Source organism: Camelus dromedarius, chromosome 7 (assembly GCF_036321535.1).
Source record: "Camelus dromedarius isolate mCamDro1 chromosome 7, mCamDro1.pat, whole genome shotgun sequence".
Taxonomy (NCBI): domain Eukaryota; kingdom Metazoa; phylum Chordata; class Mammalia; order Artiodactyla; family Camelidae; genus Camelus; species Camelus dromedarius.
This window is the reverse complement of record NC_087442.1, coordinates 5,902,256-6,016,781: the sequence shown is the minus strand read 5'-3', so window position 1 is coordinate 6,016,781 and position 114,526 is coordinate 5,902,256. Positions and strand designations below refer to the sequence as shown.

At 46.0% G+C, this 114,526-nt stretch overlaps 2 protein-coding genes and 7 non-coding genes across 11 annotated transcripts; 1 reads left to right on the top strand and 8 right to left on the bottom strand.

The window, feature by feature from the left end:
• The first annotated feature begins 6,152 nt into the window (after nucleotides 1-6,152).
• Nucleotides 6,153-6,224, top strand: TRNAR-GCG (transfer RNA arginine (anticodon GCG)). Its single transcript has one exon. It is a non-coding gene; the product is annotated as a tRNA-Arg (tRNA).
• Nucleotides 6,225-10,774: 4,550 nt separating this feature from the next.
• On the bottom strand, nucleotides 10,775-10,846 carry TRNAC-GCA (transfer RNA cysteine (anticodon GCA)). Its single transcript has one exon. It is a non-coding gene; the product is annotated as a tRNA-Cys (tRNA).
• Nucleotides 10,847-12,521: 1,675 nt separating this feature from the next.
• Nucleotides 12,522-12,593, bottom strand: TRNAC-GCA (transfer RNA cysteine (anticodon GCA)). Its single transcript has one exon. It is a non-coding gene; the product is annotated as a tRNA-Cys (tRNA).
• A 4,923-nt stretch (nucleotides 12,594-17,516) lies between these two features.
• Nucleotides 17,517-17,588, bottom strand: TRNAC-GCA (transfer RNA cysteine (anticodon GCA)). The gene has a single exon. It is a non-coding gene; the product is annotated as a tRNA-Cys (tRNA).
• Nucleotides 17,589-24,377: 6,789 nt separating this feature from the next.
• TRNAC-GCA (transfer RNA cysteine (anticodon GCA)) lies at nucleotides 24,378-24,450 on the bottom strand. Its single transcript has one exon. It is a non-coding gene; the product is annotated as a tRNA-Cys (tRNA).
• Nucleotides 24,451-29,255: 4,805 nt separating this feature from the next.
• TRNAC-GCA (transfer RNA cysteine (anticodon GCA)) lies at nucleotides 29,256-29,327 on the bottom strand. The gene has a single exon. It is a non-coding gene; the product is annotated as a tRNA-Cys (tRNA).
• A 14,957-nt stretch (nucleotides 29,328-44,284) lies between these two features.
• ZNF777 (zinc finger protein 777) lies at nucleotides 44,285-70,540 on the bottom strand. Of its 2 annotated transcripts, none has more exons than XM_031455591.2 (6): nucleotides 70,445-70,540; nucleotides 64,830-65,690; nucleotides 63,680-63,806; nucleotides 61,533-61,646; nucleotides 48,840-49,091; nucleotides 44,285-45,645 (listed from the first exon to the last, which is right to left on the bottom strand). In XM_031455591.2, the coding sequence occupies exons 2-6, from the start codon at nucleotides 65,673-65,675 to the stop codon at nucleotides 44,489-44,491; spliced, it is 2,496 nt and encodes an 831-aa protein (XP_031311451.1). In that variant the 5' UTR covers nucleotides 65,676-65,690; nucleotides 70,445-70,540; the 3' UTR covers nucleotides 44,285-44,488. The 2 variants fall into 2 exon arrangements, with proteins under 2 accessions (XP_031311451.1, XP_031311450.2); XM_031455590.2 differs by lacking the exon at nucleotides 70,445-70,540 and adding an exon at nucleotides 69,687-69,818.
• Nucleotides 70,541-83,213: 12,673 nt separating this feature from the next.
• On the bottom strand, nucleotides 83,214-105,054 carry ZNF746 (zinc finger protein 746). 2 transcript variants are annotated; one of them, XM_064487255.1, is made up of 7 exons: nucleotides 104,867-105,054; nucleotides 101,629-101,928; nucleotides 101,422-101,503; nucleotides 100,317-100,430; nucleotides 87,862-88,053; nucleotides 87,250-87,375; nucleotides 83,214-86,145 (listed from the first exon to the last, which is right to left on the bottom strand). In XM_064487255.1, exons 1-7 carry the CDS (start codon nucleotides 104,888-104,890, stop codon nucleotides 85,067-85,069), a joined length of 1,917 nt encoding a protein of 638 aa, XP_064343325.1. In that variant the 5' UTR covers nucleotides 104,891-105,054; the 3' UTR covers nucleotides 83,214-85,066. The 2 variants fall into 2 exon arrangements, with proteins under 2 accessions (XP_064343325.1, XP_064343324.1); XM_064487254.1 differs by having other exon boundaries at nucleotides 83,214-86,148; nucleotides 104,867-105,053.
• Nucleotides 105,055-112,003: 6,949 nt separating this feature from the next.
• On the bottom strand, nucleotides 112,004-112,106 carry LOC116154165 (U6 spliceosomal RNA). Its single transcript, XR_004138049.1, has one exon. It is a non-coding gene; the product is annotated as a U6 spliceosomal RNA (small nuclear RNA).
• Nucleotides 112,107-114,526: the final 2,420 nt, after the last annotated feature.

The window sequence follows — 114,526 nt, the reverse complement described above, 5'->3', positions numbered from 1 at the left end:
AGGGGCTCAATAAATGTCTGTTGAAGGCATGACCTAGCCCTGGGCCCCTCTCCACTCTCCACTCTCCTTGTCTGGTCTCCACGGTCCCTTACATATCCTCTCCTGTCTCCCTCCAGCCTCCATCCCCCACCTTCTCCAGGTGCAGCTGTGAGAAGGTGGCCCTTGTGGAAGCAGCTCAGTGAGAGGGTGGGCACATGGAGACAGTCTAGTGTGTCAGCATCAGGCTCTGATGAAAAAAAGCTTCTAGAAAAACACTTCACTTTAAAGGAGGTACCTGGAATTTTTTACTTACAGTCCAACCGCTTGGCCTGGGCTCTGTCCTTTGTTCTGTACTAAATTCAGATGAATTCCTATCCCGCTTTGAGGTGGTAGGTGCCCTTAGCACAGCTGTTCATATAGGATTTATTTCCTTTTCATTCATTCAACAAATATCTATTAAATACTATTAAATATTTACTATGAACTAGATTCAGGCTCAAGGCTGAGCATCCCTAAGAAAAGTGTGGCGAGATCCCAGTTCTCAAGGGCTCCTGAACCAGTGCGTGGTAAGCGGCCCAGGCTCATCACTGTGGTCTATAAAGTAAGCATCTGGCATGCATGCCTTGTGATAATCAGTGGTGCTTCCGCCTTGGAAGACTTGATTTCAAACTCAGTCTCTGAGCGTCACCGCTATCCCCTGACCTCGTCAGGTCCTCTTTCCAGAGCCCATACGGCGTTCCATGCCCCTGCTCCCCTTCGTGTCCTCTCCTCCCGCCCACACAGCTTGGATTCCATGGCCCAGGGCATCAACCGCTCTTAAAAATCTCTTCCCTGCTTGGCCCTCTCTCCCTGTATTGAACCTACCTCGTAAAATCACACCCCAAGTATTTGTTTAATCCAGGCCCACATCCAAGCAGCCGGACGTTGCTGGGGAAAATCACACAACTGTGCTGCCATGATTCACCTGTGACTAAAATCTCAAGTCAGCACTGAATGTAGCTGAACAGGCCCAACAGTCTTCTATCTACTTGCTTTCTCACTTTCTGAGATGGTGACTTCACCTCTTCTCAGCTCTTTTCAAATCCTCAACACTCCCTCCCCATCTCCTCTTGTAGTCGGATACCTTAAGTATTGAGAAAATGGATACAAACTGATGAGAACCATCCCCACCTATCTTCCATCAGTTCCAAGCAACCAGTCTCTGCCTGCATTCACATCCTCTGCCTTCCCCTCTGTTAGGAAGAAGTATTTTCATTCTCAGCTCTCAAGGCTGATCAATCACTTGTGAATTAAATTTGCTTCTTGCTTTCTCAAGGACTCCAGTGCAATTATATTTTCTCTCTCCTGCATCAACATTTTCTTCCTCTCTACAGGATTATTGTCACAGGCACACAACATGCCTTGATATCGCCCACCTTTTAAAAAGCCTCTCTTGAGCGCATGACCCCTCTAGTTCCTGCCTAGTTTCTCTGCTCACATTTCCCAGCATAACCACTCAGAAGAATTGTCTGTACTCACCGACTCCACATCCTCACCTCCCACTCCCAGGCTTTCATATTACTTGGTCCATAGAAACAGCCTTTGTCAAGGTCATCAGTGACCTATATTTGGTCAATATTTTGCTGATGCCAGAGGCCAGCTCTCTCTCTTCTCTTTACTTGGCCTCTCGCACTTTTGCAAGGATGACATCCTCCCTGAAACTCATGAAGACCAAGCTTTCTAGACACCGCACCTCGCTGTCTTCCTACCCACAGGATGTGTTTCTCAACCTTTTTATCCAGCTCCCTTTCTCCACCAGCCTTGAAATGTTAGAGCACCCAGGGCGGCATCCTGGCCTCACTTCTCATCTCTGACCCTTGGTCCCATGGCTTCCAATTCCTGTTACACGCTAATGACTCCTGGTCTGACATCCCTAGCCCGGACTGCCCCTTACCCTCCAGACTTAAGAGCTACCTCACCTTGGATACCTAATGGGAATCTCTATCTTAATTTATCCAACAGAACTACTCATTTCACACCCTCACCTAAATCTACTTTTCCTAATACTCTGGCTCAGCAAAGGGGCCACCATCCACCCAGCTGCTCAGGCCAAAAGCCCAGGGCAGCTCCGGACTCTCCTCACCTTTCATGTCCGGTCTGTCAGTAACTCCTACCTGCTCTACCTTCTAAATGCTTCACGTGCCCAACCATTTCTCATCAGCGCCATGGTTCACCAACCATCTCCAGCATCATCTCCTGGCTTGCACTCTTCTCCCCTCTCATCAGTTCTCCCTGCTGCGGCCAGAGTGATGTTCTAACAACGTGGATCCCATCATGTCCCTCTCCTGCTCCGAAGCTCCAGCAGCTTCTCCTCCCACAAACTGAAATAGGAATTTACCAGGAGGGGCTTGACTGCTAACCGGGCATCCTGCAGGGTGAGCAGCTGCCTGAGCAGGAGTGATTTTCATGTTTCTTAATTGTTGACACAGATGTCCTGGGACAAGGGAGAGGGACAGGTAGAGACTGGTCCATAGACAAAGAAGAACCATGACCTTTAGATCTATGAGGAGGGTCTGAAAGCTCTGATGATGACATTGTGGGGGGCAGAGGTTTCATTGCATTTCTGCTCCCCTAGTGTCTTCTCAGGTGTCCTCAAGGCCAAGGCTTTGTTTATGCATATTGGCTCTATTTTGAAATGGACCCAAGATTTTGTTTTTATTCAGACTTAGTGGGGCCAGCAGATCAGGAGATGACTGCCATTGGAAGACAGTTTGCCACTCAGTTTCCAGGAGAAGGGGGCAGGCCACACCATACAGGGCCACATGGGAAAGCACCAGGATCGGGCAGGAGGCAGAAGGAGTGAAGGGAATGCATGAGGCAGAGCCTTGATTGTAGTTTTCATGGGATAGAAAAGGCAAGGCAAGGTAAGCAGGCTTGGAATTGGATTGTTTGAATCATTGTGTCAAGCTCTGGGCTGTAGAGGTGGAGCTTAGTTTGGGTTGTTTGTTTTCTTATGATTGAGTTGTGAGGGCTCTTTATATATTATGGTGCAAGTCCTGTATCAGATATATGGCTTGCAAATACTCTCTCCCATACAGTGACTTGTCTTCATTCTCTTAACAGTGTCTTTCAAACAGCAAAAGTTCTTAATGACTAAGCCCAATTTATAGATTGAGTTCTTGGCGTTATATCTAAGAAATTTTTGCCCAACTAAAAGCCACATCACCTGCCCTCAGTCTCAGAAAGAAACCAGTTTTATTTAACTGTTGAAAATATGACATAGCAATAAAACAGTCTATGAAATTTGCTATGGAAAAGCCAAAAGATTTCTGCTTAATGGTATTGACAGTGTAAACATTGCCAGTTTTTCCTCAACACAACACAGCAGCAACAGCATCCTTGAACATTTTGTGCAACAAATGGGTAGAGGACCCTCCAGCCCCATTCTCTCCCACCTCTCCCATCACCCGAGCAGCTCCTGTGCTTATGGCTCAGTGAGAGCTCTCTCCGTCTGGCTGAAAAGCCATACACTGCTTAGAACCCACATTTCTTGCTTTACTGAGTAATTGAAAATTTTGGCTCTGCTTAGTTATGGCCTTTTCCTTGGTAACCACAGTTAACTAAAGCGTGTGGAGGAGCTGTCCCTTCCCCACCCCCAGTGTCTCGGTGGCTTGGCCTCTCCCACAGACTGTCCTCAGAGTGTTTCCTCTTGGGGTCCTTTCTGCCCTACCTCCCAAGGACCAAGCCCAAGTGGAGGCATATCTCCCCCAGGGCCTGTCCCTCTGAGCCCAGTGGACACACCCTTAGCTACTTTAGTTCCTCAGGCCTGTTTCCTAGTAGAGCTGCTCAGATGAGTCCCCTTCCCAGGGGTGTCTGGAGTGGCAGCTGGGGTCATGGAATGCAAGGGATAATGGCCAGGAGCCTGAGGGCTGGGGGTCCAATATGGAGCAGGGGCCGCCAGCAGCCTCACTGCCTGCTTTCTGCGAGGGTAGCTGCCCAGCGGGCTGGGCTGACCTGGCTTCGCCTGATGAGGGAGAGGTTCTATATAGGTAGGTGTTGGGCCCCAGGACGCCCAGTTAGGGACCAGTTCCAGCTCCAGCAGATGTGCTAGGGGGCTGATGGCCACCCTCTTCCCCTGCGGTGGATGAAACTGAAAATGTCACCCCCTTGGATCAATGGAGGAAGAAGGCATTGACCAACAAGAGAAGTGTGCGATCAATTTCAGTGCCAGGAAAACTTGTCACAAATCAGCCCATGGGGTCTAGGACCCTCCTCAGTATTTCTGGACACAATAGCTACTTCCCTAAAGCCCCATGAGCATCGCAGGCTTTACTGGAGTCTGTTCCTCTGGAGAGAGAGGATGGGGTCCTGGGGAGGATTGACAGGGACTTGAAGCCTTTTTTGGCTTCCCCATTAGTGGCTGGGGATGGCGCACTCCGGTGCTGTCCTGCACCAGCACCCAGCCTTCTGGATTAGAGGACAGCCTCCTCCCTGGCTGCCTCCCTGTTCTCGCTGCCCATGCAGAGCCGCCTGCCCTCTGCTGTGAAGCTTGCAAGCCATTGTCTTCCATGCCCAGGGGACTCACAAGCAAGTTACCATGGTGTTCCACCCCCTCCCCAAATCAGTTTTCTCCTTGAGAAGGAATCTGGAATGGATTCACTCTGTTTCTCTACAATATCTGCAGGTTGAGTGGGTGAAGGGAGTTGAGTGAATGCAGCCAATGGGAAAGGGAGAAGGGGTTCTCTGTGTCTCGGGGGGTGTTGCCCTTGCTAGGTTCTTGTCCCTGCTCCCCTGTCTGTGCAGAGCCCTCTCTGCTCCTCAGCGCCCTAGTGCAGGAGGGGAGGAAGGGACCAGGGCTTTGTTAGGCTGGGAAGGCCAATGATTACCCACTGCAGGGCAGATGGAAACGGAATGACAGAGGTAGGCGGAGCCAGAGAGGAAGAGGAAATGGAAGGAGATGGAAGGATGTCTGGCACATAGACGCTGGTTAGCAGGTGTTTATAGGTGGATGAGTGAGTGGTGAGGCAGTGAGAGCCGGGCTGGCACGGGGCAGGCTGCCTGCTCCCGAGAGCTGGGCTGTAAGAGTCCAGAAACAGCAGACAGGTGCCCAGACCAAGAAGTGCAATTAGCCATTAGAGTAGGCCTGGGGGTATAGCTTGGGGTGGAGCATTTGACTGCAGATCAACAGGTCCCTGGTTCAAATCTGGTTGCCTACTTGCTAAGGCTACTTTTAACTGTGAAAATAAATATAAGCAAGAAATCAAATAAGGAGGCAATTTTCACCTTCAGCCCTGGTGGCACTCCAGTGCTGGGGGACATGTGTTATAGTAAACACCATGTTCTGATGTTATCTGGGCAAACCTGGATCCTCCAAATGTCTCGAATTAGACAACTGTGGGGTTTTAATTAATTGAGATTATGTGGTGCGTGTGAGAGAGAGAGAGAGAGAGAGAGAGAGAGACAGTCCCATTTGTTGCATTAGCAGGAATCTAGTCTTCCAAATTGTCTCCTTTGGAAGGGTTGATAAGCACCCTTTCTGTGTGACATCAGTCTCAGGCCTCACTAAGTTCAGACACACCTGACCCCCTTATTTACCTGTGTTCTTATTCCTCCCTTGGCCGGAAAGCCTCCCCAGACTCCTCCTTGCCCATCGCCTCCAGAAGCCCCTCTTGGCTTCCCAGACACGGTAATTCCTTACTCCCTGCTCCCACAGCTCTCTGCCTGGGCTTCCGCCACTCTTTGGAAATACTTTATTCGTGGGCCAATGACTTTGAGGAAGAGGGACAATGATGATGGGGCCCGGCACCTAACATGTTGCATGAGTGTTTGTTGAGTGGATGAATGAGTGAAAAAATGAGTACCTCCCCTGAGGCCTTAGAATGTGGAGGAGGCTCTCCCTGCCCCGAGTGTGAGGTTCACTAACCACCCGGAACCAACTGCTCTTGTTGTGATAACTATACACTGGCTTAGGTAGAAACACTAGTACAGACTCAAATGACCTTTCCAGATGTAAAGGGTGGTGTCATGACCATGACCTGAGGAGGAGGAGGGCTGGGGAGGGGAGATGGGGGAGTGGACGCTAGTGGAGAAGACTTGCTACCACCCGGGACACGCAGAAAGAGCTGAATAGACACGGAGCGAGCCGGGCACAAGGCCCTGGGTGAAAAGGCGCTGATGAAAGGCTGGGCACAGGTTGGGGTGTAGCTCAGCGGTAGAGCATTTGACTGCGGATCAAGAGGTCCCCAGTTCAAATCTGGGTGCCCCCTCCTTCGCCCACATTTTCAATTAATGAAGCAGGGGCTGAAATTACAGCCCTTTACCTACTTCCTCTGAATACTAAATTAATGTGCTATGTCTTGTTATAAAAATTGAGGGTCCACACTAGAACCTTCTCCAAGGAGCCTCCCTTGACCATCCTACTGACAACAGGTACTGGGGTCACCTTTTTGTGAAGAGGCTGATGACATTATCCCACCCCCACCTACTCCTGGGGACTCGCCCTTCATGGCTTGTGTGGAGACTCCACTTTCTCTTTCTCATTCCCTCACCCTCCCTGTAATCCCCAGAAAGGAGGCTCTCTTTTTGCTCTTGATACTACGATAGTGGAGGGTGTACATACATCTTCCCGATTTCCAGAGGTGACTGTAACGATTTGAAAACCATGTCAGAAGCAAAACCTCTTTCCCCTCTCCGGGAATTCCTTGGGGGTGTTGCCTCTACAACAGGTTTAACCAGCTGCTGATCAAAAATATTTGGAAAAAAAAATTCCACATAGTTCCTCAAAGCAAAACTTGAGTTTGCCAAATGCTGACAACTATTTACATAGAATTTACATTGTATGAGGTATTATAAGTAATCTAGAGATGATTTAAAGTATATGGGAGGATGTTCATGGGTTATATGCAAATGCTATGTCATTTTATATAAGAGACTTGAACATCCATGGATTTTCGTACTGTGGTGAGGGATCCTGGAACCAATCTCCCATGGATACCGAGGGACCACTGTACTGAAACACTGGAACTGTTAACATAAAATTTGGTACTCAGGTAACATATCCTTCATGAGTGAAGGTAAAATAAAGACAATTTCAGACAAACAAAAACTGAAAGAATTCATCAACACTAGGCAGGCACTAAAAGGTATATTCTAATTAGCAGGGAAATGATCTGGATGGAAGGACAGAGATGTAGGAAGGAAGAAAGGGGCAAAGGAATAGTAAATATATGAATAAAGCTGAGTGAACATTGTATAAAACAATAACAATGAGGTTAAACAATACATGGAATAATGTAAGAAACAGAAACTGCATATAAGTTGGGAGGAAAGTAAGTGGAGTTAAAGTGTCCTAAGATGCTTGTAATTACCTAAGAGGGGGGTAACGTTATTGGTTAACCACAGACTTTGAGAAATAACTATGCATATTGACTTTCTAGCATAACCACTAAAATAGAAGATATAGCATTTATATTTTTCAGACTAATAGTGGAAATAATGGAATAATTGAGATTACAAAAATCTCAATCAATCAAACAAAAAAAGGAAGAAGGAGAGAAAAACATAAGTGATACACACCGAGGCACAAAATAAGGTGGTAAATGTGAACACAAATACATCAGCAATTACATTAAAAGTAACAAAATGAAGGTTAAAAGACAAAGATGATCGCATTGAGTTAAAACGACCAGCTGACTATATTCTGTTTACAAAAGGCACATCTAAAACTTGGCATACAGAAAAATTGGAAGTAAAAGAATGGAAAACTATATGACTTGCAGAACATTAACAAAAAGAAAGTGAGTGTATGTTATTATCAGGCAAAACAGACTTGAAGACAGGAGACATTACTGGAGATGAGGAGATCACTAATTAATGATAAAAGGCTGAATTTACCAGGAAGATATAAGAATTCCTGATTTTTATGTTTCTAATAACAGCTACAAAATATGTATGGCAAAAGCTTGACAGAATAGCAAAGAAAACAAATCTAGATTCAGAGCAGGAAATTTTTACATACTTTTCTCATTAACTTACAGAATAAGACAAAAACATCATGAATAATTTAGAGTTTTCCCCCCTCAGATATACTGAGGTGCAGTTGACAAATAAAACTATAATCTATTTAAAACACATTCATCACCTCACACAGTTACCTTTTCTTTTAGGAGGATGTGAGAATGCTTAAGATTTGCTCTCATGGCAACTTTCAAGTGTACAATATGATATCCTTAACCACAGTCACCACACTGTAACAGATTCTCAGAACTTATTTATCTTATAACTGAAAGTTTGTATCCTTTGATCAGTATCTCCCCATTTTCCCCTCCCCCAAACCCCTGGCAACCACCAATCTACTCTGTTTCTATGAGTTGGGCTTTTTTTTTTTTTTTCCTGTCTGGCTGATTTCACTTAGCACAATGTCCTCCAATTCCATTCACGCTGTCACCGATGGCAAGGTTTCCTTTTTTCTCATGGCTGAATAATATTCCATTGTGTGTGTATATATATATATATATATACCCCATATTTTCTTTATCCATTCATCCACTGATGGACACTAAGTCAGCACTTAGAGGAATACGTATAGCTTTGAGCAATATATTAGAAAAGAAGCATAAACACAAACAAAGAATCCATCTCAAGAAGTTAGAAAAAAACTGGATAAAAGAACACTAGGAGAAACAAAGGAAATAAAAGGAAGAGAAGAAATGAATGAAATGGAAAACAAATGAACAACCGAATGGTTAACAAGATGGAAAGTTGACCTTCGAAAAGCAAAATAAGTTTGATTAACTTTTGGTGAAACTGATAAGAAAAATAAGAGAGCAGACAAAAATAACAATATCAGGAATTTTTTAAAAACTGCAGATTCTTTAGACTTTAATAATCATAGAATATTATGAAAAATAATGTACAAAAAATTTAAATCTATTTAACAAACCTGTACAAGGAACTTACCATGTGGCAGGCACTATTCTATATACTTTTAAAATATTAATTTATTTTTCCTCACAACAACTCCACAAACGAGGCACTATTATTTTGCTCATTTCTATCATCATGCCCATTTTATATACAGCAAAACTAAGGCTGAGAGAATTATGCATCTTTGCCAGAGTCACTCAGATAAGATCCAGAATTTGAATCCATCATAATGTTTTAAGAGTCCAAGGACTTTACCACTATGTTAAGTGGAAGTTGAGCAAGAACTTTAAAAACACTACAACTTGCCAAAGCTGGCAGGAGAAGAAATAGAAGAGATGAATAGTCCTGAAAGTTTTAAATTGTTATTTTAAAACAGGTATTTGAAACTTTTTCACAAAAAATTCAGCTAAGATGGTTTCACTGGTGAGTTTTATCACACACTTAATGAAAAATAGCTCAATCTTTACATAAAAATCTTAGGATAGAAAAAATGTATACATTCTACAAATTCTTTTGTGAGGCTAGCACAACCTTGATACCAAAACCCAATGAAGACAGTATTAAAAAAAAAACGTGTAGGCCAATCTCACTCATAATAATAGGTACAAAAAATTAAACAAATTATTATCTAAATAAATTCACAAATATATGAAAGTGATAGAACTTCATGACCAAGCTGGGTTTCTATCTGGAGTGAAAAGTGTGTTTATTTTACAAAAAGCAGTAAGTGTAGCTTACCATGTTAATAGACTAAAGGAGAAAAATTATATGATTATCTCAACAGGTGCAAAAAAAGGGAGGTTTTGAGAAAATTCTATACTGATCGAGGATAAATTTTTCTTGCAAACTAGAAATAGAAGGAAAATTTCTTAATTTGATAAAGACCATTTACAAAAAGTATAGTCCTCAACATATACTTAATGGTGAAATTTGAAAGCAAAATGAGACAAATTATCTACCAGCAACACCTTTATTCAACATGATGCTGGAGGTCCCAGCCAAGAAAAAGAGCTCAAACAAGGATTGGAAAGAAGGAAATACAAATTTCAAATTTCTTAGATGACAAGGTCATCTACGTAGGTATCTAACAGAATCAACAAATAAATTGTTAGAATTAATGAGTGTTTACCAAGACCACTAGCATATGCCCTCCACTCCCTTACTCCCTTTTGCTTGGCAAAACTACAGCTTTTAGAATGGTACACTGAAAGCTCCTGCATGTAAATTTAAAAACTGAATTTAATCAACATCTTTATCCTCTTCCCAAACTGCATAAAGACATCTTAACTCTTATCAGCCCTTTTCTTAAAATGTTAACCTGTATTTTAATTCTATCTTTTAAAAAACTTGATAAATTTGCCATAGTATTGTGTTATATTAGATCTACTTGCATATCTATCAATTTCTTGGTTCAGTATTCCTTCTTGAATCTCAGACCTTCTACACAGGATCATTTCACTTTTCCCTAAAGTATCTATTTTAGAATTTTCTTTAGTGAGCATCTGTTGGCTGTAAACTCTCTGAGCTTGTGTCTGTTCTCAAAGAATGGTTTGGCTGGGAATAGAATTCTGAGCTGGCTGCTATTTCCTCTTACATATTGAATGTGTTACTGCACTATCTTCTAGCTTCCTTTGCTACTGCTGAGAATTATTATTCCTCTGTAGGTGATCTCAGATTTCTCTCTGGCTGCCTCCAAGGAAAAAGTCCTCATCCTCAGCCAGGAGATCAAAGTCCACATTGGACAGCGTGGTAGACCAGGGGAGGGGAGGGGGGAGGGGATCAGAGGAGTGGGACAAGCATGTCATTGGCTCAGAGCTGCCTTGTTTGGGTCAGAAGCATCTCCTCTGACCCTTCACCCGCTGCAGAAGCCACCATCAGTGACTAAAAGACTAGGGGGCACCCAGATTTGAACTGGGGACCTCTTGATCTGCAGTCAAATGCTCTACCCCTGAGCTATACCCCCTGGCATGCCAGTAAGATCCAATTAACACCTTTCACTGTGCTGCCATACCCAGCGCTTCTGCCCCAGCTGCCCCTGTGGGATGAGTTGGCTGAGTTGCCAGACCTGCTTTACTGCAAACTCATCTCCCTGCCTGAGTAGAAGGAACAGGGTCCCACCTCTCACAGCTCCACAAACTCTCTACTGTCAATCCTGGAGGAGGGCATAGCCCCGGGAGTAGTCCCCTGACAGCTGGAAGGATCTATAGTGACATCTCCATTGTGGTTTTTGTGCTTAGCACTCGAGACTCAAAATGCCCAACAGCCCGGCCAAACACACAATGCCTCAAAGATAGAACACACATTAACTGGATATGGTCAGAGCTCTCCACACAATGCCGCACCCCAGGATGCAGGCTGACCTCTCTGCCGTTGCCCCAAATCTCCCTAAGCTCCCAGTCCACCTTTCTGCGCCCCACTCTGTGCTGCGGGGTCTGGGACTCCATCAACCACACTCGTCCTTTGTCAGGTGGCTTCCTGGGTAGTCCTGTCAATAGGGCTCCAGAGGGGAACTGCTGGGAAGAGCAGGAGGAAGCACCTGTCCTTCCTGCCTGCTGGGTTCCTGTCCGTGTTGCCCGGCAGTGACAGTCCATCCTAGGTGGTTGCCGCCTGCAGTCTGGTGCTCACAGGGCCAGCTTTGTCATGTCTCCTCAGGGACACTAACACCACCTTAGGGGTCTGGGGCCCATACACACAGAGCCCCTCCTCCCCAAGCTTGTAGGCTGTAACAAGTTCATCCTCCTCCCTTTGCTCCCACAGCCCGGGCGTGGGAGCCGCGTCTCGCAGGTACTGCCTCCATGATACTTAGTCTTCCTGCTCATGCTTTCTGATTTCTGGTTGTTGTGGGTTAAATTGTGTTCCCCACAAAAGATATGTTGAATCTCAGCTGCCAGTAGCTCAGAATGCGACCTTATTTGGAGGGGGATGTCAAAGATGTAATTTGTTGAGATGAGACCACAATGGAGTTGGGCGGGCCCTTAATCCAACATGACTGGAGTCCTTATAAGAAGAGAGGGACACACACAGGGACGTGGCCATGTGAACACAGAGGCAGAACCTGGAATGAATCATCTACAAGGCAAGGGATGCTGAGTGTTGCCAACAAACGCCAGAAGCTGGGAAGAGGCCAGAAAGGACCGTCCCCTAGAGCCTTCAGAGGGAGCCTGGCCCTGCCCACACCCTGGATTTCAGACTTCTAGCCTGCAGAACTGTGAGACAATAAATGTCTGTTGTCTTAAGTCGTCTATTTTGTGGCACTTGGTTACAGCAGCCCTAGGAAACTGACTCACAGATTAACAATTATCTATATTAAATTCTCTCTGTTAAAATAACCAGCACAATTTTTGCCTTGGACTGGACCCTAGACAACACAGAAGTTGGACCATTGGGGTCTCCGGACACAGACCCTCAAAGAGGATACTAAGTATGGATTTGGTCCTGCTCTTATCTCCAGGACAGTGCTGAGTGCCTGACTGGACTCTGAGTCATGAGGGGTGGCCATCTGGGTGCTGTTTCATAGGTTTCAGCCAGCCTCCTTTTTTTTTATACTCCTCATCCCCAGCCTCCTGCTTTTGAGGGGAGTCTCTGTAATAAACTCAGTATTGTCAATTCAGCTCAGTGAGGGAAAAAAGGACTTGCAAAGGGGGCACCTGGACTTGAACCAGGGACCTCTTGATCTGCAGTCAAATGCTCTACCACTGAGCTATACCCCCACCTGCTACCAGTGGTGTGTAATTAATAAACATCTTTACACTTCCACACACACAGGCTGCCCATTCTGACTCAGTGGAGAGCTGTTAGTCCCATTCATTTGTAATGCTCCCCCTTTATGCCTTAACTATCCTCCTTTTCCAAAAAGGACCGTCATTCTTGATGCCAGCTTGGAAGGTCATTGAAGGTTCCATCGGAGATAACAATGTCTGTGCCGGGCTTGACATCCAGGAAGAAGATGAAGCTCAGAGGTTCACCCGCAGCTTTTCAGTTGAGATCACGTCAAAACAGCCTACAGCGTGGGGCCGAGACGACGTTCTCTCCCACCTCACCTCCAGATTCTCCACCTGCTTAAGGCACTTGAACTTTCAAGTTGTTACTTTAGTCTGCCTCACATATCATTTCCTGCACTGCTCACTTCTTCCTGTCTTTCCTCTAGCCATCCCCTGCCATCCGTGCTGACGTCTAAACTAAACTTTTCTAAACTTCTTGTTTCTTTGGATTTCTCTCCCAAAAGACAAAAAAAATCACTGTCTTTGGTATCATTTCCCAAAGTGGTCCAAAGGCTTGGCTGATTCTAGGGGAGGTGTCAGACTGATGACAGAAGGACTCTGCATTCGTTAGGTATTGTATAACATACTCCCGAACTTAGCAGCTTAAAACAACACATCTTCATTATATCATGCCGTTTCAGAGGTTCCAGGATTTGGAGGTAGCGTAGTTGGGTGGTTCTGGTTCAGGGTCTCTCATGAGGTCGTGAATAAGATGTCAGCTGGGGCGGAAGGAAACCCTCTAAGCTGGCTCACTCACACAGCTGTTGGAAAGGGGACTCAGTTCCTCACAGGCTGTTGGCAGGAGGCCTCAGTTCCCTGCTTGATGTACCCCCATGTCATGGCAGCTGGGTTCCCCCCAGTGCTAATCTCATCCAAAAACACCCTCACAGACCCACCCAGAGTAAGGTTTGACCAAACATCTGGGCACCCTGTGGCCCGGTCAAGTTGATGCACAAAATTAACCATCATATGTACTAAGCACATACTTAGTTTTGTAAGAACGTCTTAAACTGTTTCCCAGAGTGGTTGTACCATTTTACATTCCTACCTGCGATATATGAGTGGGCCAGGTTTCCTGTATCCTCACCAGCACTTGACGTTGTTTTAGTCATGCCGATAGATGTGTAGTGACATTCCACTGTTGTTTTAATGTGCCTTCCCTAATGGTTAGTGATGCTGACATCCCCTCAAGTGCTCATTTGCCATCTGTATATTCTTCACTGAAATGTCTGTTCATATATTTTTGCCCATTTTCTAACTGGGATTTTTTTTGAATTTTGACAACTTTATATAATCTAGATTCAAGTCCCATTTTTAATACTTTTACATTCTGTAAAATATTTATTCTGTAACAATATTTATTATTGTTCTGTGTATCTTTTTTAAAATCCAAGTTGCATAATGTGGAAAGTATAGTTCTGCATCTTAAATTCTTTTGCACATGACAATATTTTTTTTTCCATTTTTTAACTGAAGTATAGTCAGTTTAAAATGTGTCAATTTCTGGTGTACAGCATAATGTTTCAGTCATACATATACATGTATATATTCCTTTCCATGTTCTTTCTCATTATAGGTCACTACTAGGTATTGAATATAGTTCACTGTGCTATACAGTAGGAGCTTGTTTATCTAATTTATATATAGTAGTACTATCTGCCAAATCTCGAACTCCCAATTTATCCCTTCCCACCACTTTTCCCCCCTGGTAACCATAAGTTGTTTTCTATATCTGTGAGCCTGTTTCTGTTATGACATATATTTTTAAGAGCTATCTATATCGCTCTTATATTTGGTACATTGAATTTGTAGGACTCAAGAGGTAATAATAAAAGCAACTTCACTTTTGCCTTTCACTGTCCCTTTAAACTTTCTCAGTGAAATATTCTTCTTGCCCAAGTGACTTTAATGATCATTCTTAGGTAACAGAAAGTCCTGCGGTTGCAGTCTGAATTTGTAATTCAAATGTCCAGTTCCATGTAATACTCAATACTCTGAAACTGACTTCCACTTCTTTCCACCCCTAGAAGGCGGACGTGGTCCCTCCTCTTTCTCCTCCACCTAGCATTCATTCCTAGCACTTAGGGTGGGGAGGAGGAAGGGAGGGAGGAGAAGATGAGAATAAGAAACCTCCTACTTGGTCAGTACTGTAGTAAGATGGATTTGCCTTCTCTGAGCCTTGTAAGTGTTTGCAATTACATTTCAGGCATTTCCATGGGATTCCTCCGAAGCCTCCATTGGGAACATTCGACTGCTCCCATGACCTGGGAAAGCATTTTTCTCCTGGCTTTCTGGAATCTGTGTCACACAGACTCTCTCTGTTGGGGCCCATGACCCATCCTCTTGTGTGGAGTTTGATGTTACTCCACAGTGGTGCTCTCCGGTGTGGCCTGCAGGAAATACTCATGTGCCTTCCGTTCCCACCCGCTCTGGTAGGACAGGCTGATTCCAAAGAGCCGCGGCTCCTTCCCACCTGCGGGGCAGGTGCCTCAGCTCAGCTTCGTGCTGGACACACCTCACTGCAAACCTCAACTCCAGGGCCCCAGCCCTCTAGTGACTCTGTGAAGCCCCTCCGCTACACTTTAGGGGAGGATACCCCCAGCTCTTCTTCTCAAAAAGAACAATCCACCCCCTTCTCTCCAGAAAAGTCCTCCTCATCAATACTCTGATCTCCAACAAACTGACCCTCTTATACCTGACTTTCAAATATCTGCAGGGCACTGTTGCCCTCCTGCCTTTGGTACCTGATACCTATTTTATCTTGGACTCTCAGTTAAGACTTCCTTTGAACTATTTTATTACATTATAGGAATCCAGGAAGTTTTATTTATAGTCTACTATTAATGGACATACTAAAAATGTTTCCTGCTTTTTGCACATTAACAATACTGCTGCAGTGAACATCTTTGTATGTATCTCCTGATGCATTTATGCTAGAATTTCTCAAGGGAATATACCCAGAAATGAAATTTCTGGATTGTATGCACACTTATAATTCTACAATTATAGTTTTATATTATTTTAATATTTGTTTTGACTATTTTTATTGCCAAATTTTTCTCCATAGGTGAGTGTGTCCATCATACTCCCATCTTCAACAAATGAAAATACCATTTTCTCTCTCATCAACTTGTGATCTAGTTAAATCTCAACTTATCCTAACTTTTGAGACAGAGGTAAAAATGGTGCCTCTATATTGTTTTAATTGATCTTCATTTCTTTGATTTCTAGCAAAGTTGAGCATCTTTTCATATGTTTATTTAACATCTTCTGTGAATTGTTTATTCTGTCTTTGTCCATTTTTCTGTTGGGGTAACTTTTTTTCTGATTACTCTCTAGGAATTATCTTTTTAAATAATTAAAAAATTTTAAATTGTGGTTGAAAACATATAATATAAAATTTACCATCTTAGCCATTTTAAGTGGACTGTTCAATAGTGTTAAGTATATTTATGATGTTTTGCAACAGAGCTCCAGAAACTTTTCATCTTGCTTATATTCTGGTCTAAATATATTCTGCATCATATGCGTTGTGAAAATTCAGCATCTCTTGTTTAAGGAATTTTTTGTCATATAAAAATTTAAATCTTGGTGCAATCAAAGTTATCTTTTATAGTTTGTGATTTGGGAGCTGTGTTTAAGAAAGCTTTCCCTGAATTATACATATTTTATAAACAACGTTTGTGGTACGCCTCCTTCCCAAATTCATACGCCAAAACTTAATCCCTAATGTGATGATATATGGAGGTGGGGCCATTGGAAAGTGATTGGGTCGAGTGTGGAGCCCTCCTGAAACGAATTAGTGCCCTTACGAAAGAGACCCCAGAGAGCTCTCTTGTCCCTTCTACCACATGAGAACACAGCCAGAAGACAGAAGATATGTTTGTGTGTGTAGCACAGTTAATATATTTTTTTTTAGTAAAGGGGATAAAATTTTGCCAATATCTAGGGTCAGTATGTTGCATAACTCCAGGGATAATGTAACTGGTGGAGTTGTGTAATACACAACCCGTGTGACTATATTTGGCTGCCTTGGCACTAGCCATCATCTCTCTAATATTCTATCTATAAAGACTTATCATATGAATGCCTGCTGTTTTTCAGAGCTAATAAAATATTCTACTCAGTCGATGAATCGGTATGTTTTCACTGCCATTTGATTACCAGGAAGTGCAGAAATACATTTTGTGTTCAGCAGCAGTAGCTTCTCCTAACCTGGGCTCTTAAGAATAATTATTTACATCCTCTCCCAAACGTTTAAATTCTTGCGCTTTTTTCCCCTTCAGTTTTAAAAATTGTGGTAAAATACACATAGCATGAAATTTATTATTTTAACCACGTTTAAGTGTACAGTTCAATGGTACTAAGTACATTCATAATGTTATACAACTATCACCACCATCCATCTCCAGAGCTTTTTCATCTTGCCAAACTGAACCTCTGCCTGCCTTAATCGGTAACTCCCCATTCCACCCACCCTCCTCAGCCCCTGGTACCTACCATTCTCCTTTCTGTCTCTATGATTTTGACGGCCTCATATAAGTCAGCCCTTGCCTTTTTAAACTTGCTGGATTGGTGGACTTTTATTGTATCTTTTATTGCAAGCTGCTTCAGATCCTATTTTTTTGAAGCAAGCTTGGTATAAACAAATAAAATCAGGATGGTGATAATTAGGCACAAGGGAAACACAGAGGAAGCTTAGGGCAGACTTCCTCTACCCCTCCAGGAAATGAAGACGGCTGAGGAGATAAAAATGTAATGTGTGAGAAATGTCACAGGAGGAACACTTAGGTCTTTACCACTCGTTGGAAATTTAGATTCCATGCATAAGGAAAAGGTGTAACTTCCTCTGGAAAGAAAGCCTCATAATAGAGGGGGCACCTGGAGTTGAACCAGGGACCTCTTGATCTGCAGTCAAATGCTCTACCACTGAGCTATACCCCCACTTGTCTATATGCTCTTTATAAAATACTTTCATAATTGCAGGCTTTCCCAACCTGTGCTCTCACCATCTTGTATCTCCCTGGGGAGCTGCCTGAGCTGCTTCTCTGGGCATCCACCTCCACACCTGTCCCACTTGCTCTCCTTCCTGAGTCTGCACACCTGTGTCCACCCAAACACCCCTCTTCCCAGAGCACTTCTCACCCCTCCCTCATTAGTATTGTTATTGTTGTTGCTGCTATTATTACGGAGTACAGGAGGACCTCCACCCAGCCCCTTAGTATCTAAGATGCTTCATTTCTTTTTTCTTTTTCCCCATCTCCTGCTCTGTTTTGGTTTCCTTTCCCAGGGACCAGGGCATGGGACCTATCGGAGGCTGTCAGGGCCCTGGCTAACCCCAGGAGAGGCACCTGGCCAGGAAAGCTGCAGCCTCAGATTTCTCGGGGAAGAGGAGTGGGCAGGGCTAAACCTCGATGTCGCACAGCAACAGGACCTGGGACTGGGCTCTGGACCTACTTCTTCTGGAACCCAGAAAGCCTGTGCTGCAGAGTTGTACATTTTCTAGTACCGTGCCATCATTGTATTTCTGTTTGAGACTTTCTTGGTTATGTTGTGCTATACAATTGGATATAATTTCCTACTGTTTTATTTAAATTATTCTGAAGTGAGAGGGGCCTTCCCCAGTATAGGAGGATGGTTATTTGGTCAAGTGTCTGGGAGTAGCTGAGCCCAGGCTAGAACCTCCAAACAAGTACTCGAGGTCCAACTGTAGAAGAATGTAGGCTAGTCAAGCGGCCAAGACTCCAGACACAAATGAGGCGCTGCATTCGGCAATCTGCCTTTCTTTGAAAAAAAAAAAAAAAAAAAAAAAAAAAAAAGAGTTAAGAGTATTGGCAAGTGAATGATTTTTTCCCAGGATTATAAAACAACACTGGATGAACAGGAACACACATCTTGGCCCACTCCTCAGATGATTTCCCTAGGACCGACTCCTGAAAGAGAAGACGTCACTCTTGGAGGAACGGGCTCCTTACTGCGGCTCACAGCTGCCAGCAACATCACCGTCCCTGGGGTGCTCTGCGCCCCGCCCTTCACTTCCCAGCCCCCGCGGTGCTGCGGGCTTGTGGCGTGCACTCTGCGGGGCACTGAATCCTGAGCTGGCAGAACCTCGGTGTGGTCATCGATGTATGGACCTTGGCTTCCAGACTTGCAGACCAGACTGCTGACTTTGTGGATGCGACCCTTTCTGACCTAGCTCTAAAGACCTCCCTAGTCAAGCTCTGGAAGAAAGATGCGTAATAAGCCAGAATGGCCTCAAGGTTACCCGGGAAACCAAATTAGGTCTCAGAAGGTTGCTTCCTGAGGCTGCAATCAGAGCAAAGGGGAATTGAATGTTCTTGAGGGTATTTTCTCAGGCCACGGAAAATTATTACAAATTATTCCTGTTCCAAAGTACCGTCCTGTCTCTAGAGGCCAGAATCACAGCTACCATACTGGGAACCTCGGCGTGTCCCCATGCCCCCCTCCTGGGTCACTGCGCCGGGTCATTCGGCCTCCTGAAAACGCATGCCCCTGCTCCATCGAGTCTCTGGGCTCCGGGATCTGCTCAGTGTGGACAGATCTTAGTCCGCAGATTGAAGGGTGGAAGATACTTAACTTTTTTCTACAAAACAGCTTAATCTTTATTTTGTGTCCCATCCTACTGAGTGGCAGAAATTTAATGAGTTAACCTCGGGACTCCCCCAAACCCTCCCCCACCCGTATCACACCTAAGTTCTAAAAGCGCTTTCCGAGTACCACAGTGTTAGGGGTGGGGTGGGCATGTGGTCCTCCATGTGGTCTTGACCACATTGGTGAGCGGGGACCTTCTGAGCCCACGCGGGTCTTGAGGCATCTCCTCCCGGCCACGCCCGCGCCGCGCCCCCTGCTGGCACAGAGTGGGTGCTAATCGTTATTCCTCCAAATGAGTAATTCCCTTCCCTGTGTTGTTAAAGGCACAAGACCTACCCGCCGGAGGGTGGGGGGAAGAGCAGCCATGGGGGTGGGGGACAGGAAACCATGGTTACCAACTCCATTAAGACTCGCTGCACCTGAACTGTAGGAAGACCCAGCTTCCTAACTGGTCTCTGCGTCTCCCCTCCAGGACACCTTTGACTCCATTACTTACTCTCCGTCCTTCCAAGACATCTCTTACAGGCCTTCCTAGGACCTGGTACTAAGTGCTGTCCCTGAATTGTCACCTTTTCTCTTCACATCAACCCTCTGAGATAGGTACGATTATTATCCCTGATTTGGAGATAAAGGCACCAAAGCTTAGAGAAATCCAGTAACTCAGACAGTCTAACTCCAGAACTAAAACTGGTGACCATATTGCAAGAATTCTTTCTAAAACACGGACTGAATTGGGTCTCTGTCTGCCTGGCAGTGCTGGATAAAACAGCAGCCAATTCTTTACTGTCTGGTTTCTTTCTAAAATATTCAGTAGATAACAGCTCATCACCCATTGCGTTAGGCTGTGAGGTTGTGATACCCGTTGATTAGGTCAGAGCTCACTGTTAGTGATACACTGATCTGAAGAAGTCACTTTAAACCTCCTTGTAGACGCGCCTCTCAGGGGCAGCCCTGCTGATGGCCAGTCCCACCCATTGTCCGCTCACTCTGCTTTCCCTTTCACGGGGTGATGTTATGCTCAAGTTTCAGGGATCTCACCATCCTGAGTATAAAGGAAAGTGGGGCATTCTAGAGGCTGGAGGGAGGCACGTTCCTCCCCTAAACCCAGAGCGAAATGAGCCGTGAAGCCAACCCCTGGGACAGGGACCCACCTGGCCTGACAGCTGAGTAGCTAGATGCTCACCAAGGGCTCACACATCTGTCACCTCGCCTGCGTGGCTTGTGGTGCCAGTGAGGTTGCTGAAGAGTGAAACCACAGTGACAGGTTCTGGGACTGTGCTTTTTGGTTTCACCTTGCTTTTTCAGCAAAGTTCCTTTGGAAGTGTCAGCTGACCTCCATGGTGCTAAGAGGAGTGAGATAAGAAAGTTTTCCCCTTTGCACTCCCTATGTCGTTTATTACTGTGAGATATGCAACCAAATCCGAAGCAGAAAATGAAAACAGTGGGTTTTTTTTGGGGGGGGGAGTGTCTGTTGTATATTTAGATTTTTGTATGTTTAAATTTTATTAAAAATTTGTCTATGAAAAAGGAATTTTTTTTAACTTTTATGATGGTAAATCTCAAATGTAAGCAAAAGTAGTGCTATTTATCAATTATCATTCAGTATATTGGCTAGGTTCGCCAGAGAAACAAACAGAACTGAGAGACAGAGACAGAGACAGAGAGAGAGAACCATAACCCCCATAGAGACAGAGAAAGAGATTTATTTTAAGGAATTGGCTCAGGTATCTGTGGAGGCTGAGAAATCCCGTGATCTGCACCTGCAAGCTTCAGACCCAGGAAAGCTGGGGCTGTAGGTCCAGCCTGAGCCTGAAGGCCTGAGAGGCAGAGCTGATGGTGGAAGTTCTAGTCTGGCCAGGAGCCCAGTGCTCCAGCCCTGCAGTCAGGCAGAGGAATCCTCCCTTCTCCCACCCTTTAGTTCTGTTCAGCCCTCAGTGGTTTGGGTGGGGCCCACCAGCACTGGGGAGGACCATCTGCTTTACTTAGCTTTTTACCAATTCAAATGCTAATCTCATCTATAAATACTCTCACAAACACACCCCCAAAAGTATGTTTAACCAAATATCTGTGTGCCCTGTGACCCAGTAAACTTGACATGTGAAATTAACCATCACATTTCCTGTAACATTTTCAACATGCCCAATCTGGTTAGGTCTAGAGGCTTGGTCAGATCCATGTTCCATGTTTTTGCCAAGAAGACATCACTGGAAATTCTTCCTTTGTGTAAGGATGCTCATCCAGTCTGTTTGTCTCTCTTTTTGTGAAATTAAGATTAACTGGTGTGTTGAGGTGTTGTTAATGTCATTATAAAAGTCCCCATCAAATATTCATCTCATAGTTTTTTGGCAGGTAAGCAAGGTGATACTTGCTTAGGTCCATTATTTCATTAAGAGTTGCAAATGGTTTTATTCAAATTCTCTACATTTATTAGCTCAAATTCCTTTATAAGGAAGAATTTTCTTTCTTTTGAAGTACTCAGTTATTTTAGTCATAATATTTTGCTATGAGTCACATTGCCCTTAGTAAAAGTCCAATATAATTTTTCTTTTCTTTTTTTTAATTGACGTATAATCAGTTTATAATGTGTTAATTTCTGGTGCACAGTGTAGTGATTCAGTTTTATATACATATATATATAAAGTATATGATATATATAAAGTATATGAAAAGGAATATATATATATGTTCCTTTTCATATTCTTTTTCATTATAGGCTTTTACAAGGTATTGAATATAGTTCCCTGTGCTACACATTAGGACTTTGTTGGTTAGCTCTTTTATATATAGTAGGTAGTATCTGCAAATCCCAAACTCCTACTTTATCCCTCCACACTGCCCTTCCCCTTCTGGTAACCATAAGTTTGTTTTCTACATCTGTGAGTCTGTTTCTGTGTTGTAAATACATTTGTGCCATTTTTTTAGATTCCACATATAAGTGATATCATGTGGTATTTTTCTTTCTCTTTCTGACTTACTTCACTTAGTATTACAATCTCCAGGTCCATCCATGTTGCTGCAAATGTCATTATTTTATTCTTTTTCATGGCTGAGTGGTATTCCTTTGTGTATATGTACCACAACTTCTTTATCCAATCATCTGTTATTGGAAATTTACATTGCTTCCATGTCTTGGCCATTGTAAATAATGAGGAAGAATTTTCTTTATCAACTATTTTGTTCTGTTGGAATATAATTAATATAGAAGATGTAGAACAAATGCTTGATTCTTTCCTTTCACTCACGAGTTTTCAGAATAATGAACTGATTCCTTAGCAACCTCCAAATTCAACAGTGAGGGCTCCCTCCAGTAGTCTTTGTGAATTTCCTTGTTTTCTGTATGGGTGAGCGTGAACATGTGTGTGTATGGGCGCAGGCAAAATGAAATCACCAGGCTGGATGGGCTCCCAGGAGATGCCTTTAAATAGACATCAAGGCCATTCCTGGAGAGTGACTTGTAGTTGTGTGTAAGGTGGGAAGGATCAAAGGCTTGATTCGCAGTGCAGGGAGGTGGGCCTCGGGGGAGGACGGTTCACTGGAGCTGCTCAGGAAAGGAGGGACGGCAGCAGGAGGCTGACTCCCAGCAGCACACAGAGCTTTTGAGGATAACTCCTGCAGAACCAGGAAGGGCCTTGGCAAAGTCCTGGGCTCAGCCCTGAGGGAGTGGGGCCCCAGGGGAGCTGCTTGCCTCCAAATGGCCTGAGCAGACCTGGGCTCGGAGCGAGTCTCTGTGCCCAGCAGCAGACTGCCCAGACCCTGGATTCTGGCAAAACACAGCAGAAAAGGCAAAGACATTCAAATTACTCATGCTGGATTCCCCACCAATCTTGGTGGGTGAGACCTCATTTAATTTGATTATTTATTTAAATTGAAATATAATTGATTTACAACATTATATTAGTTGCTGGTGTATAGCATAGTGATTCAGGCCAGTCCTGTATGTGCGTGTATATATATATATATATATATATATATTCTTTTTCATTTTAGGTTATTACAAGCTACTGAACATAGTCCCCTTAATCTGACTATTTTTAAATTTTAAGTTGTACTTTAAAAAGGTAAATACTGAACTCACAGAATTCATGTGATATAGTGTTCAAAAGGTACAAAAAAGTATGCAGCTGGAAGCATCCAAGATGTCCTTCAGCAGGTGGATAGATAAATAAATTGTGGTCCATCAGACAAGGGAATATTATTTGACACTGAAAAGAAAGGCACTATTAAGCGAAGAAAAGACATGAAGGAAACTTCAATGCGTATTCCTAAGTAAAAGAAGCCAGTCTGAAAAGGCTGTATACTATTTGTCATTCTAGAAAAGGCAAAACTATGGTGAGAGTGAAAAGATCAGTGGTTTCAGGGGCTTGGGGGACAGAGAGATAGCTATACAGGCGGAGCACAGAGGATTTTTAGGGTAGTGAAAATACTCTATATGAGACTGTAATGAGGGAGACATGTTATTATGCATTTGTCCAAACCCACAGAATGTACAACACAAGAGTGAACCCTGATGTTAACTGTGGACTTTGGTGACTATGTGTCACTGCATGTTCATCCATTGTAACAACAGTACCACTCCAGCTGGGGATGTTGATACGGGGGAAGTTATGCAAATGCAGGGACAGGGGACACATGGGAAATCTCTGTAACTTCCTCTCAATTTTGCTGTGAACCTAAAACTCTAAAAAAAAACTTAATAAATACATAAATTTAAAGAATAAAATGAAGAAAAAAACGTATGCAGTGAAAATTCTCCCTCTCTCATCTAATGAGACTGCCAGTGTCCCTGGAGGAGCGCATGTCAAGTTTCTTACGTAGTCTTCCACAGATAGTCTGCACATGTGGCTAATGAATGCAGTTTCTCCCTGACTTTATTTATAAACACAAATGGTAGAACAAACATACATATGTGACTACTTTTTTCACCTAATTTAATTTTGTATAAATAGTGGCATTGCTTACCTGAGCCATTTCTTTTTATAGGACTCAAATGGCTTGAGTCCCTGGATGCCTTCCAGGCAGGAATGAGGGAAAGTTTCCAGCTGAAACATCACTCACACATATCTTCATCCTGGTGTATCACCAGGCAGCCCTCTGAGGTAAAGGGAAATTTGGGATAACTAAAGTGGGTACCTGGATTTGAACCAGGGACCTCCTGATGTGCAGTCATAATGCTCTACCCCTGAGCTATACCCACTACTGGAATAGTTACTGTGTCTCCTCAGGACTTCTTACTTCGTTAGTCACACAGAAGACACTGGAGGTAATTTAAAGACCTACTGCTTATTGAACACTTACACGTGCTAGATAAACTGTTCTGAGACCTTCATATACTGTATACAGTTTTGAAAATGATTTTTGGTAGGGCTATTTCCACCACCATCACCACCACACTCATCACGGGTGACAGTGACATTTGTCATTTAAGCAACATGCCTCAATCATGAAGCGTAAGTGACAGAATCAGGACTCTAAGGACCACTGCTCTATCCTGTCTCAACTCAGCTGCCCTTGGAGGGTGGCCTTCAGGGCCAACCCTGCGACACCCAGCAGCCCCTCTCCCCCTATCTCCCTGCAGACTCTCCCCCTTTTATGACGGGGTTGCCAGGGAAGCAGGGTGGTCACCTAACCCAGTGCTTTGAGAGGATCCACCAGAGGCTTCTGAAAGTCGGGTGCTTGAACTGAGGTTTCCTAAGTTTTTGAGTGAATTAGCCTTTGTATGAGGAACACTTTCACGTGGCACAGAATTGAAAACATATGAAACAGCATGCAGAGAAAAATTAAGACTTCATTCCATCCCTGTCACCCACCCACCATGTAACCTCTCACTGGTTTCTTGTTGTGTAGACACCTTTGAAAGGGACTGTTTTTCTTAGAGCCCCAGGGTAGCTTAATTTTAGTTTACTGTAGTGCTTACCTCTGTATACAAATATGTACACAAAACTATCCAAATGTTTTGTACTCACAGTTTTATACACTATTAAGGCAAAACAATTTTAGAAATCAATACAAACAAAATCACAAACCCAATAACATTCAAGTTAATAGCAACTCAAATGAAATAGTTTTGCTAGAAGAGGCTCTTGGCAATGGGCTTGCAAAGCTGACCATACCTGGAGACCCTGCTGGCCCCCAGCTCGTCTCTGAAACTGCCTCTGCTAATGATACAGGAACATGGGGCATCAGAGGATGGCCGTGTCCCAGGTCTTGGGCGAGTCCCTGGGATGCACCCCATCAAGCGAGGGTCCTTGGCTTTGCACAGGAAAGAATTCAAGAGTGAGCCATAGCTGAGTAAAGGTAGATTTATTCAGAGAGATACACACTCCATAGACAGAGTGCGGGCTGTCTCAGAAGGCAAGAGAAAGGCCACAAGGTACAGGCTTGTTAGTTTTTATGGGCTTGGTAACTTCATAAGCTAGTAAGTGGTAGGATTATTCCAACTACTTTGGGGAAGGGCTGGGCTTTCCAGGAATTGGGCCACCACCCACTTTTTGACCTTTTATGGTCTGCCTTGAAACTGCCATGGCACCTGTGGGAGCGCCATTTAGCAGCTATTGTGTTACCATGAGCGTATAATGAAGCCCAACGTCCACTGGGAGTTGACTCTCCCGCCATCTTGGTGCTAATGGCTATGTCATTCCCTGGAGGGTTGTGCCTGCCCCCTTCCCTCCTGTTTCACTAGCGCACCCAGTGATGGCCTCTCACAGCGCAAATTCATCTCTCATAGGCTGAAGTCGGCCCCTGTTCTCCTGTCGCCTGAAGTGTCAGCACAGTGTGGTGCCAACGTGGTCATAAACAGGGCACACTCCAGCCCTGGCATCAGATTACAAGATGGCCTTGAAAAGAAGCCATAGTGTGCCTTGATCTAAACGGTTGAGATTGTTATTAAAATATGAATAGAAACTTTTAAAGATTCTTAGGCAAACTCAAGAACCACTGAGAAACACTGATCTAGCTGTCCCCTTCGTGCCCGGGCACATTTGGGCTGCAGACAAGGGTCAGGACCAGGCCTCAGTGGTTTTGATTTCTACTCCAGAATCTAAACCCGGGTCTCTCTCCTTTCACTTTCTTCTGCCCCCTCCTTTCCCACCCCACCCCCTTCACATCCACCCTCTCCCCAGCCAGGGAGAGGAGCCTTTCCAAGTAAAAACCCCATCCCAGGGAATGTGAGGAGATCAACTGAAGAACTACAAAGTCTTTGTTTAGTAAGGCCCCCTAAGCCTGTCCCTGGGACAGTCCTGCTTTCAGATCTGCTGTCCTGGCATCTGGTTCATGGAGTCAAAGTGAAGCTTTGGACGTTCATTTTGTCAAAGGTGAAACATCTGACCTTACCAGGAATGCTGTTATAAACTCCATTAAAAAGTTCAGTAGAAAACAGAACTCTTCATTTCTGCAGTCATAAGACAAGAATGCAATTTTTGGAGCACAGCGTTGTGATATAAACAATGTTCTTAGCGAGGGAGTCTTCGGTAAGTTCTAAGCAAATTAAATAGCAATGTCGTTGGCCCCGTGGTGCACACGCAATTTCCAAGTGCATCCAGACAAGCTGTGAGAGTCTACCAATTCACATAAAAGCAGAATGTGTTTTTAAAAAAGTTTTCCAAAAAGTAAATTATTTTTGTAACAGAGCTGATTTAATACAAGAAAATATTTCATGATGGCAATATGTATAAGAAAGTACAAGTAGCTACTGAATAGGACTTTTCTGTAGGTCCACCAGTATAATCCATTACTTGGACACATCTTCCCTAATGCCAATAAGATTTTAGAAACGTTCAAGCCATTGAAGACCTACTTTGTGAACTAATCTAAGTGTCCTGCAATGGTATTGGTATTAAACATTTTTTTGTAAACATGTGTACCAAAAATTGTTGTTGCATTTCGCACAGATCTGTTGGAAATCTTTAACCAAAGCAAGACAGAAATTGAACAAATTAAACAATGAATGTTCAAAAATGGTGTACCAGATTGAATTCTGAAATTCTAAAATTTCGCCTGCAACTCAGAAGACTCTTTGGCTGGAGCTCCTCATTTAAATTGGATACATTTACATTCTGTACCCGAAGGGAATTAAATTGTCAAAGCTTATGATTCTGCAGCATCTAAATTTGGTGAGTTAGTCAAAAGAATCATACTCTTCAAGAGCTTTGCCTTATAAATGTTTTTGTGGAAGAAACATACCTTGAATGGAAACAAAAAGACAATATCTGTGAAAATTCTGTGTCTAAAATAATTACACGTTGCTATATATAAAATAGACAAACAGCAAGTTTCTGCTGTACAGCACAGGGAACTATAGCCAATGTCTTGTGGTGACCTGCAATGAAAAAGAATCTGAAAAGGGATATACATATGTTCATGTAAGACTGAAACATGCTGTACACCAGAAATTGACACATTGTAAACTGTACTTCAATAAATCAATAAATAAGTAAATAAATAATAAATCTGCCTTAGAAAAAAAAAAGCAAAGAAGGCAAAAAAAATTTATCCATTGCAATACAATTTTACAACCTAGAATTCTCTTCATTTAGCATCCTTTGTTCTGAGTTACTGCAGCACACATCAAAAGTATTTTCATTAAGCATACTTTGGTCTGCAGAGAAAAATCAGTTGAAAGTGGTTGTCCAGGGGTCTGGAAGTCTGTAGGTCTCCAGCGCCTTCTCAGAGTTATGTGTGACCCCGTCTCACTCTGTCCAGGGAGAACAGTCCTCCTTCTTCTGGCTAATGCCCCTTGTGCTGATGAGGAAGGTGGGGTGGTGGCAGTGCTGGGTCCCGAACCCTGACTTCTGACTCCTCCCTGGCGCTCTCCCTCCACTGCACTCCGCGGAGCAAGAGGAGCCTCTTCCCTGGACCCTGACCAGCCCAACCCCCAATCGCACCCCATTTCCTTGAAAACTGAGGGAAGCCAGTGAGGCTTCCCACGCGGTGGCGCTGTCCGCCGCCCACTGGCGGCTGGTCTGGATGGACAGGTGCCGTAAGAGGAAACTGCACTCCAGATTTCAGACTTGGTCCCCAAATCCCACAAAATGTGTGTATCTCATTTATAAATTTTTATATTGATCACACGTTAAAATGATAATGTTTTGGATGTACTAGGTTTAAAAATATGGAAATTAGTTTCACTGGTATCTTTTTACCTTATTTTTATTGAAGCATTTTTCCAGTTTTAATGAGATAGAATTGATGTATAGCATTGTATTAAAGGTGTACAACTTAATGATTTGTACATGCATATATTGAGAAATAATCACCACAATAAATCTAGTTAACATCCATCACCTCACATACTTACATTTTTCCCTCTTGTAATGAGAACTTTTAAGATCTAGGCTCTTAGCAACTTTCAAATACACAGTACAGTATCGTTAACTCACCACCATGCTGTACATGACACCTCAGGACTTACTTACTTTATAGTTGGAAGTTTGTACCTTTTGACCCCCTTCATCCATCTCTCCCTTTTTACTTTAAATATTCAACATGAATACTAGAAAATGTAAACTCAGATGTGTAGCTTGCATTCTATTTCTGGGGGGAGTGCTGGTGTAGACGACACTGGTGTAGACCTTGGCCTTGGCTAGACTGACCTCGCTGGTATTTCTGAAGGGTTGCCTGTGACCCCAGAGCCCTCTGCTCGGGCAGTATGGTCTGTGTCCCCAGGCTCTGCCTCCGTGTTTTCCTTTCTGGTCTTGATTCTTGGGATCCTGCTCTCTTGAAGGGGCAGCGGCGTTCATCAGACCCTTCACGGGGCTGTCGGGTACGTGAGCTGAGCGCCCTCTGCCTCTTTTGGTAAAGTCCGGACCGCCCTTGAAATCCCTTACCTTGCAAGACAGGACGATATCGCTCAACAGATAGTGGAGTCGGGTGGCAGCCACCCTGGAGCTGCAGGACAGGAGTGGGTACCGTTTTCAGTAGTGAAAACATTGCAACTACTGGGACCGTCTAAGACTACAGTGTCCAGGTTGCTTGAACCTGGAAACTCCAAAAGGGAGCTCCGGTAGGGGGCACCCGGATTTGAACCAGGGACCTCTTGATCTGCAGTCAAATGCTCTACCCCTGAGCTATACCCCCTGGCGAAAGGAGCCTGTCCTCACTCACACCTTTATACTCACATAGCCACACCCAGGCCCTGCAAACTGCCGCAGCCTCTGCCGTTGGCTTTGCGGCCCATTCTCAATCCAGGATGGCCTTTCTGCTCTGAACTTCATCCTGCTTTCCTCCCCAGATATGGTGGAGTAGTTGATTCGGTCACAGTCTTCTGCCCAAAGCAGGAGGCGGCAGAGGCTCAGGGCCCCTCTTGTTACCTGGAGAAAATCCAGGCGGCCTGGAGCTCTCACCACTCCAAGCTCAGGCCCACGAGCCCTGCCGCCTCGTTCATTTACTCCCTCAGCGCTCAGCTTTGTTCTCTGCCCTTTCCTGTCCCTGTGTCTTCCTGTCCTCCTGCTCCTCTTGGATTTCCCACCGGTCCTTCCTCTTGACCTCTTCCCCACTGGCTCTCTTTGTCTCACTGCCCAGACCTCCCCTAGTCCTCCACCTAAATCAGACAGTGTCCTTTTCAAATTCCCTACCTGAGATGTAAACGGAAGACCAGGCCTAGTAAGTAAAAGGTAGACCATTTATTTCCAAAATATAATAGGTGATAAAAACTAAGAAAAGTGTGAAAATAATAGGAGCAACCCTGGAGGGTTTTTCCATTGTAAATATTAGAAAATCTACTAAAACAGCGCCAGGACAGAACACGTCCAGACCTGGGACTGCACCGTAGTACATACACAAACGTAATAGAAGATGATCACAAATGCTTACTGAGCAGTGATGATGTTCACAACAACCCTGTGAGACAGGTGCTGTGATTGGTACCTTAGTTTCACAGCCGAGGAAACCGAGGTGCCGGGATGTTAAGTAAGTCGTCCAAGGAGAGCTGATTAGTTTGCGGGGGCTGCAAACGCAGGCAGCCTGGCACTGGAGCCCACGCACTTAACCACAGTGTTTTACTGCCGAGAGTTAGAGCAGTCACAAATTCACAGGGGAAAAGAAAGGTTATTTATGTAAATTATGCTGGGAGAGTTCAATTTATGTAAATTATGCTGGGAGAGTTCAGTTGGCCATCTGGGAAAAATAAAGTAGCAACCTAACTTCTTTTTGTGTATCAAAACACAGTCCAAGTGGATTAAAGCATTGTGTCTAAAAGGTCAAACATAAATAAAAGTATAAGAGAATATAAATGAGTATCTAATTTCTGAACAGCAGGGGAGGCATTTCGATGGGAGAAATCCCAACAGAAAATACTAATAGATTTGGCAGCATAATCATTAAGAATTTAGGAATATGAACACAATTAAAAGGTGAACAGCAAGTTGGGAAAACAGTCCTATCATTTACAACAGACAAAATGCTACAAATAATTATCCTTAATATGAAATATTTATTAGGCCTTCAAGGATGTGCTCATTCTCAGTAAATCTTAGTAAAACCAAAGAAATGCAAACTAAAACATTACAACATTTTTCACCTATCAAATTAGAAAAAATTTAAATAGTAATTATCATGCCAGTACTGTAAATGGGGACTGTAAATTAGTATACTCTTTCCTGAGGGGAAGGGCAATATAAAACCAGAGACTTGTTAAAATGATCAATTCCCTTTGACCTGGTAGTAATTCTATTTCTGAATCCATCCTTAGAAAAAGCATGAGATGTGAACAAATGTTGGCTCAAAGATATGTAAGTCCTCTTAAATGTTATTTAGAACATTTAAACGACTAGAAACGATGTCTAATATTAGAAAGGTAGTTAAGTGAAGTAAGGTATAGTCCCTCGATTAAAAACTATGTAGCTATTTAAATGTTTCATAAATTCACAAGAAAATGTGACTTGAATGTTAAGTTACGGCTCTCAATTCTGACTGCACATTAGAATCTTCTAGGGAGGTTTGCAAAGCGCTAACGCAGGGAGGAGGGGCAGGTCAGTTAAATGAGTGACAAGGTCACATATTTTCTAAAACCAGGGGATTCCGTGTGCAGTCATGGTTGGGAATCACTGTGTTAAATGACAGAGAGCATTTTGTCTCAAATGTAAAAATAAATAGAAACAAACAAAAAATGAAAAGGAAATATTTTGAAATCCTAACAGCTCTTATTTCCATGGTGACATTGTTGATTATTTCTTCCTTATATTTTTCTGTATTTTCAGTAATGTATTATTTTAATAAATTACTTAGAAATGTTAAAAAAAAAAAAAGTTAAGGACCTGAGAAAAGCACCTCTGAATTCAAGACTCTTAATCTGTAGTCAAATGTCCTCCTCAGGCCGCACTCCTGTGTCCCCTCCCGGCCACTCCCAGGACTCCCTCAAGCAGGTACTTTCCATGCCCTTTCAGGAAGCAGACCTACCTGTTGGGCTGCCCAGGTCTTTGGACCTGCTGGCATCACTGCTCCTCTTGCCAACACATTTGAATTTGCATTGTTTGCTCAATAGCATAAAGTGAGGACTAAAAAAATGAGGGATTATGGGTTATTTTATTTTATTTTATTTCATCTCATCTCATCTCATTTCATTTATTTTATTTTATTTCATTTTTTGTTTGGGTAGACTATTTTATTCACATTTAAATTTCACCAAACACTGAGCTCAAGTATGTGCTAGACTTCAGTACAGATTTTTGAGATGATGGACAGCTTTTAAGTGTTCAGTGTATTAAACACTGCACAATATAGTCAACAACTAGAAAAAAATCTAGGTGGTCTTACAACTGTATATACCGTTATACATTTAGTAAACATGTTTAGGGACAAGCCCTGCAATTTGAGGAAAAACCCGTTCAGGACAGAGAGGCCCTTGGTTGCTGCCAGAATCTTCCCTTGATGTCAGACTTGAGACAAACCAAGGAGGCTGTCAGTGTACAAAAACCACTGAATTCAGGACAAACAGTAGCAAGAGTATATTAAAGAATTGTCTCTTGTCAGTTGGGATTGTGGGGGCCCATCTGCAGTGAGCAGGGCTGGCTGGAGGCAGGAAATGGCGCAGCTCAAGCCCAGGATCTGCAGGTTAGAACAGAACGCTTAGTGCTCTCCTCAAAAATCCCTGGGTTTTCCAAACAAGTTCCTAGGATGCTTTCCCCAAACAGTGTATGGGTGACTTTAAAACTTTCTCCTTCAGTGGGGAGGGTGTAGCTCAGAGGCAGAACACATGCCCAGTATGCACGAGGTCCTGCGTTCCATCCCCAGTACCTCCACTAAAAATAAATAAATAATTACCCGCCCCCAAATAAATAAGCAAACAAACAAAACCAACCAACCAAACAAAAAAAGGACCATGAGTCACCTAATCCTCAGTGCTTGGGTCAAAAACTAGAGGTGGGAAAAAAAGATTAAACACAAACAAAAAAAACTTTCTTCCTCATATTGTCTATATTCTCCAAATTTTCTGCCATGAAAAATATTCTTCTCAAAATCAGAGAAAAACAATAAATATTACAAATTTAAGCATCTTTCCTGCTAGTAATTGCAAGCAGTATCATTTCCCATATTATAATTAATAAATAATTTCTTTAAGACAAAATGAATCGGTGGAATACTACTTTGGGAAATATGCATTATAATTTACATATAACCCATTTAAGCTTTGTTTGTTGTTTTGTTTGGGGGGAGGTAATTAGGTTTGCTTATTTAATTCCTTATTTTAATGGAGGTACTGGGGATGGAACCCAGGACCTCCTGCATGCTAAGCACACACTCTACCACTGAGCTCTACCCTACCCTCCATTTAAGCTTTTAAAGGAATAATTATTTCCTTTTTGCAAATCAGGACACAGCCTTGGAAAGTTTCCAAGAGACTCAATTTCAAAACCTCTTGGTCCAAGTCCAGGGCTGTTATAGTACAAGTCTTCCATCCTTTTGTGGTAAAGGTGATGAGGGTTGAATCACTGGGGATACGTAAGAATTATCACCTCATCTGCCATCTCGTCCCCCTCCACATTAGGATGTGTGGTAACAAAAATATTGATAATGGCTCAGATAAGCTGAGTGTTTACTACGTTGGAGGCATTGCATATACTTTTTCTCATTTAATTCTCCCTCTGAAGTAGATACAATTATTACTGCCTATAAAGTAGCTAAGGTTACCCCTATTTTATAGATGAAGAAAAAGAGATAAGAGGGGTTAACTTTCATTCAGTCATTCAGCAAACAGGTAGGATGCACCCACTGTATACCAGTGCTAGTCTGGCACCGAGGGCTCAGCAGTGAACAGGCAAACCAATAAGGCCCTTGCCCTCATGGAGCTTATATTCCGAGAGTTAGTGACAAACAGGAAAACAAACATATGAACAAGATCATCACAGGTATTGAAAACACTGTAGGAAGATAAAGTAGGGCAATGTGATGGAAGATGGCCGGGGTGAGATGGGCTGGTCAGGACAGTGACAACCAGAGCTGAAGTCTAAATGATAAGAAGCCGGTATGTAAAAATTTACTTGCAGAGCACTCCGGGCCACGGGTAGAGACCATCAGGGCCCTGGGGAGGCACTGGCTTGGCAGGATCTAGGATCGTGAATAGTGTCAACGATCAGCACAGGACAGAGATTCCAGCAGAGGTCAGCGAGGTGGGGTGGGGGCAGCTTAGAGAGGGCCTTGTAAGTCATGGTCAGAGGCTAGGGTGGAGCCTGCACTGAACCAGGTCTGTTGCCTCCCGTGTCCAGGGGCCGCCATCTTGGAGACTTCCTGATGGCTTTGCAGTGGACTCGACACAGGGCCTGTCTCTCTGGCCTGTCCTATCACGATAGGCGTCCCGAGTCCGTCTGTAAGCCCCTGTGGCCATGCATTTCATTTATTCTTGTTCACCCACTCAGCCTGGCCCCTGCCCTCGTGGGGGTGACTTTCCAGCAGAGGAGGCACAGGTAACAGTGACACACTGTGACTCAGGTGCTTCTTCAGATACAATTGTGATGAGTGTCATGAGACATGAAACAGGGCAGGGTTATCGTCATCTGTAGGGTTCAGGAGAGCTTCTTGGAAGCAGCACCATTTCCGTAGCACCTCACCAGAGGAAGGGAAATGAGGTGGAGATGGTGACGGTGGCCCAGGAGGACTGGACAGTGTGGGCGGAGGCTGAGCCAGAAGGACGAGAGAAGGCTGGGCACTGGGGTCGGGGGAGACAGCTTCCCGTGGGCTGAACAGTGTCCTCTCAAACCCATATCCTTCCAGAAACTTCAGACTGTGGCATTATTTGGAAGTAGGGTCATTGCAGATAGTTAAATTCAGATGAGGTCATATTTGAATTAGGGTAAGTCCTTAATCTAACTACTGTCCTTTTAAAAAGAGAAGAGACACACACAAAGATATAAGGAGAATGTGGAAACACATATACAAGGAAAATGCCAGGTGAGGAGGAAGCAGACGTCGGAGTGATGTGCCTATAAGCCAAGGGACACGCAGGATTGCCAGCAACCACCAGAAACGAGGAGAGGCGAGAGACCTGGAACAGATTCTCCCTATGAGCCTCCAGTAAGAACCAGCCCTAATGCCACCTTGACTTTGGAGTTTTTGAGCCAATAGATTTCTGTTGTGTGAAGCTACCCGGTGTGGGGTACTTTGTTATGCAGCCCTAGGAAACTGACACACAGCCCAAGATAGGGCTGGAGAGGCAGGCAGGGCCTGAGGGGCCTGATGGAACTTTGAATTTTACCCTCAGAGCAAGGGAGGACCATGCGCAGACCTGCGTCTTCAAAGGATCCCTCTGGCTGCCCGATGTTCCGGAAGCCTTGACATCCACTGAGTCAGGCCCCACAGTATGGCCCAGCGCACGGTGGCAAAGCCGCTGCCTGTCCCGGCATCACTCACGGGGAACCACGTGTTGCTCCGTAAATGCCAGGTGGTTCTCAATCTCCACCCCTCCCCACAAGAGACCACCTTTCCAGTTCCCAGCTCTGCCTGCTGGTACCCGACCTACATCCCACAGAGAATAAGGTAAAGCAGTGGCCCTTCTGGAGAACGGTTTGGCAACAGGCATCAAAAGCCTTAAAAAAAGAAAAAGAGAAAGAGAGATTGAAAGAGAAAGAAAAGAAAGGAAGGAAGGAGAAGGAAGGAAGGAAGAAAAGGAAGGAAGGAAGGAAGGAAGTGAAGGGAGGAAGGAAGGAAAGAAAGAAGGAAGGACGGGAAGAAAGCCCACACCCTTTGACAGGGCAACTCTATCTCTTGGAAATAACCAAATATTTGAAAATGTGTCAAGAAACAAACAAGTCCAGCCCATCGTCAGAGCGCTTCTCAAGGGCCGCCTCCGCGTGATGCAAACACATCTGCCACTAGCTTAACTGACTTGAGAAAAGTGGGTGAAATGAAGCGCCGAGCGGGAAAGGGTGTGCATCCCTACAGCTCGGGTAAATGCCAGGGGGCCAGCCCTGCCTTCTCGGTCCCCGCGGCTCGCCGGGATTTCCTTTTTGCTCCTCTCTTCTAAGCGCTATGAGCCTTCGGGGCGGGGCACGTCTCGGCTCTCCCGCCTCCGCAGAGCCCTGAGGCCTCCCCTTTTCACCCGCGGGTGCCCAGCACCGGGATCTGCACAAAGAACGTGCCCCGCGAAGCGTGGAGGACTGGGAGGGCCAGGCGTGCACGAAAGGAAGGAAGCCAGAGCGACTCCGGCCCCAGAGGGCGCGTCTCAGGGCGCGCAAGGACGGCTCCGGGGAGCCCGGGGGGCGAAGCCGCCCGCTCGGCAGAGGCCCGGCGTGCCCGCCAGCGCCTCCCGCGCCGCGGACCCCGGCCTTCGGGGACAGCCCCTTCCTCGGCGCGAGACGGCGGCCCCGCGCCACCACCGAGAGGCCCGGCGTTCCTAGAGCGGCCGCGGGCCGCCAGGTGCGGCGCGGGGGCCTCCGAGCCTCCGAGGTCCGGCCAGCAGGGGGCAGCACCGCCCGGCCGCGGCCCCACGTGGCGGGGACGCCCGAGCCAGGCCGAGGGCCGGGCGTCCAGCCAGCGGTCGCTCGGCGGGTTCCGCCGGTTGGTGAGCGGACACTCGGCCGAGGAATTTTTAAAATTAAATTAAAAAGTCATTAAAAATTAAATTCACAAAATGCATATACGTTTACTTAAAGCATAAATATATGCATCTATAGAAATCCAATGTTTAAATTAAAAAGTCTCAAGTGGTTTTTTTGTTTTTGTTTTTCTTTTTATTAAGGCCTGGCAGCATCGCTTACAGACCTCCTGGGAGACGGACGTTGTATGGCCCAGTTCACAGGTGCTGGCTTGAGGCCCAGATTTTTGAGGGAGTCGATGAGTCTCAAGAAGTGATGGAGCTGAGAGGACGGCGAGGGAGGCTGAGGACGGGCACGGCTGTTCCCCGGGAGCCTGGAGCGGGCTCTGACGGTCCCCAGGGAAGTCTCCAAGGGGCCGGGGGCCTGGGATGGGAGAGGACCCTGCCCAGGGGGGTCCCGACGCCTCTCTGTCGTGCTGTGTGCCCCTGCTCTAGAGGGCAGGAAGGCACAGCGGAACAAGGCAAATTACGATGAGAGGAAGCCACGGCGTCGCTGCTGTCCTCTGCAAACAGAAACAGTCTGACAGCTCAGCCGGTAGAGGAAGGGTGGGAGGGCAACCTGGATGCCAGGGAGATGCCAGCTGCTCCATTGCCCTGCAGTCTCGCTCTGCTGCCTGCCTGCCTTGGACTCCTTGTCGGGGAGCTGGGTGACCTTCCTTCAAAGGGCAGGGCAACCCGGAAGGATTTTTGTCATCACTGAGCCACCCTGAGACTGTGGTAAGGGGATCTGGTAGTGACCTGGAGACTCCATCTAAAATCTGGGCTGAAGTATTGGAGGGAATGATAAAATACATTTTCTATGCTGTCTTTTAAAGGTTTTGGATTAGCTTTAATGAAGAAAATCATCTGCATCCCAACTGGACAGAGATTGGGGGTTTTACTGGTGTCTCTTCCCTGTGCATTTTCACCTGTGGCTTATTTGCCGTTCATTTAATGGTTATTGAGTACCTCGCCTGGGCCAGACTCTGGTGCCAGATGCTGGAGTAGGCACGCACATGACCGGAAGCCTGCCCTTGAGAATATCAAGCACATGTGCCACCCGGGGCCCACGCCAGAAGAAATTCCTTTTATTTACCACTCAGTATGAGGGCTTTTGACCATCCTCCACACCCACAGGGCTCAGGAAAGCCCAGAGGAGGGTGACCCTGAAAACTCCCCACAGCCAGGTTGTGTGGCCAAGGGTCCCACGGGGCTATCACTTGTGCCTGACTGCCCCTTGCCTCCACAATGTAAGCGTTTGCTGTAAAAATAACTTCAGGGATCCTTGCAGCTTCTGACAGGGCTTTTCTGGACATCTGTGCTGCTATTTCCTTCTGCCTTCCAGGGATTCTTGGTGGATGTCAGCTTGATAGATTTCACTGGTGAGATTAGAGGGACTCGCCGTATAACCTGATATGAACATCTGCCTGGTAATGTAGAGGTTATAGAGAATAGAAATGCATGTGTACCCCAAAAGGAGGAAATAAACTTAAACCCTGTGGCCTATCAAAGAAGTAAGCATGGAATGTGTCACCGGATAAATTAAACATTTGGAGTTTGGATGGAGACTGGGAAAAATTGAACCAAGGGAGAAGGGCCAGCAGGGTTGGCCCAGGGCAGGGTGTGTTGGAGGCAGTTTCTACCTCAGAGACCCCTCAGGGCAGCCCCCAGGGCTGGGGGAGCCCAGCAGGTGAGTTTAGCAGCTCTCTCCCACTCCCCCTCTGCCTCCAATGATTTGACATATTTAGCTTCTGAAAATGGTTTTATTTAAACAAGGGATTCCAAAAACAAAAGCTTGAAAACACTGACAGATGAAGTGCAGAAAATCTGGCTGATGGTTATAAATTTGGTGAAGATTTTTTGTCCTAACTCTTGAAAGAGATGCTAAAATATACTGTTATAGATTTCGTTTCTACGGCAAGGGAGTGAACTCTTCCAAGCAATCCACTTAATTTTACAGGTGTGGAGATGGTCAAAAGTCCTCATACTGGGTGGTAAATAAAAGGAATTTCTTCTGGTACATTTACAGATGAGACTTACCTTCTCTTGGAGAAAAAAAGGGGTTCATTCAATTCTGAGAGAAGTTTTTATTCTTTGAAACTTTCTTTACAGTAAGAAAGAAAACAATGCTGTTTTCATTTGGGGGAAAAGGGTTTTAAATTCTGAAACTCAATTATGTGACAATAACATAGTAATGTGAGTTAATTTTTTCAGTAAAATGAACACCCAAGCCTGTTTGTATGCAGTTTAGTTTATGTTTGTTCCAAGACTCTGAAGAGCTGGCACAAATCTGGGCCAGAAAAATGGGTCTATTTCTTCTCAACATGTCTACCGTTTGAATGAAATATACTGGAGATTGGTGCTGTTTGGATATGCCTTGCTTTTTTAGTAATACTGAAACATTTGAGATTTATTTTTTTCCAAACTTATTTCAAAACGTATCACAAACAAGGGCTTGGTAAGGTATTGATTAGTTCAGGATAAGCTAAAGTGGGAAATGAATAATAATCATTTTAGCCGGGCATTTGTTATTATTACATTGTTTAGGGGGTAGCTATGCAAACCAACTTACTGCCTTTACTTCTGGGCAAACTTACTGTGGCGATTTTCAGTGATGACAATCAATCCATGAAAGGGTCCAAATCATACATAAAAGTTTTATCTTCAATTTTAGAATTTGTATAATTTACCTGCAGAAAATTTGGTCGTGGAACCATGTTCTTCTGGGATCATACCTCCAGTGGAAGAATGTCACACTTCATAACCTGTTTAATTTTCTTAATTGAATTTAGCTTAAATCCAATTTCAATCCTTTGAGGGCATAACTATAGTATTTGTGTATCCTGAAAATAAATAATGGATTGAATGTAGTTCTTAAAAAGCCTTTATACTTATTAGACTATACTGATTCTAAAAGGAAACAGTATTTGTTGTCCTGATATTCATTATTTAAATAAAATTACTAGGCGGGATGGAAATTTTCCTCGGTACATTTTGTCATTAAAATTCTGCTTTATGTTACCCTAGTTAATAGATAGCGGTGATGCCCCTATCGTAGCATCCTCATGTTAGTTTGAGAACTTGTTTATTATTTAATAAAGAAAAGCAGTGAGTTTCATTCTTTGGTAGTGGTGGAAGGAATGGTGAGGACCCAAGAGGCACAAGTCCGAAAGACTCGAGTCAGGCTGTGAGCGCTGTTTTCTTGGGGAGCAGGTGCATTTTCCTAGTGATAATCTCCTCCCCTCAACTCCTTCTCTGACTGTTAAACAAATGGCTTCTTAGGCCCCAACATAGAAACGAACACAGAAAAGGAGCCCTCTTCCCTTGACAGCTTCTTCCCAAGGTCCCCATGGAAGAGTGGGGCTCAGTCTAAAATGGACCCTGCCACCGAGGCACCCAATATCTGTTCTCCCCTGTTTCGGTGAGCTGGGCCAGGGATGCAGTGTTGCCCTGCTTCTGGCCAGGTCCAGACATGCAGTGTCCATGTGACTGATAGTCAGAACTGCAATTGGAGAAGAAGTACTGGTTTGCTTTCTTTATTAAGGATCCTCGTAGAAGAAATTGGGAGGCAGTCCACAATAGCAGTTACCGGCACACTTTGGGTCCCACATGTTACATTTAAATTCTGGTCATGTGACTTTGGGCTGATTGCTTAACCTCTCCAAACTTCATCTGTGAAAAGGGACATGAATACTGATTTCACAGGTTGTCAAAAGATAAAATGTGCCTGGAACTTGGTAAGACCCAGTGAATCCTAGTGATAATTATTATCATCCCTAATACAAGGCTAGGTCTGATTCCTGCCTGGAAGTTTCCATGTAAGGCCACTTACTATCAGTAGGACGCAGTTTAATTTTTCTTTTCTTTTTTCTCCTCCCTCCTTTCCTTCCTCCCTTCCTTTCTTTTCTTGCTTTGAAAAACTATTTTAGCCTGGAGTTATCTTTTGTAGAAAATAGAAATAGAAGGGTTAGCTTCTATTATGTTTTCACTAAAAATACCCATTTCAAGGAACCCAACTAGAAATGGTACATGCAGAGTTGATTTATTAAAAATTTAAATTTAGAAGTTTCCCACTCTGCCTGAGAAGCAGTAAGAGGCTTCAGCAGCCGAAAATGCTTTCCAGAAAGCTGGAGGAGAGGCCTTGGCCTGACTCACTGTTGCCCTGGCAACAGTAGGGCCTGGAGGCCTCCGTCCGGATCCCTTAATCTGAGGAGCCGCCACAACATTGCCTCAGGAAAGGTCCCCACAGACACCTGGCTGGTTAAAGCTACGCAGTCCGAAAGGAGGGTCAGGGAGAAGATGGCGGTGGGGCTCTTCTGCCCAAGACAGCTGCCGAAAGGTCTCCGTCTGCTTTCCAGACCCCAAAGCCTCAGTCCAGAGAATTAGGCTGCAGTCCCCACCAGATTCTAAGTGCTGTCAAGGCAGCGAGAGTTTCCTAATCCTTTTGTGTTTCTCCATGGAGCCCAGTACAATGCTTTGCACACAAGGGGTGCCGGATACATATCAATGTCTGTGTGGCGATGAGCATCCCCTAAGGTGCCAGACCCTTGCCCACTCCCTGCGCCGCCCCTCCTGCGTTAACGACCGCACACAGACGATCCACTCCTGTCTTAATTTCTGCAGCTGCAAACACAGGCTCCACAAAGCTAGGGCCTTTCTTGCCTCTAAAATTCTTTTTTTATTCTTTTACTATGGATTTTGCCAAATGTATGGCACAGAGCACGATCTGCTCAATATAGTGATTCTCCTAATTCTGTCTTAAATTTTAAAATCTGAGAGTAAATGGAATAATATGAAAGAGGCTCTGACGTCTCTTTTTTCAATAACCATTTGAGTTATTTGGTTATGTGGCCAAAAACACAGGCTTTGGAGTCAAAAAGACTTGAGTTCAAACCTTGGCTGTACCAGGTGGTTGCTGTGTGACTCTGGGCTGACTTACCCTCTCAGTGCCTCAAATTCTTCACCTATAAAATGAGCGTCATGGAGCAAATGGCTGAGCCAGGAGGTAATGGACGGACACAAAGCCTTCACAAGTCAGAAGCGTTCAACAGATAGTAATTCCTTTTGGCTCACGTCTCCACAGGGCCAATGCAACCAACAATTCAGGAATTTGAAAGTCTGACTTTCTAATTAAATTAAGGGCATCCTAGGATAGCAGTGTGAGCAAGGGATACCCAGGAAGTAGGGGTGCCACCCATGGCAAACTCTGGCATGTGGTTGAGAGGGGAGTTTAAAGCCCTGTCTGCTCCGACTTCAAGACCAAGGTATAGTTGCCTGTGTGGTTGGACTTGAACTTCCTTACCCCAAAGTCATTTTCTGCTCCTGGCTGTTTGGGAAATTTCCTTCTCAGAGATTCATTCTTTAGGATCCAACACTAGCCCACGACCAACCCAAGCCTCTGCTTTCAGTAAGTTAAGCTGTCTTTAGTCATAAGCTGATCATGAAATTAGCAAGTTTTTATTCAGACCTGAGGAGGTGGCAACATCATTGCTATGTATTTACGCCTTACATTATTCACCCTGAGAACAATGGGAACTTTACTGTCCCCGGCTAGCAGACGAGGACATGGATGCTCTGTTAATTAGCTTGTTCAAGGCCACACGACTATGGTATTTAAATCCACATCTGTTCGACTCCAGCGTCTGTTACACCCTAGTGACCACCCTCTGTTTGATGCTGGTCTGTGACTGCTGTGGGAGTTTATGGCAGATGGAGAGTGAGAATCACAATGGTGTTGAGGAGTCGGGACAAGAAGAGGGACTACCTGGAGCCCAGGGCACTGGACCCTGAGAAGGAAAGGGTGTGAAGAGGGAATTAGAGCCAAGGAAGGGGAGCTCGGTGCACAGAGGACCCCTGACAGCCCAGCTCCGCGTTAAGAAGTACTAGTCTTTGACTATATTGAATCCTTTATAAACCAGATTTCCTACAAAAAGGAAGGCTCACAGGCCTGATTCCTACCGACTCCACAGTGCTTTGAGGATGTCCTGGTAACAAAGGAAGTTACTCTCTGAGTTTCTACTTGGATTTCACCCGAAACCACCATGGTCTTCTGCTCAGGTCTGAATATCTCCGGCACCCTCCGATTTTCAACTTCCAGGACCAGGACAGATTTTGAACAGCAGTGGCCTTCCACTAAACATCTCCAAAATACCTCTGCTAACATCCTGGTGCTCAAAGGAGCCATCTCCTCTGTCAGGCCTTCAGCCTCCAGGCACCAGGTACATCATCCGTGAACCTGTGCCCTGCACACGCCAGCTCTCCCGGACGTCTGATTACAGGACGTTTCCGTCCCCATCTGGTGAAGCCTCCTGATACCTGCTCACATCGTATCTCTCTCCTGCTCATTAGCCTTCAATGGTGTCTCCTACAAAATCAAACTCAGACTCCATAGTCTCGAAGTCTTAGATCCAAGGCTCCCTCTGCACCCTAGTCTACTTGCAGCCAGCCTCGTTTGACCCTGTTTTCTCTCCACAAGCCCTTTCTCCAGTTCAGTAGGTTTAATCAGTCACTGATTCCGAACTCAGCTGGGCCTACTTTCCACACTTTGGCCTTAGAGAACACCCACAGCTGGAAGGTCTTCCTCATTTTTCTCCTCTGTGAAACCCTCCCCAGCCCACGGGACCAGCTGGATTCCACCCCTGCAGGGAAGCTGTCCTGTCTCTCGGCCGCCTCCTCCCGTGGTTGCCAGTGCATGGGTCACACGCTTGGCACTTCAGTGTTCCCTGCACACAAACATAACTACTTGCTCCTGGATCTGACTCGACTCCCTGGCCAGTTCTGTAGGTCAGGGCCCAGACCTGCCCCCTTCCAGCACTTCACAGCAGCCCTTCCTCTGCCCCTTCCTCTGGCTGCCGGGCCTGATGTCCTTCCACTCTTTTAGAAAATTTCAGTTCCAATGAACAAGTCATATCCTTTCAAATATGAGCTCTTGGGCCATGAAATCTCCCCTCTGGGCCTTACTTCATGCATCTTTATAAAGGAGGGGGTTGATGACCTCTATGGCCCCTTCCAAGTCAATGATGTAGCAACTTTGCCCTCCAGGTTCCCTTTTCTGAACACCCTTCAGGTATCTTGTCCTTCCCTCTCTGTCCCCAGACTCACGACTTCACCTGCCTGCATTCAGCATCTCTCCTCTGGCAGGCCAGCCACCCTGCCTCCCCTAGGAGTCTGGCTTCCACAGCTCACATGGCTGAGCTGGGCACTCCTCTGGCCTCCATGAATTGTCCCTTCAAATTGCCCGAATTCTCTCTGGGTCACTGCCGAGCCCAGGAGCAGAGCAAGAGTATATCATTCTGTGGGCAACGTAATCCACCTGCAGTTTCTCTTTCTGGGCCTCACCGAGGGTGACTGGAAATGAATGAATACCTAACAAAATGAGGGTGCGCTGGTGCATTTAACAAGTGGAAAGAGTAGTTTTGGTGCGACATACAAACAAAAAGTGTTCTGACTGGTGCCTTTTGTGGTTTCCCCATAGATTGGCACCAGGAGCCTCTGCACCAGCCCCGTTTCAAGCCAAGCAGGATGGCTGCCTGGTCTTCAGGGAAGCGCCCAGCTTCTGTTGTAGAACCATTTTTCCAGCCCCTTCCAAACCTGTCACTCTGCCTGCCTCTCTCCTGAACCCCACTGTCCCCTTGACACAGGGGCATAGAGACTGCCTGAAGCAGGAGCTCCACCCTCTCTTAGACTCACTTCAATCTGAAGCTTGTCAGTCCCGTCTCTCCTCTTCGACTTTACAATCTGGTGGCATCTGTGCCCCTTCACCGCCAACACGGAATGAGCACAGAAAGAGGACTCAACGGAACCTGTCAACTGACACTAGGCACATGTCCCTCGGCCATCTTCTCAATCCCTCCCCTTCAAAACCAAACAAAAACGGCAAACAGGAAACGCTCGTCTTTTAAAAATTACTCTATTATTATCAAATAGAACCACAGTATCCAAAATGTAATTATAAAGTTCTATCCCCAACTAAGTGGCCCTGCCCCGCTCCTCCGAGTGGCCGGCAGCCAAATCACTCCCCCCGTGCTGATTGGTTTCATCCATTTTATTGTCAACGAAATTAACAGCCCGAAGGGGTTCCCCAGGTCCGCGCTCTCCCCTCCCTGGGGCCCCGGGTGGACACGGCAGCCAGCGACCCGGTCTCACTACCCCACGTGTCCTGGGGAGGAGGGATGAAGGGAGGGGGGGCTCACAGCAGGGGGCTCGGGGCACCCCGGGGTGGGCTGGGCCGCGCTCACTCGCCCGTGTGGGTCCGCAGGTGGTACTTGAGCGACTGCTTGTAGCGGAAGCACTTAGCGCAGTGCGTGCAGGGGTAGGGCCGCTCGCCCGTGTGCGCGCGCTGGTGCTCCAGCAGGTGATGCTTCTGCGTGAAGCGCTTGCCGCACTCAGCGCAGTGGTAGGGCCGCTCGCCCGTGTGGATGCGCCGATGCTCCAGCAGGTGGTGCTTGCGGATGAAGCTCTTGCCGCACTCGGGGCAGGCGTGCGGCCGCTCACGCGAGTGCACGCGGCAGTGGTTGGTGAGCTTGGACTTCTCGCTGAAGCTCTTCTCGCACTCGGGGCACTTGAAGGGCCGCTCGCCCGTGTGAGTCCGCTGGTGGCGCAGCAGGTGCGACGGGCGGCTGAAGCTCTTGCCGCACAGGCTGCAGATGAAGGAGACCTCGTGCTTGCCGGCGTGCACGCGCTGGTGGATGACCAGGCTGATGTGCAGGCGGAAGCTCTTCTTGCACTCGGGGCACGTGTAGGGCCGCTCGCCCGTGTGCGTGATCTGGTGCTTGGTCAGGCTCGACTTGTGGCTGAAGCTGCTGTCGCACTCGGGGCACTTGTAGGGCTTGGGGCCGCCGCCACCACTGCCCGAGCTGGGCGACTTGGGGCGCGGCTTGAGCGCGTGCTTGGGGGCGAAGCCGGACCCGCGCTCGGGCGACGCGTAGCCGCCGCGGACGCGGTGGATGCGCTGGTGCAGCGTGAGCTGCTGCTTGTGCCGGAAGCTGATCTCGCACTCGGCGCACTCGTAGGGCCCCTCCTTGATGTGGTTGCGCTGGTGGATGATGAGGTTGATCTTCAGCCGGAAGCTCTTGCCGCACTCCATGCAGGTGAAGGGCCGCTCCCCGCGCCGGTTCCGCTGCTGCTGGCTGCCCCCGCCCCGGTTCTCGCCCAGGTGCCGCTCCCCGTGGGCCGGGGGAGCCAGCCTCTTCACTGCCGGGTTGCCCAGCTGCAGGGGCGGGGGGCTCTCCTCGCCCTCGGGGGACAGCTCCCCTGGCAGCGGGGTCTGGTACATACTGGCCTCGTACCTCCCGGACAGCTGCCCGAGGGACTGCAAGTGCTGCGGCAGCTCGTCCTCCTCCTCTTCTTCCTCCTCGTCCTCCTGCTCCTCTGTTTTGATCACGATCCCCTCTGCTCCAGGGACAGGGAGAGAGAGAGACAAAGACGACGTTAGCTGCTGCCTGGGGCCCTCACCTGCACCTAGGTTAAGCGCCGCTTCCCCCTGACCAGCACTGTGCATTTATTGTCGGCCCCAATTCCCTCTTTCGGGAAAATGCTTCTTTCCGCTCGCTGCGGCCCAGGGAACCCAGGCTGGCCCAGGGAACCCGGGCTGGCCCCGGGGGTAGGTTCAGGAATGGGCTCCGACCTAAAGTGGGCCAGTCGGAGACCTCTCTTGGAATTTTATGCGGAGGAGGCTGGGATGATGGCTTCGTTGGGGTTGGGAAGCTGGCACTGCGTGTGCCGGTCTCCCCGGGCTATGGGCGCAGGAATCAACAGAAAAGAAGGAAACCCGCACACACAACCCTCCTGGGAGGCACCCGGACCCAAGGGCCTGAGGCTGCCATACTCGCGGACATACCAATTATTCAAGCCAATAAACACCCCTTTTTTATTTAAGCTGCTTGAGAGTTGGGTTTCTACTGCCTGATCAAGTTCTCAACCTCTTCTCTGTGGTCTCCTCTCCCTCAACTCTGCTCAGCCTCCTCACTGGTCTCCTTTCCTGAACTCACCTGGCGATTTCTCCTCAGGTGCCTTTACTGACCCTTCTCTGGCAAATTTCCCCTCCTCTGTGTCTCCAAATCCTGCCCATCAATTAACACCCAGCTCCAGTCCCATGTTCTCCCTGAAACCTTCCTTGACCAACCGAAACTGCATTCCCCCAACCCCTCCTGAGCCCACAGCACCAGCTGATGTGCCTCCCCAGGACTTAGGAACCCCACCTTCTCACACAGCACCTCACCTGCACAGGTGGATGACTCACCTGTACAGACTCTACCAGCCCTGAAGCCAGGGTCGAGGGTTTCCCCTTTCCCACAAACTCTGGTGTGCAGTGCCCCACACATTAGTGTTCCATGAACACTCCAACTGAGGATGTCCTCCTCCTCCCAGGCCCTCCGCCCTCTAGCCTGGCCCTTTAGAACCTAGGATGTGAGCTGTTCTAGAGCCCCTTGAGAATCTAAGTCCTAGAGAAAAGAGAGGCCTCCAACACCTGTTTGGATTTTCTCAGATGCACTTTCTCAAATGCCTTGTACTTACTTGGCGCTCCTTAAACACTTAATTGGGGAGCTCTTTAGTCACTGACTTTGTGTGACATGAGAGTCACTCATTTTTGAGTCCGCCTGTGACACAGAAGAGCAATACTAGTCTGCATTTGCGGAATTCTTAAAAGCAGACAAATGAGGACTTTTTTTCTCTCATATTCACAATATCATTATAGGATGAGTCAAGATTATCCCCATTTCACAGACATGGGGCAGCCAAGCTTGGAGGCATCAAGTGTTGTTTCCAAATAAAGTAAATAAAGTCAGACTTTTTTGCAACTTTCAATTTAGGGACCAGCTAGTTTGTCCGCTCAACTGACAGGGAAACTGAAGCTGGCAGCGTTCGTAACCTGGCCACAGTCTTGTAAGTTTGTTAGTGACCGCAAGGCCATAGTGCTTTCAGCTACTCCTCTGAACCCAGTAAATGGCAGTGTTAAAATTAGAACACAGGTGTGCTGAGTCCCAGCTCAGGACTCTCATCATAAGACAATACTGCCTCAGTAGCGTCAGGATTCTCAGCAGGAAGTGACCCAGAACGTCCCTGGAACACGATGCTTAAAAGATCAGGAAGGAAGAAGCAGCTTCAGAGGCTGGTAACTCGTTGCCCTGGTGTTTATCCTGAAAATAGGGTTATTGATGAAAGGCAGAGGAGGAAATATAGGCCTTGGAAGATTTAAACTCTCCTTGAGTCTCAAAGGTGTCTTTCCTCAACGAAGTAAGAATGAAAATGTTGGCCCTAAAATTCAAGTCTCAGAATCCCACAAAGAACCTTAGAATATTACTAAATGGTACTACTGGAGTTAATGAGAACACTCAAAGGGCGATCTGGAATTGCTGTTAGGAAGCTCCAGTGCAGCAGATACTCACAATTTGCCTTGTCTCTCTCACTATTCTCTAATGAAAAACAACACGATATATTAGCAAGATTTCTCAAATGTCATGCAATTATTTAAAAATAAGGAGTTAGATCCCCACCTTTTGACCATGTCTGTGACGTGACCAGTGTCCATGCTATTTTTATTATTTGAAGTGCAAAAGGCAAATTGCAAAGGAATAAAATGAAAAAAATTTTAAAATCACCAAAATAATACTTTGAAAAACCAAAATAAAATGGATGTGGATACATTTCTAAATATAAGTAATATGTTAATTGATATGATGGCTAGTGACTCTTTTGCACATAAATAAAACATCCAGACAAAATCCAAAACCCAAGTGAGTTCTACCAAATTTTCAAGGAGCACACATAATTCCCCTCTTTTACATTATTTTCAGGATATAGAAAAAAGCAAAAGCTTCCCAGTCCATTTGATAAGTCTAGTAGAATCTTAGCGATGATTCAAGAAAAGTTCAGGTTCATTTCATTTATGAACAGAGTTGTAAAATCTTGAATAAAAGAGTAGCTAAGTCTAATAGTGTATTTAAAAAATACACCAGGATGACTAATTAGGGCTTTCCTCAGACCTGCAAGGACAGTTCAGCATCAGAAAACTGACCACAAAAGATGTCCTGGCCACTGTGAGCCCACTTCCTCACCGTCCTCCTGTTTGCAAGGAGCAAGAGTGTGCAGAATGGTGACCCTGAGGTTTTATGATTAAACAAACAAGGTGCCTAGATTCTACCAGAAAAAGACTGCACAGTCTCGGTCATTTGAAAAGACATGTGATCAAAGGTAGAAATCAAGTCAGTTGAGGCGTCTAGTGTGACCTGGGAGTGGTCAGGGATATGTCAGGAGACAGATGTAACAGCGTTGCCACTATTGAGTGACCTTGGCAATTTCTCTGACCTTCTCTGCCCGTAGAGGGAGGGGCTGGAGAGATGATCTCCGCCACCCTTTCAGGTCCTTGTCTGACTTGGTCTTTGGCTGTAATACCTTCTTTCCTTGCCCGGAGTCGGATTATTCTAAATCCCCAGGCAGGGAACCTGTCCCTAAGGCCATATGGGGTTCTGCCACACCTGTTGGCCCCTGTGTCAAACTACCTCTCTGGAGGAGACCACGGCGCTCCCACGGCCAGGGCTCCCTCCCCCACCGCGGGCCGAAGGGCACCAGCTGCCCCGACTCACCCGCGCAGCTCCTCTGCTGCACCAGCATCTGCTTGAGCTCGCTGAACTCGCTGGAGCCCTCCGTGGACTCCTCCAGCGTGTTCTCCTGCTCCTGCATGTCCAGGTCTGGCTGCTCTGCGCACGGGTCGCCCAGCTCCGAGTCCTGGAAGCCGTGCTCCTCCACCTGTCCCATCAGGGGCTCCGGCGTCTCCAGACTCTCTGAGCCCTCGTCGTTGGTCTGCACCTCGATCTTGATCACGATCCCGTCGTGTGCTGGGGGCAGGGGGGAAAATCCAGAACATGTTCATTCCACCTGCCCAGAGTTTTGCAGCCCTAGAATTCATATTTTGGAAATCCTTTTTTTTTTTTTTTAATGAAGGTACTAGGGATGGAAACCAGGACCTCGCTCATACTAAGTGCATGCTCCACCACTGAGCTATACTCATCCCAGAACCCCATTTCAAAAATTCTTATTTTAGAGAACCTGAAGAAATCTCCTGAGTTGGCAGTGGGTAGACATAGACTTTTCTGGACATTTTGTAGCCCTGCACATTAATATAAACTGGAATCAAGTTAAAATAGATTTGGTTTGTTTCCATGCCCCCTACAATTTTAAAATAATATCGTCAGGTTTTCTCTTAAAAAGAGATCCTAATTCCCTTTGCCAGGTCAGGCTAGACAAAGCCCACCGTTTCTCTCTCAACCATCTCCTCACCTCGCACATCCTTCCAACACCTCCCAACCCAGGTGTCTTACATCCACAGACCAGACCCCCCTCCGCCCCCAGCCACCTCCTTGTCCACATTTCCAAGCACCTATACTGCACAGTAGGGGCTGTGGGGGTTGTTTTTAGTTATACAGCATCCGATTACATGTTAATGTAAAAAAATGGTCTTGATACATTTTTTAAAAACTTGCCTATAGATCTGTGGGTTAGTTTCAAATGTCGTTAGTACACATAGGCATCATTTGACACAAATGGGGTTATGGCACACATTTTTCTTTTAATCTGCTTCCTCTTCTCCTTACCCCCCACTTGACAGATATGCCTTTCCCAGGTAAGTCAGGTAGCTGAACGTGCCCTCTCCTCTGCGCTTCTGCAGTGAGCTATCACAGCACGTTCACATTTACATTTTTATTTTCTGGTCATTATGGGTTTAAAAAAAATAAAACTGCCTTATACATAGTCCTCTATGTTCCTTTTCTCAAGAGAAATATCTTGTAGAAATGCCTTCCCACCAATTTCTATAGGCTAATGCGTTCTTTTTAAAAGCTACATGCATTCCACAGTGAGGATAATACAGCAACGTGTTCACCCAGTTCATCGACAAGAACATTCATTTTTTGCTCCCAGTCCTTTGCCATGATGAACAGCACTGCAATAAACATTGGTTTATTTGTATCTTTAGTCATAAAATCGTGCTTTTATTTTTTACGAGAGTCCCAGGAGTGGGACCGCAGGGTCAAAAATTTTAAGTATTTTTAGTTCTGATAGATGTCATCAGGCGGCTTTTCGACAAGGCTGTGACAGTTCACGTTTCTGCCAGCCCTGCGTGAGAACAGTCTTCCCCGCACATCCCTGCCGGCAACAGACATCACTGCTCTTTTAAATTTTCCTCAGTCAGATGGGTATACAGTGGTAACTTTCTGAAACTTTAATTCCACTTCCTTGACCAGCATAGTCTGAATATCATTTCTTTTATTTATTGGCCTTTTAGAGTTGACTGTGTGAACCGTATTCTGTTCTCAATTGGTAAAAGTCCCTTGATTCCTGTATTAAAGATAACCCACTTCCTCTTACTGGCATTTCAAATATTCCCCCCAAATCTATCATTTGTCTTTGACTTCATGTTACCTTTTGTCATATAACTTTCTTAAAGTTTTCATCTTGTCAATATGCCCCTCTTTCTTTTTTTTTTCTTTTTATGGCTTCTGGGTTTTCTGTCTTAGTTAAGAGGGTCTCCTCTCTGGTCTCCTAGGTTTTATTCCCAGTTTTTTATCATTTACATTTAGCTCTTTACTCCACCTGAAATTGATTTTTCACTCGTGTGTAGTGTGAGGTAAGGGTTCAACTTTATTTTCTTGCCTATGGGGAGAGCTGTGACAGCATTAACCCCCTGACAGGTTGAAAATCACTTTAAGGAAATCATAAATGTATAATGCGTAAACATCATCATTTATCCTTTGAATGTTTACTCAGTGGCTATTTATGGAGCATCAACTACATTGTCACGTGGTGTTCTACCGGCGTGGGACGCATCCGTTACAAGACAGAGCTCCCACCCTCCTACATCTTACATGAGGCAATAAACATAATTAATAAATTATATGACATGTTGGAAGGTGATAGGTGCGGTGGAAAAAAGGAACCAGGAACCCAGTGGACAGAGGGGCCGTGCCTGCCTTTGAAAGCCTCCTCACGGTTCTTTTGCCAGGTCCACTCCTCACACCCAAACTCAAGTGGACCACGTCGCCGGGAAAGCAGACAGACCAGTCATGCTAGCAAGTGATTCCATCTGGCCTAAAACTGCGTTCTTTCCGACGCATGGCAATCCTTTAATTCCTCTCTGATCAGTCAATTAATCGATTCCCAACCCTTGGAGAGGGGACAGCATTTAAGCAGCCCGAATGTCCCCAGGCTGCATGCCCCATGGCCTTCCATGTAGACCGCGCCTACTCTCCCTCAGAGCTGAGTCTCCAAAGATGTCCTCATCCTATTCTGTCTCACAAAAAAGACAGTGTCATCCACACTTACATCTAGGACTTCCTCCTGCTCTAGTCGACGTCATCATCCTGCCCCCCCTTCCTCCCCAGGGTCCCTCCTCTTGCCTCCTCCCTCCTGCGTCCTCTGTTTGCTTCCTTCGCCCCGCCCTGTCCTGCCTGTGTCTCTCCCTGGAATTTGGCTCCGTAGGTTGGGCCCCTTTCTTCTTGGCTCTGTACTAGATCCTCGACTATGACTCTGGCATCAGAAAAACATCTTCCCTGACTTCAGAAACTCCTGAAGGTATTTTGCTTGCCTCCTCCCTAAAATAATTTTTTTAAAACCATGTACACCTTGGCCCCCTTTTGAAGAAATACAGAAAAGGCTTCAACAACTGCAAAAGATGTAATTTCTGGAGTATTGCAAATATTGGTATTTTAAAATAAACTCTTCCATCGCCATTGAATGTTGCCAATGGAATCTAAGAACCCTAGTGATTTTAAACTCACCATTATTCACTTAAAAAATACACGAACAAGTTCTTCTTTGATTCTTGAAATTTTAGTATCATTCCTTTTCACCATGAACTTCTATTTCCATTCCCACTTTACCCACAGAATTTTACCCTAATAGAACTTATTTTTATGCTTAGATGCCTTTTACCAATCACCTCATCTACCACTCTGCCACAGAAATGTGTATGTAAATTGAAAGATTAATTTTGCTTTCACTCCTAATAACCACAGGGCCCTAAGTGTTACTTTTTTGGCTGGCTTAAGTTACCCTTAGTTATGATTATTGTGGAATGAAAAACAATTCATTCTAGATAGGAAACAAAAAACCTGGTGGAAATGCACCACTTACCAGGATGGATGGGGACTTTTTTCCCCAATTACCTCGCTTATCTGGGAATGAATATTCTTCTTGCTTGAACGAGACAGAGTTCAGAATAAAATCTATTCCTCTTTTTCACTTTTGTAACTGTAAGCATTGGGAAAGCTCATTTACATAGATGTGGAGATGTGCTGGTGGGAGCTTTGTTATGGAATCCTCTCTCCATTCTTTGAATTTCTGATTATAACGCTGCGAAAGCGTCTGGTTAACATATCATCAAAAATTGTTTTTAATGACCTATTAGCTGACAGCTTAATTAGGTTCTCTTTCAATTTTGTTGAAAGCTAACTATTGCAAACGATCTAACTTCCAGAAGACTTCACCATCCAGGCCGCAGAGCCTTCTGGTCCTGTCCCCCAACATTCTGGATCGGCTCTTTGTTTCGTGACCCAGAGGGCCTTTCATACACCAGAGAAGCAGCCCATAATGAGGCAGGATGTGCGGGAGGTGCCTGTTCTTTTTTCCAGCAGTGGGAGATGCGGGAGATGAGGACAGAGCTGCGGGGACCTCGTGCGCCATGTGCCTCCCGATGCGTTTTACGAAGGAGAACAGATGGACTAAGACTTGGAAACTGAACCCTGGAAGCCATCTGTGTTGTGCCCTCCTGGACAGGCTCCTGTACCCTCAGGGCACTGCCTCCCCATCCCTGCCCCTCCTCCCAGACCCCACTCCCCAAAACGTCCCAGGACGCTCTCCGCTCACGGGGAGGTGCTCTTCCCTAAACCCCAGGCACTCTGCTGCTCCTCTCTATGGCTTTTAGTTCTGTTTCCCTCAAAATGTGCAGCATTTACACATTTTCGTGCCTCTCTACCATTTGCTAGACAGCAGGGAAGCCAGTGTTTCCCAGCAAAAAGGTCTCTCCACCCCAAACAACGTTTGAGAGTCCTGACCATCAGACTGCATGCATAAGCAGTCACTTGTTCTCCCATTAAAAAAACTAATCAAAGACACATACATTGGGGGAATATCGTTTATGACCAAAGATAGCATTTCAAACCAGTGGCAATGGTTTAGGTAAATGAAGTGCAGACAACTGGTTTCCTGAGTAGAAGGAAAAAAACCCAAAACTACCCAAAAAATATCTCACTTCTAAATAAACAACTGGTGAATCTAAACTTTAGACATAAATAATGAAGTCACACTAGGATTAGAAAAAAGCACAGCTTTTCTTCCTTCCTTCCTTTCTTTTTCTTTCCTTCTCTCTCTCCTTCCCTCTCCCCTGACCCCTTCTTTTTTTAAGCAACTTTGACCTAAGGGACAGGCTACCCCTAGACCCTCTGGGACTCCAGAGAGTCCTTCTGGAGGCTGTCTGGTTAGTCACACCAAACATACTGAATATCAACTATATCAACACATATCAACTATAATCTTTTGGTGCAAATTTTTTTGGAAAGAATTTTTGTGGCTTTGCCTTGATACTGTTTGGTGATAAGAAACAATGTGTGATTGTTTTTTTAAACTCTCTAATCATAGTTCTTCATAAGAACTCTTCTGAGATGGGAAAAAAATCTACCCTACACATTGTTTTCTAATGTATTAAATGTTTGTGAACACTAAATTTAATAATTAATGAAGCTGATATAATGTTATATTGGTAGACATTTAAACATTTAATTATTTACATTTTATAATTCTTGTTTCCTGAAGCAAAAGGTATTTTATTTCAGCTTTTAAATATTTTTATAGGTTTTTGAGAAGCTCATAGGTCCAAGGCCTGTGATCATGTTTCCTGAAAAAAACAGGCCGAGTCAGTATTTCTACACTTGATATGAAACCCACCCACCATAAAGAAAACTTCTGGTAATTTTGAATTCATAAAAACTTCAAATTGATAAATTTGAACACATGAAAATTTAAAACAGCTGTATCACAAACACATACAAAGGTAAACCATGAATTCGGAAACATATCTGCATATATAATACAGATAAGAGCTAATAGCCTTAATATTTAAAAAGCTTTTATAAACCGATAATAAAAAAGATAAATAATCCAAAAGAACAATGGGCAAAAGATAATTTTCATAAGACATACTGGGGACCAATAAAAACAGGAAATATGGTCACCATCACTCTTAGGAAGGTTGCATGAAAACATCAAAATATTCTTTTTACCCATCACTTTGGCAAATTATAAAAAGATACATAATACCTACTATTGGCATGGGTGTGGGGTAACAGCCTCATGACAGATGAGGGTGTATAAATTGGCACAATTGTTTTGAAGGGCATTTGCTAATATTCATTAAATTTTTAAATGGGTGTATCTTCTGACTACTTCTAAATAAGTTTCCGACAAGTGCACAAAGATTTATTTATAAAAAATCTTAAAGCACTGAAACTTGTCAGCAGTCTAAATGTACATCAATGGGAGTTTATTTAAATAAATTATGAAATCAATACACAAAATACTATAGCCTGCTATCTAAAAAAAGAGATTTCTATGTTCTGGCATGTAAAGATGTCCAAGATATATTATTGGAAAAAGCAAATTGTTAAACAATGTACTTAATTGCTTGAAAAAATTTTGACAATGAGAAAGTAAGTATTATATAATTAAGGGTGTGTGTGTGTGTGTGTGTTACTATATGCACATAAACTGGATGGAATAAACTTTTGACTCTTGAGAGAATTATGTGGGACTTTCATTCTCTTTGCATTTTTTCTTTTTGAATTATGTTGATGAAACTTCAGAGTTTCGTTGGAAAGTGAAAATCAGCGTTGCCACATTAACTTTCTCTACCAGCTCAAAGCAAAAACATGATGGTTGACACTGGCTTTCCAACCTTCTTATGGCTACATTTTCTGTTACATTTTTTAAAGTTTGGTTTATTAATTTTAAAAATCTTCTTAAAAATTTATTTAGACACACAGGCAAGAGGGCTGAAGAGTTCTTCAAAACTTATTTTTAAAAAGCTCTCCTCCACCCCCAACCCCTTATTTTCTGCTCCCCAGAGGCAATCACTTGCAGTTCTTCTAGCTGATTCTTTTGCCATTTACCTTCATAACTCTGCGTAACATAATGACACTGCTACTCCTTGATTTTCCCATTTTAAGCATCATCTATTGACTTCCAAGGGCCGGAGGTGAGGACTGTCTCTTCTCCATCCACCCACATCTCTTCCAAATCCCTGATTCTTCCAGTCTGTAATCCTGACTGGATTAATATTGGGTGTTTACATGACTGGATTACGTAAATGTTTTTAAAATTGAACCATGTAGTAAACTCTTAAGTATTTCTCTATGTCTGTAAACCTTTCTGCTTTCCCTAGAGTTAAGTTCTTTTTTGCTTACTAATATTACCAAGTCAGCTCCAAACTCTCCTTGACCCTGGCTCTATAACCCTCCTCTCAAAACATCCAAACATAATGGCTATTTCTGTTTCATATACTTGGAGAAAATTTTTCTGGAACCTCTGACGTGCTCCAGTCTGGACTGGGTGCTTCCAGATGCACAGTTGTCTTTTGGGGAACCCCTGGGCCACAACCCAGGGATCCTCTCTCGTGTTGGAGCTCCTGACCCCTCTTTCTCGATGTACTTCCTCGCTTTGGCCAAGGACCTGCCCCAGCTTGAGAAAGAGCCCCTGGCAGACCTTGAACATCTCAATGTCTCGATTTCACTCTCATAATATTTAATTAGATTGGTCTGGCTAGACATCAAATTCTAGGATATTGGAAAATAGGGTACAATTTTAAAATTTAAAGAATTTTAAAGGCATAGCTCTATTGTGTGGTAGCTTCCACTACTGTTGAAAAGCCCAGACATTCTAATTCAAGTTCCTTAGTATGAACCTGTTCTTTCTCCCAGAAGTTTGTCGGATCTCCTGGGTCCTCAGTTGCTCTGAAATTTCTTGTTGATGTATCTAAGGTGGGGTCTGCTTTTATCTGTTGCTCTGGACGGTTGGTGGGCTCTTTAATCTGGAAAACTGTTTTCCTAGGTGCTGGGAATTTTTCTTGAATTCTTTCATTGCTAATTCCTTCCTCCCTGTTTTTACTATTCTTTTTTCCTGATAGTCCTATTATCTGGACATTGGACTTTCATCTTTTAATTTTCTTATTCTTTCCCAGATTTTCTTTTTTGTCTTTTTGCTCTGTTTTCTGGGATGGGCTCAACTTTATTTTCTAATACTGCTCCTGAGTTTTTAATTTATATTATTTTTAATTTCCAAGAGTTCCTTTCTATTTTTTTTAAAAAAAAAATTATACTTTTGTCATGGATGCACTCACTTCTTTTATGTCTCTGAGGAATATTAGGAAATGTATATTTTAAATGTATAAACATATATATGTATTTAAACATACATTTTCCCTTCTCTGCATGGTCTTTGTTTCCTTGAAATTTAATTTTTTCTGCTTCCCCCTCCCCCCCCTTGTCTCTGTGTATTAGAGGCTTTTCCCAAGTGTCTCATGGTTCCTGGCTGTCCATTTATATACTTAAAGGTGGAATACTCAAAAGAAAATTGAAAGTTTGGTGCATTCAGGTAGGGCTTGGGTTTCCCAGTAGGATGACGTGGCTAGGTCATTTCACTGGGAAGTCTCTTGGGCTGGTCCCAAAAGTCTCCAGATAAGACTTCCAATATCGTGCCCTGAGAGTTTAACCCTGGATCATTTTGGGAGCCAGATTAGGGAAGAAGGCTGGAGATCTCAACATCTATATGTCAAGCTTCACTTATTTCCTTGTTTTCAGCATGGTACCCCACCCTCAAGTGTGTCTGGTGTCCATGTTCAGAGAGCCTTTTGTTCACACTTTCCAGAGAATAAGCCTTCTTCATCTACCAGGGTTGGGGAGGCAATAGAGGAAAATGGTAGTGTTTAAAAGCCCCTTTAAAAGATGTTTGACTGATGCTGTTTTTAGCCTCACCTTTACCCCCTTTTACCCGGAAGCTCCAGTACTGCTAGTTCCTGAGCCTTGGGTAGGGGTGGCGGTGGAGTGCAAACTGGGTTTCTTCTCAGCTCTCACCAATACCAATTTTGGATTCAGCTTTCTAAATCAGTGGTTACCCAGCCATCTGCTCTCAGCCTTCCAACACTCAGCTGCCCTTGTCTCCTTGTCCATTCCTTTGAAAAGTCCCTTGGCTCTTATTTTAGAAGGATTTCGGGAGGTAGGAGTAAACACATGCTTCCTCTGCCATCTTTAACTTGGAGTCTTTCTTCATTGGTTTTTAAAAAAATTATTCTTACTGATTAAGAAGTAATATATGCTCACTTCAGAAAATTCTACAAAGCATAGAGAAACATGATTTTGGTATGTTTCCATCCAGTCGTTTCCCTATCTGTCTTTTGTTAACACCGTTGACTGCCCATCGTATTTACATTTTCCACGGCTGTATCATTCACTTCCCCTATCAACCTGATCATTCCTACCTACATTTCAAATAGGCTGCAGCAGTCCCCATCTTCAGCAACAAGACTGCCCACCCCGCCCTGCCGGTATTTCTCCTGCCCACTCACAGCCTTCTCCACTTCCCCACTTCCTCCCCTCCCATCCACTCCCCACCAGACTCTAACAGGCTTCCTCCCCGACCACACCACCACCATTTCTCTTGTTAAGGTCACTGATGTTGCCAATCTGCAAATCCAATGGACACTTTCCAGTCTTTGCCTTCCTAAACCACACGGCGGAATTCGGCACTGTTAACCGCACTCCCTCCTTCTGGAAACACTCTTCTCCTGAAATACCTAACAATGCACGATCCTCATTTCTCTTCCTACCTTTCTGGCCACTCCTCCTGTTTCCTTTGATTCCTCTGGTTCCTCCTTTTTCCAAATCCTACAACAGTGGTTTTCAACCCTGGCTGCACATAAGAATCATCTCAAAAGCTTAAAAACAACAACAACAACAACAACAAACCAGCGCCCAGGCCCCACTCAGACCAATGTCTTCTAAGTCCCCAGATGCACTCTAGAAGTCAGGGCTGCCAAGGGCAGCTTTCCTTTTGTCCCTCTAGATCCGGAAAACGAGTCCAGTCTGTGCTACCAAGGCCCAAACGCCTGTCTCTAGCTCCGATCTCTTGTGAGCTCCAGGCTCCTCTGCTTGGCTGCTTTTTCAACGCCCCCTCCTTGACATGTCATGGGGATCTCACACCTAACGCATTCCGGGCCCCCTGTCCTCCACCTACTCTCTCTCTGTCACGGCCCTGGGAGTCAGCCTCGGACCCCCCGTATTGAACATCCACCAGCTACCAGGTCCCTCCCAGCCTCCTGCCAAAAGAGACCTCACATACATCCACTTCTCTCCCTGGGCTACGCCAGGTCTCTTACCTGAGCTACGAAAGGAATCTCAGAGCTTCCAGTCTTTCCTCCCTCTAATGGGGGCTCCTCCGAGCAACCTGAACTTCCTTGTCCTTCCATGAAAAATCCCACTTTCTCTGTGAGGCCTCTGCTGATTGCCCAGTCTCAGTAAGGTCTTCCCCACTGTGTGTCTCAGAGGCCCGGATGCCTGTCCCCACAGCACTGTCACAGCTGGTGACTTGTGTTTTTACATATGTGGGGTGTTTGGTTTGTTCACATCAGTCTCTTGACACAGTATCTGGAGGCAGTGGTTGGTATAGCTCAGCAGTAGAGCAGGTGCTTAGCATACACGAGGTCCTGGGTTCACTCCCCAGTACCTCCATTAAAAAGAAAAAACAAAAACAACTCACAACACCATGGTACTTGGGACAAAAAAATATTGGATGAACTAAAAATAAAGCTACAAGTGAAAATACAATGTAAAAACTTCACTTCTGATTTTCATGGCTGTAGAACTGTCTGTCATAATGTAAAGTAACATTTGTACAACTTAATCCATATTTTGGATTCTGTTCTAGGCTATCGACTCAGAAAGAAAATTATTAGTTTACGTAAATGCACATTTAAAATATTTAAAACATATTTTAAGACCAGAAAACAGCAAATTGCTTTTTAAAAACATGGAAACATGTACAATGTATGAGAGCTTGGACTTCAGCTCCGCCTCCTGGTTTGTTTACTCTGCTGACGTTAGGAGGAAATAGCACCTGGTCTCCCCAGCCTCCCTTCAGCCTCACGGGGCCAGGAATGGGAGCCCGGGCCGGAGTGTTTTGAGAGCAGGGTCGATATCCGAATCATCTTCTGATCTCCTGGCTCTCAGGGATCCAAACCATAAACAGTAGTCTATTGAATGTATTTACTCAGCCAGTTCATAAAATTGTCATGTTCCATGTATTAGGAACTATACAAATTTTCAATTTTCTGGACGTTTCCCCCTTGGTGTCACACCTTTGGGTCTCGCCCAGGGCTGGCTTTGTGGCTACCCTTCTAAGGGAGAGGACATGGAGCTGACAAGTTACCACTGGCGTGTTTGGGGATCTGATGACTGCACGCTCGGGACAGCCCAGCTGCCCCGAGGCCAGGGCCTCTGCTTTCCCGCAGAGGTGCGAGCTTAATGCCAGCCCTATGGGGCTGAGGTCCCCACATCCTCTCCTGTCCTCCCTCCAGCCAGGCTCCAAGGGGCTGAGACAGTCAGTGGGACAAATGGCACATTCGAGCCACACAAGGCAGCCTCTGTGAGGCCACCACTGCCTACAGGAGCTGCGGCCGTGGACGTGCTCGGGCCAGACCAAACTCCACCCCGGGCCCAGCCGGCTGGGGTTGTTTGCTCGATTCCGGCCCCACTCCGTGGGAGGCCCACCTGTGATGAGGGTGTGAACAGCAGACAGAGGAAGGGGTCCGTGGTCCCGTCCCGGTGCTTCTAAGAAGATGCTAGAAGAGCAGCACCTGGACCACAAGCCCCGTGGGGACATCAGGTGGGTTTTAGAATTCTACCACAAACCACCTCTCCCCATTCTCATTCTTTGCCTCCCAAGCCCTCTTTCTGATTTCTTCTACCTCAAATCTCTCTGTTCCTGCTGACACTTGTTTTTCAATGCAGCCACTCAAACTTTCTCCCATACAGACTTATGTTCCTCCAAACAAGAGACCACTCTGCCATGTGCCACACCTCGTCCCTGACCTGCATTCTCAGCTTATTTACTTTTAAATCCATCCTTTTTTCTCTGCCAGAATGAATTCGGAATCAGCCTCTTCCATCCACTTAAATCTCTCAGCTAATTTCTAGACAGTAATGATGCTTTAGGATTTCTCTGAAACGCTCCAGGACTTATTTTTCCCTCAAGGTTCTGCCTCTTCCACAAGTCACCTCCGGGCTCATTCCACGAGGCCGACATGACTCCATATGATTCTGGACCCCATCCCGGGAGCTGGTTTACAGGACCCGGAGTCAGTAAGTTCTCCCACTAGATTATCTTCCTTTTCCAAAGACAGGGTCACCAATGATGTTTGGCTACAAAGGACAAGGATCTGCTTCCACAGAAGACCTTCAGGAAAAGTGATGGAAGCTCAAAGGCAATTCCAAAGCAGGGGCGCCAAAATGAACTGCACCCTGAAAGCACCCACATTACAAGTCGGGGGGACAGCGCCCCACGCAGACAGACAGCAGCTGGTGATTCCTGGGCCACTGCTTCCTGCCAGTCAGCAATCGGGGATCGAGCTGTCAGTTCCAGTCATTTTACAGGATGAGGAGAGCAGGCCTCCAAAAGGCCGAGTAACCAAAACCACACAGCGAGGATGCAGAGAAGCCGGGATTCAAATGCAGGCAGCCTGACGCTGGCACCTGAGTCCACGGCCAATGCTGCTTGTGCTTCTCTGCTGTCCCCATCTCACCGCCCTGTCTAGACACTGCCCTGCACGCTGTGGGACATTTCAGGTAACGCCTGTGTCTGTCCCTGTCCTCCCACAGCAGGACTAGGGGCGTGGCCCTTCTCTGGGGAGCTTGAGGCTGCATGAGCACCAGCATCCCTGACTAATGATTGCCTTTCTTTCAGTTCTAGTTTTGTTTCCTGCAAAGAGTGAAGTGACGCTGGGCCAGGTCAAAAACTCCCCGAGACAGTGAACCAACGGCATTCCTACGTATGGGCTGCTAGGGCCACTGGTGATCGAGAAGGCCCCAAGCAGGTCCCAGCACCTGCAGGCCGCCTTCCTGCACTCAGCCTTCTAATACACCCCTCCGGAGTCTACTGTGGGTTGCCGCCCCTCACGCTGGGCCTCCTGAGTGCTCGGCGGTCTAGAAGGCAGAGCTCTCGGCCACCCAGCAGCCACTCACCAGCACTGGGATCTGCAGGTGTCTCGCCCTCCTCAGAGTCCTCCTGCTCCTGCATGACCGGCCTCTCCCCGCGCTCCATCTGTGACATGAGGTCTGGTTTGGAAATTGCATAGTCTGGGCAGGAGAAAGAAAAGAAGATGTACTATGGGGTGAGGTCGCACCGGATGCTACAAAGGTGTCACCTGTGTGGGTGTGACCCTGGGAGCTGCTGACCTACCCAAGGCCTGCAATGCTGCAAAAGGAAGGGCCAAGTTTCCTGCCCTTATCAGGGCCCACAGTGTGTGTGCTAACCGTGACCTGTGTCCTCCTATGCGGGACCAGCGGGACCCTGCCCACTGATGGAAACTGGCCCTCTGTCACCTGTGGCTCCCATGGCTCACAGGTGGCCAATGCCTGCTCAGGTCTTCACGACAAAGGCAGAAGATATTTGAGACTTTATAAATTAAAAAACTAATCCTGAGCAAATTTAGAAGCCATGAAACAAAATACTGAGGTTCTCTTATATTAAAAAATAGTGTAATGTTCTTGGGAAATAAGGTTAAAAGAAGAAGAAACGTAGAGGACATAGTATGACACATACACACATTTGTAATATACAAGGCAAAGAGTTGATGTCCATAATTAAATATATAAAGAGCCTTTACAGTCAGTAAAAAAATACAAAATCAAAGATATGAATGGATGATTCATAGAACCTATGTAAATGGCCAAATAAAATATAAAAAGATGCACAAGTTCACTCATCATCAAAGAAATACACACGACAATAATGAGGTGTCATTTTTCACCCACTAGAAAAGACAAACCTTTACAGTCGGGTCAGGGGGTGGAGAAGGGCACTGACTCACCCTGTTCCATAAACACACGCTGCCCTCGGGAGGGCCCGGGGCCAAGGCCACAACACTGTACCTGTGGACCCTCTTTCCTCCGCAAGCCTGCCTCCGGGAACCCACCCTACTGAACCACTCCCGTAAGTGCACAGACACAGAGAGATGCTGATGGCAATCCTGCAGCAGCGAGAGGACGCGGTCAGGCTGCCTGAAGAGGCTGCTCATCAGGTGTTCGGTGTCGCAGCCTGACAGCGCCTCAGGAGCACGGCCCTGTCCCTCAGGCGGGCCTGCGTATGCCGACACAGAAAGCCGTCCCTCACTGCCACTAGGTGAAAGAAGTGAACGACCCCATCTGTGCAAACCACAAACCGCATGTGCACAAAAATGATAATATATGCCCACGGGTTTATGGTGGTTACTTTGCTGGGTAATACTGCCAGGGGGATAGTTATGCAAATCTAAACTGTTGAATTTTCACAATGTATGTATTTATGTGTATACTTTAAAAAGAAAACAATTAACTTAAAAAGTCATCCTGCGGAGAGGTATATATGTATAAAATGAACAATTGCAGCAAGAATCTAAGTTTCTCTGCAACAGCACATTTAATGTTTTTCTAACTTTTTTTGTGCCTACAGAGTTCCCCATATCAGAGAAAGGGATACATATGAAATTAAAGCACATTTTCCCAACTTTTCACCCTCAAATACACTTATTAATGAAGACAACAAGAATCCACAGGCTTTGGGGAAGAGAGATGTCAGTGAAATTATGACTTCCTGGTGTGGACCTAGGACAGGCATCGAATCCCCAGGTCACACCTCATCTCTGCACAGTGGGGACGAGAACCTGGGGGACATGAGCCCTCAGTCCGGGAGGTGTTCGGCCACCTGGACGGTGGACCAGGAGTGCCAACACCTGTCCTAGCTCCCCCTTGGGAAAGGTCTGAGGATTAAACGTGATTCCCATAAAGCACCTTACTTTCTGCTTAATAATAGTTTGCTGTACAAACTAACATATATATATGCGTATATTTTATATTTACATATATATACGGGCCACAAGGAAAATAATATAAAGGTGAGACCACTGATGTCTAAGTCTATCCCCTGGCCCCAGGGGCTTCTCTGCAGAGTGTCGACTCTGTTTACCAGCCGTGCTGATCTGCGCTGCCCTGGTGTGGGGGTTTACGAGGGTGTTTGTTCTAAATTGCTGTGTTCTCTAAAATTGTTTGGGGGAGTTCAGAGCTCCTGAAGGTTCTGAACAGACCCCAAGCTAGCGCCCAGGAAGCCGCCGCGAGCAAGGCCCTCTCCTTACCCATGGAGACCAGAGACTCGTAGTTGCCCCGCATCACGTTCTTGTACAGCTCCTTCTGCCACTCAGACAGGTTGCCCCACTCCTGCTCCGAGAAGTGCACAGCGACGTCATCGAATGTGACAGGGACCTGAAACCACACAACACGCTCAGCTCGGACCAACTAGAGGGCCATCACAGGCCCCCAGCTGCCAGATCCGATGGCCGTGGATGGCCCCGGCCCCCTGGGCCCGGCTCAAACACCTCTTCTTAGGACTGGAGCGGGAAAGGCCCAGAGCTCAGTTCTGGGTTTTCACTAAGGACCTCTCTAGAAATCAGGAGGCTTCAGCCACTAACCTGGCCCTACAGCTAAGAGTCCCGTCTTGTCTGGTCCTTTTTCTCTCGAACAGGACAATCCTTGCTGCTGTAAAGTGTGGTCTGCAGACCAGCAGCAGTGGCACCCCCAAGGAACTTGCTAGAAATGCACACTCTCAGGTTCCACCTGGACCCACTAATTCAGATTTGGCATTTAGTAAGAGCCCCAGGTGACTCGTGTACATACACAATAAAATCTGAAAAGTGCTAGCCTAGAGAGTATGTCCACGTGTTTACATCACATGAGGCTGTGGAAAAGGACAGGATCACAAAACAGAAAGAAAACCAGTCCATATTCAAGTTCTTTCCTCTGGGAAATAATATTAAAACCTAAGTGTTCTCTAGTTTTTTTAGGATATTTCTGGAAATCACACTTTTACAGGCATTAACAGGATTTATAAGACAACTGATAAAAATGCTGAGCAGGACAGAGCCCTGTAACATCTCACCGAGGTCTCCCCCACCCTTATGGGGAACCACTGACTCATACTCGTCCACAGCTCAACCGCTGGGCCTCCAGTTTGCCTTCCATCCTCAGACATCATGGACTGAACGTCCCTCTCAACGGACAGCTCCTGATCACCAGGACGTCTCTCTGATCTACAACTTATGCTTTTACCAACAGGAGGAATCGTTCGGTCTCAGTGCGCCCTGTTCCTGGGGATGTGAAGTGGGTGACTAGGTAACATCATGTTGTTTTCTTTCTCAAGCACAGCTTTTCCTTTCTTTTCTATTAAATTCCTAAAATACATTCCCGCTCTGGGCTCGCATCGGGAAGCCCCGGCTGGGATAAGGTTACCTTGGGGACTTCTCCGTTGCTGCCCGGGGGCAGCCGTAGGATCCAGAAGTTCCTGTTCTTCAGCAGGTTCTCCATGTTCTCCAGCCGCCTCTGCAGCAGCCCGTACTCCTGCAGCAGGGTGCCCAGCACCACCCATTTGCTCTCCAGGTGGTTTGCGAACTCCACGGCCGTCTTCTCGCAGTCGGCTATCTTCTTCTCATTTGTCCCCGTCCGGCCCTCCAGGGTCAGGAGCCGCATGGCTTGGGCCTCCAGTTTCCTCTCCACCGCTTGGACGGCAGCCCACACGGCCAAGCGGGTGATCTCCGCCGTCGGGAGTGGTGTGTCCTTCTGGGCCGCAGAAGACATCTGGAAGGGGGCGTCCTTTTGGGAAACAGGGCTCTGGAGCAGGGAGTCCATGTCGGTCTCGGGAGCTGTAGGGGAAAGGGTCAGGGGGTCTTTCTCAGGAACTTCAGGGGAGTGGAGTCGGGCTTCTTGATGGTGGCTGGAGTGGGAGAGAAGCGAGATCTCTTGTTCAGCAGCAGCTGGGGCGGGGTACGGGGTCTCTTCCTGGGAAGTAAGGGGGCCCTGGAGATGAGTCTCTTGCTCAGAAGCGGCCGGATACAGGAGTGAGGGTCCCTTCTGGAGAACAGGCGGCATTCGGCCAGAAGTCTCTTGCTTGGGAACACTGGGAGTCTGGGGTAGGGAGCCTTGCCGGGGAACAGCAGGAGTCAAAGAAGGAATTTCTCTCGGGGGGAGAACGTGGGGTTGGAACAGAGTTTCTTGAGGGAGTCCGGCCGGGGCCTGACGTGGGGTTTCTTCTTGCAGGACACTGGGGAATGACAGAGGTGATGAGCGCTGGGTCTCCATGTCCAGCTGCTGGACCTGTGTTCCAGGAAAGAAAGAAAAGGACAGGATTGAAGACCAGAGTCTCCAGCTGGCAAATAAATTCCAAAGATAAGCACCTACATTAAAAGGGATTCAGCTTTTGTAGCAATGAGATGTGTTCCACAGACCTGAATCTCTTCAGACCCTGGCATGGATCTACACATTCAACGTAAAACTATTGTTAACAACAAATAAAAGGTGGTAACGCCACCTTCTGCTTTTTTAAGCCATCTCCTTTCCACAGGGTACATTTCACAGGTGTCATCTCATGAGTAGTGGTGTGGGAGAAGAGAAAGGATACTGGCTTTGAATTCGAACACTTGGCTCTCAGTCCTGTCTACACCAATGCTGCCTGGGTTGCCCTGGCCCAGTTATTCAACTTCTCTGTTCTCAGGGTCCTCATCCGTCCAGTGAGGGTAATGATACCTGACACATCTGCTACTTTGCTGAGTTCTTCGAGCACTGAGCATTAAATAAAAGAAAACTTTGAAAAACAATAGAGCAGAATTTTCCAATGCCAATACTGTTGCTATCCTAAGACTGCCAGCAAGGTGGGGTGTTCTGTTAATGGACTTACCACGAAGGTGAACTTGACATCCAGCCCCACTGCCTCTACTTGTAATTAAAGGCAGTCATGGACCCCATGGTCTTTCCCTCACTTTGTCCCACAGCGAGGACACACAATTATCTTAAGTTTTCCAGACGCTTGGATACAAGCTGAATAGCTGACTTATCAATAACATTTCTCAAAGAGTTGATACAGCATAGGTTTGCCTTTGAGACATGTTCTATGGACTCAGCCCCTGCCGGAGAGGCTGAATGGGCTTCTGGGCATCCCGCACTGGCTCCTGCGATATGCGGAGAGAGAAGAGAGACGCTGAGACAGGAGTGGGCAGACTCTCCTGCAGGAGCCAAGGTCCTCAAGCAGATGGTCCATCTGGTAGGTGTACCCTGGCCATCAGGGGTCGTCTCCATGTCGTGAGGTGGGGAATGAGAGGAAATGAGGTCCAGAAGGACTGGAAGCGGAGCTGAAGTCAGCCAGTTCTGTGACCCATGTCAAGACTGGTGGGGACTAGAACCACAATAAAGACTGATTTCTTTGGGGATTTCAATTGTTCATACTCTCCCTGGTCCCCACCTTGCCTCGTCCATGTTGAGAGAACGCTTGGTGAAGCCAGCGTCTTCTGAGTGACCAGCTCTGTATTTATCTATTCAGACAACTGCTATGTTTATTGGAACTGAACAGAAGTCCTTCTATATCAATATTTGTCCCTTTCCTCATAATCTTCCTTCAACAAATCTGTTGAATGGCCAATTACTGTGTGCCATATATAATTTATCTTTAAAGTAACTGAAATTCCCCTTTTCTTTGAAAATTAGCATATCCTTGGTGTCCAGTCTGAAATATAGTCTGTGCTTGACAAGTGTCTACTGAATGAATAAATGATTGGGTTACGAAAAAATCATTAGCATAAATAATGAAGTTCCTTTAGTTCATTTATCAAAGACTCATCTAAACCTATGTATACCTTCCACTGCTTGCTTTCTTTTATTTGTTTATTCATTCACTCATGGGTGGCTTAGCTGAGACAGCATCACACTTTTAAGCCAAGGATTAAAGGTATAAGACCTTCTTCAGGCAAAAGGTTATAGAGGTAATATGACGCAACAGCTCTGCAGCTAACCAGATGTGAGGGTTAACTAGTCATGTGATAGCTAACAATTATTTGGTGCTTATTATGTGCCTTGAACTGTGTTAAGTGTTTTAAGGGTTATCTCCTTTAATTTTCACAAAGCCCTATGAAACAGGGACTACGAAGATACTTCTCTACACTTAACAAAGGAAGGCGATGAGGCTTGGAGAGGCTAAGTGACCAGCCCAAGGTCACACAGCGGTCTGGATCCAGAGCCTGGGCTTCAGCCTGCCCGGCAGGTCCCCTCCAGGCCTCACCTGTCAACTGAGACGGTGGGTCAGTATATGTTCTGATTCTTTTTACCTCTAAAATGTGAAAGCTTGGAGATTAAACAAAGACCTGTGTGAAGACCCTGCCCATAGACATTTCCAGTTAATGCTGGGGTCAGGGGCTCCTTTGAGAAGCTAATGAAAACTATGGATTCTCCCCTTCAAAAAACACACATGGGCACATACACAAAATTCTGCAAACACTCTCAAGGGCTTTGTAGACCCCTGAACCTGAAGGCCCGTCAACAACTAAGCCACCTCTCAACTCTTTACAGGTGAGGGCAAGACTGGCGGTCCCTCTGGGATAGGAGCCTCAGACACAGAGAAAGTTACGAGTGAGCATCAGGCAACACAATAGGCACCTTTATGCCCCTGTCCTCAGAGGGGGATTAGGGTATTTGCCTATAACTAGTAGGAAGAAGGGAAAAATCCCCAGGGGCCAAGTTAGTCTCCCTGAGTAATGGAGGTTTAACCGAAACAATGAAGAAAAGCTTCAGGACAGTAAATAAAGCCATTAGAGCAAGACATCTTTACTAACTAGTCTCATCAGAGCTCAAAGGAAAATACCAGTTCTCTGCTTTCTATTATTAGACTGTCTCTATCCATTTCCGGATTTGGAGGACTGGAGAGGGATGAGGGGGCCCAGGAGCACATCCCCTCCACCACTCCCAAATAAAAGCCCCTTGCCGTAATTTCGTTAGTCCCAGTAAACCTGTGGCTTGATTTTACCCCGAGCAGAAAGAAATGGCCAAAGAGAGAGATGGAGCTGTAAATATAAGATGTAAGATTAATAAGCTTGCATTCTCAAACTGTTGGAGGCAGCGAGATAATTCTTCCATTAATCCATATTTCACAGGATTTAACCCACTCTCCCTATAACATGTATCCTAAGCGAAGGGGGTCCCTAGCACTCATGCTATATTAGCAGAAAAATTAATAATCATACCTATCTGACTGATAAAGCAAGCTGTGCCATTTTCTTGTACTGACCCAGTGGGGTTCACCCAGAATTATATACCATCCAAGGGCCCTGGAGACCTAAGCATTTAAAAATCGTCTTATTTTATTTTTCCAAAAGTTATTTATCATCATCATCATTATTACTATTTTACGAACTGAGAAGCTCTTTAGAGAGCCATGTATGCCGACCCCTTCCTGTACACAACAGGAAACTGAGGCTCAGAGGCACTGCCTGCCATGCAGCAATCCTCCTCCCAGCACGGCTACTGCATCTCAAAGAGCAGGTCTGCGGGGAGATTTTAAGACTGGTTTTTAAGAATGGCCCATTCTCTCTGAAGATGCGTCTGAAGAGACTCATCTGCCCCCAAGCCCTTAGTAGCTCGCTCCCCAGATCCCATCCGTCCAGACACCCAGTGTTCGGCAGTCCCCCCTCCCCCGACGCAGAGGCTGGAGGCCAAGGCGCCTGAGCCCGAGGGTCACCTGCTCCCCACGGCCAAGACGCTCGGCTGGGCGCTGCCCGGCCTCCCACCCGGCTGTCACCCCATCTCCGCCCCGACGGGCAGCGTCCCCCGCGCGCCGGCCCCGGCCCCCGCCCCGGGGGAGGCCGCCGCCAAGGCCGCCCCCTCCCCGTCCAGGCCCGCGGCCCGGGGGCAGGCATTTCTGGAGACGCGGGCACCGTGCCACGGATGACTCGCTACGTGACCTTGGGGCAGGCGGGGCCGGTCGCCGCCAGGTGTCCGGGCCTCAGTGTCTCCGCTCTGCGAAATGGGGAGAGCCGCGTCAGCGCCGCGCTCCGGCCGCGGGAGTCTCGGCGGGGCCGAGCTCTGCGGAAAACGTGCGGCGGCAACCCCGACGGACGCAGCGCCAGCTCCGCAGGGAGCGAGGCGCGCCGCCCGGGCGCCCGCCTCCGGGCCCGCGTGCGTGCCAGGCCCCGGGCGTCCCCGCAGCCGCGCCCGGACGGCCGCCCGCTCCCCGGCCCGGCTCCCCCGCCCGCAGCCCCCCCTCCCGTGCAGGGGCGCGCGAGCCCTCCGGGCCCCACGCCCCCACGTCGCGGCGTTTCTGTCCCTTACCGAGACCCCAGGCCGGGCCGCCGAGCCCGGGACGCGCAGGCCGTCCCCCGGGCCCCGAGTCCGCGCGTCCGTGCGCGCGCGGGCCGCTCTCACCGGAGCCGGGGCCGCCTCGGCCATGGCCCTGCGCTGTCCGGCCCCGGCCGGAGTCGCCGCCGCGGCCGCGCGGCCCCACGCAGGCCGGCCCCCGGCCTCTCCGCAGGCGGCTCCGGCCCGGCCCGGCCTTCCCCGCCCGGGCTCTCGCGGCCGTCGGGCCCGGCCTGCTCGGGGCGCGAGGGGCGGGCGGGGACGGAGCGGCCGAGCCCGGCGGCGGCGTCGGAGCGGGGCGCGCGGCGGTGCGGGCGGCCCGGCGGGCTGCGCCCCGGCCGCGAGCTGGGCCCCGGCCCTCAGCACCAGCCCCCGGCCCGCGCGCGGCCCCTCTGCGGCCGCGGCTGCGACCCCGGCTCCGGCCCCGGCCCCGGCTGCGAGCTGCGCTGCCGTCCCGGCGCCTCTTCAGCAGGGGAGCTGCACAGCAGCTGCCATGTTGATACAAACTGCATCCTGGGAGGCATGTCCCTCTCAGGCCGTTTAAAGAGAAACACTCCGAGGCTCGTCGGAGGCTGCAGGAACCCAGACAGCTCCATCTACAGCCGGTAGGAGCGAACAGTGTCGAGCGAGCAGCCAGGCGGCGACGGACACGCCCTGAGCCCCGGGCCAGCCCGTCGTGCCGCCCGGGCCAAACCGCTCGGGCCTCCCACCCTCCGGGGCCCCCGGCCTCTCACCTGGGGTCCTCGCCTCCCCGGGCACCCTAGGGCGAGACCCGGAGGCGGGAGAGCGGAGGAGGAATAACAGCGCGCGGCCGAGGCGACGTGGTGGGGTCTGGAGGCGGCTTGATTGGCTCCGACAGCCTTCCTCCCGCCGGATCTCCCCGCTCCTCTCAAACCCAGAACCCGGGTCGTTCCCTTTCAAAACCTGCGCTCACAAAGGGATCTAAGAAACCCGTCACACCAAAGAAAGCCCGGAGTTCATGTGACCAGCTCTGTGCAGTCCGGGTTCCAGGGGAGCAAGGGGGTTGGGTGCTTTTGTGAAACGCCCGAGTGTTGTTTTCGACCTGAAAGGACAGAATGCTGAGAATCTGAGAGAGCTGGGGCTGGAGGGGGCCGACCCGGCGTTTGGGAGGAAACTGAGGCCGAGTGGGACGTGACTTGTTTACCCTATGTTGCTCTTTCGGTCCCCCGGAGAACTGCTCTTTCTAAGCGTGAGAGAGAGAGAGAGATCCCAAAAAGAATGGGAGAGCTAGAGTTGGCGACTCCCTTTCCTAGACAGGTTCACTTACACACGTATTTATGGAGTACCTACAAGGTGGTGAGAACTGGAAATGAAAAAAGAAAGAAAGTATAGGCAGGCCTCCTGGTGACAAGTGACAAAACCCCAACTGCAACTAACTAAAGGGGAGAAAGAAGTAGAATATATTTGTTCACCTAAAGGGACCCCAGGGGGCTCAGGGGTGGAGCTGCCCTGAGACACAACAGGAGCATGCATGCTGTCAGCTCAGAGCGCTCTTTAAAAATGGAAAGTTATGGGTAGAGGTAAGGCCAGGGCCACTGAACCCTTTCCCTTCCCTTCCCAATGGTTTTCCTCCCATGTATCAGTAAACAGTGCATGCCACTGGTTTTGGTATTTTAAATTTTTATGTGAATGATGTACTTCAGTCCATATCCTGTTGGAACTTGTTTTATTTTTTTATGCATCATTATGTTTTTGAGATATAGTCAAGTTGAAACAAGCATATCTGGTTCATTCATTTTAACCATTATATAGTATTTCATTGAATACATGTTTACTTTCCATTCCCCAGAGGGGAATCTGCATACATGTCTCATTGCCCACTGTGCAGAGTTGCTCTCAGAGGGACACAGAGACACAGAAACGTGGAATAGTAGGTGACAGGAGTGCTTTCATCTTCCACCGGCTCACGCCTAAGTGCTCACCAAAGAGAGGGTACCCAGTAACATACCCGCCAGCAGTGCCTGGGCCCTGTTTTCACATCCTCGCCAATATTTACTGATAATGGACTTAAAATCTTTGCCAGCTGGATGAGTGTGAAATGGCAGTTCATTACTTTGCTTTGTCTTTATATTTACATTTCCCTGATTATTAAGGAAGTTGAACATTTTTTCATATTTACTAGATATTTGGTTTCTTCCTCTGTGAATTTCCTCATTGTATCCTTTCCCAATATTTCTGTTGTGAAGTCTTTTTCTTATTGGTTTATAGGTGTTTTAAAAACATATTCTGGATATTAATTCTATCACCAAACACTTAAGGTGATTACTGATATGACTGCATTTAAGTCTCCTATCTTCCTACTTACTTACCATAGTTGTTTTCTGTGTTCCAGGCATTCAGTGATACTTTTTTTTCTTTCTTCCTTTTTGCCTGCTTTATAGATTGAGTATTTGTTTAGTAATTCTATTTTTATCATTAACTTATTAGTTATATCTCATTTTTAGGGTTCTGTATGTTTTTACAGTATATATCTTTAATTTTAAACAGCCTACATCACATACCACTCCACCAGTGGTGCCTTAACCTTACAGCAGGTTGTCCACCACCCTTTGTGCTGTTGTAAGCATATATTTATCTGTCTAGATGTTATAATCCACATAATACATTGTTGGTTGTACACATGGCAAGTATCTCATCCCAGTCTGTCTCTTGTCTTAACATTTTTCATGGTGCAGCACAAATATTTATATTTAAGTATAATCAAATTTAGTACTTTTATTTTTAGGGTTTGTGCTTTTTTATTTTCTGTTTGTCTTCTTCTCTATCCCAATGCCTTAAGGATATTCCTCAATTTTTTATTCTAAAATGTTTACAGCTAAGCTTTTACACAGTTAGATCTTTAATGTAGAATTCATTGTTTTAGCTTTTAATATAAGTTGCATCTTTCCTGAGCTGTAATTCATATAGCATTAAATCCATCCCTTTAAAAACATGTACGATTCAGTGGTTTATTATGTTCATGGAGTTATGCAACCATCTCCATGACCTAAGTTTAGAGTATCTTCAACAGTCCAGAAAGAAACCCTGTACCCAGGAACAGTCATTCCCCATTTGCCCCTAACCACTCCCACTCAGCCCTAGGTGATGACTAATCCACTCCCAGTCTCTATAGATTTGCCTGTTTTGGACATTTCAAGTAAATAGCATCATATAATATGTGGTCAATTGTTACTGGCATCTTTTGCTCACAAAATGTTTTGAAGTTTCATCCATGCTGTAGCATGAATCAGTGTATCATTTCTTGTTATTGCCAAATAATGTTGCATTGTATGGATAGACTCAATTTTATTTATCAGTTCATCACTTGATAAGACATTTAGATTGTTTCCACTCTTTGTTGTCAAAAATGCTTCTGTGAACATTTGTGTACAGATTTGTGCGTGGATGGATGTTTTCATTTCTCTTGAGTATATATCTAAGAGTAGAATTGCTGGACAAAATATTTAATATTTTGAGGAGCTGAAAATTGTTTTCCAAAGCCATTGTACCACTTTACATTTCCACCAGCAGTGTGGGAGGGTTCCGACTTCACTGCCTCGCCAGCACTTGTTATTACTGTCTTTCTTATTAAAGCTGTCTATTGGGTGTGGAGTGATATTTCACAATGGTTTTGGTTTACATTTCCTTAAAGGCTAATGATGTTGAACATCTTTTTATGTGCATATCAGTCATTTGTATGTCTTCTCTAGGGCAATGTGTATTCAGAACCTTTGCCCATTAAAATATTTTTTGATTGTGATAAAATACACATAACATAAAATCAACCATTTTAAAGTACACAGTTCAGAGTTCAATAGCATTGAGTTCATTCACATTATTGTATAACTGATCTCCAGAACGCTTTCATCCTGCAAAATTAAAACTCTGTACCCATTAGACAGTTACTCCCCATCTCCCCCAGCCCCAGCCCCTGGGCAACTACCATTCTCTCTTCTGTCTCTATGCATCTGACTATTCTAGGTACCTCATATAAGGAGAATCATATACGATTTGTCTTTCTGTGACTGGCTTATTTTACTTAGCATAATGTCAGTCATCCAGGTTCATCCATGTTGTAGCCTGTGTCACAATTTCTTTCCATTTTAGGGGTGAATAATATTTCATGGTATGTACAGATCATATGTTGCTCATCCATTCATCCATGGAGGGAAACTTGGGTTGCTGCCACCTTATGGCTGCTATGAGTAATGCTACTATGAACATGGCTGTACAAATATCTGAGACCTTGCTTTCTCTTCTTTTGGGTATATATTCAGAAGCTAAATTGCTGGATCATAGTGTTCTATTTTTAATTTTTTAGGAACCACCATACTGTTTTGCACAGCAGTTGCACCATTTCACTTTCCTACCAACAGTGCACAAGGGCTCCAATTTCTCCACATCCTCACCAACACTTAATCTTTTCTTTTTTTTTTTTTTGATAGTAGCCATTCTAACAGGTGTAAGGTGGTATCTTGTGGTGTTTTTGATTTGCATTTTCCTAATGATCGGTGATGTTGAGAATTTTTTAATGTGCTCATTGGCCATTTGTATATCTTCTTTGGAGAAATGTGTATTCAAGTGCCCTGCTCATTTTTTAAACCAGTTTTAAAAAATTGTTTCCTTCACCCATTTAAAAATTGTGTTGTAAAAGTTCTATGTATATTCTAAATACAGGTCCTTCATCAAGTGTATTATTCAGAAGTATTTTTTCCCATTCTTTGGGTTGTAGTTATACCTTCTTGATGGTGTCTTTTTTTTAAATTGAATTATAGTCAGTTTACAATGTTGTGTCAATTTCCAGAGTAGAGCACAATTTTTCAGTTATACATGAACATACATATATTCATGGTCACATTCTTTTTCACCAGGAGATACCACAAGATCTTGCATATATTTCCCTGTGCTACACAGTATAATCTTGTTTATGTATTCTACATATACCTGTCAGTATCTATAAGTTTTGAACTCCCAGTCCGTCCCTTCCCACCCCCCTCCCCCCGGCAACCACAAGCTTATATTCTATGTCTGTGAGTCTGTTTCTGTTTTATATTTATGTTCATTTGTCTTTTGTTTTTTTTTAGATTCCATGTATGAGTGATCTCATATGGCATTTTTCTTTCTCTTTCTGGCATACTTCACTTAGAATGACATTCTCCAGGGACATCCATGTTGCTGCAAATGGTGCTATGTTGTTGTTTTTATGGCTGAATAGTATTCCATTGTATAAATATACCACATCTTCTTTATCCAGTCATCTGTCGATGGACATTTTAGGCTGTTTCCATGTCTTGGCTACTGTAAATAGTGCTGCTATGAACATTGGGGTGCAAGTGTCTTTTTGAAGTAGGTTTCCTTCCGGATATATGCCCAGGAGTGGGATTGCTGGGTCATATGGTAAGTCTATTCCTAGTCTTTTGAGGAATCTCCATACTGTTTTCCACAGTGTCTGCACCAAACTGTATTCCCACCAACAGTGTAGGAGGGTTCCCTTTTCTCCACAGCCTCTCCAGCATTTGTCACTTGTGGACTTTTGAATGATGGCCATTCTGACTGGTCTGAGGCGATACCTCATTGTAGTTTTGATTTGCATGTCTCTGATAATTAGTGATATTGAACATTTTTTCATGTTCCTATTGATCATTCATATGTCTTCATTGGAGAATTGCTTATTTAGGTTTGAAGGTGTCTTTTGAAGCACAAAATTTTTTAATTTTGAGGAGATCCAGTTTACCTATTTTTTTCTTTTGTTTGTATTTTTGGTGTCATATCTAAGAAGCCATTGCCTGATCCAAGGACACGAAGGCTAATGCCCATTTTTCTTCTAAAAGTTTGATAGTTTTAGCTTTTACATTCAGGTCTGTGACTCATTTTGAGTTAATTTTTATATAAAATGTGAGGCAAGGGTCCAACACCATTCCTTTGTATGTGGATGTCCAGTTGTCCCAGCTTTGTTAAAATGACCATTTTTTTTAACCTCATTGAATTGTCTTCGCATTTATGTCAAAAAAAAAATCAATTGACCATAAATGTGAGAGTTTATTTTAATTCTATTCCATTGATCTATATGTTATCTTTATGCCAGTATCACACTGTTTTGATTACTGTAACTTTGTGGTAAGTTTCAAAAGCGGGAAGTGTGAGTCCTTCAACTTTGTTCTTTTTTTTTTTTTTCAAGATTATTTTGGGATATTCAGGATCCCTTGAATGTCTATGTGAATTTTAGAATCAATTATCCGCAAATAAGACAGCTGGAATTTGGTGGAGCCCAGAAGTCAACTAATCAGATAATAGCCTACTAAGATGCTCCTAGGTTAACTAATCTATGATCATTCTTTTTGGATGAATGTAAGATGAGAAATTCAGTATTAATAAATTTGGATTTTCTTGTTACCAAAATAAAATGGATGACTTCAGTCACCAGAATGGTTAATTAACTGATTAGAATAGGGCAGGGTCTCTGTGGCTGCCCACATGCCCACATGATGGGTGCCTACCCAGGGGAAAAATTAGGGGCAGATACCTCTAGTTACCCCTCTGGGAGTGATTCTCATTGTCAGAGGGGGGCAGGGTAAAGCTGAACACTACCCTTAGATAACCTCACATAGTGCCTACCTGGAAACCACTGTACCAGTAGAGGCCCGCAGTCCCAGGAGGAACCCAGCAGAGGAAGGGTTTCAGTCAACAAACACAACCATGGTATTCTTTACCTCCTCTTTGGACTCTCCATGCCTTGGCCAAAAGTGAGGTTTTGCAAAAACCTAAGTTCAAGTCTGGGTGAAGGAACCTGGTAAGACCAGAGAAGGAAAGGAGGAAGGGTTTGAAGAGCAGACCACATGCTCTCATCACGCTAAGCTGCTAGTGCTCCAGACAGATCTAGCCTGAACTGGAGTGGAGTGGACACCAGCTCTGACTGAGTTCAGGTATGGTTCAGGCTGAGGCTGGTATGAGACTTTCTGAAGCAGAAAGTGATGAAACATTTTGGAATTTTGAAAATATGTCATTATGGTACTTAACCAGTAAGAAAAAAGTGTTGACATAACACAGTTATGGGGCAGTCATTGGTGAAAGGGTAACTGCTTTATGTTTCTGTCCCCAATAAATTAATATTTCTCATAAAACTTCAAAGCATAGAGCTGAATTTTTGTTTAATTTTATAATCTGACTATCTTTCAACTGGAGAGCCTATTTTCTTTATACTTATAGTGAATATAGATATAGTTGGATGTTATCTATCACCTTATTTTGTCATCTTTTTTTACCATAACTTTTCTTTGCTTCTTTTGCCCTTTCCCTGCCTTCTATTAGATTAATCAGATTTTCTTTATTCACCTCTCCTCCCTCTGCTAGGAGCCATGCTATTTCTGTTCTTTGAGTGGCTACGATGAACATAGTAAATATGTATGTTTGACTTACAGAGTCTAAATGTAATTGGTATCTCTGCCCTTCTCTTGAAATCACAAGGACCATAGGATGCTTTCATTGAAGTCATGCTCCATCCTTCTTACACGTTGTCTAGTATTTTAGTTCCACTTGTTTTGTATCCTCCAAACTTGTCTTTATTATTGCCCTCTAAAGTCAATGCACGTTAAGATTTGTCCATGTTTACTAAATTTGTTTTGCTCACCATTCTCCTTATGTCCTTTTTCTTACTAAGTTCAAGTTTCCTCTTATCAGGGTTAGTCCTCAGTAGTTTTCAAGTGAGGGTTTATAAATGATACATTTCCAGTTTTTATTTTCTGAAAATGTCTTTGTTTGGTTTTGGTTATGTGTGATAATTGATCTGGGTATAAAATCCCAGTTGACAGTTATTTTCCCTCACCATTATGTGTTAGTCTACTGTCTTCTGACCTCTCCTTTTATCATAGAGGTGTCTATTGTCAATCTAATAGTTCTTTCTTTGATGTCAGTCTGTCTTTTACCCTGGTTGCTTTTAGGATTTCCTCTTTGTTTTTGGTATTCTAGTTTCACCACAATGTTTATACATGTGGATTTACATTTGTGCATCTTGAATTTGAGGATCTATGTATTTCATCAATTCTTTTAGCTATTCCTTCAAAAAATACTTATTTTCTCCTAATTTCCTAATTATCTCTTTCTAGATGAGAAAAATGTGATTTGATAGATGTATGGTAGGTGTTCCTAGTCTATGCTCTTAATGTACCATATATTTCCTCCCATCATGTTATCTGTCTTTCATTCTGGGTACTTTCCTCATCTATCTTTTATTTAATTCTTCACAGCTGTGTCTAGGTTTTATGTTTAACCTTAACCAGCCCACTGAGTTTTTAAATTTCAGTAGCTCTATTTTTTTTCTCTTGATTTCTTTTCCAAATGTTTCTTTTTAACAGTATCTTGATTTTTCTTAAGTTTTGGTGATTTCTATTTACCTTGATTTTTCCATGCTGCTTCTTCCACTTTTGCCCTTAGTTTTATAAATTGTAAAAATATTCATGTTATATTCTATTTTGGATTATTTTACCCGAATTCAAGTTCTTGAGTCTTTACTCCTGTTCTTTTGTTGTGTTCTCACTAATGGTGGACTGTTTCCCAATGGGTTTTGCAGTTTCTGATTGTGAGCTTATATTGAGCTGGGCTCATGGTCTGGATTGTAGGATAGTTCCTTCTGTTTTTGTATCCTTCAGCCAGAAACCTCAAGTGCTATCATTGGCCAAGGTCCAATTTTTATGTCAATTTATCAGCCCCGAGGGTAATGTAAATTTGAACCCCAATCTTCATAAGGTACTAGCTGTGGTTTTGGATTCTCAAGGAAGGTATCACCCCATCTACTACCATCACACAGAGCCCAGCCTGAGATAGATAAGTTTTTCATCATCTGTGGCAGCCATGGAGTTATGCCACTCAGATCTCTGTTCAAGAGCTTACCATTCAGCTATAAGAAGTGCAGTTAACTGATCAGTTACTAATACCTTCAGGAAATTCCTTGGCTTTCAAGCTAAAGCCACACTTTTCTTGGGTGAGTGAGCAGATGGTGTCCTAGGACTGGTCATTTCTGCTCAATACAGGACTCCTGTAATGGGCAATATTTGCTCTAGAACCCTTTGTTCAGTTGGCTGAAACTTTGTCAGAGCTGCATTGTGCTCTGTTCCTGCTGTCCAAACCTGCTTTTTCTCCTTTTTCCTTTCTTGAATGTTGGATCTGTGTCCTGGTGTGAGACTTCGCCTGCAAAATCCTGCATTCTCCTCCGTTTACCATTTCATAGGCATCATTCTCTAATAATCCTTTTGCATTTCAAACTATGCCTCAGCATCTGCTTCCTGAGGACCCAACTAACACATCATCTTTTGGCGTTAGGATGCATTTTTCTGAACCATGTGTTTTCTAAAGATGAGACCTTCAAGGGACTTTATCTGGAGGTGCTGGTTCCAACTTTGTACCTTCATGGGCCCAAGGCCTATATACTTTTCTCCTTATCCCCACTCCAGGTAGGTGAGGCAGCTGTCACGTGCTGGAATTCCAACATGGGTGCTCAGTTTTGTCTTCGTTTCTGAAACAATAGGATTTCCCTTTATTCCCTTCTATGTTAGCTCTATATTTAAAATTATATTTATTATATCCCATCTGGAATTTCTAAGTGTTTGTATCAGGACTGTGTTCAGTCTTTTGTATTTATTACTTTTTGACCCCAAATTTCCTTAAGACAGAAATTATTTAAGTGTATATACTTAATGCCTAAATTGTACTTTTAATATTTTTAAATAATCATGTATAAATTGTACAATACTCTGAGTGAAAAGAAACTTGACAGTTATGCCAAATCAGGAATTTTGTTTTATAGCTGTCAAGGAATAAAGAGTTCCTTATGATTTGTAAGTCTATTGCTTCCTTTTTTAAAAAATTGAGGTATAGTTGATTTACAATATTGTGTTAGTTTCAGGTGTACAGAAAAGTGACATATATATATATATATATATATATCTCCAGATTATTTTCCATTATGGGTTATTACAAGATATTGAATATAGTTCCCTGTGCTATACAGTAAATCCTTGTTGCTTATGTCTTTTATGTATATAGTGTGTAACTGTTAATCCCATACTCCTAATTTATCCTTCACCTCTCCTCCGTTTCCCCCGTGGTAACCATAAGTTTGTTTTCTATGTCTATGAGTCTGTTTCTGCTTTGTAAATGAATTCATTTGTATTATTTTTTTAGATTACACCTATAAATTACATGATATAATATTTATCTTTCTCTGACTTACTTCACTTAGTATGATAATCTCTAGGTCCATCCATTTTGCTACAAATGGCAATATTTCATTCTTTTTTATCGCTGAGTAATATTCCATTGTATATATATATTTTGTCAGAGCTGCATCATGCTCTGTTCCTGCTGCCCAAACCTACTTTTTCTCCTTTTTCCTTTCTTGAATGTTGGATCTGTGTCCTGGTCTGAGACTTTGCCTTATTCCCTTCTATATTAGCTCATATTTAAAATTTTGTGTATATATATATATATATATACACACCCCGTCTTCTTAAACCAATTGGGTTGTCTTGGCTATTGTAAATAGTGCTGTGAACATTGGGATGCATGTATCTTTTCAACTTAGAGTTTTCACCTTTTCTGGATTTATTCCTAGCAGTGGGATTTCTGGATCATATGGTATCTCTATTTTTAGTTTTTCAAAGAACCTCCATGCTGTTTTCCATAGTGGCTGCACCAATTTACATTCCTACTAACAGTGTAGGAGGGCGCCCTTTTCTCTGCAACCCCTCCAGCATTTATTATTTGTAGACTTTTTGATTATAGTCATTCTGACTATATTGAGGTGATACCTCATTGTGGTTCTGATTTGCATTTCTCTGATGATTAGTGATATTGAACATCTTCTTGTCCCTGTTGGCCATTTGTATGTCTTCTTTGGAGAATTGTCTATTTAGGTCTTCTGCTCATTTTTTGATTGGATTGTTTGTTTTTTTGATATTGAGTTGTATGAGCTGTTTGTATATTTTGGAAATTAACCCCTTGTTGGTCACATCATTTTATTGCTTCATTTTTATACATACACCTTTATACACATTTGCAGGAATACTGTGTACAAAGTAGGGGAGAGTCTAATGAGATGCTCAGACAGATGGAGTCCAAGCAAATGTCTATGGGAAAACAGGGGAGGCATCAATTCCACCTGCAGAGACCAGGGAAGGCTGGGTGATGCTGAACCACGAGCTGAGGGGTAGAAGGAGTGCACCAGGTGAACAGGGGCAGTGGGGTGAAGGGAAGGACACTGTATGCAGCAAGAACAGCATGTGCAGAGATGTGGAACAGCATGGTGCTCTGGGAAGGGCAGGTGGTTCAGTTCATCTAGAGGGTGAAATGAAGGAGCCACCTCATGAGGGGTGGGAAATGCTGTTCTAAAATTTAGATTTTCAGTACAGATGATGGAGTTACTGGTGGATTTTAAACTGGGGAGTGAGAGAGATCAGATCTTCCAGTTAGAAAGATCACCCTGGGTCTGTGTGAAGGAGGGAGTGGTGCAGGATGGGGTGGGAGTCACAGACTTGAGGCCCAGAAAGGCATCTGGCAAGCCTTCACTGATGTGCAAGAAAGGCTGGTAAATGATGGAGAAAAAGAGAAGGTGACCTCAGAGGAGGAGGAGCATCTTCCCCAGGATGGAGACGTAAAAGAGTAAGAATTACATGCAGCCAGCATAACCTTCAAGGGTCTTGATGCTGTTGAAATGGTTAAGGTGCTGTTGACCCACCTTGTCTCCAGCCTGCCTATAAACATGACAGTGATGTAGCATGCCACTTAGCAATGGAGAGTCAGAAGGGATGGGGACCACCTTTGGAAGCATCAGGAATGAGAACAAAATTATAAAAAGATGAAAGTCAAGAAAGACGTCAAGAGGAGGCAGGCAGCAGAGCGATACATTTTGATGGGCAACAGAGGGAGGCTGAGATGAAGAAATGGCTGGGAAGGATGAACCTCAGATATTCTCATTCTGGCACATTTTTTCAGTGCCAGAACTTACACGAGCATCTCACTGAGGATTTAGCCTGGCCACAGAGAGGTGATAAGGATTGTCCTGACATTTGGGAATGGTGGTAAGTCAAATAATGTGCCCCCAAAGATGTCCACATCCTAATTCCCAGAACCTGTGCTTCTGTGGCCTTATAGCATGGCAAAAGGGCCTTGGCAGATGTGATTAAATTAGGACCTTTGGATACAGAGATTATTCCTGGTTAGCTGGGTGGGCCCAATGAAACTGCAAGTCTTTATGAGAGGGAGACAAGGGTGTTAAAGTCAAAAAAAGACATGATGATAGAAGCAGAGGTTGGAGTAATTCCCTTTGAAGATGAAGGGGCCACGAGCCAAAGAACGCAGGTAGCCTCTAGAAGTTGGACAAGGTAAGGAAACGGATTCTCCTCTGGAGTCTCCAGGAGGACCGTAGCCCTGATGAAACCTTGATTTTAGCTCCCTAAGACTCATTTTGGACTTCTGATCTCTGGAACTGTAAGGTAAATCTGGTTGGTGTAACTTATGAAGCTTGTGGTAACTTGTTACAGCAGCAATAGGAAACTAATACTGAAAAGGGCCACTGCGCTTTGGCCTACGTGGGATTCTTGACAGCAGTGGCAGAGCAAGGGTGCCCAGGAAGTTTGGGGGCAGTGGTGGGGCCCCCGTTCCATGGTGCTGGTCTGCTCTCCCTGAGTGGGCACCCACTTCTGGACGTCTGAAACTGAACTCAACCTCCCCCACCCCGCTGCCTGAACCCGTCCCTCCCCAGGCCCTCTGTCCTGGAGACTGCACCCGAGCCAGACCTTAGGAGGCATCCATGTGCGAGCCACGGTAGAGGGTTCTGGCATGACATGCATGTAGTGTGTGGGCGAGGGGACTGTGACAATGCACATGAGGAATGGGGAGGGTGTGGTGGCAGAGGAGGTGTCACGAGTTGAGCAGACACCAGAAGTGTCCTGGGTGACTTCCAAGCACTATAGACGTGTCTGGTGGGGGAGGTGGACAAGAAGAACAGGAGAGAGGTCAGGGTCGCTGAGAAGGGATGAGATGCCATGGCCTATTCCCCGTCATCTCACAACGGGCCTGGATGAGATCCAGCCCCTTCCTTCTCCATGTCCCACTCCCACGGCCTCCGTGGCAAATTCGAGTGGATTTTTATTTTACATTTTCATTTTCTTAAAAAGGCAATGATCACTACAGAAAAGACAGAAAACAAAACACGAGATAGAATGTTAACATTTGTTAACTCTGGTTGCTGGGAATAAAGGTGTCAGGTGGCCTGGTTCAAACACCATCAGACGGACTTCACTCTGAGGTCAGGATTACAGCGACTGCAGGCATCCCGGGTCCTTCTTTCTTGGCCTCTGCCCAGCCAAGAAAAGATGCGAAGAGAAAACATCCAGTATCTGTTTTCCTTTGATATTCTGCAGTTTTTCTCCCAGGCCTTCCTATCTTTGCGTGCATGGTATTTTATATAAAACTAAGTGACATAAACCATGACTATATTCTGAAGCAAAGTGACTGGATGTGTTTTTATTTTCCCTCGAAGTATCTGTTTTATCTCCACAGAGTCAAACCTCTGGATTGTACCATCCCAGCTCTCAGGAAGAGGCGCCTCCCTGGGTCCGAGGCTACCTTGTGCAGGAGGGCGCTGAGAAAGCTGACCACACAGCTCCCTCAGGGATGTGCTCACAGGCATCAGCACCAAAGATGCAGGTCTAAGAACGGAACCCACCAAACCGCCTCTGTGCTGGTTAGGTTTTATTTTAACAGGATGTTTCCTCTTCATTTGTTTTTCAAAATATCAGTTATATCAATATTAGAAGTGTAAACAGGTACAAAATATACAGTACATAGAAACAATTTCCTTAACTATTCTATTGCCTAATAAAAGTACGCACAAGGGAGCTGAATGAACAGAAACCGTGGTCTTCACCGCCTCAGGGAAAACAAGTTCCCTGCGGGACAAGGAACCAGAATGGGAATGGGTACCTGTGTGGCAGGGACAGCATCGTGGTGGAATCAAGAAACCTGGACCCATTTCTGATTCCACCTTTAAGATGTCAGACCAGCAACAAGCCGGCCCTATCCCTGACCCAGCCCCGTGGCCCCCGCCCCTTCTGGGGGACGGAGCCCACATACCAAGGAGGCCAAGGCTTATTAGCTGAAGCTTGAGGCCTGGCGACTTTGCCCATGCAGATGCGGGGCAAATCTTTTAAGAGGGCAGAACGAAAAGCTTTCCTCCCTAAACTGATGTTCCAGGAGGATGAGCCGTGCCTGACCTGAGGCTCTTTCCAACTGTCAGTGCTCGCCGTGTACACGTGGTGTGAGGCTGCGACATGTCCCCTTTGAGTAACTTACATCCTCATCTCTAACGAGAAAGAACACTTGTCCTGCGTGCTTCACTAGGTCACAGTAACGATCAAACAACATTCGGTGCAAAAGTATTTGGACACTGAGAAGACACCATACAAAGATTAAAGAAAACAGGCATCTCGCTGGAGCGGAAAGTAGCCCCCGTGGGGGCGGGCAGGCCGGGCTCTGCTCCCAGCTCTGCTGGGATGACGTGGAGGCTTCCACTGCCCCCGCCTCACCTCCGCGGCCCTGACAGTGTTTTCAGACAACTGTCCTTTATGAGGCCCAGGAGTAACGTAACAGGGCGATGGGGGAGGCAGATGGCTCGTAGCAGGGCCAGCACTTCCGGAGAGCCTTTTCAGATAAGAGGCAAGCTGAATGGATGGGCTGCTCCCGCTTGGGTCCTTCTCCCTGCCGAGGTGAGGCCGGGCATCCATAGCGCCCAGCTGGCTTCCCTCCCCAGCCTGGCCCTGGGCAGAGCCAGGTCTCAACTTCCTGGGGACCGTGTGCTCAGACCAGCCCATCCCTAGGGGTCAGTGGGGCCAGGGAGGCCCAGGTCCCTCCAAACCTGTGTCCCCAGCTGGCCAACGTCATAGCACACTCCCTGACAGACCTGGTAAGGACACAGCCCACAACATACACGCGCGCACACGCACACACACACACACACACTCCAGAAACCAAAAGTACACTATAAAGTTTGAACTGGTGCTACTACTATTTTCCAGCTTTTTCTTCAAGAATTAAAAAAAAAAAAAGTCTCGTAATTAAATTACTTAAAATCCTATGCTGTTCAGTTTCACAAACAGAGACTTCTACTTGGTTTAGAGGTGGAAGCTGTATTGTCTGATAGTTTCTCTTTTTCCAGTGATCAGTTCAGCGACTTGGAGGTCTGGCTCTCCCCTTGTCTCCGTTCCTGCCTCTAACCTTTTACCACCACCCTGGCGTCTGGAAAAGGGGCTTTTTACACGGGGGGCTGCAGGGGTCAAGGGGCCGGGCGGCCCTGACCGCGGGGCTCACAGGTCCCCGCCGTCGGTGGGTCCCAGAACACTCAGGCCACAAGTCCAGTCGGTCACGAGGTCTGTGGAGGCCAAGGGTCCTTTGGAGGCGGGAGCCTTGAAGGGGTCCGGGGGGCCGGCCGGCAGCGGCGGCAGGGGCTGGCCCCGGGGCGGCTTGGCCCCGGCCGCGTGGTTGCGCTGGTGCTTGCGGAGGTGGTCCTTGCGGATGAAGCTCTTGCCGCACACAGTGCAGGTGAAGGGCCGCACGCCCGTGTGGGTTCGGTAGTGGTCGATGAGCTTGGAGCGCTCGGTGAAGCGCTTCTCGCACTCGGTGCAGGGGAAGGGCCGCTCGCCCGTGTGCAGCATGCGGTGCCGGATGAGGTGCGCGGGCCGCGTGAAGCAGCGGCCGCACTCGCCGCACCGCAGGCCGCTGCCGTCCCGCGCGCTGCCGCCGCTGCTGCCGCCACCGCCGCCGCCGCCCGCCGCCCCCGGCGCCCCGTCGGGCAGCCCGCAGCTGCGCTGGTGCGCGCTCAGGCTGACCTGCAGCTGGAAGCTCTTCCCGCACGAGGCGCAGGTGAACGGCCGCCCCCCCGGCGGGGCCGCCGGGTGCTTCTTCAGGCCCGGCTTGTGGCCGAAGCCTTTGGTCCGGCCCGGGTATTTACAGGGGTCGCTGAAGGGTCTCGGAGCCTGACCGGGGTCCAGCACGGCCTCTGCGCTGTCGGAGGACGAGTAGGGCAGACCCTCGGGCCCGGTTCTCGGGTTCAGGCTCACGGGGGGTTTACACCTGAAATTCCAGCCCCACCGGACGCCCCCAAAGAGCCAGTCCCCCGGGGGATTCTCATCTTGGGCCACCGCAGGGCTGGGCTCGCCCAGGTCGCGCTCGGGCCGGGCGGGCTCTCTCAGCCCCAGCACAGGGTCCTGGCTGGGGAAGGAGCTGCCTTGGCTCTCCCAGGCTCCCTCCTGGACAGGACTAGGGAAGAACCTCGTGGCTTGGCCAGGTCCAAACAGGGTCCCGTGGGCTTCTAGGTCAGTAGGATGCACTGGTGTGGCTACCACCTCCTCTTCCTGGACTTCTGTTTTTATCACTATTTTTACATCTGCTGAGAAAGACAGAAAGACCAGGTATCATTCTGTCCCTTTCTCCACTTAGAAAGGGAAGACCTGACTCTTTCATCCGGCTACTCAGTGGCTGCTCGGCACCACAACCGCCACCCTGAGCCCTAGTCTCTAAGCCTCGGGATCCAGCTCAGCAGAGATCCCCAAGTGGTCACGCAGCTGCCTCAAGCTGTGGGTGAAGACACCGTGTTCCAGAACCTTCACCACCTGGTAAGCAACCATTGCATCTGCTCACCTTGGCTGTTAAGGCTAATCATGAAGTTACCCCAAGGAAGGAGCTCTGACCACTGGTGGCCATGCACCCGAGGGGCAAAAACACAGAGCTGGGTTCAGGTGAATCTGAGATTGGACCATGGCTCCCCACAGAGCAGCTGTGACTTCAGGCAAGCTCCTGTGTGAATGCCCTGTTTCACAGGGTTGTACGAAGATTAAACCAGATAACAAGTGTGAAAGCACTCAGCATGCTATTTTGCATGCAGCAAGCATTCAATAAATGTAGCCAGCTAGCTAATGACAGAAATATTAGTGAAAAAGTAAAGATGTGTTTGATTTTACCCAAATGTACTTGAATTTCACATCCTGAAGTTTTATATCAGGGATCTAGGCTTTTAGCACAATTTTGGGGTGCTAAAATATGACAGAAATTATTATTTAAAGTAATAGATAACTTTCAAAACAGAAGTAAATAGAAAACTCAGACAGAAATGTGGCCACTCTGCCCAGTTCTGGCCTTGGACACCTGTCTTTGATAGTGCTGATATCTAAGAAGCGGTTCTGGTTGGGTTGGGGTTTTTCCAGGCAGGAGAAGAGACAGGATTGCTGAGTCTGGGCAAGAAGTACATCCTCTCAAGGGATCAGCTTATCAGGATTGACTGGTTAACCCAAGGAAGGACAGTGGGAAACATGGACATGCTCAGGAAAGGCTGTTCAAGCCTAAGAGTCTAGAAGGAGATAAGCCCAGACTGGACAGAGATCTCACATCACCAGCACCTAAATGCCTGCCCGCTGGATGCCCAGGGGCCGGGGCTGAGGCAGCCCCCACGACAGACGGCAGCCTTTCCTTCCCTCCCTCTGCCACCCCGTACCTTCCGTGGAGGCGGCTGTGCTGAGCTTCAGTGTCCCGTCTGAGCACGCGGAAGAGGGGTGGTGGGGAGGGAGATCTGCCTGCCAGGAGGTGGGTGGGATAGTGGTTGAAAAGTTGGAGTGGATGCCTGCAGTGAAGAGAGAACAGAGCTGGGGGGTTAGGGAAAGAAGGGGGTGGCACCTCATGGGAGAGGTGAAGCAGGCCCACCCCGACGCCAGGGACTTTTCTGCAGGAGCTTTAAGACCCCACCTCTCCTGAACCAGTTTTCTTCTGCCTCTTCTTCGAGGTACCAGGAAGCTCAGACATTGCTGACTCATAAGCTCCTTTTTAATACGAGGCAGCTGGTGATTTAAATGCCCGGTGCTGGGGCAAGAACTGGAGTGTGGCCGGCATGGGTGAAGCCGAGAAATACCAGGACGAGAGCATCACGGAACCCAGAGGGGCCTGCAAGATGTCACTTGGGGCTGCCTCTGCTGTAAGGTTGGAAAACTTCTAAACTGGTCAAGCCAGATGTTCCAGAACTCCACGATGCCTCCAGGAACTCCTCCTCCCAGGCCCCGCCCTCAGTCCCTGCATCTGGTGCCCGCTGTCTACTCCAGCCTCAGCCACTCACCAGAGGCAGCATCAGTAGAGACATCTCCTGCTCCGGAGTCCAGCTGGCTGAGGCCCCATGGCTCCTCCCCGATGTCTGGCTGCCCGGCTGCCCAGGCCTCCACGCCCAGGGCCTGCTGCTCCTGGAGCTGGAGCTCGCCCTCCTGCTTGATCTGCATTAAGAGGTCAGGGGCTGGAACTGGGGGCCCTGAGCCTAAGAAAAAGAGAGTGCATGAGTGACAGCATCAGGGGCCCTGGGGCGAACACACACCCAGCCAAGGAAAGGCAAAGGGGGCCTTGCAAAGGTCAAACAGCAAAAGAACCAGTTGGGAAGGGAGGGCAAGAACTCAAAGGGACTGTGGAGCCTTCTGAGCAAAGCATGAGGTCACATGGTATGAGCACATGGGTCAGGTGGGAAGAGTGAGGAACACACCTTTGCATTCTCAGGGCTGGATCTCTGGTCCATGGGCAAGACTGAGCTGCCCTGGGGAGGTCCTGCTCTCACTTTAAACACAGAAATGCTAGATAAAATCTACCCCTTATCCCCAAAACCTCACCCCTACATATGTATTTACATGAGCACAAAAGAAAGATTCCAGATGTAAGCATCAAAGAGAAAACATAAAGTCAAATCAAGAGTTCAAGCAGGAGCCAAGTGGCCCAGGGAGTTGTTGGAACAGGAAGCAGGCCTCAGGGACTGGGCTTTGATGTCCAAGTGAGGCGGGAGCAGAGCTGAGCCGCCTGCATCAGGAGCTGTGAAGCTCTGTCCCATAGGGGAGATGGGGACTAGGAAAACCCCATCCATCTGAGGGAGCTATAAGGAAGCTGCCTCTTGCCCAGGATCATGGGTGGGAAAGCCACCCATAAGAAATTAGAATCCTGTGCCCACACCAACTCCATACTACCTACATCGTGCAGAGACCCTAAGTTGAGAAATTCACAAGAAAACTGAGAGCCATTGCAACCCAGGAGACCCCCAAACAGAGGCAAATGCAAACCTGCCCCCAGAGGGCACCTCCACAACACAGGCCACAAGGGGCTCCTACTAAAGAAATCAGAAGAGGAGCCAAATGGCCTGAGAGCCACGGCAGAACTCACTCCCATAAACTACAGAAAAAAATACAGGCTGCAGGATACAGCAGCATAAGTATGCTTAAAATGTCAAAGAAATAAAGGAAGGAACAAAATCTTGAAAGCAAGAACAGGAAATTGTTTTTAAAAAGGCAGGTTTGAAAAAGAACTAAATCAACATTCTAGAAATGACAAAAGCAGTCAGGGAAATGAAAAACTCAATAGATGGCTTAACAACAGAAGAAACAGCTGCAGAGAAAATTAGTGACTTAGAAGATGTATCTGGGGAAATAGTCCAGAGTACGACACTGAGAGATAAAGAAATGAAAATGTGAAAGAGAAGTTGAGACATGGAGGATTAAACGAAAAGTTCCAACACACGTTAGGAGAAATCTCAGTAGGAGGGAATGAGAACTGGACAAGTGGCAACAGGTAAAGAAACAACGGCTGAGAATTTTCCAAAACTGAAGGCACTGTGAGCCCGAGGTTTAAAGGAATACATCAATTCCTAACTAGGAAATAAAGGAGAAAATAAACCTAGACAATTGTCATGTGAAATGAATAACAGCAAAGACACAGAGAAAACCTTAAAAGGTACTAAAGAGAAAAGAATGACATGTGGACTGAAAGCAGATCTCTTATCAGCAAGCACGAGGTCAGAAGATGGTATCTTCAAAACACTGACGGAAAACAGCTGTCAAGCTGTGAGGCTAGTATAATTCTGACTGCACATCCTAGAGAACAGTATATGAAAATTTATAATCATTTATGAACAGATATGCAAAGATGCTAAGTGAGAGAATTACAAATCAAATCCAGTAATATGTTTTCAAAAAAGACAGAGACAATACATTATGAAAAGACTGGGTTGATCCTGAGAACCCAAGGATAAGCTACCCCTGGAAAGTACAGTCACATAACTTATACACAGATTAATGGAGAAGACAATACCAATCATCTCGGTGGACACGGAAGCAGCTTTTAACTCTTCTGTTTCTTGCATACGGCTGGCTAGATGTACAGCAAACCCCTCTCAGTATAGAATGTCTAAAAATACTGGATAATGTCTAAAAATACAACATTTAAAATACTGAAGTACAGTCAGTTGTAACGTGTCAATTTCGGGTGTGCAGCATAATGTCCCAGTCATGCTAAAAATGCAACATTCTTAGAGCATGGATGGCCTAGACATACAGTAAGGAAAACAAATGGAGGTCAGAACCTCCAAGAAAACCTCAATCAACCATGGTAGATTGTGGGGCATCTCCTGCTCCCCTACTGCTGGGCTGTAATGGACTGTGCACACCTTGGGGGGAAGGGTGTGAGAAGTCTGGGGCTCAGGCAGGGTGGTGGGTTGGGCTTGAGGCCCTCCCCCCCACCTCAACCTGGGACCAAAGGGCAACGTTCCCAGTGTTCTCAACTTCACGCAAAAGTGAAAACCTGCCCTGTGGAAGGAGACTGCCTGTTCTGGCCGTGGGTCTTGGCTGAGGGGAAGAACAGTCTCTCCTGGGAGACGACACACCCCAGGTGGGTGCTCAAGGGTGTCTGGTGCCAGGTCTCACACACAGCGTGGCCCAGAAACCTCCAGGCCAAGACTGTGGAGCCCCTGGTGACCAGGAGAGGCAGACACAGATTCTCAGGATGGCATTTTAAACAGCTCTCAGGCGTTAATGAACTCACAGTTACAAACTACCACCTCAACAAGAGAACCAGCCACCTCAGCCAGGCGTAGAAATCATAAACTGCAGTGGGCCGTAAGCCTGGCTATTGGAATTCTCATACACAAATATAAACCTTAACATACTTATAGAAATAAAAAGAGGGAGCCAGAGTATGATAAATAAGAAACTATCAAAGCTGACTAGAGAGAGGGATTTTGAAAAAGAATAAAAATAAAAATTATTTTAGAATTGCAAAATAATTGAGACTGAAAAAACCCAACCTATAGGTTAAACAACAGAAATGGAAGCAACTGGGTAGAGAAAGGTGAACCAACTAGAAGACAGAGCAAAAGAATGATTCAGAGCTCAGCAAAGGGACAGAGCTGAAGATGTGAAGAGATGTTCGAAGTTCCAGAGGCCGACATGAACAGTTCTGGAATAAAAGAGTAGAGATGGTTGGGGGGAGGCAAAATTCAATAAGACAGCATTGCAAGATTTTGCAAATTGTTGAAAAATATCAATGATTAAAGCAGGATAAAGAAAAAGAAATCCACACCTAGACATACGGTAGTAAAAGTGCAGAGCACCAAAGACAGAGAAGGCAGAGAGAAAAGGTAGGATACCCACAAGGGATAATGGCTAGACTGATAACTGACTTCTCAATAGCAGCAAGTCATCTTCAAAGGGCTAAGAGAACCCAGCCAAAAAACGAGAATTGTATCCTTCACATGTAGGACTGGAGCAAAGACATTTTCAGACACATATGAACTCATATACAGACACACGCAAACTGAGAGTTTATTACCAACAGACCTGCGGGGGTGGGGGGGAACCAACTGCTAAAGGGTGTACTTCAGAAGATAAAAATGTCTAAGATTACCTCTAAAAGAAAAGAAATAGAACATAGAACTTCCAAACTAATTAAAAATAATAATAGTTTGAGGAGGGAAAAAATCTAAATGAATAATTCTCAAGGGAGGAGTGGGAAAAAAAGAAATACAGAAAAGGCAGGGTAAGGTCTCACAGCACAATGTAAGATGGTGGCTTAGAAGCCAAACACACTAGTGACCACGGTCAATGCCAGTGATCTAGACCAGCGCCGTCCCGAGGTCGAGGAGGGCCACATACCTAACTGTAGGTTTTATAGTAGCTACATTAAAAAAGTAAAAAGAAACAGGTGAAATAATTGTGACAATATGTTTTATTTAACTCAATCTACTCGAAGTATTCATTTAAACATATATGCATATCATCTTTACAGCACTTTTTAAGTGTTTAGTTCTCACATGGGGCTGGTGCCTATGGTTCTGGACATTTCACAGTTAAAGATGATTGGACTGAAAACAAACAAGAAACCTAGCTATATTCTATTTTCAAGAGACACACCTAAGTCAGAAGGATGCAAAAGCAATGTGAGAGAGTAAGATATGCCAAGGTAAATAAACAGACTTTTTAAAAAAGATGTGGTGATATCGTATCAGATGAAATAGACTTTAAAAAGAAAAATCGTCATGGAAATAAAAAAGAATAACTGTGCAATGGTAAACTGACCGGAAAGATAAAATAGTTCTGTTTTTAATCTAATAATATAGCTTCAAAATCATAAAGCAAAACTGACAGTACTCCAGGAGAATGAGCAAACCCGCCTTTTCAGTGGGGGATCTGGCACACCACTCTCCATAACAGATAAATCAAGCCAACCAAAGAAGACAGGAAATCTGAACAATACTATTAACAAACTATTAACAAAAAAATGGACATAAGTAGAGTCTAAAGACAAGGAAAACACAAGCTTTTCAAGCCATACAAAACATTAAGGAAAAAAAAGAACACTTTCTAAGACATAAAACAAACTTCAGTAAATTTTAAAAGATTAGTATTTCACACACCTGTTCTCTAACTATAACACCATTAAGTTAGAAATCAGGAACAGGTACTAAAACTTACAACACACACATGTGTATGTATATATACGTACATATTTGCTTTCTAAATGATCCAAGGCTCTAAGGACAGATCACAATGAAAACGAGAAGCTATTTGGAACCCAGTGCTAGTGAAAATATTATTTATCAAAATGTGTGAGCTGCGTCTGCATGGTACTTAAAGGAAATTTTATAGCTTCATATGTTTATATTAAAAATGAGGAAACAGGTTGAAAATTAATGGGTCAAGAAGTCAATGCAAAATGTTAGAAAGAAGTAATACCACCAACAAAACATTTAAAAAGTAAAAAGAAAGGAAATACCATGAGAGTGTAAATTAATAAAAGAAGAAACAAAGATGGAATACAGAGAATCCAAAGTTGGTTCTTTGGAAAGGGTATTGGCCGATACATCTCTAGCCAGATTATCAAGATAAAAGGAGAGAGCACCAATAATCAACATGAAGAATGAAAAGGAACTTAATTATAAACACAGATTAAAAACACAGAATATCATGAATGCTATCCAAGAAACCTGAAACCTCTGGGGGAATGGAAAAATTCCTTAGAAAAACTAGAACTTGCCAAAACTGACTAAAGGAAAAATAGAAAAGTTGAATAGTCCTATAACTATTAAAGAACTCAAATTAGTAGACAAAAATCTCCCCCACAAAGAACATTCAAGGAAAAGATAATTCGAATGCTACACAAACTCTGAGCAAATACATCATAACTTATTACTTTATTATCAAAGCCAGACGAGAAAGGAAAATTATAGGTTAGTCTCACTCATGAACAAAGATTCCAAAGTCCTAAACAAAAAGAAGAGATTGCTAAATCCAGCAATGTAAATAATGGAATATGACTAAGTTAGCTTTTTCCAATATTGCAAGGTTGGTTCAACATTAGATAACAAGCTACTTTACCACATTGGCAGGTTAAAGACGAAAAATCATATAATCATCTCAATAGACACCAAAAGAGCATTCCATAGAAATTCAACAGCTATTCCTGTTAGAAACATCTAGTCAACCAGATACACAGGAAACTTTTTTTTTAACCTGATAAACGAAACTTTTAACAAATATTAGACTCAATGTGAGAAGTTAAAAAAAGCATCCTCTTTCACATTGTGAACCAATGGATACCTGTTGTCATCACTTCTATTTAAGGATTTTCTAGGAGTTCTCAGGCAGCACAATAAAACAAGAGAAAAATAAACCACCAAGATATAAAAAGAAACAAAAAATTCTTATTACTTATAAGGGATACAATTATCTTTTCAGAAAACCTGAGAATCATCAGATACTTATTAGAAAAGTTATTAGCATTAATGGGAATTTTGGCAAGGTTCCTAGGTAGAAATATCAATAAATAAGAGACAATTGCATTTTTGTTTACTCTTAGGGTTTTAAGGCAACCCATCAATTACCATTTTTCTTCCCGGTCGTATATATTAACAAACAGAGAAATAAAACAAAAGAGGAAGGCTGGTGAGGGTAAACTCTTTTTATTACTGATAAATGAGGATACCTGTGGGCAAGAGGGGTCCACAGCACTGACCCTAGATCAGGGAGTCACCCACCAGACTCCGGGGGAGGATGCTCTCCCAAGCAGAGCAGCAGAGGCCGCCTGTCCCCGGGGGGCAGGCAGCTGCCCAAGGGAAGAAGGTTGGGCAAGCACTGTGATTGTCCAACCCTTGCTCCCAGACTCTCCGATGTGTCCTTGGTGGGACCCTTGGGGAGTGCCCAGCTGCGTGAAAGAAAATGTGCCTTAAAAAGAGGCACAACTGATAATAGCAATTTTTTAAAAATGCAAAGAACCCAGGTATAGCCAACAAAAAAAGTACAAGACCTTTTCTTGAGAAAGTTATAAAACTTCACTGAGACATTACAGGTGAGCTAAAAGGAAGGACTTAACAATATTCACAAGTAACATCCTTAATAATGGGTCAATTCTCTTCAAAATGACCAGCAGAATAATGGCAATTCCAACCACAACCCCATGAGGACTTTTCATGAAACTTGATAAGGCAATGGGGGAGTTTACCTGAAGAGCAAAGGACAAGAAGACCCAGAGTGCCAGTGATGAAGTACCAGGGTCCCAACCCCTACTGCCACAAAAATCCTTTCCAGGTGGATTAGGAACTTGAATGTGAAAGGCAACACTTTTAGAAGAAAACATGAGATGGTGAATTATGACCTTGAGGTAGTGGAAAACTTAATTGTGTAAGACACCATAAAGGTAAAATTTAGGAAGTCCAAGTATGTTAAAATTAAAAGCGTCTGCTCTTTAAAACATAACATAAACAGAGAAGATATCAGCAATATTTTTCCAACAAAAACATTAATATTCAGAATAGTAAAGAACTCTCACAAATCAATACCTACAGGGAAAACAAAAGGAAAATGGACAAAAGACATAAATAGGCGTTTCACAGAAGAGGAAAGACAAGAGGCCCATAACAGGATAAAGTGTTAAATCTCATTAATTAGGAGGATGCACATTTTGAACTACAAATTTTAAACCATTTCATTTCAACCAAATGTGCAGAAGTTAAAACGTAGGGCATTTCCAGGGCTGGTGAGGACGGGGTGCAGCAGGAACCCTGGCACTGCTGGTGGGCGCTGGCTGGTACCACCACTTTAGAGAACATTTAGATGTTACCTGGAAAATTCAAACATGCACTTTCCTATGACCCAGCAGCCCTGCTCCTGGGTCTATACCTAGAGAAACTTCTACACATGCATAAGGATTGCCACAACAGCATTGTTCCTGAAAGCAAAAAAGTTAAAGACAACACAAACACACATCTATTGTAGAAGGAATAAATGCATTGTGTTATATTCATAAAACAAACTCTTGAAGCGGTGAAAATCATCAAAATGAATGAATTACAGTACACTACATTGACATGGGTGACTCTCAAAAACAAAGTCAAGGGAAAAAAGTAAGTTAAAGAAGAATGTATATAGTATGATCTCATTCATAAAAAGTTTAAAAACAGGTTAAAATAAACAATTTTAGGCATATATATACATAGGTAATAAAAATGTAAAGAAATGCAAGGGACTGATCTCATCTACCTGAATTTTATGTGTTTCTGTGAGAGGAAGGGAGGGGTAGGGGACCTGGGAAGGACAGTGGGGTCTTCCAAGGTTCTGGTCTATTTCTTATGCTGGGAGTTGGGAAATGGGTGTTTACTATCATTCTCTAAACTTTATGTATTTTGTTTATGTTATGTATTTTCTTCTGCATTTTTTTTGTTTATGTTAGGTATAATATACAGTGACAATGTACTAAAGAAATAAAACAATATTAAAAAAGAAAAAACAACATTTGATACAGTATAACATTTGTTCATGATTAAAAACTGTAGCCAAAAGTGGAAGGAAACGTCTTTAAACTAATGCTATCTTCAAAAGTCTATGGCAAAAATCATCCTAAATGCTGAAACTCTGGAAGCATCCCACAGACAAGGAGGCCAGCTACTGGTACCTATCACGGCTTCTATCGAACCATGTCCAAGCTCCAATGCTAAACAAGAAAAATAAGTTTACAAAAATATGAAAAGAAGAGGCAACTTGTGTGGTATCTGTGGAGGGTACAATGTCTATATAAAAAAACCCAAGAGAATCTAAGTTGACAAGTCGATAGAAGTAATAAGAGAGTTTTACTAAACAAAGTCAACAGCATAACTGCCCACCTGCAACAACTATTTAAAACGTGTAATTAATTTAAAAATCCCATTCACAATAGAAACAACAATGATCACAGAAAATTCTAAAGCCTTTTTCAGGCACACACAGAAGGCTTCAATAAACAAGTCTTCCCGTGGACAGAGGGGCTCAATATTACGATGAGGGTAATTCTCTAGAAATGAAATTATAAAGGAAACGCAATTCCAATCAAAATTCCAACAGGATTTCTGAGAACCTGACATACAGATTCCGAAATTCACACAGAAGAACAAAGGTCCAAGAATAGCCAAGATCAGTTTAGAAGGGCATGTAGGGAAAGCTTAGTCTACTAGGTATCAAGGCTTATTATGAAACTAGCACAGTCAGTGTTGGTGCAGAGATAGACAAAGAGACCAAAGAAATGAGTAAAGAGCCCAGGAACGGCACATACATGTCTGGAAACCCAGTTCATGACCCAACTGGCATTACAAATCATTGGAGAAAAGGAAGAATATCCACGAAACTTTGCTAGAAAATCAGATGGCCTTGTGGGGATTCTTTTTTTTAAAATTCTCCCATGCAACCTACACAAATATTAATTCTACTTGGACTGAAGACTTAAATGTGAAAAGCAAAATTGGAGTGAGGCAGGAAAGGATATTCTGAGATAGAAAAAACACAGATCATAAAGGAAAAGACTGGTATGTATGACTCTACCAAAAATTAAAACTTCTATCCAAGAACCACAAAGTTACAAGAACTGCCACAGACTGGGAGAAGATACTGTAATGCAAATACCAGACAAAAGGTTAGTATCCAGAACTACATAAAGTCCAGAACCAGTACGAAAATGAAAAACAACAGTAGGAAAACAGAAAGATAATTCAATGGAGAATAAACCAAACAAACATATGAGGGCGATGCTCCGCCTCACTAACAGTCGGGGAAGTGCAAGTTAAAACAAGATACCGTTTCCCTTCCATCAGACTGGCAAACGTCTCATTCTGAAAAGGGGCAAGGATGTAAGAAAGCAGGTACTTCCTTACTGCTGGGGAGTATGTAAGCCAGCGTCCCCACGGGGAGGGGGACCTGGCAATGACAGAGGTGCAGACAGGCACGCCCTCCACGCTGGGATTCCACCCCCAGGTCTGTTCCCTAGAGAGACATCAGCGCACATACCCAAAGAGACGTGTTTAGGAATGCTCACTCTAGTACCACTTGTGCATGAAAAGTTAGAAACAGTTTAAGTGCAACTCAACGGAGGAATGGATACTAAATTGTAATACAGTTACTTCTGGAATATTGAGCATCTGTTAAAATGAACGAATTTGATTTATAAGCATCAACAGCGATAAATATGAATTACAGAATACTGAGTCATAAATATAATGACATTTATGAGATTTTTCAAAACACACAGAACCATAGTCTATCTTGTTTATGGCTACGTATGTACATAATAGAAGTTTTAAAATGTGGATGGACAGAAAGGACAAACATCAACTTCAGGACAACTGGTTATCCTGGGGAAAAATGAGACTAGGAGAGCTAAAAGGAATTTAAATTGTATCAGAAATACATTATTTCATACACACATACACACAATTTAAATTATGAAACAGAGCATACATTCAACAAATATTTATTAAATTCCTACTCTCTGCTAAGCAGTATTCTAGGAGCCCAGAATGATTATATGAAGGAAACAGAAGTTCTTGTCCTCTTGAAATTTACATCTTAATGGAGGTGGGGGTAGTGACCAGACACACACAAATCTATAAATATGAAACATAATCTATAAATATAAAATTTATAACATTTCTATATATGTAATATCTATGTCTATATAAAATCTATAAATATAAAATCTACAATAATCTAAACTATGAAATATACATAATAGGTGATGATATCTGATATGGAACAAACTAAAGCAGGAAAGGGGGAGGGGCTGGCATTTTAAACAGAGTGATCAGGGAAAGTCATATTTAAGCAGAGACCTGAAGGAGGTAATGGATTGAGCCCAGGAAAGACCTGAAGAGCATTCCTGGCAGAGGGCACTGCCAAGTGCACATGCTCGGAGGCAGAACAAAGAATGCAGGACCTATGAGAGTGAGCAAAGGGGTCACTGTCTGCTGGGTGGAGAACAGACGCTGGAGGATTAGGGCAGGACCCAGGCGACATGTGACCTGCAAGGAGGTGCCTGCAGTAATCTAAGGGGAAACAATGGGCCTGGGGGACAGAGAGGAGCAGTGAGCAGGAGAGTCTGGAAGGGAGTGCTGGGAGGGTTTCCCGATGGGGTGGAAGGGGGTGTGAGAGAGGGTCAGAGATGGCTTCTGGGTTTGGGGCCTGTAGCTGCAGGATGGAGGCGTCCCCCTGCAGCAGGAAGGTGGGCGGGAGGAGCAGGTTCTGATGGGAAGATGAGGAGCTCGGGGAGGCTCGTGATCCATACAGGACGTCCGTCAGCTGTGGAGACAGACAGGGCAGTGGCTGTGCAGAATTCAGGGGAAAAGTCCTGGCAAGAGACCACCCACCGGGATGATGGAGTGCGGGTGCAGGAGGAGGAGGGGGAGGTCTGAGTTCAGAAAAAGTGGCAGGAAATAGCAAAAGAAAGGTGGCCGTTGAAGTGGGAGGAAAACCAGGGAAGGCAATAATGAGACGCAAGGACACAAGTGCCCTCCAGGAAAGGGTAAGAGGGCAGGAAAGGGGAGGAACCCGGGCACACAGTGCCCGGGGAGAACCAGGTCCCCACTGAGCAGGAACGGCCGGGAACCTCAGGGAAGAGGCTGAGGATTTGGCGGTCTTGCCGAGAACTGAGTTCCACAGAGCACAGTGGGAAGATTTAAGGGTTGAAGAGAAGTGGGCAAGGAGGTCTGACAGGGGCTGCACCAAGCCCAGAGCAGGTGAAGACAGCCAGGGGTCTGGGGCAGGCGAGGAGGGAGGCCACCCGCGATTCCTGCTGGTGGCCCTCAGGGCGGAGAGGGGAGCTGTGAGTGTCGGAGGGGAGGCCTTGGCGAGGGTCTCACCAGAAGCCAGCACATTTCCACACTCCTACTTATTCTATTAACTGTGGGGGGGAAGCCAGGGAGGCCTCCAAACAGATGAAATAAATACAATAAAAAAACCCCACTGGGAACCTCCCACCCAAGATAAGAGACGCTGGCAGCCCCACGTGTCATAACCGTCTTTTCCTCCCAGCAGCAGTCTGCTCCTGGTCAGTTTCTGCCCTCTAGTTTCCAGCACTGTCCTTGGCACCTAGGAGATGCTCGGAATAGGTCTGCTGAACTGAATTGGTAAATGCTTTCCTGAACACTGACAGTACGGTTGGTTCTGCGCGTGGCCTGCCCTGCGTAAAGGGAGAGGTCTAAATGCAAGGAAACAGCAAACACTGAAGACACATTCTGTGAATCACAAATAAACACGTAAGACTTTTCATAAATGTAGGTGTTCAGATGAAAGGGGAACCCAAGGCAGGTGGCGCAGACAAAGGGGTCTTGGGAGGAAGAAGGCTGAGTCCACAGAGGCGGGGTCTCCCTGGTTAAGTGACAGACACTTGCTGACCCCAACCCAGCAAGGTCTTCATGTCAGTCATCTGGCTTTTCTCACATGTCCACCTGTCCTTTCCTTAACTTTCAAAGGTGCTGAGTGGCCCAAGAAAATCTGAGACTGTGGTATCAGGTATCCAGATTCACCTTAAATAAATCTGTGGTTCTAATCATATTGAAACGTGGCTAACCAATGCGTTAATGTTCTGTGACTACTAATGGATGTAAATGATATTTGGTTTTCGGGTGGAGGCAGGCTGACTTTTTGCAAAGCTCTGAATGAATTAAATTTTGTCTTTATTACCTTCTACCTTCCTGTCCGTGTCTTTCTCTCTCTTCCCCTAATTCTGTGCCACTGGCACTGTCTCTTTCCTAAAAGACTAGGTTTGCTGCCTGTTTCTACGCTGGAAAGTGTTCCTGGAGTGTTAGCTGAACAGGCCATAGGTCATGATTCAACTATTAAAAAACTTAAGATTTAAACCCTGACATTTTTCCTTGGCTCTCCCTGGAAAAAAGGTCATGCCCTTCCTGGCCCTTTACTTTTCTGTTTCTATCTGATCTCCTGCCGGCTCCCTGCCCTTCTCCCAACCCCTCACCTGGACTCGGGTCCACTGGAACATCTGGAACCTTCGGGCCAGGGCGACGCCAGCTGCACGGCTCCTTCCCCTGTTCAATCTGGGAGAGGACCTCGGGCTTGGAGATGGCGTAGTCTGAGGAGAGACAGCAAGGTCAGCTCATGCCATGTTCCATTCAGAGCCTGGGGAACCCCGATGGCCTAGAAACTACATTTCTTGATTGGTATAGGACAGTGGTTCTCAACCATGGGCAATTTTGTCTCCCAGGGGACATTGGTCAAAGTCTGGAGACATGTTTGGTTGTCAAGACTCGGGGCCAGGGGAGAGGTGCTAATGGCATCTGCCGGGAAGAGGCTAGGGATGCTGTGGAACATCCTACAAGGCACAGGACAGTCCCCAAACAGACTCTCCTCTTGCCCAAAATGTCAGTCCTGAGTTGGAGAAACTCTGGAAAAGGGTCTTCACAGTAAGAAGCAGGGCATTTCTGCAAAGTGAAATATATCACTCCTGCACCTGCTCCCCACTTCACTAGGCACACCTTACTGCCTTCAGACTTGGGGTCACACAGATCCCATCCCCAAAGGCAATAAGCCCAGGAAGAAACAGTCCAGGCCTTCTTGGGGGTATCACATGAGGAGGGCAGCAGCAGCCCCAGGCTCTGGGGAAGCCGTGAGGTGTGAAGACAGCACCAGCTGTGAGAAGCATGGTCTGCCCGTAATCACCACTGACCCAGAGGAGTGACATGGTCAAGGCCTCAGGTCTCCGTAAGAGAAGGCTGTAAGAAAAAGGCTTTCCTAGATGTGGGTCGGTCATACACTGGATCTGAGAGGGTGGGAGCCTTCTCTGCTCCATTTCTCAGCGGGAGAACAGACCGTCTGTGCTCCGAGCCTGGTTAGAAGAGGGGCTACCACGCCTCTCGGTCTGGTGACCCATGAACTTCACCATGCAGAAGGCAGCTTCTGACTCAGTCACCCAGGGCTCATCTTCAGTGAGAGGAGGAGATAACTGTGTGATGTCAAGGTTCCCAGTGATTTACAGATCCTTGCGATAAAAACCACCAGCATGAAGAGAGAGGTCGAGGGCTCCCCAAATCACATTTAACTGAGCAACGAGCCTCAGGCCTTACCCAGGGAGACCAGCGTCTCATAGTTGCCCCGCATCACATGCTTGTACAGCTCCTTCTGCCACTCATCCAGCTTCCCCCACTCCTGCTCAGAGAAATACATGGCCATGTCATCAAAGGTCATGGGCACCTGGAACCACAGGGTCACGCACGCTCATGCACTCACAGTGGCGACCTCAGGCTGTCCCACCCCAGGTGCCCCGGGGTTACCTTGGGGGCCTCCCCCTTGCTGCCCGGGGGCAGCCGCAGGATCCAGAAGTTCCTGTTCCGCAGCAGGTTCTCCATGTTCTCCAGCCGCCTCTGCAGCAGCCCGTACTCCTGCAGCAGGGTGCCCAGCACGGCCCACTTGCCCTCCAGCTGGTTCCCGAACTCCACAGCCGTCTTCTCGCAGTCGGCCAGCTTCTTCTCGGCCATCCCGGTTCGACCTTCTAGGGAAAGCAAGCGGGCAGCCTGCGATTCGATCTTCCTCTCCATGGCCTGAATTGTAGCTGCCATTGTCCATGGAGAAATCTTTCAGAAACAGAGAGAAGACCAGCGTCAGTCATTTCACCCACCGTGTTCCTTGAGCCCGTCTCCCCTAGGCATCGGGGGTCTGGGCTGGGAGCGGGGAGCACACAAGTGGGAAGCGGGGACGTCCTGGGCCACGTGCGAGATCTCAGCCTGGCGACCAGCTCCTCTGGGCATCTTAGACACCGCCTGCATCTAGGCAGGCGCCTTCCCAATCACGTGCAATCATCGTGCAGACCCCAGTCACGGCACTCACCGCCCTGTACAGTAACCTCCCGCCTCTGCTTCTACGAGCTCTCTGAAGGCAGTCCTGCATCTTTTCACAGCAGTCAGTGGCCCAGGGTAGGTGCTCAGTGCAATTTTGCTAAATAAACCGTCACTTAGAACTGCTGGGGTGTTTGAGTGGAGAAATAGTAAACTGCAGATTTACTAGAGCCCAGCCAGCACCTCCCATCATAATCGCACAGGATCTGTCTACTGATGATGACCTAGCAAAAAAAACAGCTGGTTCACTGAAACGACACAAACATGAGTGTTGCTCAATTGCTTTTTTAAAAAAGCATCTCGTGTCTCTTTAATAAATGTAAAAAGCTAATGACTAATTCGTCTCCCCCACCAGGACCATCTGATGTTCTCCCCTCCCCAGTCATCCCCTCAAAACTAAAAATCACCGTAACTACAAATCTCTCCCAGCCAAGAGTTAGACTTTTTAATACCACATGCGCCCCCTGCCCTTGTGAGACTGACTTTTTCTCTTTACTGTTCCCACCCCTCCCAAAGGGAGAATTATGGTCTCAGACATTTTGTAGCTGCCCCGGGATCAGTGACACAGCTTACAGACTGGTGAGGAAGACATACGGCATTAAGGACAGACTTTTAAACGTGCGGCAACCACCATAAAGACCTGGAGATTCCCCTAGGGACTTCACTGAAACTGGAAAGTTCACACAGTGGCTTGGATGGCCAGCAGTTGGGGACACTGAGGCAAGGGCACATTTTGCTTTGGGTGGGGCTGGACACCTTCCCCCTCATCTGAAGGTGGGTCAGAGAAGGAGTCCTGTATTTGTCCCTTCTTCTGGCAGTGCCTGAGGATCAGTGGTACCTTATGGCATTCAGAAAATTATTCCTGAACAAATGTTTGGTGACTATTTGCAAAATAAAGAAGTGACTAGTAGGAACCAGTGTGGATTCACTTAGAGGTTACTGAGAACATGGGTGGACACCTCAGAAAACAGAGACAGGAGGGTTTGAGCAGTGGGGGGAAAATCGCTTAAGGATGGAGCGTCAGGGATTCTGTGGCTAAATGTTTGGAAGGCAGCTGGACCAGATGACCTCTGACCTGAAGAAGGAAGGGCTTGAGATAGGTCTCAGAGGATGGGGAGGAGCTGGACTGGCAGAGAAACAACTGGATGTGGGTGGTACTGTTACTCAGAGGTAGATGGTTCTGCCCTGAGGCTGCAGGCACTGCACTGGGCTGGCACCTTGTGCTGGCTCAGCCCTGCCCTTGGGTGCCAGGCCACGCTCCTTCCCTTCCCCTCATTCCTCCTCTTGATCCATCCCTGCATACGTCCCCAGCCTCTAAACCTTTGCTTCAGAAGTGTCTTTCCACTTTATGACCCAGCTCCCCAGCCACTGAAATCCTACTCAGCCTGCCAGAGCATCTGACTGCCATTATGACAGTCTCTGTGTTGCAGGAAGAGGACATGTGCGTAAACTCTGATCTTATAAACAGTAAGGCTCACACCGTCTTCTCACATTTCGGTGGAGCTAGGGAGCCTCATGAAAGGTCATCACACTATTTGATGGGAGGTAGTGGCTGTTTCTGCTCAAGCTCAGCTCCTTTTTGAACGGTGGGTGGACAAGTTGGGGCTGTCCTCAATCTCCTGCCAGGGAAGCGGAAACTCTGCTTGAGAGCAGAGGGGATGGTAAGAGAACTCCAAATCCTTCAATGGCTCCCGGCCCCGGTGATGAAGTCCAGGCATTCAAACCCCTTCCAACTCTCCCTGCAGCCTCCTCTCCCACTGCCTCCCTACCAAAACCATCTTTTCTAGGCAAACGTCCTCCTTTCCATTCCTTAAACTTCCCTGCACTGCTTGTCTCTGTGCTCAAGCCTCCTCCCTACGTGAAAAGCCCCACCGGTCCAGCTCAGCCTGATGAAATCCTAGCCTTCCCTAAAAGCCCAGCTCAAATCTCAGCAGCCCGGGCCAGGAAGGTGCACTCACCTCTTTCTGTTTTGCTTTACCATGACCAGTGTACCTTTCTGCTTCCCCCAACGTGCAACGTGTCCCTGAACACAGACCCTGTCTTTCCACACACTTTCTAGCGGTGCGATTCTGGACAAGTTAACTTCTCTAGGCCTCCGGGTTTTCTTTTCCATGACCTAGCCCCTCCAGGTTTGTTGTGAGGACAAAATCATGCCTAACCGGGCTGCTGCCACGCCTGCCTCTACAAATGGGAGCAGCTGTCTTCCGCCCCGACCCCAGCGAGCTGGGCACTCAAAGGGTACTCGGTGCCTGCGGAACCGAAGCCGCTCCGGACACCTCCCAGGTGCCACCAGGCCGCTGGGGGGAGCTGGGGGGTAGGGAACGCAGGGCTGAGCGGGGGGCAGAGAAAGGGGACGCGGGGCGGGGGACGCCGAGATGAGGGGGCCAGCGGATGGGGCGGGGGCAGGAAGCCCCGGAGGGCAGCAGGAACTCGGCGTGGGGCGGCCTCTGGTGTGGGGACGGCCGGTTCCGCCCTGCTCAGGCTCAGCCCGGAACGAGGGGCCCGGCCGGCGGGCGCCGTAGGCCCCAGCGGACCCCGCGTCCCGCTCGCCGGAGCCCCAGGCCTGGCGGCCCGGCCCGTTCCCCGGAGCCCCTCCCCAGGGCCTGCGGCGCCGTGTGCTGGGCCCGGGCCGCCCCGGCCCCGAGTCCGCGCGTCCGTGCGCGCGGGCCGCCCTTACCGGAGCCGCGGCCGCCTCGGCCATGGCCCTGCGCTGTCCGGCCCGGCCCGGAGGAAGTCGCCGCCGCCGCCGCCGCCGCCGCTGCCGCGCGCGGCCCCACGCACGCCGGCCCCCGGCCTCTCCGCAGGCGGCGCCCGCCCGGCCCTGCCTTCCCCGCCCGCGTCGCCGCGCTCCTCGCTGGCCGGCCCGCGCCGCTCCGCCCGCAGACGCGCCGCCGCCGTCAGCGCCCGGCCGGTCCACACTGCATCCTGGGAGCCGGCGCAGGCCCGTGAGGCTTCCTGGAGGCAGCGCGGCCGCACAGCCCCACCTGCAGCCCGGAGAGGCGAACGGCAGGCGCGGCGCCCGCCCCCGCTCCGCCCCGCCCTGCGGCCGCCGGCCTCCCGACCCACCGGTCCAGCAAGCCCCCGAACCGCCGACTCGCCGACCTACCGGGCTCCTGACCCGCCGATCCCCCGATCCCCCGATCCCCCGATCCCCAGATCCCCAGACCCACCGACCACGGCCGGGCCCGCGCTGAGTCACAGCCTGGACTCAGCGCCCGACCTGCCGCCAGCCCCGAGAGCCTGGGGCTTTGGTCCCCTGAGCCCCGAGGGACTCGGTGACCAAAAATAATCTTCCCGCTCCGAGACCAGCCGGGCCGCCCCCAGGGACCCCGGCGACAGCGGCCGCTTCCCCTGCGAACCCCAGGAGACCCGCGCCTTCTCGCCAAGGGCGCCCGCCACGTCGTCTCTGCTGCTTTAGGTCCTGCAGGGCCATTTGGGCTTCTTGTGTGTTTACTTGGACAGTTGTACATGTCTACTTTTGATTTGAAATGAGAGGAAAAAAAAAAGGAATATAGTTCACTAAATTCCGGTAGGCGGCCGCTTAGAACTCTGTATAACGTGTGGATTACCTATAAATATTTTTGATGGGGTGAACAACGGAACACAATGCCATCACTTAAAAATTATTTTGGTGAAGAGCGTGGTGTGGGAAGATGTTCATGATATTTTAGGAGAAGACTGTCCAGAATAGATTTATATATATATAAAACCATTGGAAGGTTTGGAAGCATATAGTCTGTAAGTTTTCTGAGACCACAAGCCATTTTTATACCTTTTCTAACTCAATTTTTAAAAATTTTGTAATAAGAACATTAATAGTTTATAATATTTTGTAATAACAAGAATAGTATTTTTAAAACAAGGAGAGAAAATTAAATAAATCAGAAAACTCCTTAAGAGGCGAACCGGAGCCGGCAGATGGAAGGAGCCTTTGAGTGGGGCCCCCCTGTGGCCATGGAGACGTATTTCTTTTCAGAATTTCCTCTAACTGGGACTCTCCTTAAGAGGACCCAGCGCACCACGTGCTCCGTACTTTGCTGGGCTTCGGGTCTGACCGCCGGGGTCTTAACGAGCACTTTGCTTCCTCTTCCTCAGCCTGGGCTGAACGTGCAGTAAGGGGGTCGTCCCGGATGCGTTCTTCTTTGTGTATGAAAGTGGAATTTCCCCCAGGTAGGGGCAGCACTTTACCCAAGCTGTGACGGGAGGTCTGTTCCGGGTGCCTGATTTTCCTGTTCTCACTGACGCTAGCCCAGCTGTTTTGTGATGTCCTTCCCCCATCCTCAGCTTTCAGGGATTGCTCTCAAATGTGGAGGCGGGGGTCGGGTGGGGTTTCCGGAATGGAGCCCCTTGCCCCCTTTTGCCTTTGGGAGGAAATTCTTGAGCTGGCAAAGTCGACCCACTCACTATAGGAGAATGTTCTGGAATCTGCTCTGAGATCCTTTTCCTAATTTTCCCCTCTAGCTCTTCTCCCGCACGACTTGTTTCGTTCCCAAATAACACATCCCCTCTGCCAGGGATGAACCCCTGTTTTGTGGGCCTGAAGGTTGCCTAATTTCGGGAATATTACTAAGGGAAAAAAAACCTTCACAAAATTACACTTTTTAAAAAGTAGGTACAGAACTGGTACAAGGGATATGTCCTAAAGCTTCCTTGGCTTCATAGTAAAGTCCTGAATTAAAAAAAAAAATCCACCAGAATATTGCCAAGTCTTGTCTAGGTTGGGCCCTGTGCGGGTGCGGGGTTGTGTGTGTGTGTTTATGTGTGCAGGGGGCGGGTAGTGTGGGGAGAACTGGGATTCAGAGACCTGAAGGTCCTTCTGTTAACTGGTTGGTCCCTGGGCAAGTCCACCAGCCTCTCCGGGCTCTCCTCCCTCGCGGGCACACTGAGGAGATTGGATCAGGCTATTCTGTAAACCTTCCTGGGTCTGGTCGTCCTTTCACCACCAATTTTCTTTGACACTGGACCCAACTGAAGATCACTGTGTCTGCTCGCACTGTGGCCTATGTGCTGGTGACGCCACGTGATCGCTTGCTTATATTCTCATGACACCATGTGTTAGTCAGCTCCTGGATTACCTTGAAGAAGAGGCTTCTTCCTTCTCAAGGAAACAGAGGTGTTGTCTCCATGGTGATATGCCCCCCCCCCCGGTCTTGGTGTGGTCCCGGCACTTCATGAGGGATACCTGCCTCATGGAGGAGGAGAGCAGTGTGGGGAAGCACATTTAAGGGTCCATCTGTGTCCCTCGAATGAATTCTTCCCAGGAGAGAGGATCTGATTGGGTTGGTTCTTACATCCAATAGGCAGTGCCCCTTTTGAGCGGAGTTGAAAGCCAAGGCCCCACAATGGGATTTGGAGGCCAGAATAGCATTGCTACATTAACTTTTTGCACTTGGCATAAACTGCCAGCAGTTCTATGTAGAGAGAACTGCTCTCTACATACTTTCCTCCAAAGGGAGTTGTGGGGGTGAGAAACCTTTAAAATTTGAGAGCCTCTTCCAGTACACTTCCTCATCTGCTCTGGCCCATTGTGCTGAGTATGTCTCAGGCGAGGACAGTGACTTGTTCCTCTTTGTATCCCTAAGACCGGTAAACCACCTTGCACACAACTGGTAAGAAAGTGTGTGCGTGCATGCACGTACGTGATATGTAAGGTTTTCTTTTTTCTTTTTCTTCAAATGGGACCAACCTTTTAAAGTAGATAAAACTTGAACTGGATCTTGAAGGATGGGAAGAATTTTAATAAGCAGAGAGCATCTCAGGCCAGAGGGTGGTCGCAGAGATGTGAGCTGGGAAACAGCATAGGAAAAAGGGGTGAGGCAAGAAGGTACCATGCATATTTGGGGGAAGAAACGTGGTCCAGTTTGGCCAGGACTTTGAATCACAAAGGAAAAGAGATTGAGCTGTATTGTAACAAGCTTTACAGACATTATTCAGGCTGAGAGGCTGGATTGGAGAACTGGGCTTGAGCAGGGAATAAGCCAGTCATGGTGCTGACAGGGAGACTGACATGAGGGTGATGTGCCGGTGGGGTTGAGGCAGTAAAAGGTTAGTCAGGAGGCTGCTACTGCAAAAGTCCGAGCATGAGGTGAGATCAAAACAAGGTCTTTTTTTTTTTTTTTTTTTTTAAACAAGCTCCTAGTAGAGATTAGGGGTAGGGGCGGGTTAGGGCTCTGATGCACTCTCAAGTCTGGGAAACCTTCCACCTAAGACAAGGATCCACTGCAAAGCATCCCTGCTAGCTGGCCCTCCAGCCTCTGTTTGCAAAAAGAACGAAGACAACCCTCCTTGGATTGACAGTTAAGACCTTCCATGGTCTTTCCCTCCCTTTCCCATTTTGGGGCTCAGTGCGTCCATATACGTGTCATAAATAGGCATGAGAATTTCCACTCCCATACCTTTGCTCATAATCTTTCCCCGCTTCTTACCCACCTAAAGCCCCACCAGCTCATGTCTAATTCTTCTGCCAAACCTTTCCCTCTGCATCAGAACTGCAGCCAACTCTGCCTTGGCCAGGTTCTTGGCTTTAATAGTGGTACCATTCAGTTGGTACTTAGAGAAAATTTATGACACAAGGTAAGAGTGTCTGACCCCGCCATGGATTGTAAGAGCGAGGTTAGATCTTTCTTTTCTTCTCTCCCCTGCAGTGTCTGATACAGGGTTGGTTTACAGAGTAATCACATAACTGTTTGTTCTAGGTGCTGTGATGAACTATGGTCCCAAGAATTCATCACATTCCTCTGGTCTATAACCTAGATAATCTGGGGCAGGTGGTCACTGAGCATCTGCAGCTCCCCTAGTAGGAACCTGGTGAGGCTGGTGAACATGAGACCACAGGTCATCCCAGGGGAGGGGAGAGGCCTGAAGCACGTGCTCAGAGGTAGTGGCTGCTGACTGGGAGCCCCTGTGGATACTTCCTTGGGTACTGACCTCAGTTTTTCTGGCTGCTCCCTTAGGTTTGCGGTTTTCTCTTGGAACCAGGCACGCAGCCTAAGGGTTCAGTCCCATGTCTTTCAAAAAGGTCGTGGTAGTCTTTACTGCTGTTCACCGATTATTTCCAGTCCGCTTCCCTTGAGGGAAATGGCTGGATTGTGCTTCCTGGACTTTTCTGGTTGAGTTGGGCCATGCGGCAAGTTCTGGCCAATGAGCTGTCATTTCTGCGCTGAGCATTTAATTATAGGTTGGGGCCCTCCAAAGATTTCTTTCCCTCTGCCATGGTGGGAGAAGGTGGCTGTTTTATTACCCTGCATCCTGAAGGGAGGAGACATTGAGTAGGCTCCTGGTCAGCCCCGATGAGCACATAGCAAGCGTGAAACAGCCCTTTGCTGTCGTAAGCCCCATGACTTTGGGGTGGATTGTGACCACAGCTGACCCTGGCCCGTGCTGGCTGGTACTCGGGCTTGGCGAAAGCCGGCCAGGCATCTGGGCAGGTGTCCTCTGCTCTGGCTGGTGTCCTTTCAAGCTTGACTTCTCTCTCACAGGAGCCTTTCTCACACCCAAGGGAGAGAAGGCGCCAAGGGCCCGCAAGGAGAGTGTGCCCTGCAGCTCTTAGGGCAGCGAAGCGCTGGAGGCCCGGCCTCTGGCTCTGGACCCCCTGTGCGGGGGGGGGGGGGGGAGCGCCAGGCCCCTTCTAGAGGCGCTGGAGGAGAGCTGCAGGGGGGGCGGTCCTGGGAGCTGCCTCCATGCCAGCTCTCCTGCCGGGGGCTCTGCAAGTCTCTAGGCTCGGCTGGCTGTGGACCAGCACTTCACAAACATTCCACAGCACAGCGCACAAGCACCGCGACGAGCAAGTGTGTGTCCTGGGGGGTGTGGACCCGGCCCGACATGGCCCTCGGCAAGCCGGGGCTTGTACTGGAGGGTTGTGTTTTATGACCCACATGCACCTCGTAGTCCCTGTATGGCACTTCATGCTTGTTTGAATTTTAAAAGAATTGTTTGCCTTATGATCCACTGAAAAAAGCTGATTTGGTGCATCAAGTCCCTTCTCTTGCTCCCACCCCCTTGTCACTCTGGGCCTCCCTCCTTGGGGGTGGGGGGGTCCCGGCCTCAGTCTGAGAGGCGCAGCTCCCGGGAGGTTCTGTTTCCACTGTGGTGACACCACCCTCAGCCAGCCTGGAGGGAAGCTCCTGTTGTGGCTTTAGAGAGCCGAGGGCAGGGTGGGCATGTGGCAGATGTGTGGAGGACGCTTCAGTGCTCGGGCAGCCAGGATTGGCCTTCATGCTTTCTAGAAACTTCCATCGCCTCAGTTATTCTGATGTGATGATGTCAAAACCTGCCTGTGCTGAAATGTGACTGCCAACAGCTTAGGCGGTTGCTCATCCCAGGGCCTTGCATCTTCCCTGGGGTCAGAGCTTTGAGTCTCAGGAATGAAGAATCGAGCCTTTGGGCATTCCAGGTTCCCTCAGCAGAGGGAAAGGCTCCAGGCCTGGATGTTCCAGGGCAGAAGTGAGGTCACCCTGAGCCAGTAAAGCTGAGGAGAAGAGCGAGAGAAGATAGGTGGCCCTTACTTTCAGCAAACTCTAAATGCGGAAAAATCCAGACTTAGGAAACTATCCTCAGACTTTGTTTTCAGATGTAGTTTAAAGAACTCAATAGCTTAAGTGATTGAATTTCCTGATAACTAAGTTCCCCAAAGCTTTTGAAAATAGTGTTTTAGTTAAAAAAAAAAATTAGACTTCTCACCATGTACATTCAGGGACACTTACTGTAAAGAACATAGCCCACCCGGGCAGTGACATTATTAATTATAACAGAAACAAGCTTATTACTCAGATTCTGACTCATATTTACAAGAGATTTTGAAGTTTTATAAGGCTGACCCTTGAGTTGTCAATATTTGATGACCTCATAATGAATATAATACTGCCTGTGGCTTTCGGGGGAAGTCTGTCACATCAAAGGCTAGTCAGATGAAATTAGGAGTATTTTATAAGGACACGGAGTCCTTCCTAGCTTGGTGAGGGGCAAATCCCACTCAGTAGAAATTAGTCAACAAGCCTGTACTGAATACCTACAGATCCTCAGGTTGGTGCTGGGCGTGGAGAACCTATAATCAAGATGACTATATTTTCTAAACAAAAGCCCAGAGTTTTCAGTAAAACAAAGGATTTTTATGTCACTTACTGGGGCTAAAAGATACTCTGAGAGATGTAATTTAGACCCACAAATAGAAAAATCTGGGACAGTTTTTAGATTCATCTGGATAAAAGAGAAAGTATCTGAGATGATAATTGTCCTAGGAAAACGAGCACACAGGGTCATTTGTTCAACAGACACTGCTCAGGGTTAAGCACAGAAACGACAGACGGCGACACTGCCTCGAGGAGCCCGCTGTCTGGTGGGAGACGACGTGCAAACCAGCCCTGATGCGGGAGGGTGGTGAAACAACATTCAGCTGCGTGCATGAGTGCTCGGTCCTTCCTGGGAGTCAGGGCGGCTGCTTCTTTTTTTTAAATAATTGAAGTATAGTTGATTTGCAATATTGTGTTAATTTCAGGTGTACAGCAAAGTGATTCAGTGATACACGTATATATAGTTTTTTTCAGATTATTTTCCAGTATAGGTTATTATAAGATACTGAATATTATTCCCTGTGTTACACAGTAAATCCTTGTTGTTTATCTGCTTTGTATGTAGTGGTGTGTATCTGCTAACCCCATACTCCTAATTTATCCCTCTCTCCCTTTCCCCTTTGGTAACTATAAGTTTGTTTTCTATGTCTGTGAGTCTATTTTTGTGTCATAAATAGATTCATTTGTATTAGTTTTTAGATTCCACCTATAGGTGATATCATATAATATTTGTCTTTCTCTGACTTAAAAATATGGGATGCTTCATAAATTGCATGTCTTCCTCATGCAGGGGCCATGCTGGTCTCTGTATCGTTCCCATTTTACTACATGTGCTGCCGAAGTGAGCACAGGGGTGGCCTCTGGAATCACACAACTTGAACTGAGAAGTGTACGGTCAGTAGGAATTTGCTAGGCAGACAAGAGGGCAGGTGAGGAACATTCCAGACAGGGATCAGACTGTCTGAAGCATGGGTGAACAGGACATTAAACGATACTCTTCTAAATAACTCACAGAAATTAGAAAGTGCATTGAAACAAATGATGATGAAAATAGAATGTATGTAAAGTTTGCATATTACACCCCAAATCATACTCAGATGGGCATTTAAAACCTTTAACTCATATATTAGGAAAGGAAGAAAGGCTGAAAAATTGATAACAGAAGCAACCATTTCAAGAAATTAGAAAGGGAACCACAAATTAAACCCAAAGAATGTAGGAGGAAAGAGATAATATGGATAAGAATGTAAATTAATGTTCATAGAGAGGCTTGTTGGTCAGTGAAAAAAAACTGATGAGCCCTTAGCAAGACTGATCAAGAGGGAAAGAAGGCAGGCATGTGGAGGGAACAGAGGATGCTGAATGAGAGAGCACTTCAGAGCCTGGAGACATAGGAGACGTGAAAGAGGAATATTTTGACCAACTTGGTGCCAAGGAATCTGAAGAGTTAGTGGCAATTTTCAAGGAAAATGTCAAACTCCTTGAAAAATATAATTTCTTAAAACTGACCAAGAAGAAATAGAAACTTGAATCCTTTTATATCTATTAAATAGATTGTAATGAGAATCCTTCTCAGAAGGAAAACTTGAGGCACAGACGGTTTCACTGGTGAATTCTTCCAAATATGGAAGACCTACTCATCTTATATACAATCTTCCAGGGACTTAGAAAAATAAGGACTGCTTTCCAACATGTTTTATGAGGCCAATGTAGCATTGATATTAAAACCGGAAAAGACAAGAGAGGAATATTACAGGCCAATTTCTCTTATGAATTAGATGAAGCCAGCAGTACCTAAAAGGATCAAATATCATGGCCAATCAGATTTATTCCAGGAATTCAAGGTTGATTTGACATTTAAAAATCAATTAATATAATTCATCACATCAATAGAATAATGGAGAAGAATCATAGAATCATCTTAGTGGATGCAGAAACAGCATTTGAAAACATCAGCATCTATTCATGATAAAAAACCTCTGAGAGTACTCTTAATAGACAGTGTAGTTTGCTATTGCTGCTGTAACAAATAGCCACAGACTTGGTGGCTTAAAACAAAGCACGTTACTTACACTTATGATCGTCACCGCTACAGCCGGCAAGGAAGAGGCAGGTCACGGTCTAGATCACATTCAGGATCCGGAGGTAGGTGATACTCTTGCTCACGCAGCGGGAGCAGGGAAGGAGGTCAAGATCAGCATGTCCTCAGCGATTAAGATCTGTCTCTTTGTAGGTCAAGGTCAGCTTCACTCAGACCTGATCTGGTTTTATAAAAGGATCAAGGTATTTCCAATCCTGATCTAGGTCAATATCAAGATCCAGGTCTTGGGGGAGGGGTAGTGCTCAGTGATAGAGCACTTGCTTAGCACGCCTGAGGTCCTGGGTTCAATCCCTAGTACCTCCATTACATATTCAATTTAAAAATTCAATAAGTAAATAAACCTAATTACCCCTTCCCCTGCTAAAAAAATTTGAAAAACAAAAACAAAAATAAAAAAAAGATCCCGGTCTCTTTCATGACCAAGAAGTAGCTGACAAAGTCCAGGTCTCCATCTCCAAAAAGAAGTCATTCCGCCATGAGAAGCTGGCAAAGTGCAAGTCCTGTGAGAGTGGACTGAAGTTCTCAAGTTCACCTTTTAGGGAAAAGTTATTTTGTTTACATTACTATAAGGGATGTGTGATGTCAGTAAAGTGTAACCCAGGGAAAGGTGTTTCAACCATCTAATTAAAACGGGTCTGAACCATTACTCTCTAAACTCACTGCAGTAAGATAATATAAATTTTTGTTGAATATATAAATATCCCATGGTCTGAAATGTGGATTTTTATTTGGCACATTTAAATAAAATATTTCTAACTAGGAAAAAAACAAGAAAACTTCTATAGTAAGCATCACATTTAATCAGGAGATACTGGAAGATTTTCCTCTGAGATTGGGGAAGGGGCAATGACACCTGTGTTACCACTTCTGTTCAACTATGTTCCCAATGTCCTGGCTCGTGCAATAAGGAGAGAAAAATAAATAAAAGGAACAAATGATCAAAAAGCAAGAAATAAGATTGTCATTACTCACAGATGATATTATTGTATGTGCAGAAAATCCAAAAGAATATACAGAAGAACTATTTGAATTAACAAGTGAATTTACCATGTCACGTGTCACTTGATACAAGGCGAATATACAAAAATCAGTTCTGTTTCTATATGACAGAAATTTAAAAGCTAGAAAAATTTCAAACAATTCTATTTTCAGTAACATAAAAAACAAT

What these genes read in the sequence shown, in the direction of transcription:
- ZNF777 (XM_031455590.2), bottom strand. Translation starts at nt 69,803, where the DNA reads ATGGCCGAGGCGGCCCCGGCTCCGGTGAGAGCGGCCCGCGCGCGCACG. An exon ending in CGAGTCTCTGGTCTCCATGG is followed by an intron (nt 61,647 to 63,679) that starts GTAAGGAGAGGG and finishes TCTCCTGCCCAG; the next exon opens with ACTATGCAATTTCCAAACCA. An exon ending in ACCTGCAGATCCCAGTGCTG is followed by an intron (nt 49,092 to 61,532) that starts GTGAGTGGCTGC and finishes CCCTGCCCCCAG; the next exon opens with CACACGACGGGATCGTGATC.
- ZNF746 (XM_064487254.1), bottom strand. Translation starts at nt 104,890, where the DNA reads ATGGCCGAGGCGGCCGCGGCTCCG. An exon ending in CCGAGGCGGCCGCGGCTCCG is followed by an intron (nt 101,929 to 104,866) that starts GTAAGGGCGGCC and finishes TGTTTCTGAAAG; the next exon opens with ATTTCTCCATGGACAATGGC. An exon ending in GCAAGGGGGAGGCCCCCAAG is followed by an intron (nt 101,504 to 101,628) that starts GTAACCCCGGGG and finishes TTCTCTGAGCAG; the next exon opens with GAGTGGGGGAAGCTGGATGA.